The sequence below is a fragment of the Girardinichthys multiradiatus genome, chromosome X (assembly GCF_021462225.1).
Source record: "Girardinichthys multiradiatus isolate DD_20200921_A chromosome X, DD_fGirMul_XY1, whole genome shotgun sequence".
NCBI lineage: Eukaryota > Metazoa > Chordata > Actinopteri > Cyprinodontiformes > Goodeidae > Girardinichthys > Girardinichthys multiradiatus.
In genome coordinates this window covers 29,215,763-29,359,941 of record NC_061817.1, presented here as the reverse complement: position 1 = coordinate 29,359,941, position 144,179 = coordinate 29,215,763, and the positions used below count along the sequence as shown (strand labels likewise).

The 144,179-nt window shown below is 37.6% G+C and overlaps 1 protein-coding gene across 1 annotated transcript; it reads right to left on the bottom strand.

The window, feature by feature from the left end:
• Nucleotides 1-52,820: 52,820 nt before the first annotated feature.
• On the bottom strand, nt 52,821-142,441 carry LOC124862330 (protein ELFN1-like). The gene is made up of 2 exons (XM_047356177.1): nt 142,312-142,441; nt 52,821-59,863 (listed from the first exon to the last, which is right to left on the bottom strand). The coding sequence occupies exon 2, from the start codon at nt 59,474-59,476 to the stop codon at nt 57,110-57,112; it is 2,367 nt and encodes a 788-aa protein (XP_047212133.1). The 5' UTR covers nt 59,477-59,863; nt 142,312-142,441; the 3' UTR covers nt 52,821-57,109.
• Between the last annotated feature and the right edge of the window lie 1,738 nt (nt 142,442-144,179).

Below are 144,179 nucleotides of genomic sequence, written 5' to 3'. Positions count from 1 at the left end.
CCACAATCCACCACCCCCATCTCTCCAACCTCAAGAGGGGCCTTGGCACCTCCAACCCCCACCCTGAAGTTCCCCCCCACCAGCCCCCTACCCACGCCGAGGACGACTCTTTCCATCCAGGAGAGGGACGTAAACAAACTCTTCAGGAGACAGAACCCCCGGAAAGCTGCTGGTCCGGATTCTGTCTCACCAGCCAGCCTGAAGCACTGCGCTGATCAGCTGTCTCCAGTCTTCACAGACATTTTTAACACCTCAATGGAGACATGTCATGTGCCTGCCTGCTTCAAGTCCTCCACCATCGTCCCTGTTCCCAAGAAGCCAAGGACCACAGGACTTAATGACTTCAGACCCGTCGCCCTGACCTCTGTGGTGATGAAGTCCTTTGAGCGCCTTGTGCTCTCACACCTAAAAGACATCACCGACCCCCTCCTGGACCCCCTGCAGTTTGCCTACAGAGCCAACAGGTCTGTAGATGATGCAGTCAACCTAGCCCTTCACTTCATCCTCCGGCACCTGGACTCCACAGGAACCTACGCCAGGATCCTGTTTGTGGATTTCAGCTCTGCCTTCAACACCATCGTCCCAGTTCTGCTGCAGGAGAAGCTCTCCCAGCTGAGTGTGCCCGACTCCACCTGTAGGTGGATAACTGACTTCCTGTCTGACAGGAAGCAGCGCGTGAGGCTGGGGAAGCACGTCTCTGACTCCCTGACCATCAGCACCGGTTCCCCCCAAGGCTGTGTTCTCTCTCCTCTGCTCTTCTCCCTGTACACCAACAGCTGCACCTCCAGTCACCAGTCTGTCAAGCTTCTGAAGTTTGCGGATGACACCACCCTAATCGGACTCATCTCTGATGGTGACGAGTCTGCGTACAGATGGGAGGTGGACCATCTGTTGGACTGGTGCAGCCAGAACAACCTTGAGCTCAACGCTCTAAAGACAGTGGAGATGGTTGTGGACTTCAGGCAGAACCCAGCCCCACCTGCCTCCATCACCCTCTGTGACTCCACAATTGACACTGTGGAATCTTTCCGCTTCCTGGGAACCATCATCTCCCAGGATCTCAAGTGGGAGCCAAACATCAGCTCCCTCATCAAGAAAGCCCAGCAGAGGATGTTCTTCCTGCGGCAGCTGAAGAAATTCAACCTGCCAAAGACTATGATGGTGCACTTCTACACAGCCATCATTGAGTCCATCCTCACCTCCTCCATCACCATCTGGTACGCCGCTGCTACAGCCAAGGATAAGGGCAGGCTGCAGCGTGTCATTCGGTCTGCTGAGAAGGTGATTGGCTGCAGTCTACTGTCGCTCCAGGAACTGTACACCTCCAGGACCCTGAAGCGGGCAGGGAAGATTCTGGCTGATCCCTCCCACCCCGGTCACAGACTCTTTGAAACTCTCCCCTCTGGCAGGAGGCTGCGGTCCATCCGGACCAAAACCTCACGCCACAAGAACAGTTTTTTCCCATCTGCCACCAGCCTTGTTAACAAAGCCCGGAAACCACACTGACACTCCCCCCCCCACCCCCCCCTTTTTTTTTTTGCTGACAGGACACTTGTAAACTGTAACTCTATGCGTTACATTAACGCTCAGCTTGGACTCCTGCTTTACTTGCACTGCTTTACTTGCACACTGATCATCTGCACTGTTGTATTGCTCTTGCATCTTATACTGCTCTATATTTACTCTCACTCACTTAAAACTGTGCACATATATTTATATTATATTGTAGATATGTTTATACTGTTTAATTTGTACTGTATTGCACCGACTACGCCAAAACAAATTCCTTGTATGTCCAAAAACGTACTTGGCAATAAAGCTTTTCTGATTCTGATTCTGATTCTGATTCTGCTTCACCCAACAGCCAGATGATCTGATTAAGGAATAATCCAAAACCAATATGGGGTTGCCTTGGTGCCAGGACAGGAAGAACATTTCTGAAGGTCATCCTTCCCAATTTGCTCAGCAGGTCATCATGTCTGGAAATAATGATTACCAATCTTTGAGAGTTAATTAATGCTCTGAGCTAATTATTTTTCTTACTTAAGAATGAATTGCTACTTTTACAGGTCACAGGCAAAAAAACTATGTTCTAGTGACATACTTTTGTTGTCTTGAATTTGAATATTTTTATAAGCTGTTTTTCTTTGAAATCAGAACAGAATTATATATCTTAGTATGTGTACTTCCGTGTATAAATGATAGATGATATAGCAATAACAACAGAAAACAGACTGTTGTAATGACAAATAGACCTTTTTTAACCGGATCATGTTGAGTGGTCTGTGTGTTTAAAAGACAAAGTATGAAATGAAAAATGTTTTTTCAAAGAGTGTGAGTGCAGGAAATGTGGGTGAGGGAACAGGTGAAGACAGGAAACCTCAAAACAGTAACATTGTTTAAAACACACTTTGCCCCAAAATTATGAAAGAATCTTGGATTTAAGGGAAGGAAAATCTCAAATGTGGAGGAAAATGACAACACGCTCTTAATGTCATAGCTAGGACAGGTCGTTCAGTCAGGCAGCCAACAGCCAGACCATCAAGGTGACCAAATATGTTTTAAACACAAGGTTTATCAGGTATGAAAATGCTTTCTTTTACAGCATATTTTACTTTTATGTGTCCTCTTTCAGTACAAAAGATATACTGATGTCTGCAATAAGTGAATAATCATTCTCTCCAAAAGTTCCTCCTGTATGTTTTCCTATTTTAATCTTGCCTTTGTGTCTGAACCAAATGGAGGAAATACTGTTTGGCTGGAGGCATTTTTTTTTTTTTTGCAGCAATAGAGGCCTTTTATTTTCCATTTTTTGACAGTAGGTAAACAGGAAAGAGGGCAAAGAGAGGGGGAAACATTCAGCAAAGGTCAGCAGGTCCAGGACTCAAACCCAGGACAGCTGCATTGAGGACTGTAGCCTCTGCTCATGGTCTTGCGCTTAACCCCTACACCGCCAGCGCCACACCATGGAGGCATTTTGTTAGGGTCAGAGCCACATGTTTGGCCATAAAAGATAGAGTGGTCTGACAGGCAGTGTCATCTAAATAAGATTTTAGCAGCGACACAATTGCATTAGAGTTTTACCCACACAAGAATATCACTCACTGGTCATGTGGAGAAAAGTATATCACTGCCTGGTTCAACAATCTCAAGAACTATTCTAGTGACACAGTTATGGTGAGAAATGGAAGTGCTGAGACCCATGTGCACCAGAGTAACAATGCTGGTCAGAACTGAAAAATAAATTTCATCTATCTGAAACTGTTTGTCAGAAGTGGTCGATGGCCACAATTGTGAACTGGACCCACCACGGAGTGCGTTTAAATCTCTGGGAAAATCCCTATGTTGTCCTTCATTTTATTAACTCCAATTTGATCTGGAAACTTTGATATCCCTACTTTTCCAGTAGGGGGCCACTGTGTTATTCACTGGGGTCAAGGTGTGGTATTCCAAACGTAACATTATCACTCTTCTTTCACTTTGTTGTTTTTATACTTATTTTATGTTTCTTGATTTTAGATTTATAAATGAGTAGAACTACCAGGAGCTATAACGCTAAACAAAACACTGAAAAGGAAAAAATAGGAAGTAAATTTGGATAAACCTTGCCTAACAGAAAACACTTTATATAATAGGTGTTGAATCAGAACTTGATTTGTCTAGTAAGTTTTTTAAAAGAACCAGCTTATAAGACCATTAATCGCAACAATGTGGGGCACTGACAATCTTCTGTATTTTCTATTTTGCAATGACCAGACAACCAAATACATGATATGCTAATTTCTAATAGCAGTTCACCTTTAACAAATATAATTGAAGACTGAAAGCTGGTTTTAACATGGGTAAACAGGTGCAGTTCACTTCCTAAAATGTATGATGGTGTAAAAAGCTGCCTAAAATGTATTTAATATTTTATAATGCAATCTATTTTGCTTATCTTTTATGTGATCTGCTTATATGTAAGACACAGAGTGGTAAGCAGTGTGCTTTAAACAGGATGAAGCCTTCAACCGTTCTTCAGGTATTCATAAATGCACAAGCCTAAATAAAACACCTTGGGACATTTTATGATGTTTTTAGTAATCTTTAGGCAGAATAAGATCATTTGGACTGTGGTGTCAATTGCTGTGTGTGGAATAAATAATATAAGCATGTGCCATGATTTTCATTCTTCTTGAAGTGTAGGTAGGACTGGATTGGATGCACTTCCCCCGCTGAGGCCTCACACTGTTACCTGCAAGAAAATGCCAAGACAGAACGAACAACAATGTGGCAGCCTCTAAATTTTACTGTAAATATTTGATGAAGGACACCTCTTTAGGTGTCAAAATGATTCAAATGCTTCTGCAAACAGCAGTTGTAAGCAAAATAATTTGACCATGTTGTTATTTTCCATCCAAAACTATGTGTTTTGATTTAATTCCGAAGTGTATAGCTGTTTCTTTATGGTTTTTATGGCTGTTAAACATAAGCTTGTAATTCATCCAAAAAATAAATAAAAAAATAGCTAATGGTTGTTATGGCATATGAAAGGCAGATAGAGATGACAAATGAGCTCCCACAAGTTGGAGATAATGTAAAATATGTAGCATTGTTTAATGGATGAGGCTACAAGAACCTCCTGAGTGACAAAATCCTGCCAAAATGATTGAGAAGCTGACTCAGTAGCTGAGTCAACAACAGAATAAATTGATGTGTAACTGAAGAGAGGAACAAGTGAGCAAAGAACACTATTATGCTTGGACTAGTGGCAATGATTAATGTTTGAGAACTTCAAGATATGTCACAAAATGTTTTCACTGTTAAGAGGAGCTGGCATTAGCAACAGTTACATGCTCACAATGCGTTAGCTATAAACATGCATTCACTAATTACGATTGTTATAATGGTTTGCCAGTGATTAAAATGATCTGATAGATATATCAAAAGCATTGTTCTGACAAAGATGGAAAGAACCCAATACAGTAGGCTTTACTTAAACTTCCCTTCAGTTCAATCTGGGAAAGTGGGAAAGTAGAATTCCTTTTAACCAGCATGAGATCTCCAGCACAACCAGACTCATGAAGGGGCGCCATCTGCCTCAACCGGCTGGGGAGTGTAAGGGGCAGAAAGGAACATATACCTGGGAAAAAAACCAATACATCACGGATGTTTACTACAGCACACATGTTGCCCAAAATGGAAAAATTGTGTGGGTACAAAGTATACCCTATGATTAAACACCCTTTAGCAGCAATAACATGAAGTAATTATTTTCTTTATGACTTAATCATACTATTGTGGTGGAATTTGTATTCCCACATCTTAATTCAACATTGCATCATTGCTTGACCTAGTTTCAGCCATTGTCCTGAAGCTTAACTATAGAATATTTTGACATACAGATGAGTTCTTGGTCATCTCAGTGACATCAAGGTGTTCTGGTCCTGTAGCTGCAAAACAAGACCATATTATCAGTTCTCCACCACCCTACTTAATACTTAGTATGAGGTGGTAGTGCTGTCATGAAGTGATTGGTGTTTTGACCAAATATTCTTTTATAGTATATGTGTGCAGCTTTGTGCCAGATAATCCTTAATAAGAACTAGTTCTTAATTCTCTTCAGCCAATTTAAATTAATAATTCATGTTTATAGTTCACCATGTCAACACTTTGATCTAAGTTCAGTCCTTTAACATGAGCTAGTTCTTGTTCACTAATCATATTTTGTCTAAAATAGCTTAATAATATATGTTGAGGTCATAATGTCATTCTCCAGATAGTATAACAATTATGTTATTGCTTATCATTTGTAACATGCCTTACAGCTGTTTTATTTTGTCCTGTTGTCTTTGCTTCTATAAACTGGATTTGATTGTGGCTGAATCCCTGAACAGCTGTGTCTTTGTTATTGGAAAGCAAAAAGAGTCAGAACTCTTTACTGAAAAATAGGCTTTGTCTGTAATAGCTGTGACTTTTCACCCACCATGATCTTTCTCTTTAATAAAATACTGATTCTTTATCACCAGAGCTGAGAAAATCTTCAATCAAGTAAATTGAAGACAACATGTTTGCTTTATTTCTGCTATACGTAACAGTGTGATGGAGTGAGAGAAAATATTTGCTATCACATTTGATATCCCATAAGCAATGGAATTTGAATGCAAAAAAATTCAGTTTAACTCAGTTTAGAGTGAACCCAAAGGCATTATAGTCAATTTTAAGGGGGGGAAGCAAACATCAGATTCCTACAAAGAAAGCAAAACCCTCCTGTGTGTGCACCACAGCTGAAATGCGTCTTTGCTCCCTGCTGTGCACATACAGAGCTTTCAACCAGCTCACTTTGAGGGAAAATGTCTTTTCTTCTTAAAATATCCTGTTTATCTCTAAAGAAACAAAATGTAAATATTTCGTTCATCCTCGTATAGACTGCCGTTAAATTATGTCAAGGTGATTTGTAGTCACTTTAAAGTCGTCAGGTTAAAAGCTGCATCAGTCAGTTCAAAGTTCTCAAACAAATGAGCTGCACTCACAAACACATTTATTTGAACTTCTTTAGGCACAACGCTGGTCAATTGGCTATATGTTTTTGAAACAAAAGAGGCTTTTCCTTTAGCAAGCTTTCAGAACAACCCATATTGGTTCAATCTTTTGTGTAATTGCGGTGTCATCAACATTTAGTATGAGCCTTGTAAACTAAGATATAGCTTTTCTTTTGGCAGTTTTTACCTTGGACCTTATCTCTTGGGACAATTGAAAACTATCCTAAATGTTTTCCACTTCTGAATAATCTTTTTGACTGCAGAATAGTGGAAGTTAAATTCTTTAATGTATGCTGATGTCCTTCCCATCGATATATTTTACTGTACTGGACATCACATGACTACTGCATGACTACTGCATGACTAACACATAACATCCCAAATGCCTCATTATCGCGCTTCTGTAACTTTCAGATGTGTTTTCGGATGTTTTTCTGTGGCTTTTTTCATTTATACTTATTGTACTTTTCTTGATTTTAATCAAGAAACAATGACAAGAACTATCAAGACATATCTGTTATATTTTCAGTCAACTTAACAACTTTTAGAAGTATCATTTATGGAGAGAGCCTCCTGTTTTGGCTTAATTTCACAATTCCTATCACTTTTATACAAATGGCTTTCAGTTTTTCTAATTTCTGGATTATTTGAGTGCCTACAATAAATTACAAACCGGTTAAAAATAAGTATCTTCAACTCAACTTGGAGAAGAGTGAGACCTGAACTTTGCCATCAAGCCAAACGTAGGGAATCTTGATCGTCTCTCTCAAAACTAAAACCCAACACTACTTGAAAAACATTTCTGAACTAAGACGTTTGGTGGCAAAATAAGAATTTGATCTAATTATTCATGCTTTTATTTCCCCTAGACTATCGATACACTTTTAACATATATTTACTTTTTTTTAAAGATCTTTTCAAATACTATTTTATGTTTATTTTGAATCATCTTCATCATTGTATATGTTTTGTTTTTATAATCATATTTGAATTTGTATGTTTTGTCCTTGCAAATTATGATTTTTATCTGTGAAAGGTGCATTATAAATGAAATTAACTTTTTTGCCTCTGACAGAAACTGCTAAAGGACATGAAACGTCTCTGCTTTTTTAACTTCTTAAATTACCAAACCCTTTCTTAGTATATATTTCATAAAATCCTCATTCACAGGATTATTTTCAGCAATAGAGAATTTGCCTGGGGAGCATAAAAACTAATCATGTGCATAACCATAGCTCTGCATATTTTACCTAAATTAGCTGTATGATTAAGTATTTAGACCTATCCAAAAATACAACACTGACAAGTCTAAGCAGCAATGTTTTAACCCCCTATTCTTCATACTACAAAGCACAGTTTTATACTTTAATTATAATGCTCATAAATTTTGAATATTTAATGTCTCAACTCTTATGTACCTGAAACAAACAGAAATATCTCCTGGCTGATGGTGTGTTTTTCTTCTGAGTGTTTACAGCTTTGTTGAGACATTCTGTGAATATGCTGAAGAGATGATAACTATCATATAAAAGCCATAAAGCCTGCACAATATTCTTTATGGGTGCTATGAGTGTGGTGTAATGGAATAGGTAAGAGCAAACCTGTAGTGATGGAAAGTTGGTTGAAGCGCCATTATATATCATGTGGCAGTATGGAGAGCTCTCAGAGCCCTTTCTAACATTATATACCAACATCTTAGTCCCCTCTGAGGTCTCAACATCCCTCTGTTGTACATGCACTTTTTACTGAGATACATTACAGAGAAGACAAGGGTACTTTTAAAGAGTAATTTGCAGTGCAGCTTTTTTTCTTTTTATTATTATGTTGGACTGCACCTGCACCAGCAATCCTATCATCCATATTGTCTTCTTGTTCATGATCTTCTCTGATAACAGAGGGCACTCGGTTTCAATCTTAAATTGAACAAATATTTCACGTCTCCTCACATTAGTCATCTTACTTTGAATGCAGCTCCTCCCGGTTAATCAACCTTGTTCATGCATGACGCTCCATCACTCAGCTGCTGCACCAAGATAGGATATGAAGAAAATGGCCTCATTAAATTTTACAACAGCCTCCTATCTCTGGCAACTAATTCATGCACATTGTAGCTTCTCTCGCATCAGAGGAAATGCCAAACATCTTTTTGAATACTGAAAAACAGTTTAAAGAAAGTGTGCGAAGTGTGTGGGCTTTGTTGAGCTGTTCTACACCCTATACCTGTTTCAAAAGTTTTCAAATTAGGATTTTGATTTGAAGATCAGCATGACATTTCCTCCTCCCTGTCTGTGATAATCAGATGCAGCAGGTGGTGAGGAAATATGCATCTCAGCAATCATCTCCATTGACATGTGTTAATAGCTCATCAGGCTAGATTGTACTAATAACTGCTTTCAGGGATCACGATTGCGCATACTTCAAGTTCTTGCTGCCTAATAGGGATGCCTTTAATTCTCGAGTCATGCATTTATCAGACATTAGCTGATGTCTCGTGATTATTCACATATAATCAGAAACAGTAAAAGTGAAACTGGTGCTAGTTTTAGAAAAAGGCATTTAATTCTCTTTAGCTTTTTTTCATTTTCTATAATTCTCCAACAGATCAAAACTCAAGTGCTTTTATTTCCAACAGCTGTCATTTTGTTTTTTTTCCTATTCAGTGGTTGTTGCACTTAAATCGAATTTGGCCTTCAATAGGCAATGCTGGCTGTTGTTCTTGGCTGCATCCCTGTGGCTGTGGATTTCACACATCTGTTCTAGATGATGTGGAGGAAATCTGGTACAGCCTCATAATATCACTTTGATTGTTCAGTCAACTTTTCGGTTGCTCTCCAAAGCAGGTTATGGTGTAAGCCATAATCTGATATGAGATAAATTACATTGCTTTGCAAACAATACAAGCAAACAACAACAACAACAAAAAATACATGAGAATAAAAATGAAGAAATGAGAAAAATAAGTTTAAACCAAAACAAAAAAACATAATTGTTTTAAATAAATAAATATAAAACAAGGAAACTTCTATTTTTAAAATTCTGTTTATTATTACATTTTATGTCAAAAAACAAGCAATTAAAACATTTTACCTTCTAAACAACAGTCATCATTCAAATAACGTTTACTCCTGCTATAGTCCCACATCATTTTTATTATTTCTTGATGGAAAATCCTACAAATTGTCTACTGAATTTTTGACAATATTTGTGTGAATCAAGCCAGATCTCACAATTTATCTTTATCTATCATACCTGTGTTGTAAATGAATCTTGCAGCCTTACAGATTGGACCTGAATATTTGCAAATTTCCAATAATCCCATGAATCCTACAGTGTTGCATTTGTTGGGGATTCGTGTCATTCGTGGTCTGCGTGGAATGGTAGCAGTAGAGACAACAGATGGTTTCTAACATACAAATGAGCTCCAGGACACTCTATGATTGTATTTGGCAGTGTTGATTGAACCTATACAAAAGTCCCAAAGGTTTTCGATTTGATTCAAGCCTCAAGAACGTAAGGAAAAATACATCCAATGCCTATACTCTATACACTTGGTTGGAAATTGTTGTGGATCTTGTGGATTGTAAGGGAGCATATAAATGATACTCAAAAAGAAAAGGCACGCCTGAATTCAATAAAGACGTTGACATGGTGCAAGATTTGAACCTCAGTTCTCTGAAATTTTCCCTCTGTGATGCTTCTGGAAAGCTATAGATCATTCGGTGTAATCACAGCACTGTCCGGAGAGGGGATGATCATCTGGGTTAGTGGGAGCTCCGATGGGAAGTTGCACGATCAGCCACCAAGATAAACAACGTATGTTGAGAACACAGTTCTCAGTAGAAAAAGGGGCCTTGCTTAGGTGTAATTGTAATGAACAACACTCAAGAAGAGAGGTTGAGTTACAACTTTAAACATTCCAACATTTTTACTTTTTCATTGGATAATTACTAACAGGTCTTTTGTTAGATGAAACTATTGTGTGCTCCACACAAAAAGGATCACATACCTCGATATTTTGAACTACTCAGTTTCAAATCCAGCCTTTACAGTTCAACAGGGGTGCGTACAAAAAGTTGTGAAGCACACATTTTTGTCACAACTGGTTTGATAAGAGGTGCTATAATCGCCAACAATGTGAGACAAGGTACAGTTTTATTAAGTTAAATTTTATACTAATTGCACCCCATGGGGGTGATACAAACTCAAATTCATTATATACAACTCATTGATAGCATACACTGCAATAGCTCTAAAACGTGTTTAGATGTTTTAAATGTGTTTAATACCATACAATCAGGAGCAATTGCAATGTTGGTTATCACTTTATTGCATGCCTTTCCAACATGGTGGAAAGAGGAATTTTGCTGACATCAAATGAAAATATTATTTTGTGTTCCTTGGTTTGTTCATGTTTGGTTTCAGTCTCAGTTCTACTAATTAAAGTTTTTTTCTTTTTGAATTGCTGATGTGTTTGTCTATCTGTGGTCACATTTTGAAAACTCTAATTAGAATCAGCACAATATTAGTTTGTTTTGTTAAAAAAAAAAAAAAAAGAGTACAATTTCATCTGCCGGTCTGTCTACATTTGGGTCCTGTCATGATCCTCCTGTGTTTGTGTTTTAAATTTCTTAACTGTTTCTCTGCACCTCTGTGTTAGGTGCTTCAGTTTTTGTCTTTGTAGACATGTTTCCTTCCTGTTTATGTTCTTTGGTTAGTTCCATTGTTTACTTTCTTATATTTCTGTACATTTTAAGGTCTGTCAGTGTCACGGTATGGTTTTGGATCGGACCAAAATGCAGACAAGAGCTCGGCAACCGCATTTTAGTAATTCTTCAATTTATTTACAAAGGACAAAAGTCGTAGCAAAAACACTGCAGGTACGAATCAGAGTCAGGATACAAGTACTTACAAAGACATTGCAGGTACTCGAGGCAAAAACGTAGCAAAGATTTCCAAAATGAAGCAAAAACAAAGCATAGACATGGTAGGGAACGGGGTTGTGACGAACACAAGGAACCAGCAACAAGCAATGACACAAAACCAACTAATATACTGAGGCATAACAAAGGGCAGGTAATCAGAGAAAACAGGGAACAAGTGTGACAAGGAGGCAGAGAAGCAGAAGGAACAGATGAAACAAATACAAAGGCTGAGGATGGGCAAAGTAACTAATAAACAATAAACAGAAACATAGATCAAGCAAACCTATAGACAAAGATAAATAATCAAATGGGGAATAAGAAAACTAGAATAATCATGACTAAAGTAAACAGAGAAACTAGAGGGAACATAGGAACAACGATAACAACCTGAGAACAAACAAAGAACCCATAAAGAAAACCTGAATACAAAAGTAAACAAATCTAACCACATTGACTGAATTAACAAGAAAGGAAACAGAAAATAAACTAGTAAACAAGAAGAGTGCAAAGGAACAAATAATAAAACACAATTAAACACAAAGATACTAAAGAGAAATAAAACTAGAGAATCCAGGGAAGACCAAGAACCATAATAATTATAATAATAATAATAATAATAAACCATACAAAGTAATAAGAAAACAACAATAAAAGAACTTAAGAAGTAAACACTAGGAGGCGGAAGAGGGAGAAAAGAAAACATGATACAAAAACCGAAATAGAAACATCTAAGCAAAAGGTAAACAAACACAAAGCCACAAACAAAGTCCAAAAATGTCACTCCGTGACAGTCAGATTGCCTCCACTCCTCCTGGATGAGCATGTAGAGACAGTGGACAGTCCCTGGTGTTGACTTTGCAGCAATCCCTCATACTGAGCATGCATGTAGCGACAGCGGAGAGGAAAAACTCCCTTTTAACAGGAAGAAACCTCCAGCAGAACCAGGCTCAGTGTGAGCGGCCATCTGCCACGGCCGACTGGGGGTTTGAGAGAACAAAGCAGAGACACAAAGAGAACAAAGAAGCACTGATCCAGAAGTACTTTCTATGGGAAGGAAAAGTAAATGTTAATGGATGTAGCTCCTTTAGTCATTTCACCTAGTTTCATCTGTTTAATTATTATTAAAAACTCTTCAACTCACCATGCAGCTCCTGCCCTCTTGCTTGCACTTTGGTCCTGCACCACCCCAGCAAACCTTGACAGGTCCATCCTCCATAGACTCTGACCACATCTTTATTAGTCACAAATAATTAGTCACAAACATCGCTGACAAACCTCTTAAACAGCTACATAATGACAACGCAAATATATAATTTCTATTACTTTTTGATAAAAAGTAAATAAATTGCCATATATAGGTGATTTACCTTTCTCCTTTTTCTTTGAAAAATAAGAAACCTCATGTCATATGCACACAGATTGTGAATACAATATTTGGCCTTATTTTTGGTTGCAAATCAGATCAACACACTTTGAGCTGACACTGTAATCACATTACATCACAGTTTTGTAACTGTTATTATAATAGCTGAGAAACATTTCCCCAGCAAACGTTCTCACTTCCCTATTGCTACCTTTTAAATCAGGAGCTGTGGAAAACTGTTTAAGTCTTCAGCCCATCTGCTTTCATTAAGACAGAGTGGTGCTCTCTCCATCTGCAGTAATTGACATGTGGCTGAGCAATGCCTTACAGTGGAAAGTCTCCCAGACAGACCAGCTGAAGGGAGTATCAAGAATTGATCGATATCAATAGCAAATAGACCATATTTAGAGGACAAGACAGTATGTGTTTGTGTGGTTGTGATGGAGATGGGGGGTCTTCCTGTTTAATAGTCTGTAAGCAAGGCCTGAAAGTCTTCATTAGAACCACTGGGAGCTTTAATAACACACAATCAATGAGGCCTATTGGCAAACCTTTCACGGTAAAGTTATTAATTGGCAAATGAACAATGCAAAACTGTCACTGCAGAGATGTGGGCTTCCAGCAATTTAAACAGGATCCATTTACCAAGACAGGAAAGATCCCTGCCTGCTTTGTAATTGTATTTTGCCGCCCCCTCTTAGCCGAGCTACTACCCCTCCTCATGTTCTCTCTGCTGATAAGAGCCATGGATTTGGAGGATGTAGACAAAAATTCAATTCATGGCGTCCTGTGTAACATGTTGTGAGAAACATCCAGCAGTATCTTGTTAGTGCTTTACATGATGTAGAGGTTGCAGAGAATGGGAGCTTTGTCCTCTGTCAGCCCCACATTACTCACCAAACAAAGTGGAGGGATTTATCTCCAAATCTATTATCAAAATGAGTAGGCAGAAAGCAGGCTCATAATTCAATCGAGACTTTATGGTGTTTGTTATTGGGAGCAAAGGGGTGGGAGCACATACAGATGCTAAAATACTCCTGCTGGCAGAGTCACTATTAGAGCTACTGGCCTGCAAAGACTCAGCTTTCATTTTGAAAACAACCACCTCAGAGTGAATTAGTGACATAATAAATTAGTTTTTTGTTGTGTATTTTCTCAGGAATCTGCCAACATATATACTTTATATTTCCATACACTGGTAGTTGCAGGTGTTAAAAAGTCTCTCAAGCATGTCAGCATTATAATGGAGCTCAGCCTAATTACAATGAAAGATTATCTTTTTCTTTATTGTAATCTGAACTCCTTGACCGTCTTTCAACCACTGTGATTTTATCAGTTTCATTTGTCACTTTTGGATTAGATTTAGGAGGATTTAAGAGGTTTACCCAAACACCTAAAGTAGATGTTACCTGGAAATCACCCCGATGGGGAATGAATACAATCCATAATGCTGCAACACTTGCAGTACAGCAAGTTTGTAACTAATGGATATTTTAAAAATGAATGATGCCTGTGATGCTGTCATTTTATACCAATTATGGTTGCTGAGTAGTTTGAGTCTGAGTCTGAGTCTGAGTCTGAGTAGCATTAAAAAGAGTGCATATTACAATGGTGAAGATTCTATAAATAAGACAATTTCATGAACTTGTAAAGTCTGAGGTTAGCAGCTGTTTAGTTGTTGGAATTCAGTCAGGCAAAGGCTCATATTATATATTACTGCTACGATGAAAATGTACACTGCCCACAGCAGACATCATCAATGTGCTCTTCTTTTTTTTCAAAACTGGCATCTGATTCAAAAGAGTGTGACTGAATAAGTTTATTATCACAACTTTCCAGTCTAAATCAAAGCGTAGTTCTACTGTGTTTGAGCTTAAATGAGACTGAGATCTATACACACAAATTATTCCATCTGATTATTATCCATTTTGACACAGTAATTGCCTGAAGACTATTGCATGAAGCTGGTGAATGAAAAATTTAGGCAGTGCAGCCTTGTTAGGGAGGCTACTCTGGAAATGCATGCTTGTTGACATTTATGTTACATCTAGAAGGGTGGCTTGTCCTGATCAGGTTGGAGGGGAGTTCCTGCCTCAAGTGGAGGAGTTTAAGTATCTCGGGGTCTTGTCGGGAGATCGACAGATGGATCGGTGCGGCTGCCACAGTAATGGGGGCGCTGTGCCGGTCCGTTGTGGTGAAGAGAGAGCTGAGCCGAAAAGCAAAGCTCTCGATTTACCGGTCGGTCTACGTTCCTACCCTCACCTATGGCCATGAACTTTGGGTCATGACCGAAAGAACAAGATCCCGGATACAAGCAGCTGAAATGAGCTTCCTCTGTAGGGTGGCCGGGCACTCCCTTAGAGATAGGGTGAGGAGCTCGGCCATCCGGGAGGAGCTCGGAGTAGAGCTGCCGTAGAGCCAGTTGAGGTGGCTCGGGCATCTATATTGGATGCCTCCTGGACGCCTTCCTCGGGAGGTGTTCCAGGCACGTCCCACCGGGAGGAGGCCCAGGGGACGGCCCAGGACACGCTGGAGGGACTATGTCTCTCGGTTGGCCTGGGAATGCCTTGGGCTCCCACTGGAGGAGCTGGAGGAGGTGTCTGGGTAGAGGGACGTCTGGGCGTCTCTGCTGAGTGAGAAGACGATGAGTACGAGTAGTTTAGAATGCTGAATAGCACAAACCAGACAATACAGAAATAATAGTGTTGAATAAATATTAATTTGGTTGTGCAGTTTTTGCTCTTTCATTGATAAATTTTATCACATGCAAACATATAGTAGCAAAACAAATGCTCATTTTAAGCTGCTCAGAAAACTGCTGATTGCCATTGAAAACATATCTGCACATGTGGGACCAATTAAAATTTTTATAGTTATAAATATTTAGACTTTCTGATCTTTTGCATTAGGGTCTAGTAGTGGCTAATAGCAAGCCAGAGTCATTTTTAGGATGATTTGAGGCCATCATAGCTTCCATGTCAACAACACATGTATAAATAATCAATAACCTCAATCAAAAGTGAGTGCAGGGTAAGAATTAATAAAATTGATGTAGACCTAATTTCTACCAAATGGTTTGTCCAGCCTGCTGTCCTCTCAGAACTTATTTTTGTTTAATATAAGTGAGGTTGTTCAGAGAGCCATCTATTGTAGTAATGCACTCTTCAAAATAGATTCAGACCTCATTAAAGGGGACATATCATGCAAAATCCACATTTTTGTCATGGAGTGACATTTTGGACTTGTTGGTTTATTTTGTAATTTTGATTCTCCTTATGGCTCTTTGTTTATTTCTTAAGTTATTGTTTCTATGTTCCCCTCTAGTTTCTCTGTTTACTTTAGTTCATAGTTATTCTAGTTCTTTATTTCCTCCTCTGATTTATTCTCTTGCTTAGTTTGTGTTTTCTGTTTCAGTCCTTTCACCCATCCTCAGCCTTTGTATTTGTTTCACCTGTTCCTTGTCACACCTGTTCCCTGTTTCTTTGATTACCTGCCTTTTGTTCCACTCTCTGTGCTCTGTGTATATTAGTTGTTCTGTTTGTTTAGTTCCTCGCTGGTTCCTTGTTTCTATGTCGGTGATGTCTATGCTTCGTTTATGCTACGTTTCTATGCTACGTTTCTATGCTACGTTTCTATGTCTATGCTTTGTTCATGCTTCGTTTATGCTACGCTTTGGATACCTATGCTTCGTTTGGACTATGCTATGCCTTGCTATGAGTACCTGCAGGTTTGCGCAAGTTTGATCTAGTCCTTGTTTCATCCCTGCAGTGTGTTTTGTTTCCTTTTGGACTTTTATGAATAAACAAGGAAGTAACTATGATACGGCTACCGAGCTCTTGTCTGCGCTTTGGTCCGCCCACAGTCCTTCCCCGACAATTTTAGCCTTTAAATACATTTTGTTGTATAGTTGTAGTCTGTAGGAGTGCAGAAAAGTTTAATTTAGTTTCTTCAGGTGTTGCGGAGATATCTTTAGATTCTGTTTGGGTAATACTTTTTAGTCTGTTCAGGTTTCTCATCTGTTACGTTTTTCCAACTGTTACGTCACAGTATTTGCTGTGGAACAGCTAAATAAGGTCATGGACTTCAAGCTGATCAATTTTGGCTATCCGCCATATTTATTTCTTGCTGAGATTTTGTAGTCCAAGCTGAAGTATGCCTATGCTGAAAGAAGATACGTTTGGTTCAGTTGTTGGGTGTATTAACCCACTCAATTCATTACATAGTCCCCCAGCAACAGAACATCTTCAAAGTGCCTGGTTAAATTTTATTTTTCATGGAAATGTTACTACATAAGTGGGGAAATTCCTATTTCCCCACTTCGAGGGCGAGTGCCTTCAGCAACCTCTGCCAGTATCAAGAAGGATTTGCTGAAAGATTTAAACTGATTAAGGGGTCAGTTCATTCTGTCTATGGAAACGACGGACACAGCAAAGCATTTAGCTGCAAATAATGACAATAAACTTTATTTTAGACACGAATTTATTGTGCGTTCATATGACGTCCTGGCTAGTGTTTAAATAGCAGTAGCATTGTGCCTTCGGCTTACGTTAGTGCTGTGTGCTGCTTTTAGCGCCTCAAGGACATAACTGTACTGTGTGTTTTGAATATTATTATTACAAAAACAGTTTTGTATTGTTTTTGCTGTTTTTGTCTTGTTTCTGCGACACTAGATAATAGTTGTCAAACCACAAAAATGGCTGAACGTGTTGAAGTGAAGCGCACCTTGACCTGTTGGGGGCAGAGTGTAAAGGGCCTCAACAGGTTTTAAAGAGAAAGCACCACAATGAGTTGCTCTCAGACGCATCTCAGAACAGGGGTAAAAGGGGAGCCTTTGGAGCTACCATAACAAGAAATTCAGACCAAAGCATTGCAGTTCCAGTTTATATAGACCACAATTGAATAATTTAAGTGTGAAAAGGAAGGATTTAAATGCATGATATGTCCCCTTTAAGAGATTGAAAACCAGACAGAGCATGATTGGCATTTGCAGGGTTTTAGAGAGGTTTTTTGTCATGCATCAAGAGCCTAGTGCCCTGCCCATTTTGACTGGTGCAGCATGGTTTCCCTGAATGTTTTGCGCATGCACAAAATGGTAGTGGTGGGATTATGGATGTTTATTATTGTGATGGAAGCATTTCAAGGTTCTGCGTGTGGCATAGAGAATCCTAGCAGCAGCAGTGGTAACTGGTATGAGGCTTGTGTGCACCAGTGTGGGTTGGTTGTCAGGCAATTTTAAAGCAGGACAAACTTGACTCATGCCAAAGCTACAATCTTAATATGCACACAGTGGGCTGGCAGTGCTGCAAGTCACAGAACCGGTATGCAAATCGCCATGACATGGGGTTTCCAGCTAGGGAGAATAACCAATACACCTCCAAATTGTGCATATAGGCTGGTTGCTCAGAGAGTGAGGGAACCTGTGAGATTTTCAGGTTGCAGTTTAAAAGCCAAATATGTTCATCATCAAAATAAACCTTGACATTGTATTTTACAGGGAAAGAGAGGATGATATACAATATCACAAAAGCCACTTTCATAAACTAAAATAGACTTGAGATAATCAACTCAAAGTAACAAGTGAAAAACATATTTTGGATTTTGTATCTAAGATTCCTTCTGATTGTATTGCTAGAGATATGCACACAGATCTCTGGTTGAAATTATTGCACAAGCCAGTGCTCGGTGCAGTAATCCTACCCACTCATACATACTGCTGATGACATCATAAAAGTCCTAATGTTTTTTGCTTTTGTTCTGTAAAGCTAATGGGAGAACCTCAGAAACATCCCAAAGCGAAATTTCACGAAATTTTCAATACAATCTTAGGTACCTTAAAGATCCTAGACTATGGGCCGCCCTGAATCTGATGCAAGGACAACTTAAGAGGCAGAAGTATCTCTCTACAGAACCTTTCTTCCAAAGATCCAAATTTTAACCCTTAATAATATTTTAACAATATAGATTTTTCCCTGTTTAAACAATAGAAAACAGTAACTGAAAAACAATACAAAACACTATCTACCTTAAATTCTCATAATTAAAATACTTGATGGATCTTTGACCTTTTCGATTTGATCAAATACTACAAATTTAAACCTGCTAAGCCAATTATTATCAATAACCAACCTGCTATTAGTGAGCCTTTGAAATCCAAAATCTTTCATTGATTGAGGCAATGCATGAAAAGCAACCCAATAATAGCTGATATTTTAACCCTCCTCCATATCACACCAATTAAATCCATGTAGTTATTAGTGATGTACTTAACTCAATTAAAATCTGCTTCCACTTTTGCTAAATCTGTGACACTAAAATAAAAAACAATGCCCATGACTTTAGCTGGATGCATTGTAGCCTTCAATTCAATTCAGTCATCAGTCAGTCAGTCATTTTCTACCGCTTATTCCATAGTGGGTCACAGGGGAGCTGGTGCCTATCTCCAGCAGTCTATGGGCGAGAGGCGGGGTACACCCTGGACAGATCGCCAGTCCATCGCAGGGCAACACACAAACAACCATGCACACACTCATACACCTAAGGTCAATTTAGAGTAACCAATTAACCTAACAGGCATGTCTTTGGACTGTGGGAGGAAGCCGGAGTACCCGGTGAGAACCCACGCATGCACGGGGAGAACATGCAAACTCCATGCAGAAAGACCCCAGGCTGGGAATTGAACCCAGGACCTTCTTGCTGCAAGGCCATTTTTCATTCTTATGCTATGAAACAATGCAAAGAGTTTTAATGTCAAGGTAGTGTGTAAATAGAGCAGACGCCTTTATAAATCAAGTAGACATCCCATCTGTGTAATTTCTGAAACCGATTACAGATCTCTTATCTCATGTGAATTGACCATTAACATTACAGATGCTCTGTGATCGAAATTGCTTTGCACTCGTTCTTCTGACAGCACAATCTGTTCACAGAGGGCTTGAGATAATTTCAAAGAGCAGTGCCAGAGTTGTGTGTTTATGTTGATGTGTGCTTGTGTTGCATCACTCCCTTGCTGAGGTGGGGTGTGCCATCATGCCTTGAACCCATTAATCTTCTTGAGGATGGTAATGAATGCAGCCTTACCAGCATGGACGTTTGATGTTCCAATAATTAGAATAGGACTATGCCTAAAGTTCATGATGCTCTTCAGAACTGGAATATTGAGAACATAGGAAGCAGTGTTCTTCACATTTCATGAAGGCTGACACTTGGCATTTTGTCATTGTGGCATGTTCCAATCTGGAGAGAGTGCAGGTGTTGCATAAGAGTCGCTGAGATGGCAGCCGCAACCCTGTCAAATTCTGCAGGAAGTATGGTGATCTAAATGGGCTTCAGGCTCAGGTCCTTGGCTGATATTTTATTGAAAGGGGAAAAAAGCAGATGTGAAAAGGGCTTTATTGAGAATAACTGAGTTTCAGTCTGGTGCTTGGAATAATGTTTTAGCATGAACTACTGCCGCTGTGCTTGTAGTAGTTTCATTGAAAAGTATATTTTTAAATGGCTAAAAGGCTAGACCGCTGTAAATAGGCACCAGCTCCCCCATGACCCTGTGCGGAAGAAGCGGGTATAGAAAATGGATGGATGATTAGTTTGCTTATTGAATTTTTTTTTTATTACAATAATGCATTTAGTCAGATTTTCACTTGACGGTGTGCCTCCTTATTAAATGTTTAAAGTAAAAAATATTGCTTTTATTTAATTTAAAACACAAATCATTTCCCCTTTTGAATATGAAAACCTGCTACATATTCTAAATAATGAATCAAGAAATAGTCAAAGCTTCTTAATGACATTGAGTGAGAAAAGTAATGTAAGTACAATACTGACAAAATGAATTGTGTTAATGTACACAATAATAAAATGAAAGACTGTAATTATATAAAGCTGCTTTCCTGCATCTGGTAGAATTTGCAATTAAATCTTACTGCTGCATAAGATTGTTTTGTATTTTACAGGTTGATGAAGAAAAGGCATGCTTCATGTGCTGCTGGTGTTTTCATACTCATATGCTTTGTTTCAATACATCTGCCGTTGTAGTTAAAATAATCTTTGCTGTTTTAACACAAATCAGTTTGAGTTCTTTTTGTGTACTGAGAAATTTTCGAATGTTTGCAATTTTTCCTGAAGTACCGTTAACCTTTCACAGGTTATAATGTTCAAGACATTAAAGGCATTTCTGCTGCCCAGTAGAACCAGACTCTGTTTAACTCTTTCACAAAGCAGCAGCTAACTGGAGGAGTTGTTGCTGAAAATATTGTTCACCACAGCACATTAATGAGAGTCATAAAAGAAGAGGATATATTTTAAGGCACCTGGAGCATTTAAATTTGCCTTATCTTACAGATTTTTTTGCTTAATGTTTAGTGGTTTGATACCTTGTTGTTTATAACTTTTAAAGAGCTCAGTTGGAGCTCTTAAAAGTCTTCATAATTTATAAATTCTTTGTAAAATAATTTTAGCCTTGCATTTGCACAGTTTTGTGTGCACATATTAAACAGTGTGCTCTTGGTTTTGTGTCCATGTCCACTGGTTGTTAGACAAACTGTTTTCTTTTTGAGTGGAAGATTTAAGAGATCTAAAGGTCCAAAGTATGTGTTCATTTTAAATCATTTCACAAGGAAGTGAGTCCTTGTCCTAAAGCCTACCATAGGTGTAGTCCAATCGACAGCTCTGACTCAATCATTGCATACCTGTTCTTATGGATGAATGACGGTTTCCATCTTGAAATTGATTAATGCATTATGTATAGCCTTCAGAACATCTCAAACTTATTTTTGGATGGATCATTAATGCAACTGAAACAAAAGCAGAATTATTGTGAATGTCTCAATATTGCACATTTTTTTCACATGTTTCCTTTGGAGGCCTGTATTGTCTCTTATTTCATCTGGTAAGAAAGCTTGACAGCCCCAGAGGTGACAGCAAGAGTAAGTACTGCCACTAAAGCTGTCATTTCAGTGTGAGAAATCACTGCAGTGTGGCAGGTAGTTAAATTTGTTCTGCAACCACATGTAAACCTAATTCAAAACTAACTGGGCTACACTAAACACAAGATTTGAAATTCTGGACTTGTGATTGGGGATAGGCTCAGATCCCTTAGAACATCCAACTCTTATGACTCTAGCTTAATATATAGCAGGAATTATTAGTTGTTTGTTTTTAAGTAATTTTTAATAAATATTTTCCATAAAAAACCTTTTCATATGCATTGCATTTGTTCGTACCAAAACATAGTCTTTTTTTTTTTTTTTTTTTCAGTGTCCTGTCTGGCAGAGTAGCACTCGGAATTGTTGTCTGAGTGCCAAGAAGAAGCCCAACAGATTTTTAACACTTTCACAAGTGGAGCATCACGGCTAACGCTATAATGCTCCGCTTCAAATATATATATATGTATATATATATATATATATATATATATATATATATATAGAGGAGCAGGACTGGGTGAATAGCTAACCCACCAAGATCCTCAATGGGCCCCAATCTGACCAACCATTTGAACAAAATTGTTGGTCAGATTGGTACATGATGTAGATTGCTGGATCTAGGGTAACAATCTCTTAAATGTGTTGTAAATATTGATGCCAATATTTATAGATATGTATACAGTACAGACCAAAGGTTTGGAGACACCTTCTCATTCAAAGAGTTTTCTTTCTTTTCATGACTATGAATATTGTAGCTTCACACTGAAGGCATCAAAACTATGAATTAACACATGTGGAATTATATACTGAACAAAAACGTATGAAACAACTGAAAATATGTCTTATATTCTAGGTTCTTCAAAGTAGCCACCTTTGGCTTTGATTACTGCTCCGCACACTCTTGGCATTCTGTTGATGAGCTTCAAGAGGTAGTCACCTGAAATGGTTTTCCAACAGTCTTGAAGGAGTTCCCAGAGATGCTTAGCACTTGTTGGCCCTTTTGCCTTCACTCTGCGGTCCAGCTCACCCCAAACCATCTCGATTGGGTTCAGGTCCGGTGACTGTGGAGGCCAGGCCATCTGGCGCAGCAACCCATCACTCTCCTTCTTGGTCAAATAGCCCTTACACAGCCTGGAGGTGTGTTTGGGGTCATTGTCCTGTTGAAAAATAAATGATGGTCCAACTAAACGCAAACTGGATGGAATAGCATGCCGCTGCAAGATGCTGTGGTAGCCATGCTGGTTCAGTATGCCTTCAATTTTGAATAAATCCCCAACAGTGTCACCAGCAAAGCACGGTGGTTGGAACCAAAGATCTCAAACTTGGACTCATCAGACCAAAGCACAGATTTCCACTGGTCTAATGTCCATTTCTTGTGTTCTTTAGCCCAAACAAGTCTCTTCTGCTTGTTGCCTGTCCTCAGCAGTGGTTTCCGAGCAGCTATTTTACCATGAAGGCCTGATTCACACGGTCTCCTCTTAACAGTTGTTCTAGAGATGTGTCTGCTGCTAGAACTCTGTGTGGCATTGATCTGTTCTCTAATCTGGGCTGCTGTTAACCTGCGATTTCTGAGGCTGGTGACTCGGATGAACTTATCGTCCGCAGCAGAGGTGACTCTTGGTCTTCCTTTCCTGGGGCGGTCCTCATGTGAGCCAGTTTCTTTGTAGCGCTTGATGGTTTTTGCGACTGCACTTGGGGACACCTTCAAAGTTTTCCCAATTGTTCGGACTGACTGACCTTCATTTCTTAAAGTAATGATGGCCACTCGTTTTTCTTTTCTTAGCTGCTTTTTTCTTGCCATAATACAAACAGTCTATTCAGTAGGACTATCAGCTGTGTACTGTATCCACCTCCTGCACAACACAACTGATGGTCCCACCCCCATTTATAAGGCTTGAAATCCCACTTATTAAACCTGACAGGGCACACCTGTGAAGTGAAAATCCTTTCAGGTGACTATCTCTTGAAGCTCATCAACAGAATGCCAAGAGTGTGCGGAGCAGTAATCAAAGCAAAAGGTGGCTACTTTGAAGAACCTAGAATATAAGACATATTTTCAGTTGTTTCACACTTTTTTGTTCAGTATATAATTCCACATGTGTTAATTCATAGTTTTGATGCATTCAGTGTGAAGCTACAATATTCATAGTCATGAAAAGAAAGAAAACTCTTTGAATGAGAAGGTGTGTCCAAACCTTTTGGTCTGTACTGTATACATATCTGTAAAAAGATGCATATATATTCAGCTAGGACTGGAGACATTCCAAACTGAAATTTTAATTTCAGACAGGTTTGGAACTGAGTACTTACAACCTTACGCATTCTTTTCAAAGAGACATTGGAGGTAAACACCCACAAGCATCATGTTGCGTTTTAGCAAAAACAATGTGAGAAAATTATGTCTGGTAATTCTGTTATATTGGAGGTATTGAATTTGGTCAACCTCTGTGATGTCTCTGTGTGCCAATTCCAAAGATTATGCTACTGTTGCACTGTCTTGCATCGCATTGCAATAAGAAACAGTAGGTGAGGCTGACTGAGCCTGTCTGAGACTGTTTCTTCTGGCCAAATCAGAAAATTCTTCTTGTATTTTGTGGGTGGTCTATTTTGTCTCTTTATAAACGTGAGCTGGGTTACTACACAATACAAAATTCATAAAGAAAGTTCAACTTTAATATCTGGTGATAAGGCAGTTTCTGTAATACTGATGTTAAAGAATGCTTGTATAGTTTGCAAAGCTTTTAAAAACGACATCTACAGCAACACAAAAGAAGATAAAGAACACACAAAACTAAATCTGAATATGAAAGAAAATACAAGTTGTGTTTTGAATGCACAATTGTATCAGAAGGAGACAGAACTGAAACAGGTTTAGAATTTTTCCTCCCTTCCTTGCTTGTGTTTCTGGTGATGTATCATCACATTTGTCTTTCCCATCTGCCCCTAAACATAAACATATAGAGTTACAGAGAATGATCGTTCCTCTTCCCTCACTGGAGTTTATAGGCAGAGGGGAAAAAATGCTGTACCTTATCATTAATCTGAGCAGGTATTTTTCTCAAACCAAGTTCTGTTCACAGCTCATCCTCCACTGCCCCCATACATACAGCTATTCTCATCCCTAGCTTTTTTGTGGTGGGTGTTAGATTATGGTTGAGGAACACAAGGGAGATGTGGGAAGTTGCCACAAAGCACAAGTGAGGATCAAATTAAATAGAACAAGAAAGAGCTATTCTCAGTCTCCACTGCTAAATATTAGACAACTGTAAATGCAAAACATGAAAAGGGCACATCATATTTAAAATATATATTGAACTCTTACTGCATTAGTGTTTTTATGTTTGCTCAATCATCAGACTCAAAGAATGAATATATCAGTGGCTGCCGTCATAGACCCCCAGGCTTCCCCCACACCCCCAGACATCCCAGTGTGTTGTCAATAAACACTAAGAGCTTGTCTGGCATGACTCAAGGGATGAACATGCAAAAAAGCACCTCCTAACGATCTGAAGTACGGTGGAGGATTTGTGATGCAGTGGGACAGTTCTTCATTACAAGCCTCAGAACCTTTTAGACGTCATGGGATCATGGAACTTTGAGAGCCCATTCTGGAAGATAATAATTCAAAACACATGGCCAAATCAACACAGTGATGCTTTCTCCATGGCCATGGCCAATAGAAAACCTTTGTAGTGAACTAAAATAAAGAGAGCATCACAGAGAGCTTTTAGGACTCTGACAATCTGAAGAGATTGTGCAAAAAGGAGTGGTCAAAGATCGTTCTCTTTTCATGTTAATTTTGATGACAAACATTTTGTTGTCAAATCTAATGTGAACAGCATTTTTCTCAACAAATGGAAATAAAAACTAAATAAAAACTACTATAGAATGACTAAAGCTATGATGAAAATGACAAACATTTTTGTCAACTAATTAAAACCAATAAAATATTGGAAGGACATTAATCCAATCAGATCTAGTTTCGGATGTGTGGAAAGATAGAAAATGTGAAGATTTGAAAAATAGCCAATGAGACCTAATATTTGTATCACACAACTTATCACACAACCTATTTTGGATTTTGAAACTTATTGAAAAAGCAAATCCTGTTCCATTCCAAGATAGATATAGCACTTAGTTGTAAACAAACAATTTGCCATCAAGACCCTATAAAATTCCTACATTCCTAACTTGAACTCTATTTCTCCACAAACTTTACTGTAAAATGTATTTCACTAAAATGACTTCACGACTAAATTGTTACTAAAACTAATTACACATTAGTCAAATGACTATGACTAAAACTAAATGAAAACTTGCTATCAAACGTAACACTGCTCTGTATACTTGTACCTTGTGAAAAGTAAAACATAATATCTGAATTCGGGTGTTGTCTTGTAGGAAAAGTATCAGTTAGTTTTAATCATCACAAAGCTTAGAAAAGTCTTTCTTTCTCTTTGGACATGTTAGTTATTTTTATTAACTACGGTACCAAAGCTTTTGATAAAGGGTTAAGTTACCTTACATCTTCCAGTAGTTTCATGTTTTTAGTATTTAGATATAGTCAGTGTTGGTATAAAGCCGCAAGTATAAGCATGAAGTCAACACACTAAATCTATTGCTGCACAGAAGGAAAAAGAGGTGTTATCCAAGTGAAAGGTTCGGTCATTTTTCTAAAGCCAAATTTTAAGAGTTCATAAGCGTTGCAAGATCATCACACAATCACAACACGTTGCAGCGCAGTCCACCTACACCTTTTATTTCAGAGAGGCTGTAGCTATATGGCAGAATATAAATCAGTTCTGATGCATAAATGGAGGCAGCAAGGCTGTGTCAAACCTCCTCAGTAACTAACAGGCTGACCTAAACAATTAATTAACAGGCAATTGGTTTTCCATTGTACTGTGCTGTGAACAGTTAACATAAATAAAGCTTCACTCGTAGTTTTGTTGATGTTAATTAGCACTAAAAGTTTAGTGAGGGTTGTGCTTAAAAATGGCCCTTGTTCTTTTTATTAAGGTTGCAAAACATTGTTTGGGAAATCACGTTAAAATACTGTGTTTTATCTATAACTTTACCTAATGGTTTTAGGCTTTAGATGTTACTGCTTGTGGCTGTCTAATGTTCCCAGTGCTAATTATTCAAAGTAATTACAGTAAAAAAAAAAAAAATCCGAAAATTCTATTAATAGTAATAATTTTGAACTGTAACGAGGGTCTAATAAAGTGCAGTTTTGAAGTTTTGGCCATGGTAATGCTGCTTTGCTCTTTTAATCACAGTTGCTGAGTTTATGCAAACAATTTGTGGATTGAAATGCACAATCCTTTTCATAACGTTACGTCAAAAATGCCTTGATATCTTTCATGCTGAATGTGGGAAGGAAAATATTTCCATCGTAATTCCCACTTCATGTTGTCTGTGTGTGCATGTGTTACTTTTTGGGGCCAGGTCAGAGCAGTTTAGTATTGTTAGGGTCATATGCTTATATTATCCCAACTTAGCATTATTGTTTTTTGAGAGGACTTAAAAAACAATGTATTCTTTCTATATGACAGCTTTCTGTATGACACAATATCACTTATGGAAAAAATAGACACTATGAATGCTTTAAAGAAAATCAAAGTTACACTAAAGATACAACCAGTTGTTAACAGAAATGTGAAAGTAAAGTTGGCTTGTAGAGTATTAGCATATTCTTCCAGGATCTAAAGAAGACAATATAGCTTTAATATTGTGTACTGATCTTGTATCCATTACGTTTTATTGGCTTCATGATAGTTGGATTTTATCCAGTGTTACCACACAGTGAGCACAACCACAAGGAGCAGAATGCAGAGCTCACTCTGCTTTGTCTGGCAGAAACAAGCTCCTAAGCAGAGACAACAAGGTTGTTAAGTGTATCCACCACCAAATAAAAAAATGGATGGAAATCATTTAATGTTCTGGGGGTATCTGTCTTTTGCCAAGAGCAGAAATAAATTGTGGATTCAGACAGATTCAGGCAGAATAGGGTATTGCCAGTCCTGAAAATTCAGCAAAATGTCTATATAAATGCACTTTGTGCCTCAGTACAGAAAATTCTGCTTGGGTGTCATCAGGGCTTCATAGCTTGTAGCTCCAAAAACAGTAAAATTGTTTTTATCATGGGATTCATATACATGCAAATTCTGTTGGAATAAACATTGGCCTTTAAATGACATGAGTATGAGGTTATGGAATATTGATCGAACTATTAATTTCAATAATAAATTCAGAATGCAGCAGAAAATTTCTCAGCATGTGTATAGACATTTTGTATGCTATTGGTAATTACCGCAAACCAACATTAAATTGTAATGTTACTCATTATGTTTCCAGAACATAAAATTTGTTTGTGCAAAATGTGTCAGATTTTAAATTACCCCATTTTTTTCCATAGTGTCCAGTGCAGCTAACATTATCACCTTTGTAGATCCAGTCATATGCACCTAGAACTGACATAGTGCAATTATAAAACTCAGTTGTATTTACCAAATACTGGTAAATAGCTCTTTTTGATTTACTTTTTCAGTTTTAAGTCAACAAGCCATCAAGCCATCAAGGCTTGTTTAAAAGTTAAAATTACCAGATGATACAAAACAGCATGAAGGTGACTGAAAAAGATTTCCTGCTGCAGAATCTTTGATTTTATTTTGTCGAAATCATAGGGTAAAGTTACATTTGCATCTTTTAATCCATTGTACACCCTTTTTGTTTTTGTTTTGGACAAAAAGAGAGGTACAGCCCTGTACAGCCCTGTACAGCCCCTCAGGCACAGTTTAATTGGGAAACAATCAGGACATGAAGGTCAGCAGAGAGCAGGTAGATTTGAATGATCTTTATCACATGCTGTACCATCCTGGCAGCAGGGAAAATTAAAAGTTTGTGTCTTGCTAAAAAATATGTTCTTTCATAACTAGGTCTGACACTCATAATTGCATTATTAATGACATGATTTAGGAATCCTTAAAAAGCTTGCGTGGCAGATCGATCTGCAGCTGCTATGAAACTGAGCCTTGTTGATTCTCTTTGGTCTTGTTTGCTTTGAGGCAACTGTGTTTGTTATTATAAATTACCTTGAAAATGTCAATAGCTTGTTGGATCTTGAGTTTAATGGCAACTTTAACTAAAACTAATATTTTACAAAATTTACGTTCAGGTGTTTTTAAGACTGGACCTCAGAAGACAGTTTGCAGAAGACAATATGGATCAAGTATCTCCTTTCATTTTAATCCCAAACTTTTTTTATTATATTTTAATGGTTTTGCTGTCTAAACCATTATTTTAATAACAGAGAAGATACAAGCAAAACCATTTATTTAATAACTGGATCAGAAGAGTCCTGGGGTGTCCTTTCTTAGCTGGCACAACGACACCAGCTTAGTTGATCCTATAGGACTTGGGAATTTGCGGAGTGTGTCCACATTACATTGGGTTTGTGTTTGAATGAGAGCAGGGTGAGTGAGTAAATTTTACTGGGGTCCTTTTTGTGTTCCTCGAGGTGTTCCTTAACAGTTTTTGCGATGCAACAAATTCATGGCCCTGCTGCTTCTGCCATAGTTGAGAGCAATTAGCCTGCAGAAAAGGTTTAAGTGTGGCACATTTCTGAGTAATATTCAGACAAATTCCACGTGTCCTTGCACAGACTTTCCTTTTAGCAAGATAATCAGTTTTATGTAATTTAACACTCATTGGTTTGATTGTGTCTAATTGTACCTCTTAATGCTCCACTAACGTATTTTAGATTTTTATAACAATATTACTAATAGATAAATCTTCAAAGGAGGCCTATATGACATGAGTTTTACATAACAATAACGTGTTTTGAAAATTTTACTATTTTGAGCACTTTACAACCATCTGGGCCTCAGCAAGTGCCTCTATAAAGCTTGGCCTTGTAGTCATGGATTATTTATACCAAGCTCCTTTCTTTTTACAGAAGCTTTTTCAGTCCAGACATAAACACTGACACAGACACAGAGATGCCAAATATATAAATATTCTTGTATGGCTCATGAACCTTTTTGTATGCTTGCTTTAAACTACCCAATTCCACTACTCTGGAGCCTGAAGGTCAAACGAGAACGCACCACTGGTTGTTCCTATTATTAATGTTTTTTTGTTTTTTTTAGCCATTGCCTTTTTTATTTTCAGTTGTATTTTTCAGTTAATCTGTTGTATAAACTGTACTGAATATAGTCAGGTCACTTTTGAAAATGAGGTCTTGTGCCTCAAGGAGACTTACCTGCATAAATAAATGTGAAATAAAAACTAAAATCAAAATAGTACTTGACATTATGAGAAGAATTGGCTAAATCATATTCTATTAACCTTATAAAATCAAGATCGAAACTGTCATGTTGCAGCTGACAAATTTACAGGGATTTTAGGTGGTTCTCATCCTCTGTCCAGCTTCCTGCTGAGGGCTGCAATGGTCCATGAGTCTCTCCCAGCATGTGTTTGTTTACGGCTGCAGAAGCTGCCAGATCATTATGGAGGTAATACAAAGAAGCACACAAGCATCCTCACACTCACATGTATGTCTACAGGTAATTGAATCACCTGAACTGCATTTCTTTGAGCTGTGGGATGAATCTACAACATTCCCAGTTAAACTCAGCTAATGCTAAGCCAGATATAATGTAGAGAACTCCTTTACTCAGACATTTAAGGATCTTTAGATAACTGAACGTTCCACCATTGATTTTTATGAATTTTGCATTTTTGTACTTTTTTAACACTTAATGCCAGACAATGAATTTGTTCACAGCCACCTACAGGAGCTGTCTCCATGTAGTTCTGATAGCCGTGCATGCAAGGAAAGTAAAGTCGAGAATGCTTGATTTTAGTCAATACCTATATTAACAGTCTATTCCAGTATGATGCATGTCATTTGTTATTTACCACAATTGCTCTTTTAAGGGGAATACAGAGCTTATCTGCAAAATGCATCATTAGTTGCAAAATATTTACCCCTTGAATTATCTTAAATTTTAAATGAACGTCTAAGTAACACTTTATTTTTCAGATGAAAATGTTTAGATACAATTTCATTATTTAGCTAGATAAATGTCAGAATTGTCTTGAGTGGCTGGTTTAAGCAGGGGGCATGATGTAGACATAAGGTGCAGAGCAACCAGGTGTTTATTTACCAACACTAAACAGGTACACAAACATGGAAAATCCTGTTCAGCAGATCCCATGAGGTCTCAGCAGCAGCTCAGGAACATCTTGACAGGTAACGTTTTACAACCAACTGCTCCCTCTGTTTCACAAACCTCCCATGAAACCTGTGTGAAAGTATATACTGTATATGCACTAATACACATCTATAAATGTGACTAAAATATCTAAGCACTTTATTTACCAGATATAAACTAGCATTAGAACATATTTAAAATGCCACTTCTGTTTCTGAATTAAAATTTACAATATTAAACCCCAAAGTGCAAGATATATCTCCCCTCTTATTTAACAAATAGACCCTTCAAGAACGATGGTTTGGCCCCTAGGGAATGTTTCTGTCTGAACACTGCAGAGGAAGAGACAGAAGTAAGCCATCTCCCCAAAACAAATACTTTAAAACATCAGATTTTAGAAATGATTAGATCAAGCAATACTTGTTAGCATTACACAAGTATCCATTTGATTGTTTGTTTTGTTCACAGGAAGGCCTTCATCAGTGAGCTGAGAGGAAGCTTGCAAACCACAACCACAAATAGTAACAATAAAATAATTCAGTCTATTTCTTTTGTGCAAGTATTTCATTCAATGTAATTCTCAAAACAATAAATAACATATAAAGACATTGGTTACAAAATACACAGGTGCTATATGTACTCAGTATGTGTGTATGTTAACTTGTGCCCAGTATTTTACGCCAACCTTTGATTATACGGTCGGGTTTTGTAACATGTTCCACCATTCTGTTATGTCAAAATGTGACAATGTCTGACAGTTGTTTGCGCTCTGTAAGCATAACAGCAGAGCATTGAAATTAGTACATTAATCTTTTTACATATACTTGATTATTGCAGACAAATGAGACCATCAATGTTATTAGTGTTAATATATTGCAAATATAATATATTCTTACACCTAATTTTTGTTAGCAATTATGGGAAATAACTGATTAAGATTTATTATGAATCAGTCCACATATCAGGTGGAAATATAAAGCCACCCACAAAGAGTCTGTGTCCAGATGTTCTGTTCGGGTCCATCAGCTTTTTTTTTAAGGCTGCTTATATTACAGCAATGTAGTTCACTAGTCAGTTTAACCTGTTGTTCCTTTTCCTATCTTTGTTTTTGGTGTAGAGGTGCTGGAGAGGCGGAGTTAGATGGAGACAATTCTGCACCATGAGTTAAGTGTGTGTTCTGTTTATTGAGGTCCACTGTTTGTTGTATGCATGTAAGTAATAAAAGCTGTATTGTAGTAGTGGAGCTTTGTGGCCCACTTGATTGAAATGTGACTCAATTAAGTCTCACCTACAAGCCTTGTCACAAAATTGTGGATGTAATGTATATACAATAGCAATTTTTCTTCATGCGTAAGTACTATTCTTACAATCCTAACACTATTTTCAGCTTTAAAAATGATTTTCTGCTAAGACAGAACAGCATAGGTGCCACAGAACAGTTTTCCTTGATGAGATACTGTTTCTTAGGATTATGAATTGACACACCACTGTACAGCAAAACAGTGGGACTTCATTTAAAAAAAATTGCAGTTTGCAAAGACAAGTTAAAGTAGCCAATGCAGAATTATTGCAAATTACAATTTGATAATCTAAACCTTTTTTGTTCACATTTATTTTACTAGGCATCTGCAAATATATACAATATATTTTGCTTTGTGGACTTTTCTTGCATGTTACCACTTGTGAATCAGTCAAATAGCGTGAAACACAGAGAAACAGAGGTTACATGCTCCTACATGTAAATCCTTTTGACTCTTCATGATAGCATCCACATAATCTGAATCTGATTGATATATTAGTTTTTTTTTGGCTTCTTCAGTCTCATCGCAGTACCCTGTACAAACAAGACAAAGCACTCCAAGGTGTACGAGTGTTTAGCTGTCAGTCTTCTTTCCACTTACCTTTCAGGGCAGCTGGATTCTCATCAAGTTCGCAAAATTGGATCTATCTTGACAGGATCAACAATATCTATTTACTACCAAAATACAAAGTGAACAGAACAGTTGTTGTGTGATAGGGCTCATTGTCTTTTTAGAGGGACGTTGCTCCCAATAAGAGCACCATTGCCATGGGCAGAGGTACTTAGTCTGCAACAATGTGTAAGTAAGCTGTGTCAGAGTAGCATCATACTGGCAACTGAGGTTAACACTGAGCTAGGTATGGGAAGTGAAATATCATTTATTATACTACTGATAAGAAAAATGATTAAAATTAAATCTTTTTTTCTCTGCTTATGCCTAAAATGAGACATAATTTAATTTGACCAAAGTCTCATACCTTAACTTCCTATAAGAAATATTAAGAAAGTGCAAAAAATAAAATGTATATTTAAAGTGTACACAAATTAATTTAACAGGAACTGCATAATAATGCAACATTAACCATAAATATTTACTATTGGAACACTGAACTCTGTAATTCTGAAAAACACATTATTTGTGAAAGCAGTGCACATTTACTATGATCTTCTACCATCACTTCATCTAAATCCAGAGTTTTCACTATCTAAGCCATGAGCCATGATCACCTTATCTTCCTAGTTAGTTGCTGTAAGCCCTTTCTATCCAATTGTCTTGGCTAGTTAAAATAGGCTCAATCCATTCTTAGCTTGGCTTACCCTGTTCCTAATCTGTCTGTTCTTGAAATTTTTTGTATCACTATAGGATACGAAGAGGTCAAGCATCAAGCTATCTTTTCAGAATGGCATTGAGCAGTGTCCTGTTATAGACGACTGGCTTCAAAAGCTTTAGAGGGGGACTAAGCTACTCTTGTCTCTCACTGTTTGCAAGCAAAACATTAAACATACCTCTCCATACCCAGCTCAATTACCAGGAGTCAGGTGGAGCAGCTCTGGTGTTCATAAGGCTGACTCTTCCAAGTTGCAAAACATTAAATAGACGGATTAAGCCTTATTTACCTACTATTTTAGAGTACATTAATTGTAAAGCACAATTTATCACATTTATAGCTTGTGATAAATCAAGGTCAAAGTCAAACAGCTTTTCTGTATCCTGACTGAAATCCATTATTAAACCAATGAGATCAATTTGACATTGAAAACTTTTAAATAATGATGCTTGGAACATGAAGGATGTAGTTCAAAACAAAGTGAACAGAAAATACGTACCTATAATTCAACCATTTATGTGTCAGCAATGTCATCTTAGTAGATTCATAACCTGCAAAAGGTTTAAGTTGTTTGTGGTGTAAACCACAAACTGGATTGTCTACAAAAGCTTACCGCCAGACCAGACCACCCTGAGCTCTCCTGATCCCATAAGGAGGATCTGTTCTGGTAAGTAGCTAAATGGAAAACCATTTAATGCTATGGGGCTGTGGTTCCCAAGGCTGGGCTCATTAAACTAAAAACTGGTAAAATCATAATGGTAATAGTTATGAAGAGTAGTTTACAGTAGTTCATCATACAGATCAAAATCAACTATGTGTTGTGTGTATTCAGCCCCCATGAGCCAATCTTCTTACTGCAATTACAGTCTTTTGGGGTATATGTTTCTATCAGCTATGATGTTGAACTCCATTAATCTTCCCATCAACCCTGACCCTGTTGTTTCTTAGGGAAAGCTTCCCAAAAGTATGATGTTTCCACAACCATGTTACAGGACTTTCCATGTTGTTCTTTAAACAACAGCCTTCTTTTTGCCACTCTCCTATAAAGGTCCACCTGATGTCCACCTGAGCTTAGGATATCTTTTGCTCCCTTAAAGTTACGATGAGCCTCTTGGTTGTTTCACTGGACAACCACACCTTTGTAAGGTATGGTGTAGCGGAGGGCCCCGGAATGCAGACAAGCAGGAGGCATCGGTGGTGAGTAACTGATTTAATTAATAAAACAGACAGGCAAGACATGCTTGGCATGAACGCAGGACATGACATAAAGAGAGATGTGATCCAAAATGTTTCTGTGAGAAATGAACAGAACAAAGGTGTATAAATGGAGCAAGGTACAGGTGAAAAACTAAACTGATTACAGGTGGACAGAATGAGGGGCTAATTGTAAACAGACAGGAGAGAACAAAATGTGATTGGAGCAAAACAGAAATTCAAGGATACAAACTAATCAGGAAAACATAACGTACAGAACATGAACTAGAACACGAGAAACTTGAGCACAGCCAGGAAAATAATAAACAGAAACAAGATCCAAAACGTAAACCGAAAATAAGAATAACTTCAACGCAAACAAAGACCCTAACACCCTCAAATCATGACCACCTTGGTATGCTAGCTGTTGTACCATGTCCTTTTCAATTTTTGAATGATAGATTAAACAGCACCGAGTAGAATGGCCAAAACATGGGATATTGTTTTATAACCTAACCATGCTTTCATGCTCTTCATAACTTCCTTACTTGCTCGTCTTGTTAGTTTCCTGGTCTTCATGATGGTAGTGGTTCAGTGATGTTCTCTAAAAAATCTCTGAGGTCTTCACAGAATGGCTGCATTTAGACTAAGACTAAATTACACAAGGATGAACTTTATTATTTACTAATAGGTGACCTCTGAAGGCAATGGTTGCATTGAATTTTATTTCAAGGGTATCAGAGAAAAGAGGGCTGAAGACAAGACACATGCATGCCACACTTTTCATGTTAGCATTTATTTATTTATGTTTCAAGTCAGAAACCAAAACTAATAAATCAAAGGTTTGGTGATGTTGCTTTCAAGTGGCCTTGTGGCACCACATAGGGTGCCAGCACACTACAGTGAAGTATTGAATGAGTGTATGTAAATAACACTGTAGGACCAGAGGTTTAGAAAGCACTGTATGGCACATTTTAAGTTAAACATTTATGGCAGTCAGAGCTAAACTTTTTAAACAGATTCAAAGGTCACACGGGAGCTTACCTTCCTCAGCTCTGGAGATGAAGCCTCCCAGAGCAGGGTGGAGCATAAACAATCATTGAAGGTCAAGCTCCCTTCTGCAGGTTAAACAAGATAAAGCAAATTGTAGAGCTTCTCCTACTCCTGGGAGTGAAAGAGTGTTTACTGTGAAGGACAAGCTTTAAATATATATATATATATATATATATATATATATATATATATATATATATTTATATATATATATATATATATATATATATATTTATATATATATATATATATATATATATTTATATATATATATATATATATATATATATATATACAGTCATTATATCAGTCCACATAGACAGATGACAGCCTTTATTTTTGTCAATTGTGTTTATTTTCTGCTTACAGCCAATGAAAACACAACATTTAAGTCTAGATTATAACATCCATCCATCTATTGTATACCTGCTTGCCCTTGTAGACAAAAAAAAAGATCTTTAATAAAGTAAAGTGGGCTTAAGTATGTGTAATAAAAGTGTCTATTTTAAAAGGTAATTTTAATTTGAAAACCCAATCTCATGGGAACACATATTATTATTTATTAATTAAGACTGTATATGACTGTCTATATACTATACATGGTAACTTAATCAACACTAATGTAATGTGTTTATGACAAAGCTCTTTCAAAATGTTCTAACTTTAACATTTTTAAGATGGTGGAACACATTAATCTAGTTTATTGTATATTCAAGAGTTTCTTACTTCTGAAATGAGCAATAAGCACATTTGTATGGTGTCAAGGAGGAACTACTAAAAGCCTAAGCGCTTTTTATCTGTCAAAAGAATGAAAAAAAATAATTTTTGGACTTCAGTCTACTCTTGCATGATCACGAGTCTGTGTTTGGCAGAAAAAGGGAAGGAAACATGGGAAAGAGACAGATTGACTCATTAATCGCCAGAAGGAAGAGTTTTATGAACAAAAGCTATGTGGCCTGTGTGGGCACCTGACTTATGTATTTTCTGGAGATACAGCCTGCATACAAGCTCTTTCACTTGGTCTAGAATAATAATGAACTGTTCAATATCTATGGTTCTATATGTAGTATGCTCAGCAGTTCCCCCTCCTCTTCACTGGCAGTGTTGTTGACAGGTGGTCCCTGTGATTTGCCTCTGGACATTGGTCATTTGAAGGATCATTCCCTTGGTCTGCTTGGAGATCACCTGGGCTTTGCTCTGTATTAATGAGTTAGTTTTGGGTTCCCTCAGGCTCCAGAGTAATCTATCAGCATACATCTACAACAAGGCTGAAGAGTTGCAGCCCATCAACTTAGAGGTACTCATAAATCACAGGTTTCAAATCCCTTATTAGAAACAAGATAGAAACACACATTGGTCTTCCTTAGACCGTGCCCAATTGCAACAAACAAACTTGTTCATTTACAATAACTGATTTTCTATATACAGTATACAGTACAGACCAAAAGTTTGGACACACCTTCTCATTCAAGTAGTTTTCTTTATTTTCATGACTATGAATATTGTAGCTTCACACTGAAGGCATCAAAACTGTGAATGAACACATGTGGAATTATATACTGAACAAAAAAGTGTGAAACAACTGAAAATATGTCTTATATTCTAGGTTCTTCAAAGTAGCCACCTTTGGCTTTGATTACTGCTCCGCACACTCTTGGCATTCTGTTGATGAGCTTCAAGAGGTAGTCACCTGAAATGGTTTTCCAACAGTCTTGAAGGAGTTCCCAGAGATGCTTAGCACTTGTTGGCCCTTTTGCCTTCACTCTGTGGTCCAGCTCACCCCAAACCATCTCCATTGGGTTCAGGTCCAGTGACTGTGGAGGCCAGGTCATCTGGCGCAGCACCCATCACTCTCCTTCTTGGTCAAATAGCCCTTACACAGCCTGGAGGTGTGTTTGAGGTCATTGTCCTGTTGAAAAATAAATGATGGTCCAACTAAACGCAAACCGGATGGAATAGCATGCCGCTGCAAGATGCTGTGGTAGCCATGCTGGTTCAGTATGCCTTCAATATTGAATAAATCCCCAACAGTGTCACCAGCAAAGCACCCCCACACCATCACACCTCCTCCTCCATGCTTCACGGTGGGAACCAGGTATGTAGAGTCCATCCGTTCACCTCTTCTTCTGTGTTTGGCTTTTTCAGAGTGAAGTGTTGATGTATTGGTGTTGATTTTGGTAGTATCAACTCTCCACTAATGAAACATAAGAGTGTTGGTGTCAAATCACGGAGTTGACGGTATTTAACACTAATGAGTGACACTTTGAACATCCGGGTACTTGGACAGGTACCCCCCGTGAAGGAATTTGTCAGCAGCCATTTTCTCACACTCACATGGCACATGAGAAGGAGAGACTGGTGAGTAAAATTTCACAAATTAGTCATCGTGCCCTTGCTACTTTTATTAAAATGAGTTTACGCTGACTCGTTTCTAAATTTAGAGACAGATTAAAATTTATTGGCATTTATAACAAGTTTTCGTCGCCGTTTTTTGCTAACTTTAAGCAGACCTGCCCGAACGTTAGTGTTTATTTCATGTCATGTTAAGACATCGTGGGTTAACGTTAAACTAAATTCCTCTCTAAAATATAGTTTTGAACAATTTAGGTTAGGTAGCCAATTAATTTTAAATGTTTTTTCTAAACGTCCTCGGTCGTGTAGCGGGTGTTAGGGTTAGGGGTTAGGTTTTTTTTTTCTTGAATCTGGCTCCCCTGCACGGCCTTGATGGCTGGCTATCTTCAACTTCTCCTGGAAGTTATGTAAACATGACGCTCTGCTCCCTCTGCACCCTCCCTTCCCTGAGGACATCTGTGGACCTGCTCAGAACTTTGTGGCCTGTTGATGAACATTCCAACATACCATCAAGGACAATGGCCTCTGTGACAGTGCTTCATGGACTTACTTGCACACACACACATGCTCAAGATAAACATATGCACCCCCTCACATCGCCTTCACCGTTCCCGGCTTGATGTTGTTTTGTAAACTTGTTGCTTCTTTGTGCTGAGGTTTATTGCAATCTCAAACTGTATCCTGCTAAAGATAAAGTGTGAAATATTATTTTTTTCCTCTACTTACCTAATGTGGCCTCTTTTCTCATCTAACAAGGGCAGCGCCTGTGAGTGGGCAGCAAAGCCTCGGTGACCCGTCCCCCCCTTGTCTTGTGTCATGATGTATGTTTGGATGGGTTGTACAGGAATTCTAATTTCCCCTCGGGGATCAATAAAGTATCTTTGAATTGAATTGAATTGAATTGAATTGAATTACGGGTTAGGGTGAGTGTTAGGGTTTGGGGTTAGGGTTAATATTTAACACTGTAAGAGTTTATTAGACAACACTGTCACAGTGTTAATAATTTTAAGTCATCCTGTAGTGTTAATATATAACACTGTAAGAGTTTGTTAAGCAACACTGCCTAGTGTTAATAATTTTAACTAAATAAAAAGTGTTAATTTAACACTTTGCCTGTGGTTCCCATATAAACCCTGGGAAAGTGTTCATTTTAACTCTGAGGGTGTTAAATTTGCGATTTCAGATTTATTGTGTGTGTTTTAAAGTAAATGCTGAAAGCTGAAGAATGGAATGTGTAATACTGTGTAAAGTTTAAAACAGAGCAGATCAAGGAAAGAACTGTAGGATGACTGGGAGTGACGAGAGCCAGCTGCATGCTGACAGCGATGGGAGGAAGGGAGGATGCAACTACAGACCAGCTGCGTGGCTATTATCTGCATCTCCAAGGCTGAGAAACAGAATCAGTAGGTCACGATGACCATGACTAAAGTATTGAGCAATAATCAAGAAGCTGAGCTGAATAGGTTGTGCAATAACTGAGAAGCCTAATAAGGGGCTCACTGGTGAAAGCATCAAGCACCATAAAAGCAATGCTGAAGGAGGGAACGGGGTTGTTTCCTTGCAGAAGTCCAGCGAACAAGATCGGACGGAGACAAGAAGCTTAGATGGAAAAGGAACAGAGACACAGCCCCACTGATCGACTGCATTAAAAAAGAGGATCAACCCGTGAGCCCAGAAAGGACTGTGCCTCAAGATTAAGAAACTGATTTCATCTAAAGCCTTTTTATCCAGACAACAGAAGTGAACTTGATCGGTGAACAGCTGATTGCTCTACAGGTCCTTCTCAAAAAATTAGCATATTGTGATAAAGTTCATTATTTTCCATAATGTCATGATGAAAATTTAACATTCATATATTTTAGATTCATTGCACACTAACTGAAATATTTCAGGTCTTTCATTGTCTTAATACGGATGATTTTGGCATACAGCTCATGAAAACCCAAAATTCCTATCTCACAAAATTAGCATATCATTAAAAGGGTCTCTAAACGAGCTATGAACCTCATCATCTGAATCAACGAGTTAACTCTAAACACCTGCAAAAGATTCCTGAGGCCTTTAAAACTCCCAGCCTGGTTCATCACTCCAAACCCCAATCATGGGTAAGATTGCCGACCTGACTGCTGTCCAGAAGGCCACTATTGACACCCTCAAGCAAGAGGGTAAGACACAGAAAGAAATTTCTGAACGAATAGGCTGTTCCCAGAGTGCTGTATCAAGGCACCTCAGTGGGAAGTCTGTGGGAAGGAAAAAGTGTGGCAGAAAACGCTGCACAACGATAAGAGGTGACCGGACCCTGAGAAAGATTGTGGAGAAGGGCCGATTCCAGACCTTGGGGGACCTGCGGAAGCAGTGGACTGAGTCTGGAGTAGAAACATCCAGAGCCACCGTGCACAGGCGTGTGCAGGAAATGGGCTACAGGTGCCGCATTCCCCAGACCTGGGCTACAGAGAAGCAGCACTGGACTGTTGCTCAGTGGTCCAAAGTACTTTTTTCGGATGAAAGCAAATTCTGCATGTCATTCGGAAATCAAGGTGCCAGAGTCTGGAGGAAGACTGGGGAGAAGGAAATGCCAAAATGCCAGAAGTCCAGTGTCAAGTACCCACAGTCAGTGATGGTCTGGGGTGCCGTGTCAGCTGCTGGTGTTGGTCCACTGTGTTTTATCAAGGGCAGGGTCAATGCAGCTAGCTATCAGGAGATTTTGGAGCACTTCATGCTTCCATCTGCTGAAAAGCTTTATGGAGATGAAGATTTCATTTTTCAGCACGACCTGGCACCTGCTCACAGTGCCAAAACCACTGGTAAATGGTTTACTGACCATGGTATCACTGTGCTCAATTGGCCTGCCAACTCTCCTGACCTGAACCCCATAGAGAATCTGTGGGATATTGTGAAGAGAACGTTGAGAGACTCAAGACCCAACTCTCTGGATGAGCTAAAGGCCGCTATCGAAGCATCCTGGGCCTCCATAAGACCTCAGTGCCACAGGCTGATTGCCTCCATGCCACGCCACATTGAAGCAGTCATTTCTGCAAAAGGATTCCCGACCAAGTATTGAGTGCATAACTGTACATGATTATTTGAAGGTTGACGTTTTTTGTATTAAAAACACTTTTCTTTTATTGGTCGGATGAAATATGCTAATTTTGTGAGATAGGAATTTTGGGTTTTCATGAGCTGTATGCCAAAATCATCCATATTAAGACAATAAAAGACCTGAAATATTTCAGTTAGTGTGCAATGAATCTAAAATACATGAATGTTAAATTTTCATCATTACATTATAGAAAATAATGAACTTTATCACAATATGCTAATTTTTTGAGAAGGACCTGTAAGTTTCAGGCTTCTGGAAGTCCTGAATCAATTTATGTCTCCGGGTTTCCTTCAGCCTCTGGAAACTACTGTCTTCGGAGACATATAACAACAAAGATCCTGTTTAACCATCAAAGCCTGGAGCATCAGTGCTTGCCACTTAAAGGAAGAAAACTGAAGATTAAGTCGTTTTCCCTTCAAGAAACCACTCGTTGCCAGAAGAATCTTCTCCATCAGGTGCATGGATGAGCCTCCGTCTTCAAAGCCTCCCCAAACTCACTAGTTTCAGCATCAGGGAAAGACAGGTTGAGTTGATTGATTCATTTCTATTATTGAAATTATTTTGTGTTGCCGAATTTAAGCTGTTACTGACCCCTGCAAAAGTGTTACTAATTAAAGAAAGCATATAAAATTCTAGTTAAATCCTGGACATTCAATTATTTGAGTCACTGTATTTTTTCGTTTTTCATTGGTGGTAAAAAGTCTTGTTGCCTGGTTCCAAGATATTTTAGGAGGTTTTTATAGGTTGCCTTAACCAAGTTTGTTAAAACAGCGCCCCTGGGGCTCGTGCCGAGCCACTAAAATCAACCTAGCCCATATACCAAGAGCCAGTTGTAAAATTAGGGAATGAGCAGCCGTGAACAAAAGTGACTGTTGAAAGTGTGGATGACTGCGATAGGCTACTCAGTTGTCCAGACCTCCAGCTGAAGAAGGGCGAGACTTTTGTTTGAACGCTGTCAGAGGCTAGGCGAGTCATTTCCCGACACCAGCTTCAACAGAACCTTCATTAAACCTGCTTAGTAAGACCTTTCAGGGTTGGGGAAGTCCGGACCGTTGGATGGAGAGCTGGTTTGAGCAATCCCTTTAGACATTTAGACATAGGGAAGTAGGAGGGAGGGGTTAGCTCATCGGACAACAATATATATATATATATATATATATATATATATATATATATATATATATATGTACAGGGGTTAGACAATGAAACTGAAACACCTGTCGCTTTAGTGTGGGAGGTTTCATGGCTAAATTGGACCAGCCTGGTAGCCAGTCTTCATTGATTGCACATTGCACCAGTAAGAGCAGAGTGTGAAGGTTTAATTAGCAGGGTAAGAGCACAGTTTTGCTCAAAATATTGAAATGCACACAACATTATGGGAGACATACCAGAGTTCAAAAGAGGACAAATTGTTGGTGCACGTCTTGCTGGTGCATCTGTGACCAAGACAGCAAGTCTTTGTGATGTATCGAGAGCCACGGTATCCAGGGTAATGTCAGCATACCACCAAGAAGGACGAACCACATCCAACAGGACTAACTGTGGACGCAAGAGGAAGCTGTCTGAAAGGGATGTTCGGGTGCTAACCCGGATTGTATCCAAAAAACATAAAACCACGGCTGCCCAAATCACGGCAGAATTAAATGTGCACCTCAACTCTCCTGTTTCCACCAGAACTGTCCGTCGGGAGCTCCACAGGGTCAATATACACAGCCGGGCTGCTATAGCAAAACCTTTGGTCACTCATGCCAATGCCAAACGTCGGTTTCAATGTGGCAAGGAGCGCAAATCTTGGGCTGTGGACAATGTGAAACATGTATTATTCTCTGATGAGTCCACCTTTATTGTTTTCCCCACATGCGGGAGAGTTACGGTGTGGAGAAGCCCCAAAGAAGCGTACCACCCAGACTATTGCATGCACAGAGTGAAGCATGGGGGTGGATCAGTGATGGTTTGGGCTGCCATATCATGGCATTCCCTTGGCCCAATACTTGTGCTAGATGGGCGCGTCACTGCCAAGGACTACCGAACCATTCTTGAGGACCATGTGCATCCAATGGTTCAAACATTGTATCCTGAAGGCGGTGCTGTGTATCAGGATGACAATGCACCATACTAATAAATGAATAAATGATTGTGGTCTAAAACAAGGTGTTTCAGTTTCATTGTCCAACCCCTGTATATATATATATATATATATGCATGTATGTATGTATGTATATATATATATATATATATATATACATGTATGTATATATGTGTGTGTGTTCCAGAGTTGCCTCCCAACATAAAGAATTGCAGCTTCATTTGAGCTCAGTCTGTTAATTATACCAGCTATTTGAGCTTTGATCTTTGGAGCTGATCCCATTTTGGAGCCAACTGTAGATACTGTCTTCTCCTAAGTCGATCGCCCATATCCAATTAGGGACTGAATTTGACAAGGGCTGAGGAACTTTAGTGTTTGCTCTTTTCAAGTACTTTAAATTTAGAGTCTGCAAGCCCTGCAGACGGCTGATTATTGCACTCTGCCATGTCCTGAAATGGAGGACCTTCTTTACTGAACTTTGCTGAAAAGATGCCAGAAGGAGCACTTACAGGCAAACAGCAAGTGATCTCACACAGATTTTATGTTATAACAATGTCAGGAGGAGAGATAAAAAAAAAATAGTTAGGAATTTAACTCACTTTATTTTCTTTCCCAATGTTAATATGAAGCTTCTTTGCTGCCATCAACAAAACAAGTTGAATTTTACATAAGATCAAATACATTTTTTGATAATTTCAATGCTCCTGAATTGTCTTCTAATAATAATACAGTCCTAAACTTTGAGATGTCATAGATTTCATTTAGCAGTTAAGTCCCAGCTAACCAACATCTACAGTACATTATGGCTGGTGAGGTCACAATTACATGTTTTAGTCATCTATGTCATTGCAACATTTTTGTTGATGGTGCAAAACTTTCTGTGCTGTTTATATAATGCATTATTTGAGGTTATTGCTGCCACTAACTGTGTTCCCTCTGTTCTCATTTTAATAGGGGGTACCCCTGGCTCTAACTTTCCTTGTTTTTCTTTCCCATAGAAAGTACTATAGGGTAAGTGGTTTTGTGCATAGCTCTTTCTCTCGTGGATGAAGCCATTGATGGCACTATTATTTCTATTAACTTTGTGTTGTCTTCTTGTTAATTTTTCTCATAGAAAACATTCTTGGCCTGGTGCTCCTTTGTTTAGCTGTGTCTTTTTCATGGACTAAGCCATTGGCAGTTTTTGCTGCCATTTACCTGCTCTACTCTCCTTGATTTTCTGTTCTATAGAAAGTACTTCTACCCCAATGCTTAACTGTCTCCTTTCTGGATGAAGCCATTGATGATGCTACTGCTGCTTTTGCCTGTGTGTGTTTGAGTTTTATTTTTAACATAAAGTCCACAGAGCTTAGTGATGCTGTTTGTACAGTATCTATGTTTTGTTTCCCTTAACAATCCAAAGGTAGGTTCTTGGTCACGCTAGTGTGTTTGAGAAGAATCAATTGACTAAAAGGTTAGCTAGTGGCTCCAAAGCTTATGTCATAAGTGACATCTTACATAATATTTCAAGCAAAAGAACCATCACTGAAAGTTCAAATGATGCTCTATTGTCCATACTTTTGTACCATTTAGAGACTGAATGATTTTAGTTCGGTGACATTTGGTGACACTGTTCATCAAAGCAACAAATCAAATCTTATATGTTCACAGTTTCTTCCCTTCATTTTCCTCCATGCAAATAAATTGCAAAGGAAAGGAAGCAACAGTGTCACATTATATAACCTACTGATGACTGCATTAAGCACAACAAAGTGTAGATATGGTTGATGAATTGTGGATGTAGTTTGGTGCATTTTTGAGAAAAATAACTTTTGACAGGTTCACAGATGGTGTTCACTATAAAGAAGACTCACTGAGGATTTTTATGCCACTTACAAAAATTCTCAGCAGTTCGTCAAACACAATATCTGGCCCCCTAAAGGTTTTTGGATGTAGTCCAATGCACCTGTTCACTTACCTGTATTCAGCCGCTGCCAATTATGACTTCTTATGTTTTACTTTTACAAAGATGCAAAAAGTAACAAAACATAATTCAAATTTTATGTGATGTTTCTGCATAACCCCTGTCCTGGTTTATTTAGGCTACTGTAATTTCCATTCTGTTTCTGTAAAATTATCCAAAATTGTGTACAAATAAATGGAATAAAACTCTCGAGAGGACACTAAAAATGTTAATGTAAATGTTTCTGGTGCCTTAGTCAAATACAGCGGGGAGAATAAGTAATAAAAAGATCAATGTTTTTCTCAGTTTAAATATTTCTAATGTGGCCATTTGTTCCAACAGATGCTGACAACAATCCAAGTAATCCACATATACAAAGAAATAAAAGACAAGTAGTCTACAAATGGAGTAATAGGTTAAAAATGGAATGAAACAAGAAATAAGTACACACTTACAGAAATGGATCAAATACTTTTTGGAAAAGCCTTTCTTGTGAATGACAAGTATAAGAACTCTTCTGAAAGGATAAAATAGCCTCACGTTTTGGATAAGTGTGACAAAGGTTTGGATGACTGATAAAAAATGGATAAACAGCTACCCATGTGTTGACAGATGGAATTAAGTGAATAGATTGCATGATGAAGAGGAAACTTTGAAAGGATCAAAGGTTCAGAAGAATCTATAAAGGACTGGTGAATGGAAAAGAAAGAGAATAGATGAGGGGGATCAAGTAGAAAAAAAGACAAACAATACTGGATGACTGAATTAAGTACTAAACATTTCCCAGGCAATTATAGGATTTAACTTCATTAGATTTTGATAAAACTGGCTGGACGGGTCTTCAGTGAATTTCAGCATTGCCTCCCAACTTGATGATTCCCTGTTTAAATGTTGGCTGGAAGCACTCTGTGCATAATTTGCAAATTGTTTCCTGGACTACTCTGGTTTTCTCCCACAATCAAAAAACATTCATATTATTTGCCAAATGTAAATCCCTCATCGGTGTGAGTGTGTGTGTTTATGTATGGGTAATGGTGTCTCCAAGCGAGAGGCTGGAAACCTGTCCACGGACCAGAGCACCTGGTCACCGTTGACTGCTAGGAAAGGAACCAGTTGAGTACTAAATATTGTTCTCTGGTAATGAGGCTACATTAAGGTAAAACCTACAACTTATATAATTTTGTCCTAAATGAGATCAATTAATCACTCAGTCATTGGTGTCTTTTCTACCTTCACTGTATTAGAATTGGTGACTAGGTGTGCATGATGAGACATCTGCTGGATGAAAAATTAATATCCAAATGAGTCTGACAAGTATGACCATCATAGAAGGAAATGTGAGGTCTGTGGTAAGGCTTCCATTAGTCCACCATTAACAGCTGTCAACCTGATGTATATAATAAGGAACATAATACTGTGCACTAAATAAACATCAGAATGTAATAATTAACATATTTAGTATGATAAGCCATATATGGAGTTTTGGTGAAAGAAAAAAAAAAACCTAATTCTTGGAAAAAAATACATCAATAGGAGCTATAAATTAGTGTTTGATATGTGATGTAATTTTCTAATTAGATTTAATTATATTAAAGCATGAATTTCTCAGTTAATGATTTAGAATAGCATGATATGTCTTGGCATATGTTGCGTGTTTTCAGGTCTGTATTTTTTGTAAAACAGGCAATGATGGATGGGGAAAATAATCACCTACTCTCTCTGGCATCAATCTGGCATTGCTACAACACATTCAGCTGTTATTTGGCTCCTTGATTACTCCAGCATGGTGTCAGTTTGCTGGAAATGCTTCCAAAATTATGCTTTTTCTTCTTTACCTACAATAGCTAATATACTTTTGAGCTTTACATTAATTTGCATCTTCAGATATAGCCAATGATAAACGTATATTTAAAATTAATATAAATGTGAGATACAAAGCCTTGTCGCATTTTTACTTATGTCTGACATCAGGCATTTTATTTACACTGTGGCTACTCTAAAACAGATACTGTCAGCCTAGATTTTTGTTTTGTTTTGTCAAGGAAGGAAAGTGATTCAGAATGCTCAAAATAATTTACAAATAAAAATCTGAAAAGTGGTTTTCATATGTATTCATAGTACAATTTCTTAAACTCCCAGAGCACTGTTCCTCCGGCGGCGGAGCGGAGCTCCATAGCTCAAGTATGAGAATCCGTTTCACATAGCAGCTCTTAATTATGAACTCCACATATCTGGTGGCGAAAAGAGACAATTGTTGAAAGACAGCCAAAAGAAGTCCTGTTTGTTTGCAAACGTGGAAGAACGGTGGCTGGACAGTTAAAATGTTTTACATGTTGGGCAAAATCTTACTGTTTAGTCTGGATGTAAAACATTACGTGCGAAATTCTGCATATGAGCCCAAAAGCATTATCTCAATGGTGAGACGTGGTGGTAGGACCATCGTACTCTGGAGACACTTTTCTACAGCAGGAGCAGGAAAGCTGGTCGGAGTAGGAGGAAAGATGGATGAAGCCAAATACAGGGCAATCCTGCAGGAAATCTTGCTTGAGGCTACACCACTTGAGACTCGGACGGAGGTTTACCTTCCAGATGACCCCAATCATACAGTCTGAGCTGCAATAAAATTGTTTAGTTTAAAGCATATTCATGTGGTAGAATGGCCAATACCTAAATCCAATTGAGAAGACTTGATAGTTGATGTTCAGACACTCTCCATCGTATAAGTCTCCTGTATTCTGCTAAGAGAATATGTCAGTCTCTAGCTGTGCGAAGCCAGTAGAGATACACCCCCAAAAGACTTTCATCTCTAAATGCAGCAAAACGTTATCCTCGAAAGTATTCACTCAAATGGGGATATAAACATATATAAGCCATACTTTTCAGGTGTGAAAATGCAGAATGCACCACTTTGCATTTCTCGTTTTGCCACTCTTCCATAAAAATCTGATTTGTGAACTAATAGTTGTCCTGTAAACATATTCTGCCACCTGAGTTGTGGATTTTCGGTGGCTCTGATTAATGTTCTCCTTTCCAGGGGCAGAATGCTGTAAGTAGAAAGCTTTGTTACATTTCCAGTTGTGCCAGACTTTTTCCATTTTTGAATCTTGGATTAAAAACCACTCTGTTAAATACTCAAAGCTTGGAATACTGTTTTATAACCTAGCCGTCCTTGAAAAAATACTTATATATTAAGGTTTGTGGTTGCAACATGTCAAAGATAAAAAATGTAAGGTTTTTAATACTTTAGCAAAGCAAAGAAGATGTTGGTTGTTAATAGGTAAGAAAAAAAAGACTAAGAAATGTTCAAGTTTGCAAGATAATCAGTTTTGCCTCATTTGAGGCAAAGTATAACAGATAAAAATATAAAATGCAAGTTTTATTTTCAAAACATTCTTAGTTTTTTTGCTGATACAATAGCATACTCCATCAGAGAAGGCAGCATATGTGAAAGCCAGTTTAGAGAAGAAAGCTGATGTGGCATACTAAAATAAGTAACGCTGTAAAATGTATATGTATATAAATATGACCTTCTGCAGATGTGCTTAATCAGCTTTGCGTGAACTTTTGTTTGCCAGTGTCACAAATGGTAATTTATGTTTCTCCAGTAACCACCTTTAAATAATACCCACAGATGACCACAGGCTCTTTTTTATGGAGCAATTGCATTCATCTCCTCTCATTAATCATAAAGTCAATGCATTTGAACATGAGTAAGTGAGTTCTCATATGCCAGTTTCAGTACCCCAGTTGAGTGAGTGTTGGTCATAAATGTGTGTTTAGACGTGTGAGTATCATGAATCACTAAAGTAGTCGAGGTAGAACCAACCAGAAGATGAAAACAGACTCAAAACACATAATGTAGACGGTAAGTGAAGTTTATTCCTAGTGTAGGCTTGCCTAGGATAATAAGTTGGTGTTGTCCAGGAACCAGGGGAGGAGGACGGAATCCAGGAATCCAAGGTGAGAGTGCTGATGGTGAGTATATTTACAGTGCAGTCCTTAGGTGAGTATTTACCAGGTGCAGGCAGGCAGATAGGCAGGTCGACAGGTAGACAGGCAGGTAGGTAGCCGGGCAGGTAGGCAGACAGGGAGTCCACATAACTGAGGTTATGTTCCAGCGAAGACCTGTTCCAGCAGCTGCCTTAAGAAGCCCAGTGAGCTCATCAGGAGATGAGCTGCAGCTGCTGATAACGAGCTGCCAGAACCAACCAGGAGGAGAGGAGCTGAGATCCTACAGTACCCTCCTCTCAACGATTGCCCCCAGGCAATCCAGAACGTCTTTCAGGATGGCGTTTGTAGAAGGTCGTGATGAGAGCAGGATCAAGGATGTGAGAACGGGGAACCTACCGAGCTGCCAGAACCAACCAGGAGGAGAGGAGCTGAGATCCTACAGTACCCTCCTCTCAACGATTGCCCCCAGGCAATCCAGAACGTCTTTCAGGATGGCGTTTGTAGAAGGTCGTGATGAGAGCAGGATCAAGGATGTGAGAACGGGGAACCTACCGAGCTGCCAGAACCAACCAGGAGGAGAGGAGCTGAGATCCTACAGTGAGTGAACACAATTACATTTGCAGTGTCTTCCAAGTTCTCTGGAGGACAGACGTTTAGAAATGTATTCACTGGTAAACATTTTTGATTTCTATCTTGAAGTACAACTGAAACCAAATATTTTTATGCATTATATGAAGACCCAACACAATTTTTCTTACCTTCTGACATAAAATCTGACTAGTTGTTTCCTGTTATAGGTCACTGCTGATTACTAAAATATCTATTGGCTAAATTACAATAATTGGAGAGATATTTGTTTATAGAATTGTTTAACTTTGCTCAAATTCAGAAGGTTACATACATAGGTTACATTCCTTTGTAGTTGGTATAACTGCTTTTTAAACTGTATGACTTTGGTCCAACAGGTCCAGTGTCCTTCCAGAAGCTTCCCACAACAGTTGGCTGGGGTTTTGACACATTTCTTGAGGTGCAAACACACCCTCCATTTCTGCTACATGTATGACCCCTTCTGTTTTCCAATGGTTATAATCAGTCTGACAGAGAGAGGTATCCCAATCCTTGTGGTTTTTAGTATAACAATGACCATCAGCGGGACCCTTTGTGGGGTTCCTTGAGACGACGTTGTTGTAAATAAGCGCTGTTTAACTAAATAATCTGAACTGAAACTATCTGTGCAGTTATGCTGCTATAGGCTTAGGATGCTGGAGGACATAATGACCAGTTTCACCCTCTTCGCTACATTCTCACACTACTCTCCAATTTTGCATTATTTGCTGTTATTTCAGTTTTAACCTTGTTCTCTCTATTCTCTTCCTAGAAGCTACACCTGGCCTGGCTCTGTGTCTACCTGTGACACCTTTCTGGAGAGGGGCATTGTCCAAGCTTCTGCTGGCAACAACTTAATGCTCACCCTCTACCGATGATCCACATGGCTCTGTCTTTTAGTGTTTAACCCTTTCTCTCTCCTAGACATAGCTACTGACTGAGCTTTTACTGTGACTAACTCTATGTGCCCTCTTTCAGACTCTAACCTTGAAAACTGGCTCAGAGTTTATCTGTTCTTTCTTTCTAGGTGAAACGACTAAAGGAGCTACATCCATTAACATTTCTTTTTCCTTCCCATAGAACATACTCCTGGATCAGTGCTTCTTTGTTCTCTTTGTGTCTCTGCTCCGTTCTCTCAAACCCCCAGTCGGTCGTGGCAGATGGCCGCTCACATTGAGCCTGGTTCTGCTGGAGGTTTCTTCCTGTTAAAAGGGAGTTTTTCCTCTCCGCTGTCGCTACATGCATGCTCAGTATGAGGGATTGCTGCAAAGTCAACGCCAGTGACTGTCCACTGTCTCTACATACTCATCCAGGAGGAGGGAATGCTGCAAGCCTTCCCTCCTCCTTCCAAGCCTTGAGACAACATGTGTTGTGAATTGGCGCTATATAAATAAAACTGAATTGAATTGAATTTCTCCTCACAGAACTGGTATAACCGAGTGGCCCACCTTGCTCACATTTACCGTTTCAGCTCTTCAAACTATTTTCTATGACAAAGAGTTCAGGGTTTTATGATGGCTACTAAAAACATTTACTCTGGTGTCCTTATGCCCCTTTGTAACTAATTTGGTGGTAGACGTATGGTTATTGTCCATTTGGATATCCCACTTCTTCCCAAGCTTAAATTTCCTGGCAGATGCCTGAAGATGTTGCTTCAATATATTCACAGAATGGCCTTTTATTATTATAACCTCTATTTTGAGAAGTGCATCAGAAAAACACACATTGAACATGATGCCGTATTTTGGAGTTGGGATGGTGCTCTCTTGGACATATGGCTTCTTCCATTCTGAGTGGCGTTTTAGTCCATATCAGGTGCATGACTGGTTTCACTGTGGATAATAGCTCCATCAGCATTAGCCAGGAGCTTTTGTTTCGAGGTTGATAGACACATTGTGCACCTAAACACATTAATCTCTACAAAAAAAAAACTTGTCTCCTGCTTGAATGGTAGGATGGTTGGTCATTGCCTTGGTGTTTTTACTTGTGTTGAACTGCTTGCACCTTTGGGCATCTGAAAATTGTACCCAAGGATGAACCAGACTGCTAGAGGTTTCTTTTGCAATAAAAACACACAATGAAACATTGTTTTCTGAGATGGTAAATGGTGATGGCCTGCATTTCTAATGTGCTTTACACTACAATCAGTCATCAACCCATTCATACACACATTCACACACTGATAGTGGTGAACTACATTGTAGCCTCAGCTGCCCTGGGGCACGTAAGGCTGCCATACAATCAGCCCAACTGAACCCTCTGACCACCATTAGCAGGCAAGGCATGTGAAGTGTCTTGTCCAAGGACACAACAACTGAAACAGACAGAGCAGGGGTTTGAACTGGCAACCCACTGGTTACAAGACGAACCCCTACCACTGTCACCCTAATAAGATGTTCCTTAAAATACAGGTTCACAAATGTTTAGATTCGTGAATCAGAACCATGCAAGCCCTGACATCATCATCATTCTGACTTTCCTAAATTGTTTATTGGCGTAGTAGTATTAGTGAATGATTTCTTTTTTTTTTTTTTGAAGAAAGTAATAAAAGATGATCTCCCTCATTATTTTGGCATTTAGCAAATAGGCCAAATTCTGGTCATTCTAACTGACCTAAACAGGGCAATTTTTTATCAGATTTTATATCAATATGTTATTTTGTGTATTTTTATATCATGTAAACATATCTTTTCATCAGCAGCTGGCCAAGGTTGTAGGCAAGGTTTCCAAACATTTTGTATGTGATTTCTACAATCATAATTGCTAAACCATAGCTTAGTCAATTTCTCAATGTATTATAACACCCTCTTTCTGTTATATCTACTTTTTGCTAATCATTCAATATGCACATGCTGTTTGTACAAGAAGTCATTTAACATAACCTTGAAACTAAGCTCTCTTAACTGGTAAAAATAAAAAAATAAATAAAACATTAAGTCATAATAAAGATACTGACTTTGCTGTATGTGCACCCTTAACTTTATTTCACAGTACTTTGTCTGAAAGCAGATAACATAGTTTTAAGAATTGAAAAAAAAAAAAAAAAACACATTTTGTGCTCTTGTTTGTTTTGATGCACTCAAACAACTGTTGATCTCTCTAAATATTTCCCTTGTCACTTTGAACTCTTATTAGACACAGAAGTGCTACAATATGCAATATAAAAAACATGGTTCTAAGTGGCTAAATAAACTAGAACCTTGACAGCTCTCGAGAGATACTGAAATGCATTTTATAAAAATAATAAATGGAGCTTTAACAACAGTATAAACATTAGAAATAAAACAACAATTTACACTTTTACTCAAATCTCAAAAAATTTAAGGCGGTTGAAATATTAAGTCAGACAACCCAGTTAACAAATAACAAGGTGCTTACATAAGACATTCACATCAGGCTCATGAATGTTTCATTACAGAGTAAAATAATAACATAGAGAAACAGTTAAATTAGATGGAAAGAGAAAAGTACACATGGGTTTGAAATATAAAAACATGCAATCAGGCTTACGAAGGGAAGTCAACTTAAAGATGTTTCCTGATAAATTATTAAACTCAATTCTGGGATTTACACTTAACACATATGAATACATCTCCCATGCTGTTATGTTTTCTAATCTATTACAGTTAGAATGTTTATCATTTATTAATCCAGACAAAGCTGAGGTCACTACATAATAATGTTTCTCCAGCCTATAGATAAGAGGGCAGTTGGAGTAAAAATGCAAGTTAAAACTCCAATCCATGTTTTTTTCTAGTCTCAAATAAGAAAATCTAGTCAAGAGAATCTGATCAAAATCAAAATAAATAGAGCTATAAAAATCTAATAAATTTTGTTGAAACAAATTAGCTTTTTACTTTGGTGGCATTGTGTTGCACATTTTAACAATGTGGCCAAGTACCAAAAATAGGCCCTGCTTTCATCCACTGAAAACATTGCATGTTGGGTTGGGTTGGTTCTGAATGGCCTGATTTGACCTACCACAGTTTTCTCCTACCTCTTGCACCATTACAAATGGAACATACTTTAAACCCACAATCCTTTACTAAATAAAATAGGTAAAAAAGGTTTTTTACTTTTGGATCAGGGAGAACACTGACTCATGTTGGATGAAAAGAGGATGAGTTAAAACTGAATGTAAAAAATAATATTTATAATGCATAACATTTAAAAAGGATGCAGTGACTTTGCCAAAGATTTCTAGTTATTAAAATAATTGCTGCATGGCTTTCCTAAATGTATGTTGTAAAGTTTTTCTATACATGATTCTATCCTCCTCGACTGAAATGTTCCAGACTAAAGAAGTGGTTGGAATATAAATATATTTTTAAATGAGAATAGTCAATATAATTAAGGGCCTTGAGACCGTAAGGATGTCACTCACAAATCATGTGAGAGACAAAAAATATATGTTCATTACTTGTTGTTAACTATGCTTATGTTATGCCACAAGCATATGTGATGAATCATCATGAGCCTTATTGGAATAAAATATATAAACATCTTACAAATAAAAAGTTTGAAATAATATATTTACTTAAAAAAAAGAATAAAACATTATTTATAAGTTCACAGCCATTAAGTCAGAGGATTCAGTTTCACGTTCGAAAATTATATTTTAGCGTGTTGATGTTTGCCTGGTACTTGTCTTTCATAATATACAAAATGAGTTAACAGCCTAAGCAGATAAAATTCACATTAAACCTCTCAGCAAGCAACAAGGCCCATCTGAACAACAAACTATGTTCATTCATCTTTATGATCACACATTATGCAATATAGAAGGTTGGAAGAAATATTGAAGCAAAAGAAAAACAAATGTAAAACCCACCATTGTTAATAGCATGATTTAAAAATCCTCTTGAAGATATATGGAAAAAGCTGCCTTAGACAGATCAGAACATGTATCTGTTACATTCATCTATCGGGCTCCCCTGCAGGGCAGCTTTCTGTCTACCTAAATAATGACAATGTACAGCTGCCTTCCCATTGGAGTTTTAGTGATTAATATCAGGTTTTCAAACAAAATCCTGTTTCTGGATACAACGGTTTGCCAATTTTTTATTTTAAGGGAGAAGCTTGTAAAATGAAATAAATAAAATGATATTGAACTACTGCTTGATCTACAAACTAGGCAGGAAAGTTGTAAACATTATTAGCTTTTTCTACTTTGGTACAAAAGATACAAATAGCGGTTCATGTAACGGAAACACAGGTATTCAGAATAGCATGGTCTATACTGCATTTTTGCCAGCAGGGAGTCTTTCAGGATCTAACCAATGAATACTGCACTTTGTTATTCAGGTCATTTAAAAACTGAATCCATCTGAAATATGAAAAAGCTCAAAAAGAAATAAAAGAACAATAATAAAAATATTACAGATGGAGTTCTTTGAAATGACTTTAACACTAGAACCGCAAAGAGATCATTTTTACTCCTTACACATTCTCATCTCTGACACTTAAAATGAACCCACTGTATTTGATACTTTATGACTTTTGCCAAAATGTCCCTCTTTAACATTATATCAGCTATGGGATATTTGTGACATAAAAGAAAAAACATTTGACCTTTTAGACTAATAATTGCCAAGTAAGTAATTTGTTTCCACGGAAACAATATTAAATACACATTGATAATTATATTTGTCTCACTGACAATAAAACACTATTACCCATGTGTGAGTACAGGCCAGGACAAATTGCCATTGCCCATAAACCTTTTGCTGTAGTTTTGTTCATACTATATAAAGGCTTCAAACTAGAACAAGAAGTGTAAAAAGGTGCAAAAAGTTTTATTACTGCTCTCGAAAATCTGAATGCAGGACTTCAATTAAAAAGGGGTCAACTTTGGTTTATGGAGAGCTTTGAAATCTTATGGTGTTCACTACCATAAGTATTAAAAACCACTGCAGCAAATACATCTTCTGAGTCTTCTTCTGGAGCTGAATGTATGATTTCCATTTAGAATTTTGTCTTTGAGCTCCGCAGATTACTTGATTGCATTGCGTACATCTTTGGACCACCACAAAATGCCTTCTGTCATTTGCAAATAAAAGAACAAGAACTGTGCAATAAAGCACCAAGTGGGTAAAATATCAAACCAAATAAGAGTTCATATAAAACAGTTCTATTATGGCTTCATTTTTGTTTTAAAAATAATGAAACATAGTGGAATTGTGTGTGTTTTGTGCTGTTAAGACAGATTTATATAAATGTAGAACCTGCATCTATAGCACAGCTTGTGGACCCATATCTTCTAGGGTTTTGAATAGGCGTGAATGTCTGTGGGCTGAATTAAATGACTCTTCAAATTTTCTTCAGCATTTCTATTCTTTTTTTTTGTTTGTTTCTGTGTTTTTATTGTTGCCTTCATTTTTGTTGCCAAATTAATAAAAGAACAAAATAGATTTTGAGCATGACATTAGAAATATTTGCTATGTATAATATAAAAAAAGCATATTTATTTGTGAGTTGTCAATTAGTACTTTGCAAATTCTAAAACATGTAACTGATGTAATTTAATGCAGAAACATATTGTCCAAATAGCTTTTCTCCACTGCTCAAGTCTTATTCTCCCTATAGTTTATAAAACTGTTACAAATGACCAAAATACAGTATTTTTAAATTAAATCTTTGTCATTTTTAAGGCTCCAAGAAATGGGGATAAAAACTGTGGCAGTTCTAAAGTGAATACTGTAATGATTGCGGTTCTAGCGCTAAAGTTAGATTTCAACATAAATGTTTTCCAAATGGAAAGTGGTCAATTTGAGAAACCTGATTCATCTGCTAATACTTCACCATTTACACAGCAAACATTTCAAATATAGAAACCCATATATGTACAGTTTTCAATTAAATATATGCAAGGAGAAGGAAAAGTGTTCTGTTTGCGTGGGTCCCGATAGTTCCTCGAAAAATTTATAAAGTTTCAGTTTCTTCATATAGTAGTTTCATATTACACAACAGCAAATCCACTGTCACAGGACTTGGCCATGCGATACCCAAAAAACCTAATATCCATTGTAACATATATATAATTAATTTGCAATATATTTTTTTCCAGATGAATGCTTTAGATAATAAGAGACGCTTGACGAATCCTCACTTCATCTTCTTTACAGTCAAAAGAGTGTGTGATATACATGAAATATTAGTTAATTATGGTGAAGTATCCATTGATTCAGATGTCAAATGATGTTCTTGTGTCATTTTAGCAACAGAAGATCCAATTTAAAAACACCTAGATGGATTATGATTTATTTTGGGCTGAAACGCCTTTCCAGTAGTCTAAAATATCATGCAGGTCCTCATCCTTTGCAAACTGAACTTTCTTACGCAGTGCATGGCCAGCAGCCATGTACTCCTCATCTTTATGTCGCTTGCGGTGGAGTCTGAATCTCTCCCAGATGCTGTGTGAAGGTTTGCAGTAGTATTCAGGACTAGATGAGTAGCTTAGATTGTGATAATGAGAGGACATCTGGGAATAGGCTAAGTCTCTGGAGCGGGAGTGGGTAAGGGGTTCCAACAGCTTGTGGCTGTCAGGCCCTTCTAGCTCCTCAATCTGAGCATCGGGATATGAATGCCGGTGGTCACTGTATTGGCGGATCTTATCTGCCTCAGCCCTCAAGATAGCTGCGGCAGGTGTTACTGTAATGATGCTCTCTCCTGTTGGAGAGGTTTTCTCTATGTACTTGGAGTCAGAACGATAAGGCCTTGGGCTTCGCATGGGCCCGCCTGTGGCAGTGCTGGGCCTCTTTGGCGAGACATCAGAGCTTCTATGCCTCTGAAGAGAGTGATGGTAGCTGTCCTTGTACACTGGAGAAAGAAGGCCAGATTTACTTTGGGGGTGCTCTGATATTAGCACCAGTTGAGGCTCTGCTGTCGACACTGCTCCAGATTTAACCCCTTGAAAAGAAGTTGATTCTGACTTTAGGGCATCTATACAGTTATTAATTATCTGATTGACTTTATCAACTTCTTTTGCAATTGTGGAAATCTCTGCCACTGATCCTTGACTGTTTCCAGCCATTCCCATATCACACTCCCTGCGCTCATGATGATCCATGCTCCGGACATCCATGTAGTTCCCCTTCATCATTTTGGGTGTCTCACTTATCTCCTGAAACTTGTACTGCTCCATTTCACTCGCAGATGGTAGGTACGGCATACGGGCCATACTCTCTCCGGCCAGCAGCTGCTTCTGTGACATTCGAGAAATAGTCCCACCTTCTAGTTCTTGTCCATACTTGAGTTCCATTATATTTTTCTTAAGACTGCCAGATTTCCTTCGCTTTTCATCTTGTTGACGCTTCCTTCGTAAGCAATAATAAACAATTCCCAGAAAAATCACCATGCTAAAAAGGCAGCCCAAAATAGTCATTATATAGTGAGTAGCGGTTGCGTTGTTTACAACTGGGTCATTTCCAATCCGAGGGCTGGTGGAGACTATTAGACATGTGTGGTTGTGTCTAAGAGAATTACGTATTGAAGCAACACAGTATGTGTAGTTGGTATGGGGTTTAAGGTTTTTAAGCTCAATGTCTTCTTTTATGTCTTTCAGGTTTTGAATGTCTGTGAAAAAGCTGTTGTTGTAAAGAACCAGAATGTACATCTTCTTGTAGGGATGAGGAATCTGAACCGTAATGGTGGCACCTGTGTTTGTTACTTCCTTTACTTTCATCAGAGGGGTTCCTTGCACGTCATTTTCAGTTGTACTGACTGTTATGTCCTCTGGTTCTGTGCCTGAGGGACAGTCTTCCAGCCCACAAAGTGTTGAGTCAGGTGGTAGCGTTGTGGACTCCATAGACACAGTAATAAATGGTGTCACGTAGTCATCGGTACACACAGTAGTTAGCATGTGAAGTGCATTTCGGTACGCAGGGTTGTTAGGATTCTGGCTCAATAAGCTGTAACCCGCGACACCACGTGGAGAGTCACAGACCATCCGCTCATTTGTCCGGTTTGGGAAAGTTGAAAGCCATTTCACAAACCCCAGCAACTCACACGAGCAATTAAAAGGGTTTGTGTACAGCTCGCAGGTGGTAAGCTTAGTAAGACTTGCAAACGTGGACCCATCTAACTGCTGGATTCGGTTCATGGACAGATCAATGTTTTCTATGTTGGGGCATTCCCAAAAGGCATTAGGTGTCACAGTTTCAATCAAGTTCGCCTGGAGGTAGAGGTACTGCAGCTTTCCTAAACCCCGGAGAATCCCCTCTGTCAGGTTTCGTAACTTGTTGAAGCCCATTTGGAGAACTTGCAAGTTAAACTGAGCAGAGAAGGCTCCATCCTCTATGTATGAGATCTCATTCTTGGTTAGGTTCAGGTAGGTCAAGTTGGCAAAGCGACTGAGAGAAGAATAATGGATACTCTTGATTTTGTTTTCATTCAGACGAAGGTCAACAATGGTGTTATTGATATGCTGTGGGATGGCCTCATAAGGTGGTTGATTTTGGCTGCAAATTGCAAGCCACACAAAGCCCTTTTCGCCTTCAATTAACCAGCAATCGCCACTTACTCTGCCAATGTGAGTCAAACTTAAAATAGTTACAGACCAAAACAAGGCACTCATTACCATGCCTGATCTGCAGGCCATTTGTGCTTTTCTGAAAGTCATGTATAGGGACAAAAAAATCAAAATGGCTTAATACTACAGCTGTTTCAGTACCTTGATGTGATCCTATTAGGGAATCAGCAGGATGTTCAACTGTTTTCAGAGCCAAAATAATTGCTATTACATGTCTTGCTTTTATTGATGGATGTGTGATGATGCATATTGTCCCCATGTACCAATCAGAAAAAAAATGTTGGCTGTCTTCTTTCAGTTTCTTCTCATTGAGATATGCTTGTGGCAAACTTGAGGCAATGTTCAAAAGGAGACTTCACCACCTCAGCTTGTCTTGAGCTTTTGTCCTCAGAGGCTACCATCATTAAAGTGTTTCATCTTGGTGATTCTGACAGTTCTCTTCTTTTTCTGTCTCTCTCATGTGTACAGATGAATAACCTGCAATATAAAAACAAAAGCACAAAGTGGATAATAAGCCTCGATCATAAGATTTGTACCATATTTATATTGATAATAAAATGTTACATAAAAAGGGGATTCATGTTTATGTGTGCCCTTTGTATTTGCTCTTCACCAATTACTTTGTACACAGTTTAAGAAGTGTTTGCAGTCTCTGTGGCACACTGCTATTAAGGGAAACTGCTGGCCAATTACCACTTGACAGGTTGGGGAAAGCAGGGTCCCTGTTTTCACACCATTAACCTGAGGACTGTCAGGCGGGAGGTCCATGTTAAGAAGCCGTGTTAAATTGCATACACAGCGTCATGTGAAGTGACAGTTTGGATCAATGTATTTAGGCTTTTTCACTGAGAAACCTATGCATAAATTAAAATCTCCTAAAGGATTGGATTATATAAAAGAGAGAAATCATGTACAAAGATAATGAATTGGATCAAAAAATACATTTAAAAACCCATGAATTCAGCCTGTTCAAGCAGTGGTTACACAACCAAACAAAACAATGCAAATACAAGTATTTGTCCCCTACAGATTTTTTCTGTTTTTGCTTTTTTGTTAACCTAAATGTTTCAGATAATTAAACAACTTATAATATTATACTGAAATGACCTGAGTAAATACAAAAAGCAGTTTATAAATGGTGATGGTATTAAGAGAAAAAAACAATCCAAACCAACCTGGCCCTATGTGAATTTTATGTAAATTACCCTAAACCTAATGCCACCCTTGGCAGCAACAACTGCTCTAAGTGAGGCCTCCTGTGCTTTATACATTATTCTGTTTTCGTTGGTGAACTAGTAGTTGAGCTGTCAATTGGCACTTGGAGGCTGGCAACTCCTGGGAAGGTTCACTGTTCCATGTTTTCTTCATTTGTGGGTAAGGCTTAGACTGTGGCTCGCTGGAGTCCCTTAGGAACAGAAATAGCTTTGTTACGGATTCCTGATAGATGTCATGATTTTGTTTTTCAACTGTTCTTGAGTTTCTTCAGAATATAGCATGCTGTATTATATTATTTTTTGAAATCTTTTCACCAACTTCATGTTGTCAGACAGGTAAGTGTGTTTTTGAGCCTACATGTCAGGGAATTATCAGGCCTTGGTGTTTTCAAATGAAAATGAACTCAGCTTTCTAAAAAATGTGGCTAACAACAGTTAATTCATGATGTAACAATGGGGGTGTTACCTAATTCACACAGGGCCAGTCTGGTTTGAAAAGCTTTGTCATCATTTGAAAACTACATTTTATGTTCACTCTTGTTTTTCCTTTCTGAGATTGAAATGTAGTTGATGTTATATATTTAAATGTCACCACAGAGGAAAAAAAAAGAAATATGAAAGGGGGCAAGTACAGTTTTCACAGCACTGTAGGTATGAAAGTATTTTTGAGTATTTGAATAAGTAAAAACATTCAAATATCAAATATTTTAAGCAAAATTAGAGATTCTTTTTTTTTTTTGGAAGGGTTTGAAGGTAAAGGAGCAGAATGCTACATTGAATAATAGTTCACACAATTTTTGGCATATACACACATTATTTGTTGTGGAAAAACAAAAAAAAACCTCTGGTAATGAACTTCAATCAGTAGTATGTGGTTGAACAGTACAACAGGCAAAACAACATATGACCATATAAAATATTCCCTTGTCAAATTTTACTATGTGATTGCAGCTGCAGGTGACCTGGTATTATTGTTGTCTTTCTTTTAATGTTTAGCACTATTGCTTCACCACAAGAAGGCCGTTATAGGTTGGAATTTGTAAGCTCTTCCTGTGCATGTAATGGTTTTTTCGAAGTACTCCAGCTTGGTCTGACTGTCCAAAAGCTTGTGCATTGGTCCTTTTAGATATTTTCAATTTCATAGATGAGTGTGTCAACAGTTGTTTGTATTTGTAAGTGTTACCCCATTGATGGACCGGTTACCCATTCTGGCTGTACCCCACCTCTCACCCATTATCATCGGCCTATCCATTGCATGCCTGGATTCATTCACCTCACCCTTTTTTCCTAGACTTTTCAAATCTAGTAATGACAGCTTTAATGAGTGCGTGCTTTCTAATCATGTTGATTGTTAAATTGTTGATTGTTGACATAGTTGATAACTGACTGCGTACAGAACAACACATGCTAAAATATTGAGCAGCAGTATGAACAAATTATCTTTGGAAGCCACAGTGTCAACATATCAATTTCTGCTGTGCAGCAATATGTAGCTGTGTCAGATGCTATCAGTCATGACCATTACCATCGTTCTTTGAATAGCCAGCAGGAAAAAGTCTAACTATACTGAAAGGTGTGTTTTGTGACTAATGTTCAACTGTCAGTGCTCAAAAGTATAGTGCTGAATTCTGACACCAACCTTGCTCTGTTACATCCCAGTGTAGTTATAATTGCAGCCTTCATAACAGCATTAAATTGCTCAAGGGTCATCACAGTGTTGTTTATTGGGAAACAACTTCTTGTAGCACAGATATCCAGCTATGGTTGAAAGACTACAATCACCAATAATAACATGCCAGTTAAGGCAATCTGCTGCATTGATTTCATCATGCTGGAGGGGATGTTTATACGTAATTGTAGACAAACTTTTCTGTGTAAAAGCTGATTTATTTAATTGTTGCAGTGTCAAAGGAGTTTTCTGGATTTTGTTATGACAGGAAATGCATTTCTACTGATGAAACCAAAATAAATTATTAAGATAATCCAGATGTGTTCAAAATATAGTTGTATAATTGGAAGACTATTCGTTGTTTAAGTGGTTACAGCCTGGGCAGATTATTTCCTGTCATCTTCAGTGGCATTCGAATGTGGCCCACATAAATATTTTTTGGGGATTTGTAAAGAAAATTAAAGCAAGTCTTATTTGTTTACGTAGTTTCATTGTGAATGCTGTTAGATGTAATAGTGCAAAGGCACTTTTAGTGAGAACCGAGCTAAAAGAGCTCATGTTACAGTTCATGGCAAAGACAATATGTTTCAAGTTAATGACAGAATTGCCAATGAGGATCCAAATATTCTGTCATCTGACATTTGAGAAACCTTGAGCCTTTTAAACTTAGATAACTTTTTTTAGATCTGCTTGTGAACCTCTAAAAGGTGACGTTTTTCATTTCTACTATTGATTGTAATCTTTAATTGTCTAATATTTGGCTCAATATAGTATTCAGTTGTTGATGCCTTGGTTAAGGGAAATTGCAGTAATGTTTTTTTCCAAACCCTGAATTTTATATTTACTGAAAATAGCATACGTACACCAATCAGGCATTACATTATCACCATAGACAGGCTCAGTGAAGTACACTGTTCACTTCATCAATGCTCCTGTTAGTCGGTGGGGCATACAGGTACATATCAGAAAATTAGAATTTGTTAAAAACATTTCTGTATTTTCAGTCACTTATTTCAGAAAGTGAAACTAATAAATGATAATGAATTAATTAAACATGGAGTGAAAAACTTCAAGCTTTCCAGTCCTTGTAATTAGAATATTACATAACATTCAAAAATGAGACTCAGGAAACCTTTGCAGGTGTTTTCAGTTAATTAACTGATTAGAGTGTGATAGGATGAGTTTCTATTATTACTTATTGGCAATATTGTAATTTTCTAAGACAATGATTTCAGGTGTTCATTGTCTGTAAGCTATTATCATCAAAATCACAAGACTTGAAATATTTAATTCTACATGTAATTAATCTACTTAATATATATTTTTTTCACTTTCTGACGTGAGTGGCGAGAAATATTAAACTTTTTACAATATTAAATGTTTGGAGATGTACATATATAAGCAGACAGATAGACTGAGTAAGTGTGTCAATTTGCCCATACTGAGCCCTGTCCTCTACAGAAAGAACCAACAATGGGCCCGTGAGCATCAGAATTGGACCATGAAGCAATGGTATGTGTTGCTTTGGGGAAATGTTCTCTTTGGAACCCCTGTTACTTTAACACATACCACCCACCTAACCATTTTTGCAGACTGTGTAGATCATTTAATAGAAACTACATTCCTTAATGGCTATGATCTTAGCCATGAAGCAAAAAACCCTAAACTCAATTCACACCTTAATCCATAACCTTACCCCTAACCCCAAAACAGCTCTGCTTCTTATGGGGCCCAAGCTTTGGGCCCCATAAGGAGCTGTAGGTCTTCACAATGTAGTATGTGTTAGCAAAATGCATCCTTTGTGATATTAACTGTGTGCACTGAACTTTATACTTTAATTACATCTATGTGAGTCCTAATCAGAGTCGTCTCATCGTTCATGTTCTTATTATGGCTTCTGTAGTGCAAATATGAGCTAAACATGTAAGAAAATTGTTACAGCAAGAATACAAGGACATGAATTGGCTTCATTTGTAAATAAACTGACTGAAAACAAGCAAATCTCTTCTGAAAAGTTTCTAACATTTTAGAATGGGAGCTGCAAAAACCAACAAGCTAAATGTCTCCACCGACAGATTGGAATTCCCGAGGAAAAAGACGTTCCTGCTTAATTCAGCTCACTTCAGCCTCACTTTCACATGTGTAATTTGAAAGAGAATCAAAAAATTCTGACCACATGTCAAAAGAAATTAAAAAACGACAAAAATACATTGTCTCAATATAATAAACACTATCGGCCTAAATTATCAGCAATCAGTTGCCCTGAATTTTTAATATTGGTATTGGTACCAGAACAGAAAAATCTGTATCAGTCAGCCTCTAGTATAATGTAAACCATGCCTCGATTGGTCAGGCCTGATTGGGCAGCAAAAGTGGAAACAAACTAATATTTAGCAGGTGGTCATGATGTCACATCAGACTTAGTTACACACAATTATGTTCTGCTAATTTGAATTGCAAACACCTTGAAAGCATATAATTGATGGTCACATGATAAGTAGAGGTTATTTTCTTGCAAGGTTTAGGGGTTGTAGTCATTTGCAAATCTTGCAAATAACCATAACTCATTTCAATGTGTGGCGAGAGCAACATATATTTGCAAACCTTAGATATGTTCTTTAGTGCCAGCGTTCACTTGTACTTCATCTGTTTCAGATGTAAATTCTTGGTTCACACCTAGTAATATTGTATACAAGGCTTCCTCTAACTGTTGATAAGTGTGTGTCCCAATTAATATTCAAAATGCCAAAAAAGACAAGTCATGCTTACAAACAATTTTAACGTCCAGTTCTCCTCAGTTCACATAGTGCTTCCAAATTATCAGGAATGATGCTTAGGTAATCAAGTAAAAGCACTGGTCAGCTTTTCAAGTACAGTTACAGTGCAGGAATAAATGGTGTCGTGAATACTGCAACAGACTGCCAAAGGCTGCCATTATAAAACCACCTTCATGATGACAAAAGAGCAGTGGCACATGGGCACTGAAAAAAAAAAAACCTCTGAAAACCCCTGAGAGGAAAGAGGTTCCAAATCAAATGTTCCATGAAATGAATATGAAACATACAACTCTGCAGAATACCTAGCCAAGCAAAATATATTTTAAAGAAAAAAAAGGGCCTTGTTACTGTTCCCAAGTCTATGACCTTTATTGCAAATACCGCATGGCAGAGATTGAGCTCATTTGACCTGGCCTCCGCTTGCTCACAGCGTGACAACATGCTTTTAGCCATTAAATGGAAGTTTAAGTTAAACCTGAGAAGATTCCCACCTCCCCCTCATTTAGAATGCATTGGCTATGTTTTGTTTGTCCACAGTGACTCACTCTTAAGTGACTCACTGTATTACCGCTGAAACTGTTGCACAAATTAGGCAGAGAATAGTTCCCCCTATGTAAGGTTAGACTAAAACACACCACTGATTGCTAAAACTATAACTTTTGGGTGGCAAAACATGGAATTTGCTGTTAGATATGATAAAATATTTAACTCCTCCAACTAATGAGATCTAATGAATACACAGCAAATAGCAACAAAAACCTTGCCTGCAGTCCTAAGTTGTTAAGGGAGAAACAAAACAACTAGCTACATAAAATTAATTTTCAGAGCGTCAGTTTCATGGAAATTACACCAAAGTCTGTAGTCAGATCACAAAATGAGCCAGAGGCACCTAGTGTGCATGTTGCTTTGTGAAAGCTTGGGTCTATTTGCCACCACAGACCTACTTTCCATAATAGCAGCAATCTGTATGGTCCAGTGTGAGGCCTTAGTGCAGCAGGCCAGAACACCCAAGGCATCAGAGCTGAGTGTATGCCACTATCACACACAGGCAGCCATTCCAGACCTGTTTCCATTTAGGTTTTATGTGCTCACTAATGAAGCCTTTTCTTTTCCTTCCCCCTTCTGTAGATATCCTATTCAATTCAATTCAATCCAGTTTTATTTATATAGCGCCAATTCACAACACATGTTGTCTCAAGGCACTTCACAAGAGTCAGGTACATACATTCCAATTAATCCTAACCATTGAACAGTGCAGTCAAAGTTAGTTATTTATTCAAATTGGATAAAAGGTTTTTCTGTCTAAGGAAACCCAGCAGATTGCATCCAGTCAGTGACTTGCAGCATTCCCTCCTCCCGGATGAGCATGTAGAGACAGTGGACAGTCCCTGGCTTTGACTTTGCAGCAATCCCTCATACTGAGCATGCATGTAGCGACAGCGGAGAGGAAAAACTCCCTTCTAACCGGAAGAAACCTCCAGCAGAACCAGGCTCAGTGTGAGCGGCCATCTGCCACGACCGACTGGGGGTTTGAGAGAACAGAGCAGAGACAAGCCTTCCTCTTGAAAAAAAGAGATTCTAACACAGCTTTGTAGATTTCTGTTGTAGTACAACTTCATATTGAGTTGTATTGCAGATTAAAGGATTAAAATTTCAGGATGCAACGTGAGTCATATTGGTTACACAGTGGCACAGTTGCTTTTAGGAGTAAGTGTGAACGCATGGTTGTTACTCGTGTATGTGTCTGTGTTGCCCTGTCATCTGGCAACCTGTCCAACATCTGGAACATAATGTGTGTCCTCTCTTCCTCAGAACCTCTGCATTGCTGATCAAGTCATGTCTTCAAGGCAACTTTGACAGATGCCCAAGAACACCACCTGTGGAAACAGATTGAAAACTCTGCCCATTCTCCCACCAAAGTTTTGTACATAAATAAAAAGTACTGCACTCTCTAGCTATCTCTGCCTGTCAGTCTCTTTCTATTTTTTGTCAAAGAGCCTGTCCAGAAGTCCTTCACTCTGCGTCCCAACCACCACTCTTCTTTTCAGTCTCCAAGTGTCTACAAAGTATTATATTAAAGAATCTGTTTTCACTGTTAAAGGCTCTGCTTTTTCTTGTTTCTCCCTTCGCTTCCTATCTTGTGCTTTTGTGACAGTGAAGGTGCCTCAATCTCCAAGGATCCCCCTCATCCATACCAATGACTGCCCTTTATTTGATGTCATTGACAATGCATGCACTTCTTGCTTGGAATGAAAAAAGTTAGAGATGGGAAACTGGAATAGAGGAATCAATTGAGTTGAAATGGAAGGATTTCTCTTGGGGGAAGAAAACATTGTGCTCATAGAGGTGTTGAATTGCTTTGAGGAGTGGAGGAACAGGGTCAAATATGTGTGAGGGGATACTGGATGATATAAAACGTATGCTTTAATTACACTGGAAATATATATTTAAAGAATAAATTAATAGTTATTTCTTCTCTGAATAATATTTACTGAAGATGAAGCACTTCATATTGCTTTGACGATATATCTTGCCTATACATTTCATTCATTTTTTTAACTTTTACTTTGTAATTATCTTATTTTAAAATTAAAATTAATGCCATATTAAGACACGAGCTTTGTGTTTCCTATTGGAATCCTTCATTTTTATACATAAAAAAACTGATAACTTTCTGCTTGTGCAAAACAAGATTGCTGGGTCCATTTTGTAGAGCAAATCTGCGCTGTAGGTATATGGTATACCTGAAATGCTGCAACAGGACCCGTGAAAAAATAAAGTTTGAATCAGTCTCTTTGTTGTATTAATTTTGCTATCTCTAGTCAGTTTTTGTGAAGGATATTTCCTGCTTCCGAGTCCTGCACACTCAATAAGTTGACCTTTCTGTTACATTTTGATAGATGGGGTACATAATTACAATGTATTTCTTCATCACATTGGGTGAGGATTTTAAATCAAACACCAAATAACTTTCTTTGAAAGTTGGGAATGTTATTTAGAAATAGAGCTCTGCTAGTTATAGGGAAGACTATGGTCTTACCTCGCTACCACCTACAGTGAGTGTTACATATGGTTTGCTTTAAAACTGTGTGATCATAGAGGTTACTATTTGTATGTTACAGATCCTACCTCCAATGCACATTTCTTTTCTATTTTGATGGTTTTAAACGAGATGCATCTTAAGCAAAGTTACCGAACAGCCATGAATATTTCTCTCATCAAATGTCTACTGATTTGCTCAGTAGATTAAATTTGTGACCAAAATCCTTACTGCACTTATCTATCCTTTCTTCCCAACCCAAAGCGTAGGGTATTGATTTTAATGTTTATAATACATATCCCAGTGTTTTAGGACTTTAGAATAGTGCTGGTCTAGCAATGTTCTGCAAACAGGTAGAATAAGGTGCTTTGGCTAGATGAGATCAGAATGTAACTTTTTGGCTAAGGTTAAGAGAACAACTAACACTGCACATCGTCATGAGGAAACATTGGTGGTTGCAGCATTGTGCTGTAGTGGTGCTTTTCTTTAGTAGGGACAGGAAAGCTGGTCAAAGTTGATGGGAAGATGGAAAGGTTAGGTGCTTGAAAACACTGGAAACTGAAAAGACTTAAAACATAAGGCCATAACTCCAATTCAATGTTGGGATCTAAGTAAATTCATGCATTAAAATGGCCTAGTCAAAGTTCAGACTTAAAAATAAAAAGCCCTCCATCCAATGTGAAAGTGCTTAAGGGATTTTGCAAAGAACATTGGCTAAAGATGTAATTATTTAGATTGCAAAGGCTGGAAAAGACATACTCCAAAAGACTTGTAGCTGTAATTGAACTGAGAGACGGCTCCACAGAGTGTTGACTCAGGGAAGGTGAATACAAATAAACGCCACATTTGTCAAATTTTTATTTATGTTATAATTTATTAATAATTTTCCTTTCACTTCACAATGATGATAATTTAATAATCTTTCTATCAAACAAAACAAGAATAAAGTCAAAACTAAGAAAAGCATCTGTCACATTGCATTTAGTTTAGACAGTCAGAATGTGACAGTTCATTGTACAGTTCCACACATAAAGTGACACTGGGTCCCTGAATAGCATTTCATGACTGATGATCACTTTACAACTCTGATCTTTTTATATCTGTTTCTCAGTCATGCACTCTAGAAACTAGGAAAAATCAACTCATTACAGACTCAACACACCACCAAACTTCTGTTGCAAAGCATTGTGTTTTCTCTTTATAACTATTGCAATGTTCCTTCTGTCTGTCTGCTAGCATGAAGTTACACTTACAGGTGGTCCAAGGTATTTCACTCCACTGCTCATCAACCTTTGTTTGACCCCTGTTTCAAATTCAAGTCACTATTGCTTGCCATGAGAGTGACATCTGGTCTTGTACCTTGCAATCTAAACTCAATCACACAGGGCTATGCCTCTTTTCAACTACTCAGTTTTTTGAAGTATTGTCTGGCATTGCCACCTCTGTTGGCAACTTAGTTTCAGTTTGGCTTCCTTCTGAGTTCCTGCTGCGGTGATGAACCACCAAATATTGTCAGAAAAGAGTTTTACCTCTGTGCTCTCAGCTTTTAAGTTACTGTTTTTCTCCACCACCTCTGACATCACATTTAACCTCTACATGGTGATTCTTTACATGTTTTTGTCACTCTAAAACTTGATCTCTGTTCCTTACTTTTTAGCCAGTTTAGATAACATTTCTTTTCTAAATGTAGGACTGTAAAAGTTGATTGAAAAAAGACCTGTGCTTGTTTTTCTGAGTTGCTAAATTGTGTATTGGATTCAGATTTACTTTATTATATCACGTAATGTTTATGTAATTTATGGAACTTTAATAGAGCACAATCTGCTCAAAATGAAAATGTCATTTCTTTTATTTTTAAATAATATATTGTGCTGCCAATTAGTGTCATGTCCATGGCAATCAACATCACATTAGCATCAGTATAATAAGTATTGCTGAAGAGTTGGCCGATCTTAATTAATGCTGATGATACATTAGTGTTAAATGTCAGATAACACACACTTTTGGATATTTGAGACCATGTGAGGCTTTGGGTGATACAAATATATCCTTAGGCAGTCTAAAATTGAAATTGTCTCTTGGTCTGTTTTAGTTTAGTTGGTATTCCATGCAGGTGTCATACGTTGTAAAACTTTAAATGACTTACTGCCCTGCCATCTCTTGTAAATCTGCTTTATCTGCCTTTATTGTTCTTCATTGTATCAAGAGTCCTTCAGCAGGCTCACAACCTAGTATGATTTAAGCTTAGACGAGAGCTAGAAAATCTCATTACAAACTAAAGGCTCGACTTTAGGTGACACCTCTTATGAAGATGATAAGCCATGGAGAATGATACTGAATCATGGTGCAGTGATTGAAAAAGATGCATCAGTGAAACCCTGAAGGAGAATTAAAGGAGCTCATTGCAGTCGTTAGCAAAAACCAGAAAGAGCATAAGTATATCCTGCACGGCCTTCTATAGCATCTTATTAGCATTTCAGCTGCGATCTCTGTGCTGTTGACTTAAAGAATGACATTCTATAATAAAAGCATAACAGTTCAGATTTGCAGAATGTATACTGAACAGGTGTGGGGTGGGGTGGCGGCTGGAATATGGAGAGCATTTATCAAAGGGACAGGAACAAAGTGGAGTTTAATTTAATTTGGCATATTTGAGAGTAAGCTACAACTTAGAATAACACCTGAAGGTTTAAATGCAATTTTCCAGGCCATCAACTGAATATGAACGGGCCACGTTATATCGCCCTCCGAGCCAAAGCGTCTTCCAGCCATGACAGCTGCTGACTCATGACATATTGAAGAAAAGTGGGATCTCCTGCATAGGCCTGACCATGCTGGAAAGTTGTAGAAACCTCAGTCTGGGAGTATTTAAACTGAACTGCGAACAATGTGAAGGCAGTACTTCCTCTATAGTTTCAATGTCTAATTGTTAGCAAAGTAATAAAGTTCATGCATGCTGACAAAAAGTTGCGATAAGACAGCCATCCTTATCTTTGTCAATTACTTTGCCACGTTTAGGCAAGGTTTCACCAGCAATTAACCTTCAGGGAGAGACAGGCGCTAATTCAATTACACAGGACAGCAGGGCCATGCATCTGACTGACAGCTCAGCAGCCCTGCATGTTCTGACTGAAAGCTGTGAATAGAAGCATTTATGTGTAGATCTGTCTGACCCAGCCTTGGCTACCTGACACATTTAGGAAGAGAGCATTATCACTTTCAGATTAGTGGCCCCAGAGAAAATGTGAGGCAAGTTTATGTTGAATAAATGAGATTTGAAAGGGCACGTTTTGTTAACTATTTAGCAGTTTTAACTTTAGTCAGATTTGGGTTAATCATACAAACAGATATGTTGTGTTATATTGGACTTGTTTAATAATCCCTCAGTGAATGAAACATTTCAGCAGATGGTAGTTCCTGAAGGCAAAGAGCAACTTCAGTTACATTAATTAAACAGATGCATCATTTATACACAGGTGTAGAATTCAAGTGCAGATTAGTTTTTTCGGGGTCGATAACATCATCATATTCCAACCTGAACATACTCTTGCTTTAAAGAAAAGGCTATTACAACTGGGCAAGGTGACCAGATGAAAAATCAATTGGTTCTAGCAAGGATATTAGGAAAGCCTGGCTTGTATAGCAGTTTGATCCATCTACAGTAAGCTAAGAAGTGATGGAGAACTCTATGGTGGAAAATGGAAACACTCGCCCTATGGGATAGCTTCAACTCAGAAATAAAACAGTGTCTTGAAAAAAAAGAGGCATTTTTTTCTGACAGGACAACTTTGTCAGAGCCTAATATGGAGCTGGGGATGCAACTGGGATTTAAGGTAGGATATTAGAAGGAGAGAAGGTTTAACTGGCTTGATTCCAGCTTCCTCCTGCCACATGTTTATGTGGCCCTGGCCAAGGCATTTGTGTGCATGTTTGTGAGCGTGATTCGATGAATGTGGCTAGTGTAATGTGCTTCCAATGGTTGGTATGACTAGAAAAGTAATATTTAAATTCAATCCATTTACCATTTATCCATTTATTGGCCTAATAATCATCTATGGCACTAACCAAAAATAAACTTGCTATTTAGACTCACAAAATTATTTTTATTTGCAACCATAGCATCTCTCCTTAATATATTTTCTTACAAAATTATTTTCTATGTTACTTTTTATGCAGTCAGTCAGTCAGTCAGTCAGTCATTTTCTACCACTTATTCCATAGTGGGTCAAAATATTTTACTTATTGCAGTCCTTGATTTAATACCCGTCTTTGGTGCTGTCCAAGGTGAATGGTCTGTATTTATATAACGCTTTTCCAGTCATACCGACTACTCAAAGCTCTGTACACTAGAGCCAAATTCACCCAATCTGACTCACTAACGTGCACACATTCATACACCAATCAGTAGGCTACTTGAAATTAAGTGCCTTGCCCAGGGGAACATTGACATGTGGCAGGAGGAAGCTGGAATCAATCCTCAACTTTCAGATTGCAGGACAACTACTCTACCTGCTGAGCCACAGACGCCTCCAAGGTCAGTCAAAAAATTAAATATAACTACTTTACAGTAAAGCTGGATATATGTCAAACTAGACCTTTTCTAATCAATGACAGCTGACATCACCGGCACATTTTTTTCACATAATAGACTAACAATGCCACCAACTACCATAGTTTTTCAAAGCACACCACAACCCTGACAAATAACCAAACAGTTCAAGAGCCAGACATTGATACAGATTTTTATTCCCTCTAAGGTACAATTATACGCGTCAGTACTATTCTCCAAAGGAAGCAAACAATAAGGCTAAAAAAATTTATTTGAAAATAGTAAGGCCACTCCTTAAATAGAAACAAACCCAGCTATCTATGATAGAAACAACAATTAATGTCCATTTTTTCCCAGTATTTGGAGAATGTTGACAAAAAGGGGAATAGAATAACAGACTATGAGATCTAATAACATGGGCGCTTAGCAAACAGTTTATCTAATGATGCTGTGACAGTTTTCTCATTTCAGCGGCCTGCTGTCTCATATCCTGCAGTCTTGTCATCTTTCACACCACAAAAAGACTTATGAAAGACACTACACAATAGTGATGATGCCAAGGGAGGCTTATACACCTGACAGTTTTCATTACAATTTATTATAAACAATGAGTCATTTAGCATTGATTTGCAAAAGTATCATAGTTTCAGAAACAAAAACACATTAATGGTTCTAAAGACTGATTTATCAACATATTTTGGCTAGTTTTAATAAGAATTTGGTAAATTGCATTATTGGATGTCAAAATGAGCCTTACAAAAATAAATCAAAATGAAACAAAAAAACAATCAGTATAAACCTGAGGGGCAGCTTTTAACAGGAAGAAATAAATGCAGATGGCCAAAGAATCTACTTTAAAGATGAGAGTCCTCTGGTTTTTAATCCTACTTTGTAGGCAATAAACCAAAGCCTCGGGGATCTCTGTTATTCTATGTTCATAACAATGCCATCTATGGATGTAGGCTTTAATGTTTTCAAGTGGTCCATATATAAGTCACTATCATATGGACATATGGCAGGGTCTAATAGGCAAATATTTCCAACATCTTCCACAGTTTTATTCTTTCACCAAATTGTTATTCTTTAATTCTAAATAATTTTGTAACAGGTATTTCGTTCTTGGTTTTTTAATCAATTTCCATATGGTTGCCCACATTTACTTAACAAATTCTTATGTCTGAGTAGCCATAGATAAAAAATATAACTTGCATTGTAAGCTAAGATATAAATCCTATACCTGTTTGAAATAGGCATGTTAAATATTATGTTGCTTATAGTGGCTAAGATCCAACTGAGACTAGAGACTTTGTTTTGTGCTGCCTCACCAAATAAATGACAGGTAATAAGAGAGGAGAACTGAGGTATCATGATATGAGAGAAGCATCCTGTCATATAGAAAAAAGGTGCCACAGCGTTTTATCAGCCGTGTGGAGAAAAAGTCATTAGGGAGTGTGTAATAAAAGGCTGACAGCTGTCTGTTAAAAGTGTAGGGCCATTTTTTGTAACATCTTTTATTATTTTTTTTACATGAATGGCTTTCTCATTGCAATATTAAATAATTGTGGACATAATTTAAACAAATGAGTTTAAGAAGCAATCCCCATTTGATATATTTGTATAAGCAGTCAAGACTTATTGTTTTACTGAACAATTGGATATTAAAACATAGGTGCATTCATTTTCAAAAACACACTTAATGTTTTTTTTTTTCTCAAGAATCAAGCAAAACCACAGCTGTAGCAAGTCTGTAAAGAATTCAGCTCTAAAAAAACGATGCTTGGTTGTGGTTGCAGCATTGGCACAGATGTCTAATTACAGACTAGCAAAACACCCTCAGAGTTACATCATCAAGTTTCAGTCTGCACAAATTCAAGCGTGATTGAAATTTCTGCCACTTTTGTGTTATATTAATAAAAAGGGGCTTTGTTTAATGAAACCAAATACTAATGTGTGTTAGCCAATAAAAAGTGAATGGTTTGAAGCCATCCTTTTAAAAGCACCATTGCTGAATGAGTCTTTTGTTCCTTTCCTAACATTGGCTTTTTTTTGTGTGATGAAGTTACTTTTCTAACATTATCAAAGTGCCCAGTGACACACCTATTGATACTCCAATCAATCTCTTAAAATAAAAGTAACCAAATAATTTTGTTTATTTAAAATTTCCTTTTTTGAGCTTCAAAATGTTTCAAGAGACTTCCTATTAGGGGTAAATGACTAAAGGTTCTATCTTTACCCATATTTATGTTGCCATCATACAATGAGGGGTAGGATAAATACCAGGAAGAAGCCTTTTCTGTCCTACCAGCAAGTGTAAAGGTGTGAAATTTGTTCAACTCTACTCAGACTTTACCTGAAAAATGTGCTTCGGTCAGAGCACATAAAATGATAAGCATGTGGAAAGGCTGCTTATGCCTACTATTAATCAATTATTACATATTCCAGGCAGTTTTAACTTTTTTAGACCTGAAACAGTTGGCAGTTTTTCATAGCATGTATCATTATTTCTGAAGCCCAAATATCCCCTGCAATATTAAATACGAGTGATCCAGTCATGGAAGATAAGGTGTGCTGCATCAGTTTTGAATAAAAATGTAACTAATTTGGTTTTACATGCTTTCACTCTGTGTACTGTTATCCACATAACCAATCTGTCAGTGATGCCAAATAAACCAAAGCTGTTGTGTTTCCATCCTTCAGGTACCAACATGCCCAGCCAAGAATAGGTTTAACAAGCTTTTTTAATACAATAGTATTATAAACGCACCGAGAAAATCATGATGAAGGCCGGCATTGCTTTGATGAGAACGGAGCCCTATAATTGCCAACCATACAGATGTTTTATAAGCACTTGATGTGAGCAATTTAAAACTCCCTCAGGATCTATGTCTCTCTGAGGCTAATCCATGGTGCTCTTTACGGTAATCCATTCAAATAACTCTTCTCTAGTGTCATCGATTAGAAATCCAGGTTGATGGAGGAGCTGGGGCTATACAGCATGATGGGGCTAAAATGGTTGTAACTCAAATTGAAAAACGTCCGACTGTTGACCTGATAATATTCTGAAATCAGTTTTAAGTTTTATTCTGATTGTATAATTAAAATACAAAAGTAAAACTACTCATAATAATGGACAGCAAGTTAAGCAGTATAAATGCACACAATGTTTCCAAGATCTTGAGTTGCTGGTTGTGCTTGGTTATTAATTATTATATCTTATTATTATATGTTATATATTATTATTAATATTCCACCTCTCAATCTGAGGAAAAATAAAATTTACTCAGTATAGCTAAGATAAATTAATGTAACCCAACTGGGATTTGACTTCTGGTTGTGACTCAAATTGTACTATTGTGTAGGTAAAAAAGAAAACAACTTTGATATAAAATTTAGCATGTAAGGCATATGTGAATGTTATTCCCTTAGTTTATTATAAAATTACCCAAAACATATTTTTCAGCTTATGCTGAATCGGTTCATCTGTCCATTACAGTTGAAAGTGTTTGGTACGAACTGAAGCGGACAACAGTGTCTTAGGTACAAGTCTTGGTGGCTACATATTGTCTCTGACAGACAACAACTTGGGATCTCCAAAAATGTTACTTTTCAGGATATAAAAAAAAAAAAAAAAACGCTTTCTTCTAAATGAAAATTGCTATTGTATGGTCCAATTCACATCCTGTCTTTGATACTTTTTAATGCATAGTTACTAACAAAACAATAGTCAGATGTTAAAGGTGATCAATAGAGTTGATTTTTATGAGAAAACAAGAATCAACAAAATGGAGATTTTGCCCTTAAATCAACACCTGGATCTAGGAATTAACTCAAACTTAACTTAACTAAACCCTATATACATATCAGTGTGAGATAGCCAACTGATTTGATTAATAAAAAGGCAAACTTGTCTTGCGTTCATACACTTGAGAACATGTTTACATACATATATTAAATACTATATCTGAAGAGCATTTATTTAAATAGAAAACAATCAGAACTGCAAATAAGCTGAGTCCTGGGTTGGTTAAAAACATCTGAATTTCCCATTTAGTGTTAGTTTTTCATCTTGGATCTTGGAAACTTTGACTTCTTAATAAAAATGAAACAATGTACTGAAACTGCTACCTTCAATTAAAAATTCATTTCTAATTGATAGGAATTATTATTTTTCTTTTGTCTATTTTTGTGACTAAAGAACACATTAATCATGTTGTACCACCAAAACATTTTTTCTTTTTGTAATTTTCTTTGCACTTTAGAGTCATTGGAAAAGTTAAATGCACAAGGAAATCATTGATTGGAGAAAAAAAAATCCCTCTTTGATTTCTGTGGAACCAAATGACAAATGCTCTAATGAAGCCCAAGGGGCAACTCCCTTTGCTTTTTGTTACACGACACCTGAGTGACATGTGAGTCAGCTGAGGTGAAAGGTTGTATCAGTTAGGAAAATGTATTGCAAGAAAATTAATCTGTGGTGATTCACAGGGTCAAATCCCTTCCATAAGGCCCACTTAATTAGTGCTAACTTTTAAGTGTGCACAGGCTCCTGTCACTGCTGCCACAATTATTCATTTATTCCCCAGAATCTTTTTAAATAATCAGTATTTAGTTGAGTATTGTGCACAAATTAAATGCAAAATCTTTTTGGTAATGAAAAAACACAAGCTACATTAGAAAGTCCCACTCGATATAACAAAAATTACTAATTAAACTTTTTTTGAAGGAATCTTGATCAATGGGCTGAAAAGGCATCAGTGGTGGTGTAGATATATATGACTCAGATTTCTGTGACTCAAGAATCATCATCATAAAAATTATTTTAGTGAATTAAAACTTAATTATAGACTAATTAGTTCCAAATTAATAAAAGTAATTAACATAGTCTAGTGTTTAATTCGTTCATTTACTTACTCTTCACTTTTATAGGCAGAACAACACTGAGATAGTTTTAAATTAAGTTAAAGTGAGAACAAATGAACTATTTAGAAAGGAAAAGTGTATTTTAAGTTCACTTGAAAACTTTTTAATTAGAGAAAGTAAATTAGGTAAAATAGTTAATTTGACGAACGTTATTTTAAAACAGTATCTGAAAAACACAAAACTTTGAAATTGAACACAGCTTAACTCCCACAGAGGGATAGTCATAGTGTTCACAAACACAGGATGACACGTCCTTTGAGTGACTTGGCTTTGGCGCTGTACTGTTCTCGTCGTATATTGACCAGCAGATTAGCGATTTGATCCTCTTAGAGGTGCGTTTGCTCATGCAGAACCTCAGCTGAGTCAAGTTACATGCACAGCTGTGCTAAACACCTGTACTCTTACTCCTGGAATCTGGGTTGGACTCCTTAGTTAGAGAACACATGAAAGCCTGCAGGATGGAAGATCTTTCCCGATTCCTCTCATTGAGTTTTGTGAACAAAGATTGATAAAGACGTGTAAATGTTCCTTTTCCTAAAATAAATCAACATTGGAAGGGTTGCCGATTTAACTCCACAGATATATAGCTGAATGATTTTAAAAAAAAAGCTCTTTGTACAGAGGCTAACCTTTCTGTCTCTGCAGTGTCAAAAATGGATTTAGTACTGTGTTTTTTCAGCAATGGGAGCCACCTCATTAACCTTATCTAACAAACGTTAGCTAATGAAATCCTCTGTTTCACTTCTTGGTCTTGCCGTAGTTAGTTTTACTAATTAATCAAACATGGGCCCTCCCCCTCATCTCTCCATCATCTTAATGACATCCCTACAAAGCAGGTAAGAATGCATGCACTCCCCAGGGGAAAGCTAGAGAACATCTTTCATGCATTTTTATTAGAAGCTGAAGTAACAGCAACGAAAAAGCTTTGCACAAAGAAATATGGAGGCTTTGTATCCCCAAGATAAGCTAAATGGAGATGCAAGATAATTTCTTTATTGCTTGACCATCTTTTATCCCTTTGTTATGTATCTCTTTACAGACTCTTTACAGAATACTGCAATTTTCCAACCTACATACATATTAATGTCTTGAAAACACAGTCTAGCACACAAAGTATTTACAATGTGCCTCTTTCAAACAGTTTGGTGCTCTCATCCCTTGTGATTCAGAGTCTGTGAAACATTGTACCAGATGAAAGCATGGGTAAAACCCAATCTTCAACAATCAGTAATGGGAATCTGCTGATTTTCACTAAATTGGAGGACAATAGATAATTAGCTACCACGACTGCTATCTGCATTTTAGTGAAAGGGGTGATAGTTAAAGTGGCCTATGGCAGCTGCCTTTCTGCAAACACCCATGACAACACAACACAGCTGAACCAAGAGAAAAGGGTAGTCTGGGAGTCTTCAGCTGTATTCTTTTAATTACTCATCATAATGACACCATTTAGCTGTTCAATGACCCATTTCACAGCATTGAAGAGACATGGGAAGCTCTCCGTCCTTGGCAGGGTCAGTTCTGCAGCTGCCCCTGCTGCCATGTTTTTTTTTTTTCCTACTGGGCTTTGGGTGGCAGGTTCCTGGTTCCTCTGTTATATTCTTAAACGCATTCACACTTGCACACCAAAATCCTCACCACAAATTAGGTATGATATAATTGCCTCTCTACGAGGAGCTTCAGTTCAGAAAGGTGCTCATTATATAGAGAAAATGTAATTATTCTTCCTGAATGTTGGATAGATCTTCCTGAATGTTGAATCTTAGTATGCAAATGATCACTACAGACAGTTAAGATATTAACAGATAAGTAGATACTGGCTTTTAACAAAAACAAATATTTTTCCTAAGCAATTTTTTTACAGTATGACACAAATTTGACTTTGCTTGTAAACATTAGCATAGCAATCCCAAACATTTTTAATAGAAACACTCTAAAAACGTACATGATGGAATGTTAGCATGTTTCTCTTCATTGTATGTTCTGTCCAGTTATACTGAGACAGAGGAATATGACCCCAAAACACATTTAGAAAATCACCCTAAAATTGAGCATGGTCTAGAATAAGCTTTTAGTTTGTGATAAGTTAAAAATACAAACAACAATTTAGCTGTCCTGCAGCTGAAGAGAAGGACATTTCTAGTGACTAGGGGCCTCTTTTATTGCAAGACATGATTTTCCAAAACTTAACTAGGTAGTTTTCCTTTATTTAATCCCCCTTCCCATAAAAAAATGGAAAAAAGCACTATCAAGAAAACTGACTCCCTGAAGTCAAAATGTTGCATTTGGTAATGGTTTTGCTTGAGACCACAGGACACCTATTCAATCTCACAGGACAATTCTGGTGAATTGTCTAATTCAGATGCCTTTTGTGCATCTTGAGAGATTTTTAGACAGTCATTAATAAGACATTTTGTGGGGTTGTGGAAGTAGTGCCAGGGTTTTTGGTTTTTGGTCTGGGAACCTCTGGGTCTCATCTTTGCTTTTTGCAGATAATGTGGTTCGCCTGGCATCTTCAGTCAGTTTGCATCCAAGTGTAAAGGATACAAGTCAGCTCAGGTTCTCAACCAGAAAAATGTGGACTGCTCTTTCCAAGTATAGGGTATGCTTCTTACTTAAGTGGGGGAGATTGGGGTCTCATCTCCAGTAAGACAGCTGCTGCTCTGCTCTGTTGTGAGGAAAAAACAACCAAAAAACAAATCTACTGGGGTTTAACGGTTTTTTCGATGTTCCAACCCTCATTTATCATGAGAAATTGATTATGACTCAAAAAAAATAAGATCCTGCATCCAAGCAGCTGAAATAACTTAACCTCTTAGGGTGGTTGGGCATGGCCTTAGATATAAGGAAAAAAGCTCTGTCCTGGGGTTACATTAGAGTATTTGGCATTATTTTTGTGCCATCAACTTTGGACTGGACCAAAGTGCAGACAAGAGCTGGGCAGCTGCATGTTGTAAGAAGTCTTCAGTTTAGAGGTTTTTACAACAAACCTAGCAAAATTCACCGCAGGAATTAACAGGTGTCGAGACCAAAACTTACATAAGTATTCTTTGCAGGAACGTAGTAAAACAGAATCAGGGGAGTAACAGAAGGAACCAGCAAAGCACAATGAAACAAAACCAACTAATATACAGAGGGAGACAAAGGCAGATAATCAAAGGAACTAAGAACAGGTGTGACAAGGAGGCAGGGAGACAGAAGGAACAGGTGAAACAAATACAAAAACCGAGCAAGGACGAAGTGACTAAAAAAAAACAATAAAGAGAAACACAGACCAAGCATACCCATAAACAAAGATAAATAATCAAGTGAAGCATAAGAAAAGTAGAATAACCATGAACTAAAGTAAACAGAGAAACTAGAGGGAACATAGGAACACCAACCTAAGAACAAACAAAGAGCCCATAAAGAGAACCTGATTACAAAAGTAAGCAAACCTAACCACACTGACTGAATTGACAGGAAAGGGAACAGAACGAGAGAACCAGAATATGTACAAACTAAAGCTAACTTATAAGGAGGAGCTGGAAAGAAAACAAATCTAACATCAAATTGACTGGAGAAATAAACTAACAAATCTGCTAAGGCCAAATAATATATCTTTATTCTTTGGCCTTAGCAGTTTTGTTAACTGAAAAGCAAAACACAAAGCCAAACAGAGTCCAAAATGTCAACCCCTGACATATACAGTACATGCCCACATCAGTCTTACTGTGCCCTCAGGTTGGTGGCACAAATATAATGCCATAGGAGTAGAGCCCCTGCTCCTCCACACTCAAAGGAGTGCTCTACGATGATTCCGATATCTCTTTTTCTGCACACATTCTACTGGGAGGAGACCAAGGGAAAACAAAGAACACATTGAGGGACCATACAATGCATTTGGCCTGGAAATGAGAACCCGAAGAATGAGTTGATTTTATCACTTGAGAGACGTTGCTAAAGAGAAGACAATTGCTAAACTGCAGTTAAGTTCTCTGACAATTATATTCAAAATATGTGGTTTACCTCAAACCCTCATCTTTTGATTTGAAACTCAGACTTTTAATGTAACTTAGCCTACCTGAATGTGGGCTGATTAAAAAAGCAATTTATTCAACTATGGACGCTAACTCAGGTACTAGGTATCAAGCCTCAGTGTCCTGTTTGTTTTATTCAGCCATAACCAATCCACTGTTTTCATGTAGAATTATTTTAAAATTTTAGTACGTCTTTAGCATACAGTCTGAATAGACTTAACAGCTTACATGTAGGAAAATGACATGGAAGGACTGTCTGTTCATTAACATTTATGACCAAAGGGTGTAAGAAAGCGTTGGTATGTGATGACAGACAGGTGAGAATCTGTTGGCAACTGTGAAAAATTGCATGAGTGCAAATAGATTTTTGTGTTATGATAAACTGTTTTGCATCATCTGCCTGTGTAAAAACCCTTTTATTATCCTCGTGAGGGTACGACAGCATACCAGCATTAGTTTAGCTGAAGAGGTCAAGTTTATGTCTCGACTGCTACCTTGTTATCCTACAATGTTATTGATTCTGGAAACACCAGTGTTTTTTATATTCAGAGTGGTTCCCACCACTCACAGTGTTGTAGATGAAAATGGGGGAACGTTGTACTGCTCCTGGGCACCCATCTGCTTAATGCTCCCTAGTCCAAGACTTTTTCTGCACTAAAAATCTCCCCATCGGATCTTGAGTCTTATACATTCATATCCCAAGCCATGTTTTGATAAAGTCAAAACATATATATTAAGGGCAACATTAGGTGTTTTCTACTATTTATGCCAATTCATTTGAGCATCCAAAGAGGTGACACTATTAGAAATTGAATGTAATATTTTTCCAGGTTTCTGATTCATATTATTCATTTAAACTTCACACATTTCTTTTTCAAAAGTATATGCTTATGATACACATCATATGACCTGTATGTGTGTTCTCTTCTGGAAATAATTCCAAAACTAATAAATGTTTAAAACACCTTCTCTACCATTTAGAGCCAGGGCCAGCCCAAGGTTGTATTGGGCCTCATACAAAATTAAGTTTGGGTCCCCCTTTCCTGTTAAGAACATAACCACCATCAATTCAGAACAAATTTGGTGGAACCTGGTAGAGGGAGCCAAGTTTAATTGGTTGAGCTTAAAAGCAATCACAGATAATTGGTTATTATTTGTCTAGATGTATTTGTGAACAAACTGAGCTCAAACACAAGGAAAACATTAAACTCGTAGCATCAGATTGTAAACACATATAATATGTCAACACCACTGACACAACTGACTTACGCTTTAGTTTGAAAACTTGCCAATTCCTTTTACTTGCCAAACCATTTTACAATATTTTTGTTACTCCATGCTAAAAACATCAAATCAAATTTAATATTATTTTAAATCTCAAAAAAAAAAAAAAATACATTTATGGTTCCTAATGAAATTCAAGCCCTAATGGGAGCACCTAATAGGGGGCCATAAACAGCAGCTTTGTTTACTTATGCCTCTGGCGGGCTCTGCTTACAGCGGGTATACTATGAAGATGCTGTGCACTTTAGAATGCATCCTTCTTCTCAAAAGACACCCTGTTCTTGTTATGTCTTTTTATCCTTTCATTGCTTTTCACAAGGCATTAGAAAGGCAAGGATTAGAATGCAGCTCTGGAGGAAGATGTGCATGAAGAGAGGTATTGGTGGTGGTGTTGTTGGGAAGGTGGGGGCTGGATCATGGTGGTCAAGGTGGTGAGGAGCAGCAAACCAAATATGGTCTCAAGGAGCAGGGGGTTTCTGGATCACATCCATAATGCTGACCTGGAGCATTCAAAGGTTGAGCTTTGGCACTGATCCGACTGATTCTGCACAGCTGCTGAGGTGCAGAGAAGTGCACGTAGATATGGGGACAAAAATAGATTGTTGCGGTCCACAGCTTGATGCTGGTGTTTAGAATTTAAATCACTGTCAGGTGATTCTGTCCCATGCTAACTTTTAATGAGGTAATTTAGGATGACAGCGGACAGCTGTTCTATAAAAGGTAAAGCACAAACATGTACAAAATAGATTTGTGTTCATTTTGTTAGACTTAAGAATGTTGATATGTTGATGTTAATAGTTCATGAAGCGACTGAAATTTCCAAAAATGAATATTACTTGAAAATGTTACATAATGTGTTTGTGGTGCCAGCATTCTGTTCCACATTTTGTTCCACAGTCTGTTCAGCAACTTTATGAAGTTCCCTGATAAGTTTGTCTTAAGAGAAAAAAATGCTAAAAGACTTTTTAATTAGTGCCTTTTTTTCTCTGAGGGGCAACCAGTGGGCAAGGCAATGTTTCTGGCATATTAGCACATAAATAGATTTGATAAATAACAAAAATGTTGGGACAACACTTGTTACACAAATTGCAATTCCTTTTTTTTTCATTTTTCTCTTTCATCATAGATCAATAGTATTCATGGTTTTGCCAGATGACCATCACCTTATGGCATAGCTTTAGATCAAACTGCAAAATTATGTTTTGGTGACACCTTTCCCTCCTACTAAACTGCCTTAGGCAAACGAAAAGGACATTCCAAGAACTATTTTAAATAAAAAACCTTACTTCAGCTTTGCTATTGCACTTTACAGGTCCTTCTCAAAATATTAGCTTATTGTGATAAAGTTCATTATTTTCCATGATGTAATGATGAAAATTTAACATTCATATATTTTAGATTCATTGCACACTAACTGAAATATTTCAGGTCTTTTATTGTCTTAATACGGATGATTTTGGCATACAGCTCATGAAAACCCAAAATTCCTATCTCACAAAATTAGCATATCATTAAAAGGGTCTCTAAACGAGCTATGAACCTAATCATCTGAATCAACGAGTTAACTCTAAACACCTGCAAAAGATTCCTGAGGCCTTTAAAACTCCCAGCCTGGTTCATCACTCAAAACCCCAATCATGGGTAAGACTGCCGACCTGACTGCTGTCCAGAAGGCCACTATTGACACCCTCAAGCAAGAGGGTAAGACACAGAAAGAAATTTCTGAACAAATAGGCTGTTCCCAGAGTGCTGTATCAAGGCACCTCAGTGGGAAGTCTGTGGGAAGGAAAAAGTGTGGCAGAAAACGCTGCACAACGAGAAGAGGTGACCGGACCCTGAGGAAGATTGTGGAGAAGGGCTGATTCCAGACCTTGGGGGACCTGCGGAAGCAGTGGACTGAGTCTGGAGTAGAAACATCCAGAGCCACCGTGCACAGGCATGTGCAGGAAATGGGCTACAGGTGCCGCATTCCCCAGGTCAAGCCACTTTTGAACCAGAAACAGCGGCAGAAGCGCCTGACCTGGGCTACAGAGAATCAGCACTGGACTGTTGCTCTGTGGTCCAAAGTACTTTTTTCGGATGAAAGCAAATTCTGCATGTCATTCGGAAATCAAGGTGCCAGAGTCTGGAGGAAGACTGGGGAGAAGGAAATGCCAAAATGCCAGAACTCCAGTGTCAAGTACCCACAGTCAGTGATGGTCTGGGGTGCCGTGTCAGCTGCTGGTGTTGGTCCACTGTGTTTTATCAAGGGCAGGGTCAATGCAGCTAGCTATCAGGAGATTGTGGAGCACTTCATGCTTCCATCTGCTAAAAAGCTTTATGGAGATGAAGATTTCATTTTTCAGCACGACCTGGCACCTGCTCACAGTGCCAAAACCACTGGTAAATGGTTTACTGACCATGGTATCACTGTGCTCAATTGGCCTGCCAACTCTCCTGACCTGAACCCCATAGAGAATCTGTGGGATATTGTGAAGAGAACGTTGAGAGACTCAAGGCCCAACACTCTGGATGAGCTAAAGGCAGCTATCGAAGCATCCTGGGCCTCCATAAGATCTCAGCAGTGCCACAGGCTGATTGCCTCCATGCAACGCCGCATTGAAGCAGTCATTTCTGCAAAAGGATTCCCGACCAAGTATTGAGTGCATAATTGTACATGATTATTTGAAGGTTGACGTTTTTTGTATTAAAAACACTTTTCTTTTATTGGTCGGATGAAATATGCTAATTGTGTGAGATAGGAATTTTGGGTTTTCATGAGCTGTATGCCAAAATCAATCTGTATTAAGACAATAAAAGACCTGAAATATTTCAGTTAGTGTGCAATGAATCTAAAATATATGAATGTTAAATTTTCATCATTACATCATGGAAAATAATGAACTTTATCACAATAAGCTAATATTTTGAGAAGGACCTGTAAGTATTCCCAGGTAACATAAAGGCCATAGCAATCAATTCCTGGAATGAGACAGTTGCAGTGAAGAGCAAGCTTTTAGACTCCCTTTTTCTTTTAAGACCCACTTAAGTGGGTCTTGAATTTGCTTTTTTTATCAGTGTTTTGCACGCTTAGAATATAGGGATCAAATTTTTGATTTTAATCCTTGAAGTGGTTTCCTGTGGAATAAATATGCTTTTGGTGGCATGTGCATAGAATGTTGCCCAGAACCCACCTGACATGTTGGTTTTTCCTTTGGATGGTATTGCTAGGTGATACCACTTTTGATAGTGCAGCTATACCTAGGAATGATTATTTTTCAACAAGCAGGGAGGATGGGTCTCTCTACTACAGCTGACTTATAACTCATCTACCTCGCTTTATCAAACACTGACCTCATCATTTCTGACTAAGGTGTCATGTTCTCCTAAAGATTGTAACACTGTACATTAACTAGGGGAAGCTTTTGTCTGTCTAGGAAATAAAAGTGTCTACAAATGTACAAAAGTATTCATTCCCATCACATTTCACCCACAAACATCAGTGTATTGTATTAAAATCTTGTGTAAAGGACTTTCAACATTTACTCATCTAAAGAATAAAGGTTTTGACCATTTGTCTTTACAAAATAATTTCAAGATCTCAAGATCCATCAGGTTTGACGTAGACCTTCTGTGAACAACATTTTTAGGGTCTTAAAACAAATCCTTAGTTGGATGAAGGCCTGCCCTTTCACTTGGCCGTTGTAACACCTGTTTAGGCATTGATTTAAACCATTGCATTTCAGATTTGGTTGCATGTTTAAAATTATGTTATTTCAATAGGAACAGTTCTGTAGTCCTATTTCTTTTGCAGCAGGTTTGAAATGTATTTAGCTCCATTCGTCTTCTCATGAACTCTTACCAGCTTCTCTGTCCCTTTTAAAGAAAAGCATCCCCACAGCATGATGCTGCCACTACAATGTTTAACGGTAGGCATAGTGTGTTCAGTTTGATGTGCAGCGATAAATTTCGAACATACATAGTGTTTTGCATGTAGGTCGAAAAGGTCTGACTCATCCGTCCAAAATAACCTCTTCTGTATGTTTGCTGTGTCCCCTGATTGGCTTAGGGCATGCTGCAAACAATATTTTTTATGGCTATTTTTCAACAGTTGCTTTCTTTTTACCACTGTCCAACACAGGCCAGATTTCTGGAGTGCAATACTAATAGCTGTTGTGTCAACATTCTCCCATCTGAATTGTAGATCTCTGCTCCTCCTCCAGAGTGAGCCTCTTGGCTGCTTCTCAGATTCATATTCTCCTTGCTCAACCTGTCAGTTTAAGTGGACAGTCAGGTCTTGTGAGATGTTCAGTATTGTTTAACAAACTTCTCCACAATGTTACCCCTGAATTGCCTGGTGTGTTCCTTAGTCTTGGTCTTTTGTTCAATAATGTTCCCTAACAAACTTTTGAGGCCCTCACGGAACAGTTGTATTAGTTTTGGCATTTGGTTGCACTGGGTTTTATTTAGGGTTGTTAGAATAAAGTTTGAGGGAATGCAAACCATGCCTTTCAGAATTATATTTTGAATAAAAAATTCAACCCAAAAACATCCTTCCTCTTCTTAGATTTATACTACCTTGTGTTGATCTATAAAATACAACCCCCAAAAATTAATTGAAGGTTGAGGCTTTAAAGCAACAAAATAGGGCAAACCTAGCCCTGTACAACTGTCACAAAATCCCTTACTGTGCCAAGTTATGTGGCACCACTCAGATGAAAACACTATTGTTAGAAGAATCAATACAATACACAACAGCAGCATTCAAAAATGAAATTACAACTTTGAGTTCAGTATGTGTTCACAGAATGTGACAGTGCTGTTTCTTTGATTGCATGAATCACAACCACTTGTGAAATTTGTAATAAATTTGCACATTTTTCATTTTGGCAAGGCTATGACGAGGTTATGCTGGTGAGAATGTTTCCTGTTATTCACTTCATTGGAGCAGTCAATCAAGAAGTACCTAGCTGTCCTTAAAAGCATGACAGATGGTAAGGAGGAGGGAGTACAAAAGCGCAATGAACCTTTTAAGCCTAATGCAGTTGCAGGCAGGCTAAGTGTTTCTCTGAAAGGTTCACACGGATGTGGAGAGGCTGGCTATGTGACTGGATGTGTCTCATGAACGCTGCTAGGTGGGCTCATTGTGTTAGACTTGCAAACTCAACCTGTGCTGGTGTCTGACAAGGATTTAATTGAGGAAAAAAGGAAATGAGGTTTCACTGGAATCCAAATCCATGCGATTTTCCAACTGCCAATAAAATGTCTGAACTAAAGTAATTAGATTCACATGCCGCTTTCTCGATACTTTGAAGAGGAAATTCCTGATTTAATATTTGAGCGACTGTTTCTCACATTAAAGACGAGAAGACATTGCATCTTCTTTCTCTAATGTAAAATATAAAAGCATAGTTATCTGTAAAATCTAGAAATAAGCCTTGAACAAGTAACACACAATCAAATATCTAGATATTTATCCATGAGTATGTATATGCAGATAATAAAGTATGTCTGCTGTATCCTTAACTACAGTGAATGCAGTCCACATCGAAACACACGTATTTCCAGACAGAACAGGTTTCTTTATAGGTTCTTGAAAGCAAGATACTGCTGTGCCGTTCCTAGAGTCATTCAATATTAAACTGGGACAGTATTCTGTCTAGAGTACAAAAGATGATGTCATGGTTTAAAACAGAATACGACATTTCTTTGCTACTAAATTATAAACAGAATATAGAGCTGAAAGAGTTCATGACAATATTCTAATATACAGATGGGTAAGGCATTGTGAGATTTATTCTAAGAAGATATTTTTTGTCAATAAACTGGCTGGTTAAAATCTAATTTAGCAACAGCTCAACCATTTTTGCAAAGCCAAGATACAGTGATTGTCGCATTCAGTGCCAATATCATCATGCTGCTCAAACATAAAAGTCAGACATGGAGCTGGAAAGCAAATCAATAAGGATATATAAGTTAATAGCTTTTATGGGCTATTTTTACGTTTAGAAGAAGGATTTTGAGCAGGAAGATGTTTTGCATAACTTTGCAGTAGTGCAGTAGAGTTCCAGACTTCTAATCAGTATTTAAATTCGCAGTTTTATGTACGAATTTAAAAGTTATGTAGTTCAAGTGACATTATTTTAGCATTTTAAAGTTAAACCTTTTATAAATGTACGAAGTTGAAAGGACCTTAGCTGTTGATGCTTTATGTCAGAGGTGCATTTGTGTGCTTTTGTTAAAGCCATTCTGTGCTTTCTGAGCAGACTGGACCCTTGGGCGCAATAGCTTCAAAGCTATTGAGTTACACAAATTCCGCTGCAATTTTGTTTTAGAATTTGTTTAATAACTGATCTCTGTCTCTTAGTTTCTTCTTTGCATCCAGGACTGCTATGAGCTATGATGAATATTAAAAACATGACCATGTGTCCGACTTGGAGAGACTTATAGCTAACATATTGGTTACAAAAACATTAATGCACACATCTTGTGAACTCAAAGACTGATTTCTTGAGTGGCATGGGCAATTATTTGTTATTCTCTGGATTAAGTAGGGTGGAATGTCAAGGTTGACCAGTATATCAGGGGCTCTGTATGGTACTAAACCTTGCCTTTAATATTTTCTGCAGACTATCTTCAGGGTAAGATCTGCAAACAGGCATTTTGCTTCGCTACTCTAGAACAGCCTGAAACAGTAAGAGACTTGCATGTGAAAAACAGACTAATGCACAGATTCCTCTTTCAGGAAAAGAAAAGATGTACTAGTACACTCAAACACATACATGGGTTCTGCTTAAATCACAGATATTCAGTATCTCTGAACACTGGATTCAACACCATCTTTAAGATTTGTGCCAGCATGACTAAATATGAATTTATGACAATTGCAACAACATCACAGTAAATGCCGAAGTCATCGTGGGTAAAACTTGGTGCTATGGATCACTGATTTTGCTGTGACAACCCTACATTTTCTAGACAAAGTTGTTCCTAGATATAGCTCATATATAGCTGGTAAAGTCACTTGCAGAGCAAATAGACAGCCTCAGCAATAATTTAGGATAAATCCATTCATTAGTGCCATTATTAAACCTACTTTCAAGCCATGATTCAGAGACAAACAAGTGTACAATGTATGCAGTGCCTAATCCTGGGCAATTAACCATGGAATTCATGAATTTAATAAGTGGAATATTAAGATTTAGGCCAAAAGAATAATAAAATGGACAAAAATATGGAGACATTTTATTAAACTTGTAATTTAGTTTAACAGGGCTTAGTTGATAAGACTGAAACAAAATTTTCTTCGGCTGTAGAGGCAGATCACGGCTTAAATCACCGTAGCATCCCCCTCGAAAGTTGCTAATACTGCTGCACTGTCCTTGCACAAGTGTGCTTACTTGTTATCAAATTTGCTGATTAACATCTGAATTGGATTTATTGCACACAGACTCATTTACAAAACCTGAATAATACTGAAAAACAAAGAAGACATGTCAGCGAAATCAGAATAATAACAGCCTTCCTGTCTTCTTGCCTCTTGTTCAACCATTTGCAACTCAATGTTTCACACACTCATCAAAGCAGAAAAACCTGCAGTGCCAAATGACTTGTGGCTCAGTCTTACACAAAACCCCAACAGAATAACAAAGTAGGGAGGGCAGGAACGCAACATCAAAACGAGCAACAAGAGCAAAATCCCACTCACACTCAGTGCCTAAAAAGAGACAAAAAAACATGCTGTGTGACAAAAAGCTTTTTTCTTGTACTTCTTTGAAATCACTTTTTTGTTTTGTAAGTCACTTGTTTGATTATTTTTGTTATGCTGTCTAATTTCAAATTTTACACATGTCTATAATGACAATACAAAAAGAAAAAAACTGTTTTTTTGGCCTAATTTGAGAATTTTATATCATGCATTAACCCCAATTAAACATCCTCCCACAATTATACTGCTTGCATTAATTAACAATATGCTTTATTAGTTTAATATTAAATATAGCAAATATATGTCAAACATGCACTTTCATTGCAGAGAAAGCATGGTGCAGTTGTTGCTTCAAAGTATGAAGGTTTTCATTTGTGTTCGTTAAAGTACTGAATTCATCAGTCTGCTTTACACCTAAAACAAACATTTTAGTTCATATTTTTATACAGAATATGTAGGACAGTCACTATTATGCTATTCAAATGAATACAATTGTGTCAGTTGGCTGAGACTGGCAAAGCCAGCATGTAGGTTATGCGGACAGCTTTAAGGCAGCCATTGTATGCAATCTTAAAGACAAAAGGCATATGCCTTCCCTATAAAGAAGCTCGAAGTTTAATTGTTAGGATCACAGGAGACTTAGAGTGTGAATATCCTCAGTTAGCATCTTTAAGCCTTTCAGTTGTTTGCATAGGTTACAGGGTGACAAATTGTGATGCAGTCCTCATTTTGAAGTGTATTATTATGCATCGACCAGGCCAGTTAAAAGATTTGTTGCAGTGCCGGACATAAGAATGAGAAGGAGGACACACAAAACATATCCTGCCAAGGTGATGCATATCTTGGACATGATCTGACATGAAAAATTGCAGAAGATATCCCTCTCTGCTCAACTCACCTAGCTCAGCAAGCAGAGCCCCCCATGTAAGACCCATGGGGGTCTCACAATGCACATGTTAAACGAGGCCGAATAGCAGGAAAGACACAGCATGCAAAGCACCTTTTAGCTGTTAACTGTGTGCCAGCAGTTTACATGTCAGGTATTTTTAGCGGAGCATGCTTAACAAAGAAGCAAGCATTCTCAACCCATTATGATCACTATTGAGAACAAGCTGTCGGAGCTGCTACTTTACTCTTTCTTTCCTCATTCACATATTCACACTGGTTAAGAATTAAATTGCCTCAGAAGACACAATTCTTGCAACTGTTCATTAATTCACTCATGAATATGGAATCATTCAGACCTCATTGGCTCTTTTTACAGTAATGTGAGCAGTGAAACCTCAGGGGGAAAAAATCCTGCTCAGACCACAGTCAGTCATACTTTTCAGGTAAGAGCACTTTATTCTCCCCGCTTCCCGCTGCAGCAGATCCACTCAATAAATCACAGTGCAAAGCGCTGCCTTTACTCTGCAGCTAAGACACCAATGTCACTGGCTGTGTGGATGAATTATCATGAGTCAGCAAACTCTTGGCTGAAAAAAGTTTGCTATTGCTTTTTATTTCAAGAATTGAAGCAGAATATTCAAAAATACTTCCAAACTTCAAACCGAAAACTACAACAAAGGGTCATTTTGGCTTCTTGACTTTTACTGCAACATGAGGGATGATTAGTGTAATTTGCTCCTTTAAACAATCTGAATTATTAAAAAGGGAAAATGAACAAAGATCATCTATAATACAAGGAGTAGAAAGCAACCTGAGATACGTGCATGTTCAGGTATTGTTTTCTGTGAGAGACCTGCTCAGAAACTGGTGTTGCATTTCATGGTTCCATTTACAGTGTGCCTCTAGAGGGACATTATTTAATGAAGCATTTCATGCAGTATTATTCCAGCATTATATAAGTATCACCAGATTATTAGAATGGTGTCAATATCTATATGTATAATTAATCAAATTGATATATTACAAAGACTTCAATTAGGTTGATGTTATGAATGAGGGTACTTCACCTATATAGGCTGCACACTCCCCTGTTTCTTCAGTCAGCACTGAAAGAATGAATGCGGTAACAAGCTAAGAGCCTGCACTAAAGGCATTATTCAGTGTCTTCATATTGATGAGTCTTGCCAGTGTTGATTCATTAAAGAGTTTCAGTGCGACTGGTAATGCACTTTGAAGTTTGATGAAGCTACAGGCAGTGAATGTGAGTCATTGATTTGGGATTTTTCTTTCGTTTAACAATTACAGCGGATCACTGAAGAGGAAGCAGTAATAAAACTAAAATGGGTTTGACTTGAATTATCTACAGAAACTGACTCACCGTGGGATTTGGTTTATTAAATCCCGAACAGTTGCCAATTTATTGGTCAGACATATTCAGGTTAATGTTAAAACAAAATGTATTTGATGTGTAAACCTTGTTTTTAATGGAGTATGTTAGATTGATAAATGTATACAAACAATAACAATACCAAAACGCAGTCTTTTATCCTACCATGTATAGCTTAGCTGGTATAATTATGATAGTAAAGTTTACACAATTCGAATTTAAGCTAATTATAGAGAAAATAAGTTTGTCCCCAACCATCGTTTAATCTATTTTTAAATTGTTAGAAAATACATTTCAGTGTTTGCTATTTCAGCCCAATCTTTCTTCAAAAGGTAGAATGCTTTCGAAAATCTAGTAAAATTAAGTAGTTATCTCACTGTCGGTTCTGACCAGTAATTAGCAGGTACAGTCTGTACTGATAATTTGAATTTTTTACTTTTACTTTTTTGGTCCGTAAATGCATTAATAATATATGTTGTTTGGAGTGCCTTGTTTTGGGGTGAGTGGCACATGCTTTGATGCATAAATGGGGAACATCTTATAATTGCTACATTTTCGGTTGGATGAAACAAAGTAAGAAGCAGCCTCATCTGACTGCAGGTGCGTCTGTTAAATTTTCCTATCTCTTTTATCCCCAATTTTGATTGTTATATGTTCACTATTTTACATCTTCAATTGTGTTTTTGTAGCGCCGCTTGTCTTGGCCAGGACGCTCTTGCAGGCAAGATCTTTGATCTCAATGAGCTATTTATGGGTTAAAAACGGCATACATAAAATATAAATATTTCATAGTTATCATCTCATTGTTAAAGCTTAAGTACTCCTCAAAACATTTTCAATTTACAATTGTTTTTTTTAATCTTTATTTAATAATGAAATCTGTACAAAACACCAGTTTGTTGTGTTTTTACCTAAAACTTTTTATATAAAAGGCAAATAAGTCAGCTAATTTTGTATGTCTCAGGCTTTTCTGCTCGGTCTTAAACTAAACCACTAATCTTCTGCTGTAACAATCATAGTGTCTCGGATTCAGCAAATAGCAATGTTATCCACTATGTGTCACAACCGTATGTTGTTAGTTTTAGTATCTGCTTTACGCTTACAGCATACAGATCTTAAATATATAAACTTTAGAGGTGTTAAAAATAAAAACAGCAAATTCGTGCATATATGTGTACACCTAAAACTTTTTTTTTTAAATACACTAATAGACAGACAGATGAGATTAATGCAAGTGTATGATGTTTTGAAGAGCAATAAAATCTAAAAAAGAAAATATCCATGAAATCCTGTAATAAAGAATCAGGATACCGCTGACAATGAGGAACATATTTACTGACTGATCGAGTATTCATTTACAAATGTAAGGTCAGAGACACAAAAGGCATTTTAAAGTACACTTTACAAACTGAAAGAGGCAAATCTGAGTTGGAATTAATTAAATACACAAACGTAAAACTCGAATAGGTAGACATGAAACATCAGTGACTTCCAATTTCACTGCAAACCTGACATTTTTCTGATGGGGATGTCCATAATTCAGCTAAAGTTTTGATTTCTTTCTTGCCACTTTGTTTATTTATTTCATTGGGCTGCTGAACATGACTAGTGAAGATTAAGTGATGATGAGTGATTAAACTTTTATACTCAATTTCAGATTGATTTATTAATTTACATGACTCTTAATTGCACCAAACAGTGTTTCTACATGTGTGATCATTATAAAGTCTGAAGAAGCACTAACATTGTTCAACTGGTGCAGATCACAGTGATACTAATAATTTTAACATAGATTTTTGCCCCGTTAGCATTGTGTGAGCTCAGTGGTTGTTTATCTCATCTAGGAAATATCTTATCCTTAGAAAACCAGATGAATCTAGCTTATAGATATCGAGTAGTCAAACTCTGTATGTTGCAGCTAGAACCCAACAAAATTGAGATCTTAATTGCAACAAGAACTAAACAGGGTAATCATTTCATAAAGAGCCATTTAAATAAATTCATATTAATATCTATACTTAGGTCAAAAATAAAGCAACATATTTCATGAGTTTATTATGTACTATGCATGCAGGACATCATTGTGAGATCAATCATTATCAACATATGACTGTTTTTTTGGCCACCTGACAGCTCCATGCACACACCATCTCAATAGTAATCCTGAGGCATAGACAGACCCATTTCCCCCTCATTGCCTCTTTCTCTCATCTTCTCTTGATCTTATTTTCTCTCAAGAGGGTTTAATGTCTAATAGAACTTGAGCTGCCACGGCAAAGGGGGACAGAAGTAAGGGGTTTAGTGACATGCTATAACTTTAGCTGATAAAATATGAAACCTAAAAGGTCTACTGCAGTTGCTTTCTAAGGTTGCTTTGTGATATTAGGCAAAGCTGTTGGTAAAGATTTTGTCACCTGTGTCTAATAAAATACTCATCTGTTTGGTGTCAGAGCACTAACAACAAGTAATATCTTTACTCCACATTTCTTTACCTAGCTCGATAAAATAAAGTTTGAAAATAAAGTTAATCAGCATCAGTCAGAGAGCGCATTATATTTAGCTCTGTTAATGCACCCGGATTTGGACAGTTCAAAGGGATGAGAGGAGTGCTAAAAATAGCTGGACTTAATGTACGTCTGTCTGAGAAATATAATAGCTAAATGCAAGTTTTCAATGCTGCTGTTAGGTGTATATAGGAATTATTAGCTGATATCATTCAGGTTTTGTCTGCATGCATCACCTTTTGTCATGATTTGAAGGTGTTGAATTTTGTTTGAAGTCTTCCCTCTTATCACTGTTTATGTTTTCCAGGTGGTTCTTTCATTCATTCCTTTGGGATTTCTACTTTTTCTGTTTATGGTGCATTTTATGTTCCGTTAAATTTGTAAGATTTTCCTTTGGTCAGATTGTTTCCCTGCATCTCTGTTCTCCTCATTTATGTTTTGGTTACCACTCCCTGCCACGGTCAACCTATTATCAGCTTCATCTGGTCCACCTGTTTTATGCCAATCAGTGTCTCTTTTTTCACCTGTGCCATGCCCTTTATATACACTGCTGTTCCATTTACTCTTCGCAGATACATACTGTTGTTATGCCAAGTCTGTTGATGCCTGTTTGCCACGCCAAGCATGCCTATATTCACGCCTGCTGTGAGTTTTCTTTTGTAAATGAAATTATTTTCTATTCTCCACGCCATGCTGCTTCCTGCCTGTCTACGTTCTGGGGTCCAGTTAGGGTGACCAGATGTCCTGATTGGTGTGGGACTGCGCTGCATTTTTCACTCCTGTCACGGTGTCCCTCAAACAGATACAATGTCTTGCATTTGACTGGGTCAAATTCTGATAGGTCTAACAACTATTCGACTGGAGCTTTTCTGAAATGTAAAGAAAGCAGAGCTGCAGTCATCATCACAGAGCAGCATCAGCTGTCAATCAAAATACGCAGCAGCGTCCCACATCATGACCAACCTGCGTACCATGATGTTAGTAAAATAAAACAAGAAAAGGATTTTCTTCTATAGCTTACATCAGTAGACTATACAGAATATAATGGAAAGCATGTCACGGAAAAGATAATGCAGCTTCAACAAAGAATGGGAAACGTTGTATTACTGGGTGGGGCCAGTGAAAGGTGATCTCTGAGGGATTTTAATCAAGTTTGCCAAAGTTATTTTTCAGTTTCACAAAGAGGGGAGCACAATGTGAAGCAACACTGTAAAAGTGAGTGGCACAATAAATGCGCAGCTGAAAAAGCCGCCTGCTGATCAATGGACTCATTTTAACTCAAACCCAGAGATGACTGCCAGACAGCAAGGTAACAGCAGCCGAGATTACCTGTGTTAAACTTTAAAAGCTGTTAAAGTGTTTTTCAAACTTGTGCCAATTCATTGTTTTGCACTAACAGGCATAGCGGAGATTGATGAATGTAATGTGAGGTCTTTGTTAAATTCAAATTCATGACATCATTATAGTGTTGGTGATGTGTCCCACAATGTCCCTCATATCTGGTCACCCTAGGTCCAGTCCAAGAGCCCAACCTGACCTTTAAATTAAACAGACAACTCTTCTCCTTTGATTCTCATATGCTGCATGGTCATGGTTTGGATTATTTAATTTGCGTAAGCAACATGTTGGCTGTTGTAAATATGAATCTGAGAATATCATTTAAAATTTAATATTAATATTTTAATATTAATATTTTAATATTTTATCAAATAATATTTCGGTCTGTTAAGGATTGTCCTGTGAATACCAGCCCATTAAGGCGATGGTATTAGGACAAAATAGAAAGGTGTGAGATGAGCTCTGGCATTATTGAACAGCATAAACTCTGCACATATATGGAACGAATTCACGCAATTTCTTAAAATACAAGAATTTATTGACAAAAATAAGTCAACTCAAAGTCAAACATATTTCAATCAACAAACTCTTTACCATGCTAAAACAATTCAACTAAACTACCAAGCAGAATGAAAGAATCATGAAGACTAATGGGCTATGTACAATATAAACAAGTTGATTAAAGATGATTAGAAATCATGACCAAAAAGAGTGATGCAACATTACCATGCAATGTTTATGCTTGAGAACCAAGGATTATCTTGAAGAATCTGGAAGTGAAGTTAAGTTAGTCTTGGAACTAACTTAGGCAATAATCAGCAAACGTTTAGACCACCCTTCACAATGCAAGATCAGATAAAATATTTATTTTAATAAAATAATGTTTTAAATAATGATCTACTGAATAAAACCAACCTTCTGGATGACCATTTTACATCGGTGTCTAATTAGCTGCCTTTAGTTATTGAAATAATATTCGAAGAAAGATTATAAAAGGGGTATTTTGGAAAAGAGCCAAATCTTTCTGGAGAAATGGGGCTTAATGGTGTTTACTTAGTTATCAAATCTAGTAAATGATGTTCAGGGACGATTATTCACTAGCTTGAAAACTAACAACCTTTCTGTTTAATAGTCTTAGTGCTACCATGTGTCCTTACCGGCTAGCCGTTGAGCTAACAAAGAAGCAGAGAGCTTAGCACCAGAATCAACACATAACTTTAAAATACCAGGGTTAATAAAAGGGTTAAAATGCATAAGCGCGGACGACACGTTATGAGCAATGTTCTGGTTAAAACCACCCTTTAAATAAAGTTTATCTTAACTTTAAAACATACAAAGAACACAGAACCGGCACGTGCCGTAGCTAGCCTACTAGCACTAAAGATAGCCAGGTTCCACAAAACAAAACTTCATAACATGAAAACGTTTAGATCATTTCATCCTAAACCTATCTGTTAATCTGCCCAAACCTAACCTCTGACCTATGGCGAAGGAATGTTGTCCAAGGGCGATGAAGTTCGAAGAAAGTATCCAGTCAACAAGCGATTGGCTCGGTAGCGTTCGCTCTGTGAACAAAAGAGTTAGCTCCGGAGAGCTGGTCGGCTTGTTCGGTCCGCTGCGGTTTCTGCCGTCTTCCTTCAGGCCGGGGCTTTTCTCGAACACCGTTTGCGTCTGCGGGGCTTCGGAGAGACAGTCAGCAATGCTTGTACCTTAATTATCCCCGTTCATGAATGAAAATACCGGATACACAGACAGTATTTCATTCTACTTAACTTTGCATATAATCGATGATCGTATGGCTTTGGATCCAGTTGAATTTATGTCCTTTTGCCAGCAAAAGACATCAGCGCACTTTGTTTCCCTCCTATCCCGATGGTCATCAGTGTGGAAGATATGTGGGAAGGGTGGGGGTCTTATACGGGCAGTGGCATCACGGGGAAGTCCTCTGCTACCCCCCTTCCCCCTTCGGAGTTGTGCTTTATTTTGGGCAATGGCGCCACAGGAAGTCCGCAATTATCCCCTTTCCTGGCTGTGCTGGAAGAAGGTTAATGCACTTTATTTTGAAAAGTTCCAGAAAAGTATGTATCGGAGTTTTAATGTGGAAATCCATGGCTGTAGGTCCCAACATGGCATTTCCATTCACCTACCTTTGTGCTAGTATCTGTTTGTGTTGGCTGTTTTCCTTGTCTCTTCCTCCACAAATTCTTTCAGTAGGTATTAAAAAGGGGAATGTATTTTATAATTCGTGGATTATTTTTCTCCGGTTCATCATCTTCTAGTGTCTACCACATGTTATAGGCTATCTGTGTATTTAGTCGTGATGTTCTTACATCAGTCTCTAAAGACACTAAAACACACAGGTTATGCGTTTAAAGGATTCAAGGTGTTGACCACAAGGATCTCTCTGAAACTGCCAAAACACTGGAGTAATAATAAGGGGCAGGGAGAAAACTGCCAAGGCCAGTGATGAATTATTTCATTTTACTGGGAGAGATCAGGTGTTTAAGAAAAATGGACAGACTATTGCTTTGCCCATGCTTCAACTCTGTATAAAACCCCATGAAATACAGTGTGAAACATTTTGTATTACCAATCTAAAGTTAAATCTGCAAAGGTCTCATAAAATCCTTACAAGGGATTTAAAACATAAGCATCTTAAATTATTTGAGATAGAGTTTAGTTTTATCAGTGTTACATAATAAACAAAATTTAAATAAAGGACGTTCAGCCAAAAGGCATCATTGAGCTATAAACGTAAATGCTTAATAGCATTATCACGGCAGGGCAAGAAAGAAAATCCTGTACAAGATCTTGATGATGACCAGAAATATTCATTTCTGATTTGAAAATACCCCTCTGCTGCTAAACCAAATCCATTTATATCATATATGTACATGCAAGCCAAATCAATCCCCTAAACTATTTAGGAAGACTGGCACCCAGAAGACTAAACAATAGTGGGATATAGATTCTTAGCAAATAACAAAGCATTTCCAGTAGCTCACTGATGCCCTCCATACCATTCTGGATGTTCCACATCAAGTCCCCGCCCAGTTTAAAGCTCTTAGGGCTTATATGAAATGTGCCACAGCTATACAATTTTTTTTATATTCTTCAAATTTAGAAGTTAACATATATTTCCTTGGTATTTGGTAGAATTGCCTTTTTCAACTGTATAACTTGGGTCAAAGCTATTGGTAATATACAATATGTGTATATTGTACATTGTAAATTGTAAATGTGTATATTCTGTAATGTAAAACAGAACAAAAGAGCAAAGTGTACCGGAGGCAAATTCCTTGTTTGTATGTACGAACTTGGCAATAAAGCTGATTCTGATTCTGATTCAAGCTTCTCACAATAGTTTTCTGGAATTTTGACACATTCTTCTTAAAATATGTATGCACCTGAGTCTGGTTTGTAGGTTGCCTTTTTGCACACACCTTTTTAGGTCTACCCCACAAATTTTCCATGGGACTGAGGTCAAGGCTTTGCGATGGTGTTCAGTTTGTAAACACCACCCTCCATTCTCCATATCAGGGATAGTGTTCGCAGATTTGTTCCCCTTTTCTCCCTTACATGTAGCAATGGTCATTGTGGACAAACACGCTTCATCAGACCTCAGGACAGATCTTCAAAAAGTAATATCTTTGTCCCTCAGTGCTTCTACAAATTCTAATCTCGCATTTTGGTAACTTTTAGGGCAATGGTTTCTTCATTGCTGAATGACCATGTTGATGCATGATACATTTTACTACCTACCAGCTTGAGCCACCAACATCTTCACAAGACTTTTTACTTTTCCTGTGATGTTGATACACATCTTGCAAAAAAAAAAAAAAGTAACATAAGTAAGTTAATCTTTAGGATGCAGAACATGTTTTTTTTTCTTGAACCATATGATTTCTGCACATTTCCACAGTGTTTATATTTGTGTATAGTTGTTTAAAGATGAACATGGCACCTTCTGGCGTCTGGATATTGTACTCAAGGATGAATGAGACTTTTGGAGGTCCCATAGTTTCTGATATATTTTGATTTTTCCATGACATTCCTCAGTGAAGCAGTATGTTTGAGAAGTTGCCCTCAAATACCACCACAGGTGTGTCTCACGTTAACTGTAAGAAGTGTATAAAGCCATCATTATATGGTCTTCCCCAAATTGTTCAAAGGCCATTTAAACTTTCCAATTTAAAGAAAGTTATAACATATTTTCTGTCATTATTCTGTTGTTTAGCAAATACAAACACTGTTGGAAATCCCAAGTGATCTAAAACAGGCGAAGTTTAATCTGGTTTAGTGTCAGACAATGAGAAAAATGGTTATTGTTGTGTATTGTGTGTTCTTACAGAGTGTATGTAAAAATCTGTCTTCAGCTGCGAGCTTGCACATATCAGTCAGGAGTATTCATATGAAATAATTAAATTAAAATGCTTAATCTATAATGCAGCAAAAAGAAAAAACGTTTCTTATGTAGTATTTATTCCTAGTATATGTTAACAAACCTTTCAAATATACATTGTTGTACCCTGAAACCATCAGTCACCATTATTTAACTGTAAAAGGGTTTGTAAAAAGTAAAAGTTAAATGCTTTGGAAGTACAATATTGACAGGATGCCTATTTAATATCTCACCAAAGCACATTTACACCACAGTCAATTCTTTCTTTTATATTTAAAATAAAACCTACAAAAAAGTCTTTACTGACAAAAGGACAGTGATGTTTCCCCTTTCAACACTCTAATTGTAATTTTTATGTAAAAATATAAATCATCCAGTTCCCACATGAACACATACGCACACACATGCAAAAAAGAAAATCACGTCCCAAATGTAATTACTAAATGTATGTCATTATACTCTTACAGAGGTTGTAAGAACTGCATATTTCACCACTTTACCAATTTCATTCATGATAAAGCTGTTATATTTTTTTCCCTAATGTTCTATAAATTATTTTCATCAAATTACTGTGGAAATACATTTTTTGTGAGAGAAGCCATCATAAATGAGATTTTTGACAATCTGTTGGAACCTTGACCTCCTGTACAAACTTGGTTGCTCTATCCCCACATGGCTCTACTAAAGCTAAAGCTCTAGAACTGCTTGTGGTGGATTTGTGCCCCATTTTAAAATAGATAAGCGTTTTTTTCAGGTCAAAGTTAAACAAGCCAAGTGGTATTTTTGACCCACTCTAGTAAATGCTTGGACAAAATCCTATACTATCTGACAGTCAACAAGAATATTCACATTGTGCCTAGGTGCACTTTAAAGTGGGGTATAAAAAGGTATTTGTCTTTGCTCCAGGGGAAACCAAGTGTTTTCCTCTGCCTGTGCTGCATCATTTATGAAACACAAAAGTCGAGGCAGAGATTGCGTTCACCTAAGTGTGATTTGCTGCCCATCACTCATGCCTGCCTCCCTACCATATGCCACCTAGTTACACACTACCCAGCTGAAAACCTTACATAAATGTGCAACAGGGAGGAAATCTTTGCAAAATTTAACACCTACCCAGGAGGAAGCGTGTAAAATTACCTCAGAGGGCAGAATTACACCAGATTTTTTTAACCGTGTTATTATGGAGAGCCATTTCATTCAAAATTAAAGAAATAAATAAATACTGCTATTGATAAATTATTAATAAATATTCCATGAAATAAATAAATATCCCCATGACATAAAACAAAATAATTATGTTAAAAGAAATTTTCATTTAATTTTATTTAATTCATTTCAAGATTTATTTAATTTACTTAAAGATTTATTTATTTATTTCATAATACAGTTTTATTTTGTGACACTTTTATTTTGTAAAGCTACTTTACGTATTTCAGTGACTTTTACTTTTTAACCTTGTTTTTCATTTTAAGCTCTTTTTATTTCATGTTCTTATAATCAAATGAGGGGGTGGAGTTTCATCTGCTGAATTGAGCTCGGCCCTGCGCTGGGACAGCAGGGCCGAGCTCAGTTCGTGGCAGTGGCCGGCAGAAGACAGCATCCCGGAGCTGCTGCCACCAGTGCCGCAGCATGTCGGAGGGAGCCAGACTGGCCGTAAAAGCCTGCAACGGCAGTTTTTGCTGTTTTTGTGGAAACCAATGCTGATTATCAGCAAACAGGATATCATTATTGTAATAGGCTGTTACTTTTAAATGATGATGTCTTTATTGGTTTTTATTTAATAAACAGCGTTAGACCCATAACATAAGGTGGCTGTATTTACTTGAGATGAGAAATAAATAGCACTATGTGTGTGTATGACGTGCTGAAAGGATGACAAAGACTTATTGCACAAACAGCCTTCACAAAAACAGCGGCAACCGCCGTGGCAGGCTTTTAAGGCCGGTCTGGCACCTTCTGGCATCCTCGCAGAATCCCCTGCCTCCCTCCGGCATGCTGTCTTCAGGTAGGCAGTGGCATGCATCTGCCGCCCACAGCCAGAAATTGAGCTCGGCCCTGCTGTCCCAGCGCGCCCCACAGATGAAACTCCGCCCCCTCATTTGGATATAAGAACATGAAATAAAAACAGCTTAAAATGAAAAACGGAGTTAAAAAGTAAAAGTCATTGAAATACGTAAAGTAGCTTTACAAAATAAAAGTGTCACAAAATAAAACTGCATTATGAAATAAATAAATAAAACTTTAAGTAAATTAAAAAAATCTTGTAATGAATTAAATAAAACAAGATACAAATGTATTTTAACATAATTATTTTTGTTTTATTTCATGGGGATATTTATTCATTTGATGGAATATTTATTAATAATTTATCAATAGCAGTATTTATTTATATATTTATTTAATTTTGAATGAAACGGCTCTCCATACATTATATGAAACAATTCATAGAAAGGTATACCGTCCTAATCCATATTCATGTTACTCTGCCACTCTTTAATGTTTTATTGTTGAAGTAGTTTTGTCATGAATAATAAAGGTTCACTGTGAGAAAAACATATTGGTAAAATACTGTAAATATGAATCCTAGTAGGACTTTTGAAAAAAATCAGTAACAATCTCCCAAATTGTTCATAAGAGTCCAGAAATTTCTGTTTAATTCACTAAATTAGTCATGATTAAAATATATTGTTAGGTAGACTACAATAAACACTACCGCATGTATTTTTTTTGTCATTATTTGTTAGTAGTGAGTTTTGTTTAGGATCTCCCCTATGACTATATTTTAGAGGTGGTGCTTTTTTCATTCCTTTTGTTTTAGTTTCCTATTCAGTCTGTTTATGGTGCATTTTAGTTCTGTTACTTTTTGATTTATCTTTTGGTTTTATTGTCTTTTTTCTCTCTGTTCAGTTCCTTTCAGGTTTTTTTTCCACTCCTAGCCACTGCCTCCATAATCAGCTTCATTCAGTCCACCTGTTTCATGCTAATCAGTCTCCTTGTTTTCGCAGGTGCCACCCACTTTATATACTATGCTGTTCTGTTTACCTCTTGCAGATACATACTGTTTGTTTATGCCAAACCAAGTCTGTCCATGTCCTCAAGCCTATCCATGTTCATGCCTGCATCTGATAGAGCATGCCCTCTGTGAGCTTTTCCTTTTTTTTATTTTTATTAAAGCCTCTTTTTTATTTCATCGTGCTGCTTCCTACCTGTCTGCATTCTAGGGTCCGATCCAAGAACCATTTTCTTGTTAGTACTACTGTCACTTTTTGAGAAACTGCCATTGTTGGAAATCAGTTCCACATGTTAAAACTAATTAAAGCATAGAAGATTTGTGTATACATAAAAAAAAGTTAACTCAGGGTGCCGCATAGCTCAATGGTAAAACAGGTCCACTATGTGCAGAACCTAGTCCTCAACACAGTTGTCCCTGGTTCAATTCCCGGCCCTGGGCCATCTTGCTGCCCTTCTTCCTGTCCAGCTACGGATGAAGAAAGGCCACTAGTGCCACAAAAACCTTTTAAAATTAGGTTAACTTATCCGCTAACAAAATAACAAATCAGGATGTTCTGATTTGTTCCTCTTTGGCCTCCTATGTATGTTTCTGGCCTAGGTTTAAAGGTGATGTGTTTATGAATCAAGATATATTAGAACAAATAGACCACAGTTGCTGACCTGTTACTAGAGATTAAATAATGCAAGTTGCATTGGACCCACTTCAGAAAATAATTTCGTTACAGCTCCAGTGTCAGGGCAGAGGGCTCTGTAGTTGCACTTCACTACACAAACTGTACCAAAGTGGTGTTTTCAAGCTGCTCCCAGAGGACTGACTTGGATACTCCTGCCTGACTGAATATGCAGATTTAAAATTGAGAGATGCAGAAGTATGAGGCAGAGTTCCCTTTAAAGCCCTTGGTAAGGATCTCAGAGCTATAGTTACACTTCTTAACTTTGAACCTCATGGCAACTTCTCATCAGTCTGCCTTATTTGTTGAGTTATACCAAATAAATGGATCTATAAACGTCATCAAAGCCAGTAACAGTACACCTTCAAAAAATGACTCACCCATTCGCTGCCATGACGATGCATTTGTGTAATCGGAAAATATGCCTAAAATGTAGCAGCTGAAGATCAAAGGGGAATATTCCTTTGAACACTGGGTTGGTATGAGCTTTTCATAATAGTTGTGAGTGTTGCATACAGAAAGACGATCAGTGTCTGGATGGTAATAGACTTGTCAGCATTCTCAATCACAGCCATAGACTTTATATATTTATATTCAATGCCTGAACACTGTCAGTGTGTGAAACCAAAGTGAAAATCCATGTTTGTGCACACAAACCTGCCCAAGAAAGGTGATGCTGATTCTGACATGTAACTAGCTATTTATTAATACTTGCTTAGCATTTGACAGTGTAAATGTTGCGGTTAGCTCTTTGAAATTTTCCGTTTTAAGACTGCTGCTCATAATAATTTAAATGTTATCATTTCATTCTCCTAAATTCTTAATGATAGATTTATACTTCTATTAGAAACTTTTGATCCTTTTTGATGTGTATGTTTGTTTTGCAGAATAAACAAAATCCAGTGATGTTAGAAATAGTCTAACATCTTGATTAATTAGTACACAATTTTTAACACTACAAACATTTACCAACCCTGAGATGGAGTGGTGAGAAAGGGCAAGGCCCTCCCCTGTAAACCTACAAGGATATGCGGATAAAGACAATATGCGGATCGAAACATTCATTGTCTTACATTCGTTGTTAACATTATCCTGTTGCAAGTTTGTACAATTTCTCACAAAATACCTCCCACAAGGATAACAGACATGATAAACACTGTCTCACAAAAGCACGCTGCTCGTCTAAACTTCAAAGTTCAAGATGAATGTTAGCACTCATGTTTGTTGCCACCTCCAAGGCCAACTCTGCCTAAGCTAAAACATCTGCTGTAGCGCAGTCTGTGATTATACTGAAAGGATGCACAAATTGCCAGAACACTCAAGCCTCAAGCTACAAACCAGTGGAACACAAAGCATTCTCCGAATGTGAAGAGTACCCAGAGGAATATAGTGCAAGAAACACTTAATCAAAAATGGAATATTTTCACACATACTAGCAAGGCACACACTGCGCCTTCGAGGAAAAGGAGAAATGATTTTCAGTTCAGTGAATTTAACAGCTGATCTGTGGGAAGAGGTCTGTCCTTTCCAAGAAAACCCGAGCAGCACTTTACCTCAATATATCCTTCCTTTTACATGAAGCCGTCGAACTGCCAAGATGTCAGGCAGCAGATTGGTGTAAGTCGCTTGACTTTTTTCTCATCACCTGACACATGTCTGTCACTGTAATGTATTGAAGGAGTTCAGAGAAGATAGGATATGCAGAGATGTACTGTGCTTATAGACTCATGATTGACTCATGCCCTAGCACCCAGGAAGATGCAGCACATTTGTCAAAACCTTGAAAAAGCATGCACAGTTTGCTGCATTTTTATTTTTCACCACACTCCTTCCACCTCAGCTGTGTCAACCCATTCTGTCAATGTGGACCCAAGCAAGCATCTGAGGGGAAACATGTTATCTCAACATGCAGGTTGTAGCTTAACATATAGAGGTTCAAAATCCTGTAAAATTACACTTTCACAAGCTAACTGGCCTATGTTCCATCTGAGCCTCAGGGTAGGACTGCTGCTTAGTGATAACTTTAAAAGATCCTTATTTCTGTCACTAAACCAAAAAGATTTCATAAATCCACTCGCACAATTGCAACAATAACATTTTATTTTATAGAGATGAATATTAGATACTAATGTGTAAGTGGACGGTACATTTAGCAATACTGATTTAAAAGTGACTTTAGAGCAATTAACATTTACTCTTAATGTACTTCAGTTATTATTTTGCCAGGATTATATGTTTACTGAAGTTATTTGTTTTCTCCATTTCTGGATAATGGCTCTCATTGTGGTTTGCTGGAAATTACTTTTTCCAGACTGATAAATGTCAATGACTGTTCCTGAGTTTATTTAGTTTGAGACATGATGTGTTGCTTTCTGAGAAATGTTAACCTCAGACTGGATTGGGAAGCTTCTTTTACCTTAATGCATGAAATCATCATTTGAAAACTATTTTTTGTATTTACTCTTTGTCTCATATAAAATGTTATTTGATTTTATGTGATAAAAAGCAAAAATACATAAAAAGTTGTAGGGGGGCATAATACTTTTTTTTACAGCACAGCAAAAATGTACCGGAGACATCTCAATTCACTGCTCAAGCACAATTCACTCAAATTCATTGCTTTGATTAAATTGAATATTAAACGATTGGTTATGATGCCCTGCAATGCAATACAATGTAATGAAATAGAATGAAGCAAATAAATTAATCTTTGTGACCTAAAAAGTTATAGAAATATTTTTCTACATGAAAGCCTTGCATCACAATTCCTGTGGAAGGGTGCCTCAGTGCAATATGAAAAATGCAGCAGATGGTCATATCAGCCTTTCAGTAACTGTGAGCAGAAGAATTATTTTTTTAGATTATGATCAATAAAAAATAGGCAAACATTTCAAAGAGAGGTCTTAATGGCTTCTCATAAATGGACAATGTAAACCTAGAGACACTGACACAAAGCAAATAAATAGTCTTGTTAAAATAACAACAATTATGATGCAAAATATCTTAGCCGTTGTGTGATTCATTTTTTTTAAAGAGACAAAAACGACAGAAAAATTGGTACCAAGTGAATTAGAATATCCCTTTCATGTTCTACAGGTGTTTCTGTTTTGTTTGTGTTTATTTATGTTCCTTAGGTTTTGCCATATCCGTTGTTATTTGTGCAATTAGGGTCTTGCCATGTAGTTGATTCCTTTGTGTTTAGTTTCTTATTCATTTCTTGTTTTCTTTCCTTTGTATATTCTAGTTTATTTCCTCAAGATCAGTGTTAGCATATGTTCCCCTTCGTTAGTAGTTTCTTTGTGTCTTAGTTCAGCTGTGTTAATTAGTCTGCCTCCCACAGCTTCCCTGCTTTCATCCTGATACAGTTGTTGCACATTTCTTCTGATTAGCTCTTCTAGATCATTCGTCATTTTCCATCCCTGCCTTAGTGTTTAAGCTCACTGGTTATCATTGTTCATTATTGGATTCTTTCGTTAGTCTGCTCGTTTCTCTGTCTGTACTCCTTGACTTGCTCCTCCTGCAATTTCCTGCGAGTTCTCCTTTCGTTTATCATTAAACTACTTTTGTTTTACCACAGTCTGCCTCTGCCCTGGAGTCCAGCACAACCTACTAACATGACAATCACAAATAAAAGACCAGCAGAGTGTTCGACCCACATGAACAAACATAATAAGGTCTTTCTTCCAAGTTTGCAGGTGTACCGTATAATAATTAACCAATTAAATTCTGATAGAAACTTAAAATATAAAGTGCATCTAGATTTGATCCAAAAACTACATCTAATCAAAACTGCTCTATCAATGCACTCCTGCAGTAAGCTCATGTTTATGTGAATCCCCACAAATCAGTTAATCTTAGCATTCCTAGTAACAAGTAATAATGTGGTCAAAATGAACAAGTGTTTTCTTTTTCTCCCACATATAATACAGTGGAACCTCTAAATACAATACATCTGGATACACATTTTTCTCAAAGTATATGTAGGACAACTTTTGCAGGTGCAATCCATAGTGCGAGCCAGCTATGTGCAGGCATCTCACGACCTGGGTGTTTCGTCAGTACATGCTCCACGTGCTGCTGCTACATTCTGCACTTTCTCTTTTTGTTGCATCCCTTGATAAATAAAATCAAATTTGTCTTCAGAGGTTCCAATATAATTATTTTTTTTGTGTTTAAAATAAAGCAAATAGAAACTTAAAATGAGAATGAAGGTAACAAGAAAGGTCACGGTTCGGCTGTGGCTCAGTGGGAAGTTTAGTTGTCTTAAAACAGAAAGGTTTAGAACGCACAGATACAATTCATTTATAATTGTATGAGTGTGCTAATGTTATGAATGCAGCTGGGTGAATGAGACTGGTAGGGTAAAAGTGATCAGTGTAAGTAGAAAAGCAATAAAAGAGTCCATTTAAAAAAATCTTCTGTCTCTTGAAAAAAAAATTGTTTGAAAAGAAAAACTAACACGAGTGTAATCAAAAAATAACAGAAGAAACATTTTTTCAGTTGGTGGATTTTTTTAAAAACAATGCCTCACGGATGGTATGAGAAGCACATATCTAGTATCTATTTAACACACCAATGTACAAACTACAAAAGAGAAGAAACAACATGGTCACTGCTTAGGGACACAATGAAAATAGATGCACCTAAAAGCATAAGCAAACAGTTGTCTCTAAAGACAACCAGTCTCTGCATCTAACTGGCTACATCAAACATCATATCTTAGAGTGGTGGTCAGGCCTCTTCTCTCTGCCGTGGGAATCTCCAGAGACAGAATGGATTAACAAAGAGAGAGACAGAGTGCCTGTGGAGTTGAGCTGAGCCTGGGCAGCCTGGAGGCAGCAGCAGAACGGAGACTTGAGGTCTAAACTGCATCCTAAACAACACCTGGGAAGCTCATGCACCCACAGAGCACATCCTGCCTCTGGCTCCTTACGTAAAGGCTCCTTTACCTTTCCCATTGGATTTGTCAACAGACAGTCTTTGTGGTGGTACTTTATTAAGATGTTTGGCTTTTTCTCAGCATTTGGACGGTATTTGTGAACATGCTGTATGTAATGAAATCCCAAGCTGTTCAAGATCAGAAACAAACATTGCCGAGTCTGAGCTCCAGTTTGCTGTGGATTTTCTCTCTAGTTCTCAACACAAACCAAGTTAAAGGCATAATTTCCAGGGCTGCCACAACAGAAGGATTTAATTTTGTTCTTGCAACGCTTGGAGAGAGAACAACTTTCTCTGGTCTTGCAGAGTATGTATTGGCCTTTACTGGATGGGGTGAGGGGGTGGTTGTTGCATTCAGACAAGTATAAACCTCATATGTTAACCTGCTTCAAAGTGAATAAACAGAATATTTTCCACAACCAAGTTTTTATTTTAAATGAATATTTTTATTTCAACATCCACATGGTTTTCTGTGTTTACTGCATGCCATTTAAAGTTGTCCAGTTTTTGAAGGATTTATGACATTTTTACGGCAATTGCTGTAGCTGATGGCATGGCTTTTAAGTGTATGCAAGGCCGAGAAAACATCTGGAGACAAGAGAATCTGCATGGATGTCTTTAAAAAGATACAAATTATGATAAATGTCAGCTACAAGAAGTACTAGGTGTGTTTCCTTCCAATGGGGAACTAAAAGCCTGCTGATTTTACATGGTTCAAGACTCAGGCGATCATTGGTAATGGTAATATAAATCAGCACCACATAAATATATGAAAATATTTTTAAGCAGCCATGTTACTGAGGCATGGGCTCCAAGGTATATCTGCTGTGCCCAAATAAACTTTCCTAATCACATTTGAAAAACGTATGAGTATATCAGGGATTGACTGACAATCTGTCCATTGAGGAAAAGTCCAAAACGGCCATTGGCCGGCCAAGTTCATTTAACCTTACAGTTAAATTGAGCTCCTCTATTAGCAAACAGCAACCCTAAGACTGCCAACAAGCTTTATTTCTGATTAACCAGAAACTAAGTAGTTTTCAGGGTACGCCCCACTGGTAGGAGACCCAGAAGTGTTCTAGGGTATCCATGCTGGGGTCCATCCTAGATCTCAGCATGAATCCCTTTTCAAAGTGCCTCTGCTTCAACTCACCTGAATCAAATTATTAGGCCATTTGGTAATTCAGCCATTTGATTCTGGCGTGTTTCACCAGGAAAACGTTGCCGTACACCTGCCTTCAAAGACTTTGGTTGGACACCAGTGCCCTGGAATGAGAGGGAGAGGGTCACTGGGGAGTGGGATGTCTGGGTTTCCCTCCTTAATCTTTTACCACTGTGACCCAATCTTGGATAAGTAGAAGATTCTGGATTGATGGACAGACAAATGAATGGACTCAGGGGATGTTTAGGAATGCCTGATTTAATCACCTCCATATTTCTTAAAATTAATTAAATCTAAAAAAATAAATAATGCAGAGAAATTAATATTTTAGCCAATTAAGGCACTGAAGCATTTAACTACCACGAGGATTTAAGGATCTTGGTGTTTTCTACTAAATAAAAGCTTTTTTTTAAATCTATTTTTCTTTCAATTGAATCAAGCACTGAGCCTTAAAGATGATATTGACTTTCAGTTGTTAATAATAGCCACAAAGTTCTTGGGATTTTATCAGTGTCATTTATTCCTACAAAATTTCAAACACAGGGAGCCAAATCAGAGCATAAAAAATATAATTAGAAGGATTAGAAGCCAGCAAACATGAAAATAACTAAATGTTCTGAGTAATCAAGATGTATGTTTTCACAAAGTAATTGATAAAGGATAAAGTGAAAGCTTGGACACACTATAAAGCGAAGTGAGATGAACACAGTGGTTTTTATGTGCCTGTGTTTGATGTGCAACTTAGTGGGTTGCAGAAATCAATTTACGGAAGATAATTGTTCATTTCCAAGGGGAAAGCAGGAGGCAATGAGAGGCAATGAAAGATTGAGTCTACATCACTGTACACAAATGGCACTAATGGGTACAATGATCATCTCCATATGAATCCAATTACAGAGCTGTTCTTCTCACACCTCACATTTTCACATCTTCATAAGGGCACACTTAGTCAGTCAAAGAAAGATAATAAAAAAAACTATCTTTCACACATTATACCTGGCTAATGAAATCATATTTTGTCTGAAACAGTCTGACAGTGAAATGTGAGCAGCTGACAGCTGTTCTGGAAAACTCAATTTGGGAGTTTATGATTGTAGTGAAGTCGTTGGGATTACCAGAGGGGATTAGGGGCTCTAAGTATGATAACAATATGGCTCGATGTGGACACAATTATATGCCATGTTTGAGACAAGCAGATAAAGGCAGGGAATGTGAAAATGTGTACCTGAGTCACACTTGAAAATTGGTTCCTGCTGAGAAATGAACGTGTAAGAGTTACTCAAAATATATTTTAGATTTCTTAAAAAGTCTTCATTAAAGCAATATGGACTTCATTATATATAGTGTTGTGTTGTGTGGACATAGGGATGATTATGTTAACATGAAAAAATAGGTGAAAAGTGTGACATAGAAATTCAAAAAGAAATGAGAACAAGGTTTCTCTAAACAGTGCAAGATCACAGTTTAATTAAACATCTAACACTAATTTCTATACACCTTTTTTGTAATTTTGCCTTTCATTCAAAATTCAATATTATGAAAACCAGTCCTAGCTGGCCTCCTCTGGCACTAAAAAGTCCAATCAGTGGAAGTAAAAATGAAATTCCTCCTGAGAAAGCTAAAGATGCAACTTCCCCATGTCTCCTTAACCCAACATACTGAAAAGCCAGCACACCATTGAGACTGTAATCAGCACTGTGCTGAAATTATATCAGATCTCAGACTACCATTCACAAATCTCTCATCACCTCAACATTAGACCTAAAGCCTCACAAATTATGGAAAGCACTCCTTCAAGGACCAACTTCTTTCCCTTGATGAAACCTTTCCAGATGGTTTAGGAACACTACGGAGTCACATATCATTTTCCAAGGGTATTAGGAAGAATAATCAAACTCAGAGAGCTGACTAACTACCTCTCCAAGCCTGAGAACCAATACTTTACTGCAGTGTCAAACTGATACACAGCCTGGAGCTCCCTCATTGGTAATGAATAGGAAATGAACTTGGAAGACTCATAAATTGTTTGTCTGAACCACAGCTTAAAGAGCTTTACATTATTCAGATGTTACAAAATTGATCAAAGGGGAGCCACTGCAAAAGATTCTGTTAACTGTTTCTGTCCCTTATTCTGTCTGTGATTAGTTAATGTATCAGGCATTGTGCATGTGGAAATAAGGGTTAGTTCAAATTCAAATTATGGGTTAAATTTATGGTAGTGTGAAAGGTATCAGGGTCACTTCTACATTGTTTTTCACTTTGGCACTGGCAATTCAACATATACAGGTCCTTCTCAAAATATTAGCATATTGTGATAAAGTTCATTATTTTCCATAATGTCATGATGAAAATTTAACATTCATATATTTTAGATTCATTGCACACTAACTGAAATATTTCAGGTCTTTTATTGTCTTAATACGGATGATTGTGGCATACAGCTCATGAAAACCCAAAATTCCTATCTCACAAAATTAGCATATCATTAAAAGGGTCTCTAAACGAGCTATGAACCTAATCATCTGAATCAACGAGTTAACTCTAAACACCTGCAAAAGATTCCTGAGGCCTTTAAAACTCCCAGCCTGGTTCATCACTCAAAACCCCAATCATGGGTAAGACTGCCGACCTGACTGCTGTCCAGAAGGCCACTATTGACACCCTCAAGCAAGAGGGTAAGACACAGAAAGAAATTTCTGAACGAATAGGCTGTTCCCAGAGTGCTGTATCAAGGCACCTCAGTGGGAAGTCTGTGGGAAGGAAAAAGTGTGGCAGAAAACGCTGCACAACGAGAAGAGGTGACCGGACCCTGAGGAAGATTGTGGAGAAGGGCCGATTCCAGACCTTGGGGGACCTGCGGAAGCAGTGGACTGAGTCTGGAGTAGAAACATCCAGAGCCACCGTGCACAGGCGTGTGCAGGAAATGGGCTACAGGTGCCGCATTCCCCAGGTCAAGCCACTTTTGAACCAGAAACAGCGGCAGAAGCGCCTGACCTGGGCTACAGAGAAGCAGCACTGGACTGTTGCTCAGTGGTCCAAAGTACTTTTTTCGGATGAAAGCAAATTCTGCATGTCATTCGGAAATCAAGGTGCCAGAGTCTGGAGGAAGACTGGGGAGAAGGAAATGCCAAAATGCCAGAAGTCCAGTGTCAAGTACCCACAGTCAGTGATGGTCTGGGGTGCCGTGTCAGCTGCTGGTGTTGGTCCACTGTGTTTTATGAAGGGCAAGGTCAATGCAGCTAGCTATCAGGAGATTTTGGTGCACTTCATGCTTCCATCTGCTGAAAAGCTTTATGGAGATGAAGATTTCATTTTTCAGCACAACCTGGCACCTGCTCACAGTGCCAAAACCACTGGTAAATGGTTTACTGACCATGGTATCACTGTGCTCAATTGGCCTGCCAACTCTCCTGACCTGAACCCCATAGAGAATCTGTGGGATATTGTGAAGAGAACGTTGAGAGACTCAAGACCCAATACTCTGGATGAGCTAAAGGCCGCTATCGAAGCATCCTGGGCCTCCATAAGACCTCAGCAGTGCCACAGGCTGATTGCCTCCATGCCACACCGCATTGAAGCAGTCATTTCTGCAAAAGGATTCCCGACCAAGTATTGAGTGCATAACTGTACATGATTATTTGAAGGTTGACGTTTTTTGTATTAAAAACACTTTTCTTTTATTGGTCGGATGAAATATGCTACTTTTGTGAGATAGGAATTTTGGGTTTTCATGAGCTGTATGCCAAAATCATCCGTATTAAGACAATAAAAGACCTGAAATATTTCAGTTAGTGTGCAATGAATCTAAAATATATGAATGTTAAATTTTCATCCTGACATTATGGAAAATACTGAACTTTATCACAATATGCTAATATTTTGAGAAGGACCTGTAGTTCTACAAAAAAGACACTATGAGGCCATGAACTGCACTATTTACAAATTAAATGTAGCAACTATTCCCATTTATGCTGCTGGATTTTAACCAGATTGTACGTTGAGCTTCAAAATGCAAAGCAGAAAAACAGAAACAAAAGAAAACAGAAAACAAATGGAGTTGGAAGGTTATTAAAAATGAATTTTACATTCTAACAGGTTGTTCACCAGTTGATCAACAGTTTAAGATTAGTCAAAATAACCCCAACCTAATTAAACGTGTTAAAAAGTATGCAGTAGTGTGAAACCCCAATTGTCTTGTTGATGACTTCAAGAGATTTTGTCGGCATGAATAACTTCCAGTTGGCTGGTGGGAAAATAGCTCCCTGAAGATCGCTTCATAAATGGCATCCTACCTTGCCATCCATCCCCAAACGTTGTAAAGGAATATTAATCAGGAGAACATGCAAGACGTTCCAAAGAGGGGTTTCATTCTCCCAGAAGTGCACTATCTGATGGGAGTTGAGACTTACAGTCTTGTCCGGTTGAAAGACCCACTCATCACCACACAGACCAGGATCCTCTGTCAAGAGGGTTGCGCAATGAACCATCTCCACATCCCAGCTGTGGTGTGACGCCCCCCCTTCACAACATAAAGCTTCATTGTTGATGATGGAAGAAGTTGCATAGATCATAGTGGAGCACACTCTACTGTCCTGTGTAGTAAACACATCCAGGGATATTTCCTTGACATGACAATCTCCCATGTTTAGTGCTCTGTTGCGAAGTCCAAGATTTCAAGTTTGTAACATGGAAGGCAGGAGACGTGACCTTTGAAGACGTTTCTTGTTCTTTAAGCTCTTCTCTCTCAGATGCCATGTTCGGGTTGGTGGGTTGCATTTAGCTTCAGAAAGAGTCTTAATTTAGATCAATAATCTGCCTGTGTCTTCATGGTCAGCCTGTTGGATTGTCCAGAGCACAGGTGAACACATTTTTCAGTCTCCTCATTTATCTCATAACCCTCAGAATCGTTAAAGAAATTTATATGACCCTCTTACTGCATCTAACCTTTGTGGCGAAGTGGCCCTGCTTGTGCATCTCAACATTTCTGCCATGTTTAAGAAAGCCTTTTTGTCTTTGTTATCACAGGATGATCATGGCAATGCCAGATGAAAAATTACATTAAAGCCAGATTTCTGACTTTTAGAGTTACTTAAACCTTTCATCAGCTCATGAACAGCCTGTTTGTTTTTAAATGCTGAGTGCATAAAACTTCTAACTCTGCTTTGTTTTTTTTCTTACTTCTGTTTTTAGGCTCTACTTACAACCTGGTCATGATCCACTGGCACAAAATACAAGCACTTGGTCTTAGGTTTAGTGTATACACTGTATGTGTATATACAGAGTCTCAGAGCTGTGATGCTCATGCGTAAAGGTTTTTTGACATACTCAAGATATCAGTAGCAGCCTGGCTTATCTTATGTAGTACATTTTCAGACTTGTACAAAAACAGAGAAGGAAAATTATGTTCTTAAAACTGTGCATCTTCCTAAGACTACTAGGCAGATACACAATTGTATGCATTCACTAACAAAGGTTGTGTACTAGTGTGTGCGAAACAGATTTAATGCAATAAAGCAATTGGACGTATAAACAGATAAACAGTTCATAGCTGCACATATCACATTTTATGCACATGGCAACCATGTTGGTAAAAAAGCATGCCTTGAATTTGTTGTGCAGACAGCAGTCTCATAAAAACAAGCACACAGCATCGACATCAAAACAAAAAGTCTGAGTTCATCATCACGTTGTTGAGTTCAAAGCAGCAAAAATAAAATAATTTTTCAGTCAGTTCGCTCTACATCATGGCATCCTGCACCTCCTTCATAAAGGCAGCAGGGAAAATTCTCCCATAAAAGATGGCTGTGGCCAGCGAAAATGATTTTAGTCTTCTTTAGAAATCTGGTATACTGCATACATTTACAATACCCTGCAGACGATTTTGTTTTTAACTGAAAGTGGCCGGTGCCATCAGATAAAAGGAAAGGTAAGAACAGACTCAATAAAACAAGAATAAAACCTCCTCATAAAAACAGAACTGACATTAAAAGTGCAAAGCTTTCAGTTAAACAGCATGACATTTTGGCCACTGACTCCAAATGTGGCTCAAAACATAATATGTCATCAATAACCACCCCGAGGTATTTAAACTGTTGCACCAGCTCAACAATTAGATTATTGTCACTGAAGAGATCATTGTAGGTCTTTTTCCAAAGTCTTTGGACATTTCTTTTATTTTCTCCACATCGATATTTTAACAGGGGTGAAAGTTTGAATGAGAAAGCTGATCAGGAAGATGTGATAGATCCTACGACAGCATCTTTCCAGAAATCTCAGGGTAAATGTGAATCTATGGATTCACAGTGCAATGTAGACATCTAAGATTTCCCCTGCTTGTTTAACCTTATAAACACGTGTACAATTTCTACCTAAACCAAAAAGGAAGTATGATAAAGTATTTTGAAAAGCTTTTGTAAATGTTGTAAAATGTGTAGGATGGAAAAAAAACCCTGGGGACAATTATTGCTTTGTACAAGGTGTAAACTGGCAACCTTGAAGCTTATCCAAAGAGGGAAAATGGATAAGATACTTTAGATCTAAACTGAAACGGCATATACAGGTCCTTCTCAAAATATTAGCATATTGTGATAAAGTTCATTATTTTCCATAATGTAAGGATGAAAATTTAACATTCATATATTTTAGATTCATTGCACACTAACTGAAATATTTCAGGTCTTTTATTGTCTTGATACGGATGATTTTGGCATACAGCTCATGAAAACCCAAAATTCCTATCTCACAAAATTAGCATATTTCATCCAACCAATAAAGGAAAAGTTTTTTTTAATACAAAAAACGTCAACCTTCAAATAATCATGTACAGTTATGCACTCAATACTTGGTCGGGAATCCTTTTGCAGAAATGACTGCTTCAATGCGGCGTGGCATGGAGGCAATCAGCCTGTGGCACTGCTGAGGTCTTATGGAGGCCCAGGATGCTTCGATAGCGGCCTTTAGCTCATCCAGAGTGTTGGGTCTTGAGTCTCTCAACGTTCTCTTCACAATATCCCACAGATTCTCTATGGGGTTCAGGTCAGGAGAGTTGGCAGGCCAATTGAGCACAGTGATACCATGGTCAGTAAACCATTTACCAGTGGTTTTGGCACTGTGAGCAGGTGCCAGGTCGTGCTGAAAAATGAAATCTTCATCTCCATAAAGCTTTTCAGCAGATGGAAGCATGAAGTGCTCCAAAATCTCCTGATAGCTAGCTGCATTGACCCTGCCCTTGATAAAACACAGTGGACCAACACCAGCAGCTGACACGGCACCCCAGACCATCACTGACTGTGGGTACTTGACACTGGACTTCTGGCATTTTGGCATTTCCTTCTCCCCAGTCTTCCTCCAGACTCTGGCACCTTGATTTCCGAATTACATGCAGAATTTGCTTTCATCCGAAAAAAGTACTTTGGACCACTGAGCAACAGTCCAGTGCTGCTTCTCTGTAGCCCAGGTCAGGCGTTTCTGCCGCTGTTTCTGGTTCAAAAGTGGCTTGACCTGGGGAATGCGGCACCTGTAGCCCATTTCCTGCACACGCCTGTGCACGGTGGCTCTGGATGTTTCTACTCCAGACTCAGTCCACTGCTTCCGCAGGTCCCCCAAGGTCTGGAATCGGCCCTTCTCCACAATCTTCCTCAGGGTCCGGTCACCTCTTCCCGTTGTGCAGCGTTTTCTGCCACACTTTTTCCTTCCCACAGACTTCCCACTGAGGTGCCTTGATACAGCACTCTGGGAACATCCTATTCGTTCAGAAATTTCTTTCTGTGTCTTACCCTCTTGCTTGAGGGTGTCAATAGTGGCCTTCTGGACAGCAGTCAGGTCTGCAGTCTTACCCATGATTGGGGTTTTGTGTGATGAACCAGGCTGGGAGTTTTAAAGGCCTCAGGAATCTTTTGCAGGTGTTTAGAGTTAACTTGTTGATTCAGATGATTAGGTTCATAGCTCATTTAGAGACCCTTTTAATGATATGCTAATTTTGTGAGATAGGAATTTTGGGTTTTCATGAGCTGTATGCCAAAATCAGCCGTATTAAGACAATAAAAGACCTGAAATATTTCAGTTAGTGTGCAATGAATCTAAAATATATGAATGTTAAATTTTCATCATGACATTATGGAAAATAATGAACTTTATCACAATATGCTAATATTTTGAGAAGGACCTGTAATACTGAGCACCCTTGCTTTCAGTGATCTGGCTCATTTAAATTCTTATATATCCAATTTCAAACAGCAGAATGCGTTATTTCTGCATGGATAAAAGCAGAAGGAGGACATTCTCTTTGGTATTTGCTGTCAACAAGGTGTAGGAAGAGAGAGATGAGGTTGAATAAGAGCAGACAGATAGCTTAGCAAAAGGGGTTAGAGATGAGAGGAGAAAAACAAGGGGCTGAAAACAAAAGGTGAGAGGAGGAGTCAAGGAACAGGGGTGATGAGGGAAAAAATGAGACAGATGAGGACAGTGAGTGCTGGCAGCTTGGCACGAGTGCATGCGTGTGCATTGCTAGAGAATAATATGGCTACTGTGGTGGAACACACATCTCACATCACACTCAACAGGTGAGTCAAGAAGGGGCAACTCAAACAGGCACGCAGGAGCTTATCTTAATTCTCAGAGAGAGAAAATCCAAGATCCCATCCACACAGTCTGTCTGTAATCGATACTGACAGGTAATTCAGAGGAGAGCACAGGAGAGCTCACAGCTTGCAGGGCAAGGTGTTTGTGTGGCCTTGGTTTCTATACTCAGTGCAATCAAAACACCTGACGGTTCTTACATGCGTTCAGATGAATATCGGTTTTATATGATATAAAAATAGATTTAGTTACGAAAAAAACTTCGAAGATTTTTCCAAATTTGTTTCCATTTCCTTGTGTTTACTGAACAACATTTAATAATAAATATCACTGGGTTTTTTAAGTTCTATAACTGTCGAGCAATGACTCATTTCTTTCTCCTTTTATTTAGATTTTGGGTAGTGATACCAGAGCTTGACTTTCTACATCATATTATACATCTGTCCTTACTGGCTTTTAGATTAGTGACTAAAAATCTCAGGGAGTAGCAACAAGGTTGGAGCTTTAAAATGCCTCGAATGAGCTTTCTTTCTTTCTCTACAATGTGGAAATCACTTGCAATATGGACAAACGCCAAAGTAGAGAGTTGGTGTAATAGAAAGAAAATTAAGAAAAAACATTTTGTGGTCCATCAATCAATCTTTCCATCCAATAAATATTATCTCTCCCACACTGATGTCAGTCTGTTTTTCTTTACGTCTTATCAGATGATGCTCTTAAATGGGGCTGTCCTAGATTAGATTATTAAATGCTTTGGTTTTAATGACCTGGTCTAGTCTGGAATTCATAAATGAAGATTGATAGATATGATAAAAAACAAAATATGAGCTGGATTTGTTTTTCTTCTTGCAAGACCATTATGTGTTACATACATCACTACTGAATTGAATAGTACATTGTCAAAAAAAAAAAAAAACAAGTTACAAGAAGATTTGACAGCTAAGTCAGAAAATCCAACTAAAAAAACTCTTGATGGCAACAACTGCATTCGTGATGCTTGGGAATGAGTCATTTACATCATTGTGTTGCTGTCCCATTCTTCTTGGCAGAATTGTTTCATTTAGCCAGACTGAAGTGTTTTTTGGGTATGAACCAGCTGATTAATGTCCTGCCACAGCATCTAAATCTGATTTAAGTTTAGACTTGGACTAGGCCATTCCAAAACTTTCATCTTGTTTTTTGGAGCCAAAATGTTTCGGAGTATTGTATTTTATTCCAAGAAACTTTTAGTTAGATTTGGGCTGTTTTGATATGCATTTATGATGGTATTGTTTTTGTTTTCTGTACCTTACATTGCTGTGTATTTTGTTGGGTTACCCTTCTTGTGAGTCACTTTGTGATATCTGTCTGTGAAAATGTGCTATTTGGATAAACCTTTACTTATTTTACTTACTTACTTACTTACTTAGAAGTTGGAAACACTGGTGTGCTTTGGATTATTATCCTGATAACCTAAATGAGTTTGAGCTTAAACACATGAATTGATGGCCAGACATTCTCCTTTAGGATTTTCTAGTAGTCAGAGCAGTCTGGAGCTGCTTAAACAAAGCACCTCCAGACCATCACACTACCACCACCATATTTAATCATCACTATAATGTGCCTGGTTTCAAATGCTATGCTTGTTTTATACCAACTGTAATGGGACACACAACCTCCAGAAAGGGCCGCTTTTGTCTTCTAATACTAAATACTTTCCCAAACGTTTCGGGGATTATCAACATGTTCTTTTGGCAAATGTGTGACAGGCCTTTTTGTCCTTTTTGGTCAGCAGTGATTTTTGCCTTGGAACTCTACCGTGAGTGCCACATTTACCCAGTATCTTCTCAATTTCATGAATACTGAACTCAACTGAAGCAAGTAAGGCCTTTAGTGCTTTAGGTGTTTTTCTGGATGTTTTTGTGACCTCCTAGGATTAATTTTGGTAGGCTGGCAACTCTTCGCAAGGTTCACCATTTGCGGATAACTGCTCTCACTTTAGTGGGTCCCAAAGCTTTAAAAATGGCGTTGCAACTCTTTCCATCCTGATAGATTTCATTTACTTTGTTTCTCATTTTCAGTTTGTCAGACAAACAGGAGATAATATAATTTCTATTATCTCCTGGTTTGGACCCAATCAAGCCTGGGTTTGGCTAGTGAAATGGAATTCAGCCATCCAAACCATGTGATTATTCACAGTTAATTCATGATTTAATAATGGGGACAAATCTATTTTCATATGGGGCCAGGTTTGCTTGGATACCTTTTTTTGCCTCTTATTTCATGCACACATATTTTTGGGTTATTGACACAATGCAAAGTACCTGGAGTAGCTGAAGAAAATCCACAATGTGTGTGGGAAGAACATGGCAAGTCCACACAGAAAGATCCTGGCCATAATTTGAATCCAAGACCTCTTGCTTCACAGCAGCAGCGCCAACAAGCAGCCTATTTTATTACTTCATGATTGATTAAATGAAGCAATTTAAGTATTTTTCTACTAAAGTGATTTATTAGTCTGTATGTAATCAGGCCTGGGTTTGGATAGAGAAATTGAAATGAGCTTTCTAAAAAAAAATGAGGTTGATCACAATTGATGCTGATGTAACAAGCTGGGGATCAACATAGGGCCTGGTTGCTTTAGATATTGTTTTTCCTTAAAGAACTGAAATCATCATTCAAAAACCTAATGTTATATTTATTTAAGTTATCTTTGTCTGATTGAATCAGAAAACAAGCTTGATTTTTGTGTATTGTTGTCTGTATTTTGCTTTTCTTGTTGCTTTTGTCCAACATTGTTATATGTAATGGATGAGCACAGCACGATTAATTATTGTGAGAAAGCCTGGACACTGTGAGTACCAGTGGATCCAAAATGAATGTGTATTTTATCTGTGTGCTGTGTCGGAGTACTGACAAGGCTCCAAACAGAAACTATCCCCGATGCATTATCTCACTCCTTTTTCCATCTTCAAGCCTCTCATTGTGTGCTGCTCAACTGTCTGAGTCAATAAAAACAATATACAGAGGAAAGCACTCTATCCGCTTTGCCATTTAAAACCACCATTGGTGTTTTGGGAAAAGTCAAAGACACCAAGATGCTGATGTAAAACAAAGAAAAGAAAAGCATCTATGTAGGCTAGTGTTGGAAATATAACGGTTCATGGCTGAGTTTCCAGAACACATTAAAAAGAGAAGACAAGATCGTCTAGTTGCTCCCTCAAAGCTGCCACTGGCATCGATCCAGAGGACTTGTTGTGTAATTCTATATGAACCTGTTCTCTCATCCTTGAGTGTTGCAAAAAACAACATGATTGTTTAAAACAAAAATAAAATACAGATTATCTGCAAACTCGATGATTATTATAATACGAAAAATGTGAAACAAAAAATATCTCCAAAGATTTTTGAACTGCTTAGCAGCTGAACTGAGATTCTAAACCAGGCAGTAAAAAAAATGCCAACAGTCATTAAAAGCAAAACAAGTTAAATTTTTTCTTTCATTTGACACTGATCTGTAATTTTAGTTAATTTTGTCCCATGAGGCTTGTAACATCAACAACAACAAAAATCAATGCTTTGTTTCTTCTCGAGGATGTTATTTCTTTTGCCACAGAACTAAGAGATCTCCACTGTAACCCACTGTCTGCTGTCACTGATTCCTTCATAGCATCAACTGTACTTGTAAACTGAAAACAAAATTCATGAGCAGCGGCAGATGAACATTTTGAAGGTCCAGCTTGACAGAATAATTACTGGATATGCCATGATTGCCACACACGCTGCAGGGAGTGACCTGCGAAGTAAATTAAAAAGAAAAAAACTAAATATTGAAACGTCAATCTTTACTCCCGTGTTTATTAAAATATATACAATTTATTATTGTACTGTAAGTCCATTATACAAGATTTTGTGATATTTTTCCTCTCCATATATTTCTATATTTGGCATTTCAGAATAATGCTCGACAAACAACACAGGGGGGAAGTGAACATGACATGACAAGTGAGAAAGCCCCCCAACCCAAAACCCAACTGAGGACATTGTGGTTATATGCTGTGTATTATGACACTAGGCCACAGAAAGCCCTACGTGCACAGGGCTTGAATGTGGTCTGATGCATTCAAATGCAAACAAGCGAAGGTGGTGCACCAACAGACAGGAAGCTTCATGCACAAAAAATACATGAAAGGAGGAAAGACTGGTGCTTTCCAGCAAATTAAATTAAATCTGAAGTTAAGACAGAGACATTATTAAGACCTCTCCAAAGGCTATTAATACTCCTCTTTAAACAGATTCATGTATTGCTAGGAAATATTAACAAAAAAATGAAAAAGATTATGTGCAGTGAAGGTTCACTTTAAATAGATCGCACAGGGTCTTCTGAATATCATGTTTCATATTAGGATGAAAAGATTAACTTTGAAATGATCAAAATATTTCTTTATGACTGTACCACTGCATTATTATTACATGCATATAAATTCTTTCTTTCTTTCTTTCTTTCTTTCTATTTTGCTAATGCATAATTACACTGCCTAAAATGTCATTCATTTTCAACAAAATAAAATTCAAGCTCCAGATAAATGCTGAGAAGCTTCAAATTACTTTACGAGAATTTGATTTCCACAGCAAACTTAACTTTAAATCAATAAAAGAGAGAGTTCAAATTTGCCCGCTTTACAGTGAGGTCCCTTGAATCTTTGGCACCCACTGACTAATTTGAAACTCTGGCAGCAGTCTGAGCTGAATGGACGACAGCCAAGATCCCCCACGGGACCTGAGTCCTGTCTATTGGCTCCTGGTGACTGATGCATTCTGATGCAAAAATCTTTAAACGCTTTAATGTGCATATGGACCACCTATGTTTTATTTATTTCTGTTTTCTACAGCTTAGTTGATGAATCCTCCACATTTTACTGTATGTAAAACTACAATGTCATCACTTTGAAATCTATTTCCATAAAATACATTTGCAACATGGCACACTATTTTGTCAGATTCACTAAGCTGGGTGTTAACTTATGTTTGAAATCCACTCTGCAATCTAGCTTTATAAGTGTGTGCACTTTTATTTCTTTTCTTTTTTTCCCAGAACATTTGTGTTCGGGGAACAACTTTGGAAAAGTCGTTAAATCTGGATTTTTCACTGTAACATGAAAAATATCAGAAATGACAGTACTAATTTTCATGTTCTAATTACTAATCCCACATGGGAAGTGAGTACTGATTCAATGTTATTTTGTGTACAGTATTCCATATCTCACATTATGCTCTTCTTAATCAGATCCAACAGTTATTAAAAACCCTTAAACAGTAGGAATAATCAAATGTGAAAGATCGAACATTTTTAATTAAAAGTAGTGTTACACTGAAATATAGACTCAGGCACAAGCATTTCTGTCTGTAAATTAGATAAGACAGAAACAGAATCATTTAGTCCAGCTTTAATTACTAATATCAAGGTACAGAGCCCAACTTCCTACTGTGTGCACTTTTCCTTGTGGACATGTCCTCTTTGCCTGATGTGAATTGTATGCTGCTCAAAATGGATTATACTTTTTAATCAGGCTCGTATCTTTGAGGACTATCAAGAAAAAGTTAATTGAAATTTCAGCCTCTTTTATGCTCTAATTAAGCTACTTTTTACTATGCATGCTGTACTAAACAGGTCATCTCCCACTTACATTCTCCCAAATGTATTTATTTCCACTATGGAAAATTTTATTTTTATGTATTGGATGGATGGATGGATGGATGGATGGATGGACTGTTTGGTGGAGCTAAAGTAACTGAATTATGATGATAAAATGAAAAAAAAGAAAGTTTTCTATCATGCTGACAACGCTGACATGTGGTGACATAACAGATGTACCACTTTGAGATCCCCCTTAAGGAGAGACTGGAGGCAGGACACAGAAGAACTGACAGAGGGTCTATGCCTGTGGCGGACTGAAGCCTGAGTAGGCGACCCCGCAGGGCTAATAGACGCTCAGGCCCCCAAGGGAAGTCATGTCCTCAAATAAAACATACAATAGATATACTGTAGTAGCTGATCAGACTTATTTCTACACTATGTCCACCTCTCCTGGAAGTATTTTGAATATTAGAATCACAGTTTTGAGTATACAAGAATTTAGATTTTATATTAAAAAGGGAAACTTTTATTATGTCATGCTTATGCAAAAGTAAAAAGGTGGTCGGTCATTTTATTATTTGTATATAAATATTTCTCAGTAAAATGGTAAAACATCAATCGACCCAGTCTGTCAGATATCACAAATGCATAACCCAAAGATCACTTTTGTGTTATTTTAGGAAATTGATAATGATTACTGTCTGGTTTGACTTATTTTCTAAATATAAAGGATTTCAGGTTTTTATACTGAGGTTTACGTGGACTTTTCTTGCTGTTTTGGCAACGTTGTGAATGTGAGGTCCCGTGTTTTGCCTAAAGTGCTCAAGGCAGATCTAAATTCAGGCAGGTTATAGGGAGCATCCAGATTTTTATTTTTATTCACTATTGATGCTCAAACCTTTCACCAGTGTGGATCATTCCACAAATTCACACTGCTTTATACCAAGGTTGTCTTCTACTCACCTTTTTACAGTTTTTCACTTGGACCTTGATAATATGTTTACATTAGGTTCTTAGGTTTTGCTCTGAGAACAATTTAAATGAATGATATCTTTGGAGTATATTTGCAGAAACAGTATACATCTTTCAATAATGTCCTCGCATATTTTAAAAAACAATAATAAACTGCAAAGCTTTGTAACATTTAAATGCATTAAATGCATATTTTACTAACATTTACTGTGGTTTTCAATCAGTTTCACACAAAATAATGCATTAACTAAATGTTTAAAAAATCTAAGTAGCATGAGAAGAGAATTAGTTTCACTAGTTTAGATAGTGAGACTAATAAGAGACTATTTAGAGCCAAGCGTTGTGGGGATACTTTTGCTTTATTAGTTTTTTCATCATTTATGTGCTCCTGTTCCCTTTGCTGTCATTTTCAAGCTTATTTTCCCTGACTCCAATGCTTCCATCTGTCTCTCCAAATCTGACCCGTATGGCCAGCGGTAAAGTGGTCCACAGAGTATATTCTTTATTTTCAAACCTTTTGTTTTTTGTTTTTCCCAAAACATTTAGTTCATCCAAGAAATGGTGTGGCAATATATGGTCTTTGTCTAGTAAAAACCGCTGATTTTAGCACTGGAAGTAGAAAGGGAGAGCTAATGTGCAGTTCAATAGCAGTAAATTACTAAAATTGATGCACATCAAAAGAATAGTGGGCATAGTCTATGATGACTTAAGAATATATTTGTTCCACTACTTTACTGAGTGACTCTGTTCAAAGAGACCTAAGATGTCATCCATATTCATACCAAACGCTGTTCCTATGTTTTATAACACTGATAAAAGATCAACAAAGTTACCCGAGCCTCAGCCCTCTCTCTGACTGTCCTTGTCTCTCTGAGCCAACCTCTGTTCAAAGTATTACCTTTTCCCAATCACACTATTATTAAACATTTTCATATAAACTTCTTTACTTTCTTATAAAGATTTTATCAACTGCCCTTGATAGAACAGGGACATTCTATTTGCCAGGCACACTTCTGAAAAGTAATCTAAAGTCTCTTTTTCTCTGCTCTGTTGTTTTAGCTTACCTAACAAAGAAAGGCATACACACTATAACCAATGACTACTTTTCATTTGGTTCAACCTATAAATATAGTGCATAATTGAGGTTTAATTTACACCAGTGCAGCACATTTAAGTAGGCAACAGTGGTAATACATTGGTAGTAACAGTACAGATATTCATATAGAACCATCGCAGGAAACATCATTCATGAATACAAGTAGTTAGACAAATACATAGCGATAACCACTCTTAGGGTGAGTAGGTGCCTCCCATGCTGGTTTATTGCATGGGAGGTTCGCAGTGAAAGGGCTAAATATACAGCTAAAAAAAGTGAACTGGGAGTCTTATAACGAGCAGAAACAAGCAACAATAGTGCTTGTTTTTAGGAAATGGCTACAGTGTGTAGAGATAGGTACCAAACTTCATTCATTTCTGGTAAGAATTCACTTTATTCTTTCTTTTCTTCAACTCTTCTGATCAGACAATTACCGTAAAAAACATTTTTAATCAGCAGTGCTCAAACATTTCAGCTTTTTGTTGAAACTGTGGTAGTTGTGAGGAGTGAGCATGGAGGATAAATGGAAAGCCATTATGTTATATATCCTGACACTATATAACACCTGGCAAAGCCTGAGGTAGTTTAATACACCACCAGGAATTGATAATCCCAAAAGGCACCAAATTAAAATTCCCAGATGATTAATCAAGCACCAGCTGCTGGTGTTGCTCAGGATGGTTGGCATTACTACTATTTTGGGTAGACATTATTTAATTCTGTACTTTCTAATGTTCTGAAGAGTCTTATTATCTAAAATAAGTCCTTGTCATCTTTTGCTTTCCACAGCGCTCACATGACAGACACAAATTTCCCAAAGTTTTATCTCACAGTAAGCCTGTAGGGCATATTTTAGTTCAAGTTAGATAAAAACTGTTAAAATGTTTTTTTTTTTTTTTTTTTTTTTTTTTACATTTAAAGGGATATTACCAGTAGTGATTTAGTGAAATTTTTGCCTTTGAGTCTCCCCGCCCTAAAAAGAAAGGTTTGTCTATCTCTCTTTTCCTGTGAGCCGTTTTTCATTTCAAAATAAGAGAAAACAAACCTAGCATTTTGCATTTGTTTCCGTGGATGATGGGAGCTTAAACCTTGCAATCAAACATCCCCTCCCCCACCTTAAAGCTTTTTTTTTTTAAACTTAGATAAACAGCTCTGTTCCACTCTGAGATGTACAGCTATCGCTCAAGTCTTATAAGGGACGACGATGTGCTGATTGATACCCATATCACTCAGATGAGGAGTGGAAGAAAATAACCACAAAAAAAATAATAAAGTAATTTGAAACCATAAAATCAGTGCTTTTTTGAATCCTAAGAGACAAATGATCCACACTGGGAAAACAGCAAATCTCTTTTTGCTGTATTTCTGTTAAGCAAGATTCCTTGGTGCTTTTTTTCTACTTCTCATGATCTAAACTGTCTAGTCACAAAAATCCGGCTTGCAGTAAGAGGTCTGCTGAAAACCCTGTAGTGGGCGAATTACAAAGGACAAAATTTATGTCACACAGCTTTTGCGGTTGAGTAGAGAATATATCAGACCAGGAGGTTTGGCATGGCCACAATAATATTAAAACAAACCAACCTTATTTGTTTTATAATCATGTTCATTTTGATTTTACTTCTAAATGAAACCTTAAATTTTGGGATCTCGGGCAAGCATTTTGCAAGTTGGGATGATTTTAGTTGAGTGGGACAAATGAAGAGAAGAGTGGAGAACAGTGAGAATTGATTCATAAAAAGTGGGTAAAGCCTTTTAGAGCAAATAAAGAGGCTGGTCCAAAGTTTTAAAGATTACCAACAAATGTCAATGCTGTTTGTTTTTACATTTTAAGTCCTGTAAATTAACACCGATCAGTTTTTAATACAATAAACATATTGAGAAGACAGAGTGTGTTTAAAGTTACCCCCCTTGTTATTTTTGAATGTGACTCAATAAATCAGTCATATAGGTCACATAAAAATAAGGATGGTGAAGACCATCTTTTCACAATCTAAAGATTAAGCGAATTTTTGATTTCCACCACAAAAATATTAACATTATTAAGCATTCTAGAAAAGTGTAATGTGTAAGTGTTGTTTAAATTGGTGGCGTCAAATTCTAAGCCTTAGGGGCTAGTGTCCTGCACCAAGACAGCTGATTAAAATGGCTGAACGACTTCCTTAAATTCTGCAGAGACCAGGAATGACCCATTTTTTTGAATCAGGTGCATCCAAGCAGGGAAGCATCTAAAACATGCAGAACGCTGCCCTTGAAGGACTGGATTAACTAAGTAAGTATTAAATTTTGTTTTTTTTGTGTCCTGACTTTCTATACATGATCTAATTATTTAGTTTTCTCTTGTTGCACTTTCCCACTCCACCATTTTACCTCATTTGTGAGCTCTCTGAGTAGTGTGCTGGATGAAAATGTTCTTGAATTGCAGCCTTAAAACATTCTCTGGAAATCTCTTTGCTGAAATTGCTACACGGGAGATACTATCATTATTTATCAGCTGCAAATTACAGACCAAAAGCTTGAGCAGTGCAGGCGTTGGTTGTTGACCAGAACTCTTGAATTTCATAGCCTGTAACTAAATTTTAGATAAGGGGAAAAGCCATGTAAAAGAGATTTAGGCAGGCTTGTATTTAGTGGCAATGAATATTGAAAGAAATATAGTTAGCCTAGAAGGAATACTTTAACACCTGCTTGATTTTGCTGCTTAAATAAGGAATAGTGAAACATAGGTAATCTGCAGACAGGTGTAAAGCTTTTAGGTAAAGCTGTGTTCTGTGAGGAGCAGATAGCTCCTCATTTATACCATTTAATATATATTATTTATATATTAAATTGCACAGACTATGATTCGAAAATAACAATAACAAAATGCATTCATACAAATTCCAGTCACTACAATGTTTTTCATAGACATAAGGACACTATTAGGCAAACAAAGATGTAAGGATAAGAAAAAAATATAAATAAAATATGTCTGGATTATATAACATTTAAAAAATGTTTTAAATAAAAAGCAAACTCCTGCCAATCACATCCACATGCTTGTCTCTTCACCTCAGGGACAAGAAACCATGATGCCTTTTTGAATTATGTTCCATTTGTTTGGTAACATTTTTGCAATTTGCAGAGTTTAGGCACAAACTTCTGCTTTGGGGTTTTGGGTCTGTGATCTCATAATTTTGATCATCTGATAAGCAGCCTATTTTAGTACTCTAATTGTTTTGTCTCTTGTTCCTGTTTTTGCATTTTGAAGTTGCTTACAACCTGGTTACGATCAACCAGTGCAAAAAAATTGACTTTTTTATGAATAAACTTAATGCTCCACCTTATTCTGTTCCCCCCTTTTGTTTGAACCAAGTCTCAAAAGACTGTGCCTACATGTGTTCATTGTGCATAACTTCACACAAACTCCAAGTGGTCTCAATAAAGTGAGAAAGCATAATTGGCATATAGACTTTACACATAATCTCCATTTTTACTTGAGGAATAACACCTTACAGGCCTGACAATCTGGCACCCCAGATCCTTCCTATCTCTGTGCTCTGGTCTCCCAGTGGGTGATCACCATTCTGTGCCGATTCGGCCTGAAAGGCAGCACTGTGTAATGAGCAAATGAGGGCCTGGGTGAAGAAACAACAGGTGGGGTGTCAGATGATACTCTGCAGCTGGTGATGGGCTATTTCTATTGCCAGCTGTCGATCTTGAAGATAATAATACTCAAAAAAGGGAGGTTTGTAGAAATGCTGCCAAGACAATTGGATAATGAGATGGAGTCACAATTTGTTCACATGTCTTGCTGTTGTTCACATTCATCAGGTACCAGCATGACAGTTTTTAAGATTAATAATGATGTTTTTCTGTAAGCTCCATGAAATCTGGCAAGAAATGACTTTCAGTTCATGTGGATCATGAACTTTAGTGTTAACCAAGAATCTTCTCAAAACCTGTAACTGGAAAAAAAAACGGATGTTTCGGTACACCAAAAAGATAATTTACTTTGAGTTTCGTTTATACACTTTCTACAACTTTACTCGGCAGAATACTTAACTGTGCATGCTGTAAAAAATGCTGTTTGTCACAGTTTAATGTGTCTGATCAAAGTCACCATGTAAAGCACAATAAAACATCTCAGGTTTTATTGAAATGACTGTAATTTGTTTGAGTAATTTGCTTCATCATGACTACTAAAGCTCACGTTAGTGTCAATGAACACTAAGTCAAGTATTCAGTAGTTCTCTCCAGAAACGAGTGTTATGGTACATGATGCCCTGCTAATGGTGTGAAAACTGGCACATTTTTATAAGTAGTTGCTAGTATGTTTGCTCCAAGTTTGGAAGCAGTTTCTATGGTAACAATATTCTATCTTCACTTGCTTGCTGATAATTTGCAGATTTAACCATTATTTCTTTTTGTAACAATCATTAACTCTAAATGCTTGTTTTACAGACTCACATGTTGTAATTAGTTGTGTTACGTATTGTAACTCAAAATCTAAAGCTCACCGGCACGCACTGTTCTGGTGTACTGATGCATTAGAGTCGTTGAGGCATTTTGCACACTCAAAAGCTATTAAAATATATTTCCCTCAGAGTAATTTCTGAAAGAAATTACCTTTGAACCCAACACTAAGAGAAGCAAGCTCACATAAAGGCTGCAAAGGCTTGACATATGGCTGTTGAGATTACTGATGAGTCACACTGTTATTTACAAAATGCCCCTCTGAGCTGGCTTTTAAAGTTCCAATCTTTTAAGATTTGGTGCAGAGTGACTTTGTGATTCCTCTCTGTCTGATATATTAAGTCTCTGATCCCCATTTTAAAAGTTCAGTTCAGGCTCAGATGGAACAGGTTTAATAATGTTTGTCCAACAATAACAGAAGAGTTACATTTGTGGAACTTAAATATAGATACGTTTCAGTCTTTTGGTGTAGCTGTTTTCAAGATGAAGGCAGAGAAACCAAACTACTGGTAAAACAAATGGTTGAATTGTTGTGGGACAATAAATAATTGGTCAACAGTCGAGAGATTTAACTTGCAAGGAATAAAAAATGTCAGTTTTATACTTTTTTTAAATTGAAAAATAAATTTTAAAATCACATCAAGTGAAAATATCAAATTACAAAGCATTGTCTTTACACTAAATATACATGACAAGTTTCAGCAGCTTGAGTTACCTTGAAGTGCTAAATTGAAGAATTTCAAAGTAGTTTTCTTTGCATTCAAAAACTCACTGAATGAGAGTTTCCAAATAAAAACTGAAAAAAACATTAATCGAATGAAAAAGCTAATAACAAAGATTACGATTCAACACATGATACTGAGTGCCGAGGAAGCTATAAACTCCTGTGTGAAGCCAATGAAAGAGAAATGTTACAATTAAGGCTTTATATTTATTGACACCATTTAACAGGTTAATTTTCTCAAGTGCAGCATTAGATCATAACTAAACAAAGACCAGAGTATCTCAGCATTTACAGGAAGGAGAGACCATGGATTGATTACTATGGATCAAATCATGGCACCCACAATGTTCCTGTTTGATGAAAAGCAGTCTGTGTAGCGCATGGAAGCAGCATCATTCATTGAGCTTCTGTCATTTTCAATGGCTGCTGGTTTAAAATTTTGTAATTGGTAGGAAACTACAAACAACTCATTCATGCTGCATTACCAATCAGCGATCTAATCAGCTGATTTCTGTTTAACTTGTCACTGCACTGAAGGTATGGCTGCAAAACAGAATGGGAAGTGGATTTGGTGTAAACATGCTTTATTGTGGGACCAATTAGTCTTGTTTAATAAGTATTTTTATTGCATTTTTTCCGTACTTATAATAAATAGCCATTGATCATTAAAGTCACGGTTGAAAATGTGGTGCAAAACATGTATATTGTTTTCAAGATGTTCGTTAACATTTAATTTAATTTAAACGGATCTATGAAACAATGTTTTCTCTCAATCTATTCAGCTTCACCCAACAAATGACTTATACTTTGTACATTTATAACCAGTGGCGCGTTTCATTCTCAGTGTGTTTAATTTAAGTCATGGAAACCTTTTTCTAGGTTCGGTTTGATTGAGCAGGCAAAATGCATGTCTTTTCAAGCTCAAGTGTGCTCAAAAACAAAACAGCTCGACCGCATAGAAAAATAGCCCCTCTGTCCTTGTAAGAGCAGCTGATGATAATTTATGCAGAGAATCCCATCAAAGATGTTTATCCTTTCCATCATAAAGCTGCAGTATAGATATGCCTTTATCCCATACCATTCTCTTTACAGTTTCTGACTAACCTAAACAGACTAATTATCACATCATCTATTTTCAGTCTGAGAAGCCTTAGAATAAAGTCACATGATCACCTTTGTAAAAAGAAAAAACAAATAGACATATCAATTGCTGCATTTGGAATCTAAATAAAAACAATAATGATAGCTTGTAATGTAGCTCATAACTACAATTACTCTTTGATTGGCAAAGTATTCTGGCTGCACTGAAAGCTGATGTTTAATAGACCTGTAATTTTATTTAGTCAAAACTGCACTCAAAAGTTGACATGGCAGGATGTAGAACAATAGTTTTAGAAAATGCATCTTGCTTCAAATATGTGAGGCCTGCAGTTTATGTTAGTTTACCAAAGGTGGGAACAAATACAAATTTATTTGTTTCAGATATGTGAAAATTATATCAATGGTGACCAGTGTTGGACACAAAACATTATGAGGAATGGAGAGCCTCCTCATAAATCAAATTAAATATCAAAACTAAATGGAAAAGCATAAATATTATTTCAATCCTGTAAGACTCACAAATGGAAAACACAAAGAAAGGCTATTAGAAGTTTATTTTTTATATACATTTCTTTGGCGCTCAGACCCCGGGGGAAGACCTGAACGCTGCGAATGATGAGGGCTTGAATTAGTTTTTTTAGTATTAAATTAGAGATGTCTTCCCCCCGGGAGCCGACTGGTGGTGGAGTGGAGGCCTGAAGGATCGGGTTGTTGCGAGTCCAGAAGGAGGAGATGGCGAGGAGGTGGGTCAAAGCTCAGCGGAAGAGCGAGAGAATCTTGCCGATGAGGATCTTTAAAGTGAAGCCTTGGAGATGATTGGCTGAAGAGAAGGTGCAGACTTGACGCTGATTGGATGGGCGGAGACGCATGGAGGAGCCATTGGACCGGCTTAGGTAGGAGGGAGTCTTCCAGATTGAATTTTCATCAAAACTTCATTAGTTGATGCTGTTTGCGTAAGCATTGTTTAACAGACTAGCAATGCTGGTATATTTAGCCAATAGTTGGGGTCTCTTAACTCTTGCAAAAAATAGCCATATTATGGATAATTGTATTATCATGTTGGGGTATGGAGTGTAAAGACATAATGGATTAATATAGATTTAGGGATTGTTTTATATTTAAAAACTGTTTTACAATGCTAATTATGTAATTTGGACCACATTATGACCCTTGCCCCGCTTTCTTAGAGGTTACAAAAATACAGAATCTTATATATTGTGCTATACTACATTTCAACCTGGAAAGACTCATAAAGAGAAGACAGGGATGCAATTAGAAAATTTTATTAGTGAATGTTTATTTCTTTGGCGCTCGGACCCCAGTGGAAGACGTGAATGCTGAGGATGACATGCGCTTAAATGAACATCTTAGGGTTAGATTTAGAGATGTCTTCCCCCATGGAATACGATCCTGGTGGTGGAGTGGAGGCCTGAGGAGATTTAGAAAGAGTTTGGAAGCCAAATGGTGGAGATAGGGTGGAGGAGGGTCAAAGTTCAGCTGCAGAACGGAGGGTTCCATGGATAAAGATCTTTTAAAATGAAGCCTTGAAGGATGATTGGCCGGGGAGAAATGCAGACTTGACGCTGATTGGTGGAGCAGAGCCGCATGGAGGAGTAATTAGACAAAGCTGGAGGTGATGGTGAGTCTTCCTTGTTGAATTTTCGTTTAAACTCCATGACTGAGATGTGGAGTATAGAGATAAAAAGGACACAATGCTTCTAATAAAGCTTGTTCTTCCTTTTTTGTATTATTTTTTTTATTTTATTCAGGCCATATTATATTACCCTTGATCTTTTTAAAATAAGGAAAATTACACATTGTGCTTTACTTCACGGGGTTGTCTTCTAATAATGTAAGCTATACATTTTGTAGGTGGGAGAGTTATTACATGTCTGTGCTTTGTGTGCTGATGGTGGTTAGAGGGCCCGGTGGTGCCGATTGTATGACAGCCCCATGTCCGTCCGTCTGCTCCAGCTGTGGCTACAATGTAGCTTACCCCTGTCAGTGTATGAATATGTGCGTAAATGGGTGGATGACTGATTGTTGTGTAAAGCACTTTGGAGTCCTCACACCTCTTTTTACTGTCTAAAATTAAATCAAAATTAAATTTTCCTGTTTTATGCCAGTTAGTATTATCAAAATTATGTATATAGCCAGAATAATGAACAAAAGGATTTTTTTAGATTATTTTAATTAATGATTTTCTTCAAAAACCAGAATTTAACATACACTAAGAGCCCACATGATGATATCATGGCCTTCTAAACTTATGATTAATTCAAAACTATTTCAGTTAATTGGAGGCTCACCTGTGGCTGTATTTCAAGGCAACATCTCAAACATAATGCTTCCTTTTGTGACACCATAGGAAAATCAAAATATAATTAATAAAATAATATTAATTTGTTCAAACAAGTATACACAAGTATAAACAGCATGGGAGAGTCCAGCTATCATATCTTTCAGGGAGGTTCTCTGTCTCAGAGATGAACAAGTTTCAGTGCAAAACAGAACAAGAGCAAAAGACCTGTGTTATTATCCATAGAAACAAGTCCTGTACCATTAGTCAAAAAGCCACTTACAGTTTGCAAATACACATAGGGACAAAAACTTTAATTTTTGGAGGCATGCCCTAAAGTTGAAATATTTGGCCATAATGTCTATCGTTACATTTGGTGGAAAAAGGTGGAAACCAGCAAGACAAAGAATGTCATTAGCCCATGTGAGGGGGAAGCATTTTGTTGTGCGGGTGTTTTGCTGCTAAAACTTACAAAATCACATTCACCCTAAGCATATCACCAAATTAGTTACAATGTGGTTTAAGGACAGGATAGTCAGTGTTTTGAAGTGGCCATCACAAAGGCTTGTTCTCAATTACACAGAAACTTTAAGGGCAGAACTGAAAAGGTGGCCATCAAACCTGATTCAGTTGCACCTGTTCTTTTAGGAGGAATGGGCAAAACATTTCAGCAAACAATTGTGAGAAGCTTGGGGAAGGATATCCATTGAGTTTGACCCAACTCATATAGTTTAAAACACAATGCTACTAGATGTTATGAATATGTATGTAAACATCTGATTTAAAAAAAGGAACAGATTCTCAAAAACCAACCTTCCTCAATATTCTGACTTTTAGCAAATAATTTTGTTAACCCTAACTAACCTAAAACAGAGAAAGGTTCAAATACTGTTTAATTTCAGGCTGTGAGAAAAAAAAGGCTGTGTCTTTTTATGCAATGTATGTAAATATCTTGCAACATACACCACAAAGTCACAATTTATCAGTTTTCTCTCTGTTCCCAATAATCTAAAAATTGCTCTCTGTTAAAATTTTTATGCTATTCTTTCAGGTTTCCCAGCCTGTCTCTTACGTTTTATTAACAATAAAAAGGTAACACATCATAAAACTCGTTCTGCTGTGTTTATTAGCACATACATAATCTGTCGCTACAAAAATTATTCAGTGATAGTGATTATCCCCAAACAGTTAATACAGTGTAACCCAAAGTAAGGTTTTGACAGGATTTTCACAGGCCAGCTGTATTGGGGTCTCATCTAGAAGATATTCATCAAGCAATGCAGGTGCCTGAAGATGCACTGCCATGCAACTCAGCGCCTAATTATTTTGCAAAAAGATGGGAAATAAGAGGCAGAGCAGCATTCAGTATGCCTCATTCTGCCATTTCATGATGTTTGTTTACTAAAGGGTTTTGTGCATCATAAGGCAACCAGCAGGTGGCTGAGGAAACCACACGAATGTCTCTGGCATTCTGTGGTGGATTCATTTTTGTTCAATTCGAAATGAATGATGACTGATTCACACCCCAGAGTGAAACTTCACATTTCCAACATGTATCCCCACAATTTGTCGGTGTTACAGTATGCTGTTTGTTTTCTCATGTGCACAATACATATTAAGTCTTTAGTGATCAGTTTTTAAAATATAATAAGCCCTGTATTATATTCGTTTATTTTTTTTCCCAAAAGATGTAAGCAAAAAGGTTGTAGGTAATAAAAGAAATGAATTTGCTAAGAGATAATAGCTGCACCTGCCATGTTTCTTTTCACGTGAGATAAGCTTGGAATTTAAAAAGCCATTTCTGCCACTTTTAGTTAACAACTCTGGGAAAATTTAAATACATATTTTCCCCAAATAGAACTAAACTACAGGTATGTAAATACTCTGAGCTGTTACTCATAAGATGGCAATTCAAGGTGTTTGCTAATGGTTTTTGCAAGAGTTGAAGAAGATACCATCTCAGAAACAGCACATCTTTGTTTTGCATTGTCTAAAAGAAAATGTTTCGGAGGGTGGTTGCATTGGGGGGAGGCAGTGTTTTTGTTTTTTTTTTCTCTTTTCAGCGTTATCTGCTCATTGCAGCCTTTGTTGGACCTTGGAAATCCTCAGCAAATAGTTCATCTTTCCAGAACACTAAATTACTTTTTGTAACACTTTCTTTTAATGCCAATTGTCCCGAAGCAAAACTCAGAGGACTTCTCTTATAGGCTTGCTCTTTACTCTGAACATCTCTAAACAAATAGTGCCACAGGAAACACTGGACTAAAGAAGTTAAGAAACAAATATTCAAATCACAATTTTTCATGTAATATTTCCTATCTTATATATTTAGATAGGCATAAGTGGCTGATAGAAATCTACAGTATAAGACCTGTTCACAATGGAGGTAAAAGATAGACTTGTTTACAGCTAACATTTGATAAAATTACTCAAAACACTTTCATCCTTTGGGTCTCAGCAAACATAAATCTGTCTTTATTTTGACCACTCAGTAATGTAATTTTGAAGCAATCAGAGTATGATAATTCAGTCCTGATGTGTCCTCAAAATAACAATCATCTGACTCATTACTGACACCAGTAAGATCAAATTAAAAGGAACAACAGCTGATTATACGCTTGCATTGCTTCCAGTGATGTGTGTGTGGTATAATGTTACTTGATTTCTGCATATTAAAGGCTAACTCTGTCAAAAGCAATGAAAACTTACACTGCTTAGATTAGATTTTTTTACAGATTGACAGAATGATTAACAGTGACTGACAAAACACACACCATAAATTGTGGCAACATTCTTAAGATCTTTATTTCAAAATGGCTGATCATTGTGATAAAATATAACCTACAGTGCCTCTTAAATGCATTCATTCCCCTTAAACCTTTTCACATTGTGACATATTACAACCCCAAAGTTCAATGAATATATATATACGTTTATTTTTATGTGACATGTTAACATAAAGTATCACATAATTGCACAACAGTAAGGCAGTATCATATGATTTCATTTTTTTTCTAATAAAAATCTGAAAAGATTTGAGATTTTCTGTCCATTTGTATTCAGCCCCCCTGCATCATTACTTTATAGAACCACATTCTGCACAGTTACAGCTGTAAGTCTTCTACGTTACGTCTCTACTATCTTTGAACATCTAGAAACATGCTGCCTTGAACAAGTTCATGTTCAGCCAGAATGGAAAAGCATCTGTGAACATACATTTAGGGAGTTTTGCAAGAGTTTCTTGGATTTAGGCATGTACTTTGACTGGACAATGCTAACATATGTTTTGTCTTTTTTGCGAATGTTTTGGTATAACCTGTTCAGTTGTAATCCCTGCTGCATATTTAGGGTTATTGTTCTTCTAAAGAGGAAACTACACCACTGTCTGAGGTCTTTTGCAGCCTCATGCAGGTTTTCTGTGAGGATTGCCCTATATTTAGTTACAACCATCTTCCCCTCATCTCTGATAGCATTCCTGTCCCTGCTAAATAAAATGATTCCCCAAGCATAATGCTGCCACTATGGTGATGGGGATCTCAGGGTAATGTGCAGTGTTTTCAACCACAACTATTGTTTTTCATGTAGCACAAAAAGTTCAATTCTCTCCTCATTTTACTAGAGCACTTTGACAATCCTAAGCATGTCCCTTACATGGCTTGTGGTAAACTTAAAATGGGACTTCTCATGGCTCTCCTTCATCAATAGCTTTTTTCTTTTCACTCTTTTATAAAGGTCAGATTTGTGGACTGTGCACCACTAATAGTTGTCCTGGGGACAGAGTCTCCCAACTGAACATTGGATCTCCACAGCTCCTCCAGAGTTACAACTGGACTCATGGCTGCTACTTTACATAATGCCCTACTTGTATTAACATTAACCATCCATTTTCAGATGATAGAAAGAACATTACTCCATGACATTTTCATGCAGGGACATTTCTTTATTTTATTACCTAACTCTGCTTAAAACTTTATTTGTGACCTGTCCTGTGTGTGTTCCTTGATATTCATGATTCTGTGGGTTTACTAATGTTCTCTGATATAGTTCTGAGGCCCTCACAGAACAGATGTATTTAAACTGATATTGAATTACACACATTTAGACTCTATTTCTTAATTAGGAAAGTTGAGAAGGCAAGTGGTTGCACTAGAGTTTATTTTTACATATCAGAATAGTGGGGGATTGATATAAATGCCAGCCCCATTTGAGATTTTGTTTTGTAAAACATTATGAAAACAATGTAATATTTTCCTTGCTCTTTACAAAAAACACGTCACTTTTTGTTGGTCTAACGCAAAAAATCCAAAGCATTGACATTTGGGGTTGTAATATAAAAAAGGTTTAAGGAGATAATGCCAGCACTAAATTCTGTTTAGCTTCAGTGAAAATTAAATGTTGCTTCTTTAATTCATTATCTACAAATAAACAGTTTGTCATTTTCATTTGTTTTCCTCCTCTGGGTTATGGCATGATACTGTATGTCCTTTTATCATAAACCTCATTATTCTTTTTAGCAAAACAGCTGAGAGTCACATATGACACTCGCAAATGAGGTGGCAGATCTGCTCTTGTAAAATGGCACACAGTATTCACAGCACAATAAGTATTAATGGTCGTCAAGAACTGTGCCACTGAATTAGAACATGCTGTTGTACCATATGTTTCACAGCTTTGTCTACAAACCCTGCTTGGTCCCATTGATTACAGTTTTGCACGCTGTTAACCAAACAACCAGTGCGTCGTGGATTTATTTTGGCCTTGATAACTTCTCTATAATCCAACACTAGTGTTATTATAGAATTAATAAATTAAATATATATTATGTTTCAGTTTTATTTGGCCAAGTATATAGCAGAAGATCAGAACTGGCAAGAAAAGAGAAAAATACGCATACATGAATAGCCCATTGATAAATTTAATGCATATGTTCAAGTTACAAAGCTAGTTTTTATTCAGAAAAACTATCAACTTGTATCTAACCTGGAGCCATCAATCCATGTGTAGATTTGTGGAAAACTGTAATGCACACTGCCATTTCCATTTAGAAAGGTTAGTCACATTTCCAAACCACTGTCCCCCACCCCCTGCAGGATATCTGTCTCTCTCAAATAGCAATTTATCGAACAGGGCAGCCTCGTCTTTTCTGCTTCTCATGGTCATGAGCCTCCGTAATTCTCTCTCAGTATCCTCAGCACGATCTCGTTCTCTCTCCTTCACAAAGAGCCGAGCCAAGGCAGCTTGCATACAAAACAGCTGACTCAATCATCCAGCTGTATAATCAAGATAAGGGAGACGGGGGCAGGAAAAGGGAGATGTAGAAGGCAAATATGGGAGACAGCAAAACGGAGATGTTTTGGAACTATCACAACTCTCAACATCAAAAGTTGGAAGATTCATTCTGCTTGTAAAGCTAAACACAGGTGAATCATTTGCACAAAAAAATAATTACTGGAACAAGAAAATCATTGCCAATTTCAGTGCCAAATAAATCTTAAAATACACTCTAGAATTTTAAACACCACTAATACATATTAAGAATCAGCTAAGAAAGAAATGGAATGTAGACCTGTGTAACAACAGGTCTACATTACAGTACATCTGCCATTCTACAACCTACTTATCCCCCTCTGACTTCCACCAGTAGGTCTTTATTTGTTCAAAAGTCTCCCCAACAGTCTAAACATCTGTAAAGATCAATTATATGCTAACTTACAAAAACACAAGTCACTCCATATGAAGACCTGGGCTGCTAAAATTAAGCGACACGTCCAGGATGCAACATTTAATACGCTATCTTCAGACAGATGACACACACGCAGCAAAATCCTCAGCTAATCTGAATGAGACTGCACATAGTAACTATAGGAGAAGGACAGCAGTACTGCATAGCATTGCATGACACACTTTGATCGATTAAAATTTGCTTTTTAAAGTTGCATTGACTTTTCATGATTGTGTCAAATTTACGTGCAGATTCGTGATGCAGGCTGTCATTTTGTATGTGCGTTGTTAAGATGTGAGTGGGCCCAGCAAAATAGCAACCTTAATATGTCCTAAATAGTGTTTTGAGAAAAAGTTAGAAAAACAGCTCACATTAATTGGTATTCGTTTATTTCCATGAATCTAATAAATAAAGTTAATAAAGTAAATAAAATAACGCGACCAGGAGCTGTCCGCGGTGCTGAAGCGGCTGAAGCAGGAGGTTTACATCTTCTAAGTAAACGCTATGCTTAACTGGACTTGAAAAACAAATACACACCTTATACGGTTTAAAAAGAATTATAATTTGCTTAATGAAAAATAAATAAAAGTAAAGATTAGTGGCACGACGGCGCGATAAAGTATTCCCCGTGCTTCGGTTCCATTTATCTGACATCAGGGCTCACAGCTCTCAGTCAAACTATTGCAAAATCCACCGGCTTTAGCAGACTGGAGCTCAAGTTGAACTATTAATTGTTAAATGAGGTATGCATGACTAACTTGTTACACACGCTGACCCAACACTCAAACCATTTCAGCCGCGCTAGTATTCAGATGTACCGCTAAGAATATGTGGATGCAAAACACGTGAAGCAGATCATAACAAAGTCCGCGACATTAAAGTTAGGTATAAAAATGCAGCTTACCTGCTGAACGATAGCAGAGCAGGAACCTTCGTCCCGATACTAAGCGGAGGGCTTACTGTATCTCACCACGAACATAACACATTTTCAAACAGAGTGGAGAAATGTATGGCGTTAAAGAATAAAATGAATGATTTAAAATAAATAATAAAAACAAGGTCCAGATTTTCTGTTTTCGGCTTTGAGGACGACTCAGTAGCGACTGCCTGCGTGAAGCGAGTCTCAGAGATCCATTAAGCGGAGACGGATTTAATTCAGTACTGAGCTCCTCTCGTCGTTCGCCTTCATGTTATTCTGAAGAGACCCGGAGCCCTGCTTGGGTCTTTCTACTACACAGAGGGCTGACACCGGCGTTTAACCACTGTCACGGGGAGGCGTGTAGGTAGGCAGATATTACAGTATCAGTTGGGGAAACATCGAGGAATAGATGCGAGGGGAGGGTGAGCGCATGTTGATCCTTCAGACTGGCAGAGGCAAAGTTTAAATCTCATAATAAGATTGTTTGTCACCGCGAGGCTATAAATGGTTGCTGGTTGAAGACGGATGCCGGGAGGGTTACAGCAGCAGCCCCTGCAGCCAACTTGGAAATAAAGACGTATAAACGTATAACGTAATAAACTCACGTTTGGTTAAAGAAAAAAAAAAAAAAAACTCAGAACATTTTTCAATTCACGAGGGAAAAAGTCAGTTACGTGATATTGGTTTGGAGCCCCAACAACTTGCTGTTATCTATGAACAAACTTTTTCTTCGGAAACAGTTCCGAACTCTCAAATTTTACAGTCTGGTCGCAGGTGTGTTTCATTTGATATCGAGATTATTCACCTACTTAAGGAAAAATAAGTCTATCATGACACCACCAGGAGGCTCCTTTTAAGTCAAAAGCCATTTAAATCTGATCATTCATCCCTATTTGGTAAATGTATTTTGAAAAATGAAGAACATGTCTCTGTCTGAGAATATGTACTATACTTAATACACTCAGAAGCCACTTTTTAAAGTACACCTTCCTATCAATTTTGCCCCCCAATTGCATTCAGAACTACCCTAATTTTCTTCATAGCGTGAACTTAACAAGATATTAACATTCCTTAGAGACTTTGGTTCTTTTGACAGCATCATACAGATGATGAGGATTTTTTTTGCTGCACGTTTATGATGCAGATCTCCTGTTCCACTACATCGTTAAACTGCCCTGTTGGATTGAAATCTGGTGACCGTTGAGGCCACTACAGTGCATTAAACTCATCGCCATGTTAAAGGAACCAGTTTGAGAGGATTTGAACTTTGCGACCTGTTACATTATCCTGCCGAAAGTAGCCATCAGAAGATGGGTAGAGTGTTCTACAGGGATGGACATGGTCAGCAACATTACTTGGGTAAGCTTTGCCATTTAAACAATGTTTACTCAGTAGTAAAGGGCACAAAATGTACCAAAAAAATATCCCCCACAACACCACCAGCAGTATGAACCGTTGAGACAAGGCAGGATCTATGCTTACATGTTGTTTACGCCAAAGTCTGACACTACCGTCTGAATGTTGCAGTTCCAACCAAGAATGCTTTACCAATCTGTTATTGTCTAATTTTGTTTAGTCTGTGTGAATTGCAACCACATTATACTGTTCCTGTAGTGATCTATGGATGTTAGGTTTCAGTTCATGACTCTGTTTCCTCATTTTGTTAGTTGTTACCTTATAAGTTCATTGCTTTGTGCTTAGTTTACAGTTTATTCTTCCGCTTTGTTTTATTTATTATATTCTGTGAGATTTCCTCCCTGTTTGTCCCTGCTATTATTCTCTCTCTGCCTTAGCTCCCTGCTTTTATTCTACTCAGCCTTTGCTCATTCCAACCTCATTGCCCTCACCTTCTT

Bases quoted from the DNA above. Each gene is read 5' to 3' on its own strand.
- LOC124862330 (XM_047356177.1), bottom strand. From the start codon at position 59,476: ATGACTTTCAGAAAAGCACAAATGGCCTGCAGATCAGGCATGGTAATG.